At 50.8% G+C, this 105,801-nt stretch overlaps 1 protein-coding gene and 1 non-coding gene across 6 annotated transcripts; one reads left to right on the forward strand and one right to left on the reverse strand.

Moving 5' to 3' along the window:
- Positions 1–2,113: 2,113 nt before the first annotated feature.
- TRNAA-AGC (transfer RNA alanine (anticodon AGC)) lies at positions 2,114–2,186 on the reverse strand. Its single transcript has one exon. It is a non-coding gene; the product is annotated as a tRNA-Ala (tRNA).
- Positions 2,187–5,821: 3,635 nt separating this feature from the next.
- Positions 5,822–102,329, forward strand: LOC106494859 (USP6 N-terminal-like protein). 5 transcript variants are annotated; one of them, XM_067295946.1, is made up of 16 exons: positions 5,822–5,901; positions 45,437–45,554; positions 59,270–59,585; positions 67,861–67,934; positions 68,428–68,513; positions 69,582–69,621; positions 71,076–71,156; positions 80,344–80,451; positions 85,542–85,651; positions 86,707–86,755; positions 88,355–88,475; positions 89,726–89,820; positions 91,685–91,750; positions 93,284–93,383; positions 94,645–94,797; positions 96,852–102,329. In XM_067295946.1, exons 4-16 carry the CDS (start codon positions 67,869–67,871, stop codon positions 98,531–98,533), a joined length of 2,757 nt encoding a protein of 918 aa, XP_067152047.1. In that variant the 5' UTR covers positions 5,822–5,901; positions 45,437–45,554; positions 59,270–59,585; positions 67,861–67,868; the 3' UTR covers positions 98,534–102,329. The 5 variants fall into 5 exon arrangements, with proteins under 5 accessions (XP_067152047.1, XP_067152046.1, XP_067152050.1 ...); XM_067295945.1 differs by lacking the exon at positions 5,822–5,901 and adding an exon at positions 15,475–15,509; XM_067295947.1 differs by lacking the exon at positions 5,822–5,901 and adding an exon at positions 30,791–30,813.
- Positions 102,330–105,801: the final 3,472 nt, after the last annotated feature.

Genomic DNA, 105,801 nt, shown 5'->3' on the forward strand with positions numbered 1-105,801 from the left:
TCAGGGCAGGGACAGATCTCTCATTAGCTTGACTGTGTGATGCCTATCGGCAAACCCAGTAAATAAACACAGCCGTGGCAGTTGTAATAGCTAGTTCGTAAGAACGTGCCCAGCTCCATTTGTTGCACCCGGAGTCCTGTTTCGCCTCTTTTCGCCTCCCGTGGCACTTCCTCACTCCGCCGTGTTGTCCTTTCCCTGCCTGCAACCCATTTGTTCCTTGAGGGTGTGCGTGACGCTGGAAGCAGGGCTTTGTAGTGGGGAGAAAATGCAAAACTTCTGTCCTTCCCCCAGAGCCAGCGAACTGATAAAGCAGGCGGGAGAGGAAGCAGCCGCAGCATCTGTGGAGCCAGGGTGGAAAATCTGACACTGTGGATTAGCTGATGCCGTGGCAGCAAAAAAAAAGGGAGGTCGGTATACGGCTGGGAGCTGCGAGGGGGCCGACGGGGCCTTGTGCTCCTGAGCAAACACAGGCAAATGCTCGCGTGGGCTTGCGTGTGTGCGCGCGCATATGGCTGCGCTGTGCCGTGCCACGCCAGCTAATTGTAGGTTCCCACAAGAAAGCCAATAGAGAAGAATTTCTAACCGTTGTGATGTGGTCATCTTGTTCTTGTAAAAGAAAAGCTGGTCTCTTTGTTTCGTGCTGGGGTTTTTGGTTTTTTTTTTCTTTTTGGTTCAAGAATCCTTGTAATGAAATAATGCTGTGATTGTATCCGCAGGGTTTTGTCACTGGAAGCTGTATACGCGTTTCCTCCCTAAGTTGTCGCCGGCGCAGTTTGGACAAAGAATTGCGGTTTCTAGATGTGTTAGTCAACACGAGCAGGTAGGTTGCACCCAACTGAATACCGAGTACAGAAAAAAACAGGCTCAGAGGAATTTCTCAGATAAAATTGCCAAGACAGGCACCAAAAATGCTGCCACCAGCGCTGGTCGCTGTGCCCAGCACGCCGTGCTAGCAGCCGTGCCAAGGAAAGGGGTGTTTGCCCAGGGCCTTGGGCTGCCTCCCAGCACCCGGCGGAGGAAGGTTTCCCCTCTGGGGCCGCTGCCCAGCCCAAGCATTTCTTTTGCATCCAGTTGCTTCTGCCCGAAGCCTGGGAGTTGTTCCCTGCCAGTCTGCAGAGGGCGATGCAGCCTCAGGTTGAGCAGACTTATCATCTTGCTTTATTTTCTCTGATGCTGAGGTTTCTTATGGGCACCAAGATTTTGCAGGGATTTGGGGCTTGAAATGGATGACTGGCTCCGGCCCTGTTATTTAAAGATATCAGGGCAAATGAGAAAACCGAGCCCGTAAACACAAACCTACTTCTCGGTAGAGCCTCTTTGTGTAGGCTGTGCAGCAGCTGAGGAAATAGGAGACTGCAGAGGATCTCACCTTCCCATTAAAAGCCTGCTGCATGCGAATACTAGAATCATTTGTATAAACTTTGTAGACTGTTGTAGCGACAGCTGGTTATTTCATGTGTGTGTCTGGCAATCAAAAACCTGAGTATAAACCAGCTTTAAAAGATCAGCATGAAAACTTCAAGCTAATCCGCCCCCCCCCCCCCCCCGGACTCATCTGTTTTTCAGACTCCAGTTAGCCATTGCCATTTTCTGAAAAGGTCAGATCGATCTCTGCTACCTACTGGAGAATTAATGGCTACTCAGACTTTCACTTTGGAAAAGTCATTGCATCCTGTCTTAAACACAGTTCTCGTTTGTGCTGTTCCAATCAAATTCCAGTTCACTGGGACTTGTTCTATTCAAATGGCCGTGCTGCTTAAAAAGAAGAGTTCGGGGATTATTTGGATTTTTAAAGACCGTGGTTACAACCTGCAGGAGTTATAGTGTGAAGCAGACATTACTGTTGAGCCAGGGGTTGGGCACAGATGTAGATGCATGCAAAGACCACAGCTGTGTAGCGCTGCTGTGCAAAATCTCTGCACGTGAGCTTGTCGTGATGGTTGGCGAGAAAGCAAAAGGTGCTTTTGCTGCACTGCTGTGTGTAAAGCAAAAAGCCTTCTGCTTGCTTTGTGTGGGGGTTAGGCAAAGGCCTCTATAAGAATTGACCTGACCGCAACCGTGGGGGGACAAGAAGAAAGGGAGACCGTGAGGGGAAGAAAAAAAAAAAAATGCGTGGAGAATGCGGGCATCGATCCCGCTACCTCTCGCATGCTAAGCGAGCGCTCTACCATTTGAGCTAATTCCCCGCTGTAAGCGCTTTTTCCTCTCGCGCCGCCCCTATTCTCGTCTCGCGAGACGCCGCGCCGGGAACTACATGTCCCATGCGGCCCTGCGCGGATCCCCCCCGCGGGGCCCACTGCGCCTGCGCGGGGCGCCCCCGCCGGGGATTGGCGGTGGCGGCGCGCGGCGGGCCGGGGCCGGGTGCTGGGGCGCGCGCGCCGGAGGATGCGCGGCGGCGGCGGCGGCGCCGGGAGCTCGCGCCTGCCCGCCCGCCCGGCGCCGCGCGGTAAGGAGCCGGCGGGGCGGGGCGGGCGGGGGCCGCCCGGGGGTTGCACGGGGCTGCGCGCGCGGGGAAGGGGCAATTGCACGGGGCTGCAAAGGGCTGCGCGCGCCGGGGAGCGGGGCGTTGCGCGGGACCCCGCGTGCCGGGGGCAGCCCGCGTGGCGCGCGGGCGAGGCCGTTGGCCGTTGGCCGCGGCGCGGCGCTGCGCTGCGCTGAGGTAAAACCCCGCCGCCAGTGCCCCCTTCCTCCCGGTAAGGGCACCGCCGCGTCGCCGGCGGGCGAGGGGGGCCCTTCCCCGGCGGACAAGCGCTCCCGGCCCCCGCGGGAGCTGGACTTGTAGTCGGGCTGCGTTTAAGCCGTTGTTTTGTGGGATTCAAAGCACCCTCTGCTCGATTTTGCCCCCTTCTGAGGGTTTTTCTTAGTCCTTCCTCAGATGTTCAAGTTATTTTTTTTCCTGGATGCGTTTTCTCAGCTAGCGTTGTCCAGGCTGTGAATTTCTGCTAAAATACTGATATCTGTCAACAGCTTTCCAATTGAAAAGTGGATTTTTTTAATTACTTACTTCCTTTCCTTGGCAGGTTTTAGTGTGTGAATGGGCTCTGCCTCTTGCAGAGTTTTCTTTATAGCTTCTCTGAATGGTATTTTATCTAAAATACTTGAAAGTTTAAGTTCTCTTCCCTTTTGTCGTTTTTAATGTACTAATATGTTGCGTCTTACTTTAAAGGGTCTGAGAAGCATGATCTCAGCTTCTTTCAGAAACTGTCCTGGCTTTCTTGTCTCATTTTCATAACTGTGAGCTTCCTTCTTGTTTTTCAGCTGAAGGAAGATTGGCCAACAAACATGTTTGGAAAGCCATGTTTATCTCTTTTTTTTTTTTCTTCTTTTTTTTTTTTGAAGCCAAAAAAACATGTAGCCACACCCATACACACACGTCTCAGCAATATAATTTCTTATCTCGCTGTTTCTTGCTGTTGATACCCAGAAGCCGGGTGATGCTTGAGAGCATCTCCTGCTGCTTAGGCACACCTGCCTTGGACGCAAGTGGTAACGTTTCGCCAGCTCAGTTTTACACAGTTTTGATCCAGCTCTGTGGAGCTGGAAGAAATGCTTCCCGCTGTGTCAGCTGCCTTTTGCATTGGTCCTCCCAGATGAGATGTTTCATGTCCCTGGTGGTATTTGTGGCTTTTCCTGTCCCTGAGCAGTCTGCCTGCCTGAACTGTACAAGTGCAAATGGAGCAAATGCAGGGTGTTGGGGTAAGAGGGAGCCATTGGGATTAGCCTGGCTTCATCAGCCGCATCCATGGTCTCCCTCATTCACCCCTGGTGTGATTTAATAACTGGGTTGTTCTTGATCTTTTCTCACAGCAAAATTGTCATGCTGGAGTAGTTCCTGTGCTTTCCTTTCCTGCCTTTTAATTGCAGGAGAGAGTTGCCCAGCTCCCACAGCTCAAGCTGGTGCAAGGGCTCGTCTACCCTGTGTGATTAAGCATCCCCCTTACCCTTTTTTCCCTGCTTTTGGCAGTGCTGTATGCCTGGGTTTGTGTTCCTGGGGATAAGACAGGAGTTGAAACTCAGCTGTGTTTGCGCTCAGTCGAGAACCCACCCCTTCATAGCACTGATGCAGGCAAAAATCATTCAAGTGCTGCTGAGCACTTGTTTTCTCCCTACGCTCCCTGCCAAGGACAGGGAAGTCCTCTTGCAGGTGACCAAAAAAATCCCACCCCGCGAGCGGCTCTGTGCCAGGAGCAGCCCCTGCGATGCTGAAGTCACGGCAGTGTCAGCGCAGCTTTGCCGTGGGGACACTGGCTGGATCCCCTTTTGGTTTCGGTGGCCTGTGGCACTCCTGATCGTCCGTGTCATGGGCAGCGCAGCGATGGTTTAAGGGACTGGTTCGTGCCATGCTGCAAATCTCTCAAAGTGGTTGTGTGACAGCTTTTGTGTGATGGGAAGCGGTCTGCTAGCAGGGTTAGGTCCCGTGGTGGTTGTGTGGAGGTTAGCAATCCTGGCTGGTTTGCTGTGAAACACTTTGGAAGGGGTGCTCCCCGTTTTACACAGTGGTTGGTATTTTTAAACAAATGCTCGCAATGCTTACAATTGCTTTGCGATTCTGAGGTGGTCAGGTGCGCTCCTTGGCCGGGGGTTTGCTTTCACCCCCTCCGCATCCAGCAATAGAAAGCAGATGGGTGTGAATTCAGAAACACCCTGCCTTCCCAAGTCGCTATTTGAGTAGCAGCCTGACTTCTCTGGGTCTGCAGCCCGTCGGATTATTAATCCCGTCAATTAGCTTCTCCTCACTCTGCACTAACTCACTTTACCATCCACTCGGTTCCTGCACGTGTCTTCATCCTTTGTACTGCAGGAGAGCTAAATTGGATTGGGAGAGAATTGGCAAGAGGCCTGGATATTCCTCGAAAGATATTGATTGTCCTGGACAGTTGGTGTTTGTTTCTTTTGTTTCCCGGCTCTCGTCACGGGGTCAGGCTCGTTAGGGTAGCAGCTCGCTAGAGGACCGAAAAACAGCAAAGGCCTTGCAGAGCGAGGCTGGACCGGTGCCATCCCAACCTGTGTCTCTGGGAAGCGTTAAGTCTGAAGCAGCCGGCCTGGTAATTCTGTTAACAGGAACCCCGTGCAAGAGAGAGAAATGTGACTCTGGGATAAAACGAACGCTCGGCTCGAGCTGAGAGGCTTTGCTGGTTCTCGCGGGTGCACTGCTGTGAGTAATGTACCCCGTCTTACCCCCAAATTAAACATAAAGTAGGGACGTCAACACAAAGACCGGACGGCGACAAAAATTTGTTGCCAAGTCTGCCTGTGAAGAAATCCTTAAAGCTAAAACCACGTTCCTTCTGGAGCCCAGCGGTCTCTTGGTGATGGTTACCGCAAATGAGTTTCCCGCCTAACTCGTGACGTGCAGAACAGCCCAGAGCTGAGCCGCCACCTGATTCAGGAGACAGCTCGCATGGGCTCTTACGGCCGGGATCAGCTCTGCGTATAATCCGTGCAGAGCAAATAGCACAGAAATGATACCGTGTTTATATCAAACAGGAGTGAAAGCTTGCAAGCACATCAGAGCTCTCCACCAAAATTGCAGTAGCTGCTAGCACAAGCTCCTCCACATTTTTTGCGGCATGGCTCACGCTTGGATTCAGCGATTACTCTCTTGGCCAGCTGCTTTCTCAGTTCGATTTTTTGCAGACCACATCCTCCTGTTTGCTGTGGTCTAATACTCTTGTGGCAACATCAGCATGTCTTGCATTGACAAGGAATGGTTAATTGGGATATTTTTAGCTGTCCTTGTGGTTTGGATCCTGGAAATTAGGCACGGAAGCCAGTATCGTTTAACTGTTGAGCTTTACACTGAGAGGCGCAGTGTGAGAATCAGAGCTTGCCTCGCTGCAGCTGAGCCTGGGGACTGCTTAGGAGCAAGCACTTCAAGCAGGATGGGAATTTACTGTGCCGGTGAGTACCGGCTACTTCGGAATTAAACAAATGAAGTGCTTGCCCTGGCCTCTCGGAGCTCAGCGCAGAATTTTCCTTTCAGGAAACTAGTTGGCATCAGCCCAAGCAAAAAAAATGTCCTTGAGGCTTTTGGTATTCCTATGGAAAAGCCCTGAGAATAGCAAATTCTGGATCATGAGCTATTGCCTCTTCCGCTGTGCCATCGGATTGAGCAGGGAGCAAGCGCCAGGCGCTGTTGCTGGAGACGCACAGCTCCTGCGGGCCCTGATTACGCCAGCTTTGCCCAAGTGTCTGTTAGTACGAATGCGATCTCTTTACTACTTGAGGCCCCGCTGGCATCCTGACAGCAGAACCGAAGCCAGCTTGCTCAGAAATGCTCGTTTGTTAATGCATTCAGCAGCCAGCTCATTCCTCCTCTGCCGTGAGAGGCAGGCTGGTGGGATGTGCGCGTTCAGCCAGGTGGAGCGCGTGCTTTGCCGGCCGCGTTTGGAGCAGGCGCGCGCACTTGCTTCATTTCTTTCCGTGCTTGTTTCGGGCCGGCTTGCTCCACGGGGATTGGTGGGACCTTGCCAAGGCTGGCTGCTTGGCTCTAGGCTTTGCATCTCTTGCTCCCCTTCCCTGCGCCCAGCAGTTGTGTTCCCTAATCTGGCAGGGCTGGCGAGGGGGCATGCCTTGCGTGCCTTTTGCCAAGTGTTAAGCTGTGTGCGGGCTGCAGGCTGCCAAAAGCACGGGGTGGGGGTGCGCTGTGGGAAACAGTCGGACCATTGTCGTGGTAAAGCGTGCGAGAGCAGCGTCTGTTGTGCTCCGCTGGGGGGACGCAGGTACGGGCCTTCGGTATGAGCTGGTACCGTTTTTTTTTTCTCTCTTTAAATTTCCCCTCTTCACATGAAAAATTGTGTCTTCTTACTGCTCAAGTTTTAATTTTGGCCCTGTGGTTTTTTTTTTCCCGAGGCAAAATTTGGGAACGTATCCTTTCCTGCCTTCATTTGTACTGATCTGAAAAGGTCTGGCATCTGCGCTGAGCTTGAGTGGAAGAATGTCACAGCAAGAGTTAACTGCATGTCTGGCCAAAGATTTTAATGCAGAGTACACAAGAAGGCAACAAGTAATAGAATGATCCTGTGTTTAGGGTTTTCAAGCAGAAATTCGATTTCAAGCAGAAATTCAATTTCTTGAAAAATCAGTTTCATAAAGTTTCTGTGGTGTCTTGTTCTTACTGATTCTCTTCCTCCCTCCCCCCTCAGTTTAATGAGTCGAAACCAATTGCGAGAGCATCGCTCTCTGAATGCCAGGGCCGACTTATCGGGGAGGGTGTAATGTGTTTATTTCCTGCGAGTGATAGTGCTAGAAGTGAGTTAGAACTGTTGCAAGTGTTATTGGTGCTGCTTACAATGCTCACCTAGATAAAGTTACTGGAATTGGTTTAAGGCAACGACATTTTCTTTGCTTCCTTACTTGCACAGTGAGTTTCACAAAGAAACCTGCAGCTTAAAGCCGTATCTGATTCTGCAAGGTACGGATTTGCTTGATGGCTTTTCTGGTGCTTGGTTAAGCCACCTCCCTGCTACGTGCTGCCTTGATACAACAGTTTGGGTGGCCATGCAACGAATCTGCTCTTTACTGACGTATTTTTGAGCCACAGCTGTATCCCCATCGGGTTCACTACGTCGCTGTACCAGCACAGCCAGAGGGCTGGGAAAGAGCTGCCTAAGCTACCGCCGAATAACGCCCGGCATGCTACTCCCAAGGCTCGAGTAACATGGCTGTTGAAATGCTGAATCCAGTTTCTCGTGTCTTTAATTCACGTGGCAGTACGAGAGTTGGTTCTTCCGGGTCCTTTCTTGTTCTTGAGGCCGGAGACCTTACGACGCTGTGTCTGGTTGACTTTGGGAGTCCGAGGGGTGACTTGATGGCTGTTCGAGGGCCAGGAGCTCTGACTGGAGGCTGCTCGGCGACTCCCTCGTGCCGCACACAGAAGATGCAGGGAGATTTGGAAGTTGAATTGGAAGCGGAAAGTGGGGGGATATAACGCGAAGCTGTGACAAGCAGTAAATTTTGGAACATCTTAACCACTGAAGGGGTTGAACTTGCCTCCAGCTGGCATGTTTAACGTGCGATTAGCTGCCTTTCAAAGGGGGGTGCTTTAATCCTGTGTCCGTGGAAAAATTGCATGGAGTGCGGGTTGAGAGAAGGGGTGGACTTGCCTACGCAGTTGTGTTGCTTTGGGGCTTAGTCTGTGAATCCCCTTATTTATTCCAACTTTTTGCAGACCAGGGAGAGCACGGGAAGCTTTCGCACAGCCCTGCCCTCAACATGCTATAAACGCCCAAGGCTCTGGATTGAAATAGTTGTCAAAATGCAGTCCTGTGCTTCAGGGTGCAGTCGTGCAGCTTGCAGGGGTCAGTAAGAAATATCCCTTTCTGGTGCTTTTTTGGTGTTTTGAGTAGCCCCTCTCCTGAAGCAGGGATTGCCTGTGGTGGAAGCAGAGCAGTGTGCAAGGAGGCCAGTGGCAGCACAGAAAAACCTCTTAAAAGTTTGGATGTTTCTCTTGAGCGTTTGAAGCTAAGCTTTCTTCAGATTTACCGCCACAAGGCTTTTTTTCTCCAGCGTAGGTTGGAGGGAACCTTGCAGAGCTCTTCTGCTCCCCTCGGGATCAGGGAGCTTTAGGCTGCAGTTTTATGCACATCAAAATCAATAAAACCACCTGCAGCTGCCGAACAGGAGACATCTTGCTGCTCCTCAGCAGCCTCTCAGCCTGGCTCCTGCTCCTTGCCGTGGCCGGCTCTGCTGCTTGTTAAACCTGTCACTGAGCCCTTTGAATTCAGTGAAGTGGCAGAGAATTCGGAGAGAGAAAAATACTTATTTCACAGTCTTAATTCTCGGCCGCTTGGAGTTAAATTGGCTTGTGGAGGAATCCAAGTGCTGGAGGCTGCGGAGGGATCCTGTGGCTGGGATGGGGACATGGTGAAGGGGAGAGGGGATAAGAGGGAGACGATGGATCTTTGCCCCTTTTTGGCAGCCGTGAGCTGTTGTCAGCCCTCTCTGTCTCTAAAGAAATGGTTTTACGAGCCGCCTCCTCGGATTTTACAGGGATCTCCTACTACCTTGGAGTGTCATGGACAGAGATGTCCGAGAGGCTGGGCAGGGTGATCCGGTTGTCCGGATGTGAAACACGTCTCTAGTCTTTTAAATTGTAGATCGGACAGCGCTGCTAGTCCATATCCTCTGACTGCTGGAAACTTCAGGCTTTGAGTGGAAAAGGTTGGGTTGGGCATTATCCTACTTTAACCGACAGAGCGTGGATTTAGTGCCGCCTTGGGATGGCTCCCTTAATTCTGTTTATTTTGTTTCCATTCTCCTTTCGTGAAGAACCCAGCAAAAGGGTGTGCGTGTGGGAGGCTGCGTCCCTGCTGGAGACAGCGGGGCTGCCTGCCACAAAGCGCCGCTGTGCCCCGATTCCTTCCCATCCCACAAAGTCAGCGGGGAAAAGCTGCGGCTGACGCGTAGGGCTGGGCAACCCAGAGTCGCTGCTGCCAGGAGGCTACGCGCAGGTAACGGGAGGGTTCCCGGCACCAGTGTCACAAGTACAACTGCTGGCGCCTGTATCCTGCCTAGCGTGAGCTCTGCGGTTTCAGCTGGTCGCAGCTGACTTTGAAAAGTCTGCTGCCTAAAAATCAGCCTGTATTAATCATTTGCTTTTTCATACTGAATTAAGATGAATTTCTGTAGAGGTGAAAGCTTCGGCTTTGAAATAATTTTTTTTTTTTTGGATGCTTTGGGTTATTTCTGGAGTGTGAATATGCTGTTACATGGAAATAATTATCAGGAATCAGGAAGACTGTGAGAACAGGTTCGTTGGAGAGGCCTTGATGGTTTATTGATTTTGATGCCACAGAAATTCAGCTTGAGTAGCCTGGTGCTTTTTCAAGGAAAAGGGGAAAAAAAACCCTGTGTTAAGTGGAGGAACAGCTTTGGGTATTTCTGCGCAGGCTGTTTAAAGGAGGCTCGAACATACAAGTCTTAACTGTGCTCCTCTGCTCCTGTTGAGGGGGTCGGCAGAGCTGGCGGTTTTGGTGGAGAGCGCAGTAGAGATCACTCGCTGTTTCCGAGCTGAAGCTGGCCTGGGGACCTCAAAGCCGCTCAGTCAGGAGACTCTGTGACTAGTGGTATGCAGACACAAAAAGCGAGAGAGGATCCGCTCTGCCTCCTTTGCCTCTGAAAGCTAGAGTGTGGTGGGGGGAGCTGCATAAACGGCTGCTGCTAAGATCAGTGGTCATGTTTAGATGGTATCTCTGGGTGTGTTTTTCATTTCTAGGTCTGCAGATGTATTTGCTCTCTCCATTTAGCACGGCTTTGTGGCTTTTACTTCTTCAGGGTGATCATGCTCTTGCTGTTCTTTGAGGTGAGGTCACTTGCTTGGTTGTAAAAGCTCATTCTTGCAACCAGCCCAAGGCCCTAAAATTTGGAGCTGAGCACGCGTCTCCCTTGTTTCTCCTCTGGAGACGTGCTGAGCAGAGGACCACGTCGGCAGCCTCGCGTGGGGTCCTGGCGGTGAGTGCATGGGGGCACGGTGAGCCCCTCCGTCGCTGCGCTTGCGTGCGAGCAGAGGACGGGGGACGAGGCGGCTGGGGTGGCAGCTCGGGCCACCTCAGTGCCGGCGTCGGGCCGGCCCTCGCCGGATGCTTTGGCCGCGCTCTCGAGCTGTGCCTGTGCTTCCTGTGGGTGTTGAAAGAGGTCACAGCACAGCGTGAAAGGTTGGCTCAGGGTTTAGGCCTGCCCTTCTGCTTTCCCTTGCTTTTCCCACGGTTTCTCTGCAAAGAATTGGAAACTCCTTTCGATGGGCTTCTGTGACAGCCTTGGAAGTGTCCAGATGGGTTTGAACTTGGGTGCTGCAGAGGGCTTTGCTTGCTTATTTTCATCATGCTGCTGTCTGCTACGTCCTTTGCTTACGCTTGTGCTTGCTCTTCACCTCCTGAAAACTGTCTGAAAACACCCTTTAGCTTAGGCAAAACACACTTACCAGAAACCCACAAAACCTCACAGAGGGACTTTGTTTTCCTGCTGCTCTTTTATAAGCCAGAGGGAAACCAAGAAGAGACGACTTCTGCGCATAGCCGTTAGGGCACCTCAGCCCCATCTGGAGATCTCGGGTAACTGTTTTGGATGGGTCTTCAGAAAAGCGAGCGGCTGGGCACGGTCAGCAGTGACCAGAGCAGTTAAAATGGTTTGAAGAGACTTAAATGTGTGCGGAGACAAAGCTGTGATGGATTTACCTTTTCCCAGTGCTGCGTCGTAGCTTAAAAGCCTCATCTTGGTTCCCAGATGTGCCCCAGTGCCATCTTCCTGAGGTCATGCTTCTCATCAGCTTTAGCTGATTTCAAACCATGCTCCTGCCAAAAATCTCTCTCCTTCCCCTTTATTTTCCTGTTTCTGGGCTAGTTTCCAATCGGATCAAAAGAACCATGGTCACTACCACAAACGTGGAGGAGATGGCTGGGACGTAGCGGGGGAGGAGGGAGAAGGCAGGACCGTCCGTTTTGGCAGCAAGAGGGAGTTTTAGGTCAGTTAAGCTGATGGGTGGGTTGCACCCCAGAGGTGAGAGGAGAAACGCAGAATATTGGGCCCCTGTGCTTCCGTGGGGGCCACAGCTTGTCGCCGTGGACAAGGAAAGGTCGGCTTTTCCAAGCTGTACGGGAGCTGGGGGAAGGAAAGCATGTTTTGTAATACCTTGAAGCAATTCCCTGAGGCTTTGGTTACCGGATGATGGAAACTGCTGGTTTGGAAGAGTCCGAATTTCTGTGGGATAGAGAAATATCAGTGGCAGCATAAATAGGAGGCACTGCTTACTGAAAGGCAGTGATGTGGCACATGGGTAGTGCATGTGACTGGGAAGTAGGACAGCGATTTTATTGTTGACTTGCTTATGCTACTTCTACCTCAGTTTCCCTCCCTGTAAAAGAGGGGTAATGGCTGCAATGTGCGTTAACGTTTCGGAGAGGCTTTGATGTTGGTAGAGCCCTTTGAGGTGTGTTGTTGACAGACAGCTTTATATACACACAGAGAAACAGCTGAAAACAATCAGCTTCCTAATTAACCCAGGGGAGGTATCCCTCTGGGGGAACTTGGAGCGCTGCTTTTAAATAAAACATTCCTTCCGAATATATCAAGCAGAATGCTTCTCTGCTTAAATGAGCTGCAGACCAAGGCCTGATATGTCGGGGCCGCTCTGGAAGGAAGTGCAAGAAATCCTGCTGTCGTCCTCTCCTCTGGCAGTGAGGCTGGGGTAGGTTTATTTTCCTGCCTGTCTTGTTATAAATGCTTTTCTGACCCGTCTCGGGCTGTAAAGCCAGCGTGGTAGGTGCTTACTGCTTGTGCTTGATTTCCTTGACGATGACTTCTCAAGGTGCTGGTGGCTGGAGAGCGTGCATATTTTTGGTAGCTCTCAGCATGCTAATCATATCTGAAGAGTTGGTCATGTGCGCTTGTATCAAAGGGAATTGTATATCATTTCTGTTGATAACAGTTAGAAAAACCCCACAGAAACTAAGCCGTTCTGTTGGTTATGAGAGGCCAGAGCTGTTGCTCGTGCTTGAAGTAGTTGGTATTGCAAGAAGATCATTGGGAGGCCACAGAAGGGTGGGAAGGTTCCTAAAGAAAACTAGAGTAAACCTCTCAACACCTATATGACGTTTCAAAGCTGACAGCAAGCACCCCCACAGGCAAAAAAGTCAGGTCTCCTGTGGCGGCTGTATTTGCTCTGGCCAGGAGCATTAGCAAAGCTGCGCTCTCGGTCTTTGGGACGGGTGGGTAGCTGGCAGTGGCTGGGTCCCCTCGCGGTCGCTTGCCTGCTCTCCTGGCTGGTGTCTCCTTTCTCTTTTACTGCTTCTTGCTCGAGGGGCTGCTCCTCTGTGGCTCCTGTGGTGCCGAAGAGCCTCACTATTTCTCTGCCTTGTGGTTTGCTTGCCCCCTCCAGTACTTTCCTGATGCCGGTCCCTTCTCCCGTTGCGGGTCACTTGGTATCTCTCGATCCTCTGCCCCTATGCCTCGTAACATTCTTCAGCTCCGTGGTGAGTCTTTATTTGCAATATTAGATGAAATAAAATGGTATCATGTCTGCTAGGAGTTAGACCGGTTTGATCTTGTCAGCAAGTGATGCATCTGGACATCAAGGCTGAGGACAGATGAGAGTCCCTGGGGCAGTGATGGTAAGGAAAGTGTATTTTGTTGGAGTAGTGTAACTGCTGCAGAAAGGCAGCTGAGAAGCTTTGCTGACATGAGCATGTCCCCCAGCGCTCGTGCTTCATCGCTTGAAGCATTATCACGTTTCTGGAGGAGAGCAGCGCTGGGAGGAGTGGTGCTGATGGGAACTGCGTGGCCTTGGCACCGAAGGGAGTTCAGGAATAGTGAGGACGAGGGTCGATCCCTTGGCGCTGAGCTGTGCGTGTTTCCAGTGGATCTGGCTGTTGCAGGACAAATGCTTTGTCTGTGAGCTGTGTCTGCTTTGGGAAGGAAGGCCAGGCCAGCTACATATGGGTTTTATTAAACCCAGCAGTCAGCAGCGCTTACAGAGAAGCTACAAGCATCTCTGTTTGCCTTGCTCAGCAGTACCAGTAGGAGATGGGTTTGAACTTTGCCAATAATGTTTCGGGAATGTTGTTTAATAGTAGCAATCGCATCCTGAAAGTTAGTAGCGGAAAGGAGAAGGAGGTGGGGAGAAATGGCTCTTTCAACAGGAGCCCAGGCAAGTAGGTGCAGGCCTGTATGTGACATTGCTCAGAGGCTGAGCCCTGCTGCGGGAGAGGTTGAGACTGTTACAAAAGATGGGGTGGCCTTTGTTTAGAAGTTATCAATTCCTAGCGTATTGCCTCGTAACTTGACCTGAAATTCATGCTTTCAGAAAGATGAAGTCCTGCAGAGCTAACCCAGACCCTTTCAAATGTAAGCCACGTGAAACGAAGACATAAGTTTCCTTGCTGGGGGAAAATCGCCTTTTTGTGCTTTATAAATAACCTGCCACTGAAAGTTATTGGCCAGATTGGATTTCTGTCCTGTTGTTTCTGTCTTTGTAGAGATTTTATGTTCCACTGTAGAAGAATGGTGTTCAGTTAATGACTTCCAAAAAAAAAAAAAAAAGTGCTGGTGGTACATAGCATGAGTAAATAACTTTCATTTTCTGGTGTGAGTGTAAAGCCAAAGGGAAAGCAATTATAAATAGTGATAGCAAGTTTGTGCAGGAGGTTTGGGTCCAATGTCTGTGCTAGAGTCTTGTGGTCTTCAGCATTGTTTTCATCCTCAAATGCCTTCAGTCCTTCCGTAATGGGGAAAGGGAAGAGAGAAAGCGGGGGGTTGAATGCGCTATGATTTTTCTTGGTTCTTAAGTAGGGGTTGGTAATGGCTGATGTCCGTGAGTCATCCACAAAGACTAGGGAAACCAAGAGTCTCTTTTCTCAGTCCGGGGTAAAGTGATGCGCTGCATGAATAAACCTTCTTGCAGTTCATAGGTCCAATTGGCAGGAAGTACGTGACAAGTCCTCGGGCTGAGCTTGTTGTTAAATACCCAGTACATTCCCCTTCCCGTTTTGGCGCTTTGACTGAAGCGTTGCTCTGAGAAGTTGTCCCAGTCTCGCTGTCCCGGCACAGCTTTGCTGTGCCTCTTCCCCTGCTTTCCCCTAACTTTCAAGTCCTCTCTCAGTTAAAATGTACTTGAAGACAGTTATTCAGCCACTGTGTTCATTGTGGTCCCCGGGCTGTTATATGAACAAAACCGGAAAAGTAAAACCATATTAAACGTGTTTGATTTCTGTTACCATACATAGTAACATTAGCTTCGGTTGGGTGGTCAGAAAAATGTCTGCTTGTGGCTGTTTGTAAATGTTACCAGTAAAACATCTTTTTTCTAATACCTCCTTTGCATTTTGTGGCCACTTTGAGAAGTGTTTCTGCAGGCGGCAGAGTAGACTTCTGTCACAGCTTTTACTCAATGCTGCTAGATTTCTTTTGTATGACTAATGTGTATAAAGCAAGTAGTAAGAAATAGAAAACCCTTTTGATCAGTGCTGAATAAAAAAATAAATAAACTGGAAGCAGCGCAGCTCTGACAGCAGTTGGGATTCATCTGCTCTACAGACTAGAAAAAACTACAGAAGTGCTGTAGTGCAGAGGATCTTCAACAGCATCTCAGAGAGAAGAGTAGTGCAGTTTAGCAGATGACCCCTGGTATCCATATATCAGCCTCCACCCTACTTAGACGTTAACATCAGTGTACTGGCTATTGAGGAAGCATTGCTGAGCAAGCAGCACTGGTCTGGGACTTGTAATCCTGGCTTTTGCCTTGGCTTCCTTCTGCGATTTTGGATAAGTTTGTGTTTGGTACCTCAGCCATGACACAAGGACTGGGCAGGAGTCTGTTTAGTGCAAAGATCTAACAGCCTTTGGTCTCTCATGACGCTGACTTGGCTTCCTTTCCCTTCACCAACTGTTCTTTTTAATTAACGTCACTAATTAATATCCTTTCTGATACTTACAGGATTTGACAGTTGCTGTATGCCCATGGGGATCGTGTTCAGGGTCACTGTCAGTTCCTTAAGGGAAGCCTACGCTCTGAGAAGGTATGTTGGCAGTATTCACTGCTGTTCTTTTGCTGGAGAGCGGGAGAGTGTCTGTATTTGTCTGAGAGTGAAATATGTGTAAGAGTAATATTAGATGTCAGAAGAAGGATGAAGATACCACTAAAGATGTGTAGCCTTCCAGCAGTGGAGTCTGACCCTGTGCAGGATCATCTGTGTTTACTTCTCTGTTCAGGTTTTTCTTCTTCTTTGCTTGCTTTTCCGATCATGAATTGTCCCAAGCTTACTGCCTGTACTAAATATTAAAGGGAGGAGTAGGAGAAGATTATTCTCTATCTATCAGTAAGAGCTGTTTTTCATAGTTGCTGAAGTGGCCCACCTTCTTGCCAGGCTCTCTGCACGGCTCACAGCGTGTGGAGCTCCTCTGGCTTTGGGTGCTTCCTACCTTCCGCCTAGAGAAGTGCAACTCCTTGTCCAAGGTAGTGGGAAACTCTTAGGACCCATCTGTAATCTGGGATGGTGCAGGACTCTCCTGCTCCCCACTGTCCCATGGCAGGATGAAAAGTTGGGAGGCTCCAGAGGCTGCTTGTTAACTTGCCCTTTTGCTTGGCTTACGGGTGTTGGTTGGCAGATACCGTGGGAGCGGCCACTCTTGTAGCGTTCTGGCAGCGCGATGAATAGTTTTTTCCATGCAGATGTAGTGTGAAAATACCAATGTAGAAGGTAACGTTCGTACTTAACTTTGCTGACAGCGTTCTCAGAAGATTGAAAACACATTATAACTGCTCAGTTGGCTCACTGAAAGGTTTTGATGGCTGGGAAGGCTGTAGCCAGCTCCTAGTCCGGGGTACAGATTTCCTCACTGCTTCTCCTGAGCCTTCATCATCGGGTATGCCTGCATCCGTTTCAGTTTGGGTCAGGAGTGTGCTTCTCAGGCTGAGCTGGAGACTGGCACTGCGTGGTGTGCTTTGGTTCACATTGTAGGGCGGTCTCGGGGCATGTAAACTGCCTTCCTTTAGGTGGAGCCGAATAGGAGAGCGCTCTCTCCAACTGCCAGCGGACACGCGGTCTACAGGGCCGCACTAGTTGTGGTTCGGAGTGCGTGGCTGTTGGCTCTTCAGCACGAGAGTTTCGCTCTGCAGCTCTGCTCCTGCGAGGCCAGGCTGCTTGCTAATGTAGGCACAACCTTTCTCTTCCCTTACTAAGTACTGTCGTTGCCCTGGCTTTGTTGCCTGTCCTATTAGTTAGCGGCAGATGATTTGTTTAAAACCACCCAGTGTCACCTGACATGTACCGAGAGGGCTTAGCGGGGGTGGCCTGCCTTGATGTTCTCCATGCCTCCCCAGCGGTGGCGGCATTTCTGTGGTTTTGCATGCTCCTGCACAGGAAGCAGCCTCAGAGGCTTCAGGCGAGCTGCAGCAGCCGCCGAGAGCAGCTCCGAGCCTGCAGATGCAACAAGCGGGTTTGAAGGAGATTTTGGAAAGAGGAAAAGGCAAAGGAAACCCTGCCTTTGTTTGCCGAGCCGGTTTCAGGCCGTGAGGTAAGGTCGTTTAAGAAATGACCAAAAAGTTTTCTGGAAATCGAGTTCTTTCAGAAACTTCATTGCAGCAATTGCTGGAAAACAACCTTTGTCTCTCTGCGCTATTGTGTTCACGCAGTTCTGATGAATGGATAAAAGTGCAAGTACTCAGCGAGGCCACACCGTTGAGCATGTCTTCACTTCTTTTCAGTGCTAGTGGCTTTTTCCAGTGAATCACCAATGCCAACGTTAGAGCAGGAGAAACTGTAGCTTTGTCAGTGTCGGACTGTCCTCAGTCCCCTGCCCTGGCACGGATGCAGCCGTGCGTGTCGTGCGTGTGTCATGTCCTCGTCATCAAACATGACGAGGCTGCGAGTTGGAGCTTGACTCTAGGTAAGGTCCAAGGTACTTCAGTGTGTGAGACACCTTGGAGAAAATAAATACTGTTTGGTAGTGTTTGCAGAAGGGCAGAAGAGCTGTGTGACTCTGAGGGCCTGCGGAGGAGCTGTTCGTGGCGCGGCGGTGAGTAGCTGGCGTTTCCTGCGTTTCGCCCCGCCTGTAAAGGCTCTGCCGCGCACCCGGCACAGCCTGAGTCACGGCCACCCAGCAAGGAGGCTCTCGGCTGCCTTCAGCGGCCTGCGAATCGCGTCCTCGTCACTAGCTCGTGCGCAGGCTGCTGCGGCTTGCTGCTTCGTTACTGTGCTGCTGTGTGCCGCCTCTGATGGCCTTTAATGGGTTCCCCTCTAGCAGGCCTACACCTGCGATCCCAAGTCGCAGCAGGAGGAAGCCGCTTTTATGTGGCTACTGCAACGAGAACAAATCTGCTGTTGTTTTCTTAAGGTTTCTGTACTTAGAGCAGGCACAGCCTGTAGCAGCTTATTCCCCCTGGAGAATTACTGCTCTGCCCTGCCTCTGATTGCTATCAGAAGCAGTGGAGTAATGCCTCTGCTGTGCTGCCCGATGCGTCTTTCTGCTCGAGTTACTCAATGTATTTATTGCTTTAAGGCATCAGTGCTCAGCTGCAAAATCTCACCTGGGATCTCTGAAGCTGTTTGGCAGCCTAAGTGGATTCTTTGAGTTGATTACAGTTACCAAGATGCCGACCAGGCTCTCAGTAATTGCCCCTTGTTATACTACCGACAGGTCCACTTGTACCTTGATTTCAATTACGGCATTAATTTGAAGAGGAGAAAAGATAGGGCTGGGTCGCAGGCTGCTTTTTTAGTAACTGCCATTATATTCCCAGCCAACCAGGCAATGCTCCATATATGACCATTGGAATCAAAGTGGAATATTTTGCTTTTTGTGGTCACTCAGGGGAGGTCCGAGAGGTGTGTAAATGAATGCTGCTGGGGGAATTTCAGTGAACATGAAGACATCAGCCTGGCATGCTGAGCTTGAGCCTTCAACTTGCTCTAAGAATTTATGCTTTTTTGCAAGGGTCCATCCCTAATGGCTCTCTTTTCAGAACAGTACTTCATCGTGTTTGGCCTGTCTGAAATGGCCCTTTCGACTGTAGGAAAACACAGTCCTTAACTCGCTTTATAAAGTGTGTTAGAAAGAATTAGAAAGATTTAGAAACTGTGGCAGATAAGATTTTTGCGAGTCTTTGACAGCACCTGGTCCATCCTCCAGACCTTTGTATTTCAAGGCTGGGCCCGTAGTGACTAATAAGTAGAAGTTAAATGAGTTGGAGGTAATTTTTTTCCCTCCTGTTTGTCAGATGTAGATTTTGGCTTTTGAACGCTGCCGAGCAAAGAAGTTAGTGCAGCGGGATACCTCTTGTGAAGTCAAGGCTCCCTAAAGAATGAAATACATTAATTACGGGAAGCAATCTTTCTTGAAAACCTGGTTCCTCCAGGATCATCTGGGCGGCGTGGCAAGCACATTGCAGGAGTAGGAGTTGGGGTGGAGCTGTTTCCACTTAATTCCCGTGTATTTACTGGAGTTTAGAGCACTGTGCTTCTGAGCTTAAAGCAGAGCCAGTTAGTAGAGTATGTGCTGCCAGTGCTAGCCAGCTACTTGCACTTTCCTTTAATTAAGTGACGTTCTGGCTTGCAAGACCTCAATTTAAGGGCAGAGATGTAATGGAAAGGGGAACAGCAAAGGTAAGAGTTGCTTCCACGTGCTAGCAGAGCTGCTTCAGGTGTGCCTGCATCGGGGGAAATGGTGCTGAATCAATTCCCTGGACTCCCGGTGACTCGGGTGGCGAAAGCAAACGCTCTTTCCTTATGTCCCTGAAGGACTGCAGCGAATTTCCTGTAATGCAGTTTTGCCTTCTTTGCTGGCTGTGTGGGGAACAGTTTATCATCCACTTCCTCCGTACGGGTGGTGAGCAATTTGGTTCGTAGGAAATGGGGGCAATATGTGATAGTACGGAATAATCCTCAGATTGTGTAAGGTGATGCTTGAATTAGCATTTTAAGAAGAACGATAAACAAACCAAATTTTGGACCAAGGAAGAGGCTAGTGCCTAGCTGGCTGGAGGAACAGGGGCTGATAAAGGGCTGCGAGGCTCATTGCTCTTACGAAAACTGCATTTTTAGGGAGCAAGTGTGACTTGGTACAGGGGAGTGTTTGCTATTTGCTTGCCAGTCACAAATCTGCTAGCTGAAGGTGAGGGGGAAGCTGAAAAAGCAGATGGAAACTTGATTTTACCCCTGCCCCCTCAATCCTACCTCTCCTCCTCTTTATTTTATTTTCTCTTCAAGATGGGGCAAGTTATCGGAGTTGGAGATAGCTATCTGTTGAGCTTGATGATTCTTACGCGTTTCTGTAGGTTGACTTTGTTCTCTTTTTATGTCTATTTGCATTAATTATTCACAACATTTTATTAGAAAGGGGTTTCTTTTCTGAAGTTTTGTTTATTTTTAGTCAAGGCTTTCCATGTCTAACTGGCAAAAGTTCAGCATTAGCAGTGTAATTTGCAAAGGAGGCAAAAGAAGCAATGTCACTGAATACTTGGGGTAAGGGAAGGGAGGGGGAGGAGAGAAGAAATGTTGCATTAGCTAGCAAAAAATCTAACTGCTGATTTGAAGAAATAACTTGAGACACATGTAAGAGCATAAGGGTTGGCAATCTAAGTTAAGAACAACGTTGCATTTGCTGCAATGGGTAATTAAATAGTTGAGAGTTGTTCAAGTAGTGGATACAAGAGTGCATGCTAGATGGCAAAAGCTGGATGATGGATTTGGTTACCCAAATTGCTGCTGTTTTAGCTCGTGTCAGCTGCCACAGAAGTAAATAAACAGTGCAAGAATGGACTTGGTGTCTGTTTTGTTCTCTTGGAATATTTTTTGTGGGATGTGTCGGCTTATGGGACGGCGTTTTGTGTCTGCGCGGAAGTTAAGTTATCCAATGGATGGTGCGCATAGGTGAACATAGGAATTGTTGCTCAAGGTCCAGCCAAAAGATTGGTAGCTTCAGTGACCAGCTCCAGTGTGGGGTGTTGTCAGTTTGGTATCTGATATCTCTTTGCTCTTTAGGACTCTGCATAAGCAGTTTGTTGAAAAGGATTAGGGGATTCCTCCAGACGTGCCACCTATTTCTCCAGTACATTGGTTTCTTGTGCATTTAACTGTTGTGGGTCTTGTACTGGCTTTTTACATGGAAAAACTACCTTTCAGAGGCACGGGGAGCTTTTTCCCCCCACGGTTCTTGTCCTGGCCTGTTCCCTGACGCTATAACCACTCCTTTTATAGAAGCATCTTTGTTATAGTTAGTCGTAAGGCTGCAAACAAGACTTCTAAGACATTAGGGAGTGGATGAATATGTTCAAAGCCTTTGATACTTGCTCCTCTGACAAATGAGACTTGGCTCCACGTGCATATAAATGATTTGTTGTCTGCTGCTTCTACTTAAGTAGCTGCCCTGCAGGTTAACCCCTGCAGTTTGCTTTGCTCTGTTTTTCACAGCCTCTTGCAGAGAATTGCACAGCGGGTTTGTTACAGTTCCATTAACAAAATGGGGAGGAAGTTTTTGAGATTCAATTTTCTTTTGAATGTTTGGAAACAGAAGAAAGGGCAAATAGCACTAGGATTTTCTGTATTCATTCGGAGTGGGTGTACTTTGCTTCTCTTCTGCTCTGCTGAACAGTATGGCCTGCAGATAATGGAGATGCATCTTTGTGAAGGAACAGGGGATGAAACTTTTAAGTACCATTTCAGTCATCTGGTGAAAAGCACCATGAGGACTGAGAGAACAGCACCCATTAACTGTCTAGAGCAGTAATCTTTCCCAGGGGAACTAATCTAATTTAACTTGATAGAAGAATTTATGCAGTGAGGGAACTCTCTTATTTCCTACTTAGCTTCCTGGGAAGATGGGGAGAAATTAAGTGCCAGAAAGGACTTTTTCCCCAGGAGAGCTTATGTGTTCTTAGGACACTTTATCTTCTTACTTTGGAGAACCGTCTGCGTCTGTTGGCAAGGTGGGATTGTTTTAGCTACTCGGCTTTCCCTGGTTCTTAGCAAGGCCTGCAGACTTACTCGTTATCAATGGACTTTCCAATTCCCTGTTAATGTGTAGGTCAGAACATGTTGCCTGATGAGGGCTGGATGTCTGTTTGTCTTTCCAGGTGTCTCAGTGTTGTTGCAGCAGTCAGTCCTGTGCTGCTCCTGCCTCCCCGAAGTCTGGAAGCGGTATCTTCTAGGTGTGGCGGCTGTGCCAGCTCCATCAGTGGCAAATCAATTCCCGTAGTCCGTTTGATCCTGTGGTCAACCAAAAACACAACTGAACCAAATAAACCACCCTGAAAAGTGTTTTCTCCGTGTATTGCTTGAGTTCTAGAAAAGGTGCAGCACTTAAAAATTGAATACAGCATTAGAGTCAGGGGAGTGTAAGTGTCCTTTAATCTGACTTTTGGGATATGTAGGTTTTATAATTCTGAAAAACTTCTTTAGGGAAAGTTTGTGTTAATTTTTTTCCTGGTACTGGTAGTTGTTTAACGGGAATGCCTATCTTATCCCGGCCTTCTCCCTGGATAACATTTCCTTTGCTTTCTGTCTCGTGCCCTCAGAATGCTGGAAGGACACTTGCACATTAGGCAAGTAAGTCTCTACTTCAAATGGCCTTAAGCACGTGAACAGTTCAGCTTGGCTTCCTTCTACAGCAGCTTGTTACAAAATGAGCAAGTGTCTCAGGGCACCCACGGGTCAGTGTTTTCTTCTGAGCTTTGAGACAGCAAGGAGGATTTCACTCTGGATGTTGAGTGCTTGGAGGAGGTATCCACCTCTGGCTTTGAGGAAAATATTTCTCCTATGCGTTAATTTTTACTGGTATTAGTGCACTACGCTTGAAGTACATGGGCGTGTATTGTAATTTGCTGGCCGCCTTTCCCAGGATGATGGTTTGAACATCATCTCCTCAAGTGAGGATCTGATGATTAGTTTTAGCTGGAAGTGTTATGCTGCTGGTGACATTCCTCACTTTTGCATCAAGGTTGTCAAGTTGCCTGTGTCTCTTGGTCTGCTTTTTAGAAGGGCAAGGAGTGATAGGGATTATAGAGTTACGCTGATCTTCTGAATACGCTCCCAGTTTCCAGAAAAAACAAATTCGCTGACTCCCAGAGGCAATGTGTGTGCCTGTGCATTTAGTAGTCATGGGTAGATATTCTCCTCCAAGTCTGTCCTGTTACTTTTGAAACCCTGTAAAACTATAAGTGCTGCGAACACCTCGTGCCAAGTTCTGCAGCACATCATGATGATCGTGTCTTTGGTGCTGTCTGGCTGTTTTAATAAATAGTTTGGTGCTTGTTTTGGCTGGGGCTTCTCCTCAGACGAGTAGCCAAGTGCTAGAACGAGTGACCTAGGGAGGCTGTGAACTCCCTGCCTTTGGAAGTGGTGCCTAGGGAGAGAGGCCAGTGCAAGTTTTCACTACAGTTGATGCTGGTGTCCATCACTTGTTGCATTTTCTGGTCTAGCCTTGAACAACTTCTGGCTGCCCCCACCCCGGTCCGATGTGAGGATTCCTCCAGGCCCGTTTGGGGACAGGACACAATTTGTTCTGGCCTGTGTTTTTATTTTGCAGATTTCCTGGCTTTTGAGCCGGGCAAGAACTTCATTTGGCTGGTAACCTCTTGCTCCAGATAGTCTGGCAAGCAAGGAGTGGCCACGTTGGGGCTAGACTTCAACGTCCGGGTCTTCGTGTGTGGTTGCAGTGGTAGTAGGGCTGTGTCTGGGTTGCTGCGCAGTGAAGGACAGAGCTGACTTTTGCAGTGCCTGTGCTCAGATCACAGCTTTTAAAAATGAAGAGACTTTGTTCAACGTAGATGAGCGGTTTTGACACGCAAGCCTGGTTTTTGGCATTTGGCGGTTCCGGGTTACCCAGCCCTCTGACAGTGCAAACTGAAGTGCCTTGGAATGAGTTTGCTTTCAGATGTAAAACTCTGGTGTAGTCTTCGTTGACATGCAGTTGTTTGGTGCCTGCCTAAACCACTACTTATCCCTTGAGATGCGCTCAGTTTGTTTTCCTGCTTCGCTATATAATTATTCGCCAACGTGGTGCTTGACAGTTGTGGTGAAACCAGAGATGTGAGGAAAAAATCGCTCATTTGTATTTGCACTATGGCGGTAGTGGTGATCATTATACGGGTGGCGTTTCAGTGACCTGATGTAGAGGCATGAGAGATGTTCGGGCTCTGCAGGCCAGCTGAAGTCCTTCCTGTCCGTTTGCTTTCCAAACAAAGTATGCTTTAGAGCAGTTTCTAACTGCAGTTTTAAAAAGGGTAGGAAAGGAAAGACTGCTGGCCATCTGGAAGGGCTGCTGGTAGCGGGCAGCAGGGAATAATTTCTGAGGTATGGTATTCGCATGAAGCATACTCTCCGGTCGGATCTCGCTGAGGTGCTTTATGAAGTTACCCTTTCCTTGGCCGACTCTTTGGAAAACCCTTTTCACTCTGAGTTTGATTTGGAAAGAGAAACACCCACACAGATGGCTGCTCTTTAGTTGTCATTCACGTTGGGTTTTTTGTGTTCCTTTTTGCATTACTTACCCTCAGGTGAAAAACAAGCTTAGCGCTAAAAACCATATCCCAGAAAAAGAAAGAAACGAAAACACTGAGGATATTCTATGTTTTCGCTTTAAGCTAGAAACACAGCAGACTATCAAATATTTTATCGGTTCAGCAAAAGATTGTGTTGCTTTTTGCTTTTTGGCTGAGTTTCCATTCAGTTAACTTACTTGTTTTCCTCGGATAAAAAAAATACAGCTCTCATCCAGACTTGTTTGGGCTGTGCTTTGTTCCTTGCTTTAATATCGTCTGAACGGTGCCGCTTCTTCGAGACGAATGCTAGCGCTCTGCTTTAGAGTCCTGCTGCCGTCGTCTGGTAAGCTTGGTCTTCAGCCTCAGCTGGTCTCAAAGGAATTGCTGGCTCGTTAAACGATAAGAAGTATTTTTAGGTCTTTGAGACTTAGGGAAACGGTTATTGCAGTTGAAAACGAGGGAGGGAGAGTGACGGCACTGCTGGATGATTTGGGTTTAGTGTGCGGAGGGTTTATAAAACCCAAGTTGTGGCTGCTTGCTTGGATCCCCTGTTGGCTCCGGGATGCTACTGATGGCGCAGGCAATGCTGACTCCAGTTTTCTGGCTGTACAGAAGCTTTCGTCTTGCATTTCTCCTGGCTTTTTAAACATAGAAGAACCGGAGTTCAGTCATTGCTGGCTGACATACAGCTGCGATTGGACTTCATTCTCCGAGTGCTGTTGAATCTGCGTGGATGAGGAGCTCTGCGTCGGGCTGCCAGACGTTAGGAGGATGAGGTCGAGGAAGCAGGTGGAAATGGGAACTTTAAGGCAAGAGTTTCTTGTGGATTCCCAGCAGAATTGTGGCTCGCCAGCTACTTCTATTTTTATGCTATCTAACCCTGCAAAATTGCTGCAGCGGGGCCTGAGGTATGCTTTGATTATTCCAGTGGGAATGCCGGCATGAGGACTTGCCTGCTGTTTCCAGGTGTATTAACTGATCCCTGAAGTATCCGTTTTTAAGCTTGCCTTGGGCAGCTGCTCTTTGGGCCTCGCTGGCCGTGCTCACTGTGGAAACGTGACTGTCCGGGCAGAGCTGGTGATGTGCTTGAGGTCTTGCTGCTGCTGGTTGTGTTGCTCTGGGCCTCCCACGTGTTCGCTTGCCTCTGCGTTGCAGGGGTGACGGCTCCAGCCTTGTAAAAAGCGCTTTTCGAGCCGAGCTCAAGGAGTCCCGCGTACCGTGGGCCGTTTGCCCTGTTGCCTTGTGCATTGTGCTTTCTGGCTCATGCCCTTGCATTGATTAACGCGCGCTGGGACAGAGCGGAGCTGCGGAGGACGGAGCCCGACTTGCCCAGCCGACGCAGCGCCTCCTCCCTCCGGCCCCACAATCGCTCTTTCATTCCCTGTTTTCCCTCTGGCTCGGTGCTACGCAGAGGCAGTCTCAAGGTACGGTGCCGGCGGTCCCGACACCACGGCTTGGCCTGCGCGTGGGTGGGAGCCGCGGCAGCAGCCAAGGGAACAGGGTGGGGAGGCCGTGGGGCTGCAGCCGGCGCTTCCCCTGCGGAGCACGGGCTGCAGGAATCACCAAGCCGGCTAGCAGAAAGCTGCTCAAATATACTCGTGGATTAAAATGGACAAAAATGAGCTCATGGAAGCTGGAATGAGTGACCCAAGGAAGATGGTTTTTTTGTCTATAGTTTCTAGCACAGGACTGCTGTACTTTGCTTGTGTTACTTTTAAGTGCCAGTCATCCTGAATTTTTAAAAGTATGTCTCTATTTTTCTTTCTTTCCCGAGGGTTTCAGGCAGTGTTTCCCAAAGCTTTTGTGGGCATTTCCCCTTCTTTCACAGCAGCAGCAGCTTTCATTTTTGACCGAATAGCTCAGCGTTGTTCACATTGTCTTCTAATTTTATGGGCTTTTTTCCTTTTGACTCTGACTAAAGCAGTCTCAATGCTTCTGGAGTCCCCAGAGTCGCTTTGCAGAAACATGGGAGCAGTTTTTCCTTTTGCAGACCGTCTCATGTTCAAAGCTTCGGGCAGAAAGGCTCCTTTTGTAGTGCTTACGCTTGGCCAAAGTGTGAGTTTCTGACTGTGATGCTTGTGGGGTTTTTTGTTTGTTTGTTTGGCCAAGTTTCAGCTAAGATGGTGCCAAGTTCAGTTTTAAGCTGGACTTCATATGGAACTGGCTTTATGGAGAAATGTGAAGTTTTTAGCAGTGTAATGACCTCTGCTGCTGCGTGTTTCTGCATAGCATCCTATGTGTTCAATCTGCTTCTTCCCTTCCAGCCCAAGGCCTATTTTTTCCCCTTGCACTGCTCCAGAAATAACAGGCTGTTACCAGGTTCTGTAGGCATGCACATTGAGCAGACCTGAAAAAACTTGGCGCTGAAGATGTTTCTCTCTTTACCTGCTCTGCACTTGGAAGGCGAGCCGGGCCCCGCGTCTGCGCCGTGTCCATCTGCAAAGCTCCGCTGGTTTCTTAGGTGGAGCCTCGGGGCCACCCGCCCGCTACAGCAGGTCACCAAACGCTCCTCAAACGCTAAATAATTACCGTGACCTTGCGGCTTTTCCGCTCGTGATCCCACGTTCAGGAGATGTAAAAATGTCCCGGTAATTATTTAGCTGATCGAGTGAGCCCGTGTTGCGTGAGCTCTAACGAACGATGTGCTAATCGGCTACCGCGCGTGTGCTGGGCTTGGCACAGCGATGGCTGCTCTTGAAACTGGGGCTTCGTGCATAAAGAAATGTGTATTTGCACTTCGGGTAGTAATTGGAAGCAGAAGCCCCGGGCAAAACGCTTTCCTTTGCTGCAGCCAGAAGGGCGAGGGGCGCAGCAAACCCAAGTACTCGCCATAGGCACTGGCAACATTTCTGGGATATTTTGGGACTTCTTAATTCAACCTTGCTTGTAATGTGCCAGAGCACAGAGTTAGGCACGTGCTTATGTGTGTCTTTAGTGTTTTGCTGCAGAGAATGAAGGGCCAGTAACGTGTGGGTCTTTGTTTATTGATTTATTTATTTATTAGCTGATATATTACTGTGAGATGACCCTACAGTGCTGCTCCTCACCAGGACTTGTGAAATACTGATGTAGGTTTCCTTTCTCCTTCAACCGGGAAAAACAACGTGAAAAAAGGGGAGCGGGGGGAAACAGGAGGGAGGAGGGGACCCATGTAGAGATTGCTACCCTTTTCTCAAGTCACAGTTCTCATTTCTCCTTTGAATTAACTTTTCTCCAGTGCAACCCAAAATTTTGCAATAGAATCCACATGTGGGAAACCAGTGGCGCTGCTTCTAGTCAAAACAGATTCAATGTGATCCAACTATTAAATGGTCATAGAAAAATGTTTTGATTAAGCAGCTAGAGGCCGAATGCATGTTGAATGAATTCGTTCCCCCCCTTTATACAGTAATGAAGATGCCATTAAAGAAACCACATAAGAGAGGAGCATTTCTCAGAGTACCTCTTCTGAGGTCATGCCTTCAGAACTGCAAACTCAAGTGCTTTTAATCCCAATTAAAACCTCTCTGGTTTTTTTGGAGATGCTTTTCCTCGGTTACATTCTTGTGGAAGGGCAGCTGTAGTTTGCAGGCTTGCTGCTGGCAATGGCTCAGCCTCGCAACAGAGATAATCCTCCTCTTCCAGGCTTTGACCGCTTTTCAAGCCGTGCCTCCTCGTGTCAGCCCCTCTGAGAAGCTTGGGGTTAGGTGTGGAAGATACTAATTATTATTTTTTTTCTTCAAAATTATGCAGTGCTTGCTCATATGGACTTGGAGTAATACTCTAAGCATGGTAATGATTTTTGTTTGTGTAGGAAAGAATGTGTTTTCTTTCCTCGCTTAACCTTGTTTCACTTAAGGTTGCCATAAGCAACTGTTTCTACAGTTGTTTTCAAACATCAGCGAAAAATACTGATGTTCAGTCTTCAGAAGGCTTTCTGTGTAGATTAAACGTAGGAATGTTTTAGCAAGTGCCCTAACCGTGTCACTGAAGCATGCCCTAGGTAGGTTTAGTCATGATTACCTGAAAATGTCAAAGCTATAAGGTAGGAAGGTGGTTATGCTGCTCTGTGCAGCAGTTCGAATTAGAATTGTTCCAGGTGTAGTAGCGTGGCTAAAACAGATTGAAGGCAAGTGTAATCCATGCCGTAAGCAGCCCTGGAGTCGAACTCGGTCAATTAAAAAATGCAATATTAGGAAAGGTATGTAATTGACAGTTTTTTGAAGACTGAGATTATTTTTGAATGAAAATGTCATTCCTCCTTTTTCTGCCACTGGACGTGCTGTTCAGATCACCAGGAGTCTTGTCCCTGCACTGGTGCTTTCTGTCTCTGACTCGTGTCTGGTGTTGAAGGCTGAGTTAAACAACCCTCCAAGGAGGTTGGCTGGTATTTAAGTCAGCCTATCCTCTACCCCAATTAAGAAGCTCTCTTGGATAATTATTTAGAGAGAGAGAACATTTGTAAAAGTAGCTCAATGCCAAGGATATCGGCAACTTAACTGCGCCCAAATAAACCAAAAGGTGTCCTGGGGCCCTAGAGCTTGCTTGAGCTTTCTCCCCAAAGAGGTTTGGCGTGGCAGGGATGCAGGCATGTTGTGAAAGAGACTTTTGCTTTCCTGGTGGAAACCCTTTGCGTTAGACTACCTTTGACTCGAGGACTTTGGACAAGTGGAAGGGCCTACAAGTGCGCCCGGCTAATGTTGTCCAGAAAAAAACAGCTGCTGTTTCTGCTTGCGAGTGGTTAACCTGGAGAATCTGTCTGAAAACCTGTTTTCAGCGCTCAAGCAAAGGGTTTGGGTTTGCAGCTGGCATACTCTCTTAAGAGCCTATCATTATAACCTTGCCTTAACGTGCAAATTATGTTGTCAAGACCATGAAAGCGGTATGCTAGTACAGCTAAAAGGGCTCCTGTGCCTTCAGGTTGACACGCTGCTCAGGATTGTTTTGGTTTTGCCATTCCGAGTTGGCAAGCTACAGGCATACAAGGCACTCCTATGCTGCTATATTTGCAACCCCACAGAGTATTGGTATCCGCGAATAAAAAAAAAAAAGGTAAGAAATGCGCAAAATCATCCCCTCCTATCCTTAATAAGACTGTAAAAGCGGCAAGGATGAAGTCCAATAAAACAGACTTGGTGTCAATGCTTTAAAAGTTAGATCCGTAACACTTTCTTAATAGCTGCACTTCAGTAGTTATGCACATGAAAACATGATTTAGGTATTGATGCTGTGGTGCAAGCAGCCTGCAAAATGCATACAACGTGCATTTTTAGCTGGGTAAAACTATACTTGTAGACGTAACTATTCATGTTATTGATAGCTATTAATATATCTAATGAAGGATTGCCCTAAGCATTGGGCTAAACTTGAAAAGTGCTCATGCTTCCTGGATGATTTGAGCTGCATTGATCTGTAAATTGGGCAGTCTCCTCCTTGTTATTGGGAAACGTGACCTTGTTGAAGACAAGTCTTTTGATTAATTCCTATTGTGCATTTTTTTTCCTTCTAAATCTAGAATTACATTTTATGAAAGCAATGATTATCTTGGTTTATCTGAATGATTGTTCTGCCTTAGAAAACCACAAAGGCTCTTCAAAACAAGCAGCTGGCCAGACTGTCTAATTCTTCTGCGATTTTGTCTAATGGGCATTAATTCTTCAGTTGTGAGTATTGCAAAGGAGAGGTTCCTCTGAGGGTTGCAAAAAACTTGCTGCCGATGGTCAAGATAAATGAATGCAAAACACTGAGGAGCAATCTCTTGATCTGGCTTCAAAAAGAAAAGTTGACAATATTAAAAGAAAACAAAACCTAATCTGAAACACACTCCGCACATGTAGCGAGTGTTATTTTGCAAGTAGAAACTATTCTTTCTGGAGTGCCACAGCCTGTGTGGGTTCCTCAGGCTTGTCTTGAGGAGCAATGAAATTGGGCATGGTCCCTCGCGCGGCACGTTTGCAGTTAGATATTGCTCTCTTTGGCTGTTAATAGTGCCCATTTAAGGCTAGTTTTCTCTGCGGGTGTAAATCATACACTTTAATGAGGAACTTGGCTGCATCACATGTGAGGCATAATACACATGTTCCAGGTGTAGGGTGGCTAAAACAGATTGAAGGTGAGTGTAATCCATGCTGTAAGCAGCCCTGAAGTTTAACCCGGTCCAAAATTTGGTGGCTGATGCTTAGACCTATGCAGGTCTCTGGGCCGTGCTTTGTAGCTTCAAACTGATTTTTGCTGTAAACGTTAGTCAGAATAGCAGTGTAGTGGATGCTCACGTGATACTCCAAGTTTCTGAGAGATTTTTTTCCAACCAAAAACCCGTGGGATGTCCTCCCCGCGAGAGAGGCGAGGAGGTGCCAGCTTGCTTTTGGTTTAGTAAGCTCGTCCCTAAAGCACGCTCGGGCTCTGGCGAAAGAGCAGACGTTGCAGGGCACGGGCTCGCTCTGCGTGAATCACGGGTGCGTGTTTTGCACGATCTGCGCTTAAACGCTCCACTTGATTTGAGATATACAGCGTTACTGTATCTTTTCCCTAGAGGCTGAGCTATTCACTTGCTCTGGAATTGAAACGGAAAAAAAACCCTATTGTTATTAACAGATTAAAAAGGGCAGTCTGCCAGCCATTCTGATGTACCGTTTACGCTGCAGCCCAGAGCTGGGCTTTTTGTTAAGAGCAACTCAAATAATAATAATTAAAAAAGCGAGCAAACAGAAATAACCCTGAACAAAACAGAAACCAAAACTAACAGAGGAAGCATCTGCTGTACAGATGAACTGCTGTAGGTGAGGGAGGAAAAAACAAGCCATCGGAGACCTCTAAAGGTTTGCTACTTACACCAGAAACCTGCTGTTTTGAGATGGGAGAAGCGGGTGAGTTTTGCAGTCTGCACAGCAGCCTGAGAAATGCCGCAGCTGTTCCCACCACGGTTTTTACTGTGCAATCCCAAGCAGAAGGAAGCTGGCTAAGGAAGAGCAGCAGGAGATGCTGAACTGGGACGCAGGAAGGCGGCATCTTAGCTCTTGCTTCGTTTCGGTGAATTAAACCCCGCTTTTCCAGGGCAGCTTCAGTTCTGTTCTCCAGTGTAATCTCACTGAACTGAGGAGAAGGACAGCAAGGAGGAAGGGAGCTGGTTGCAGCACTTGTGTTCATTTTCTGCCAGCACCGTCAAGCAGCGCGGTGCTGTGTCGTGGTAAGGTAGGAGCCCAAATCTCTGGGCTGTTCACCGTTATACTTGGTTTGATAAGTGCTGGGGTGGGTGGGCTTGTTGGCCAGTGCGTTCTGCAAGAAAGTCTGGCCCAAGAGAGATGCACCGGCCCTGCGCGCCCCTTTGGTTCCTTAAGGAAGCTGAGAAGCACACAGTCGGAAAGGAGAAACGACCTGGCTGTGGCCATTGCAGCGGCCGCTGAGAGAGGCGCTTGTCGCTGCAGCAAAGCAGTGTGCTTTCAGTCTGCCCGGGCTCGCGTGTGGCAGCCAGCTTTTCGCTGTGAGCTCAGGGTTAATGCTTTCTTCAGCGCAGCTTTCGCTTGTCATCCTGGGCTAAGGATGCTGCTTTACCCCTGAACGCTGGAGGAGGAGGGCTGCTTTTGCTGCTTACTTTCCTTATTGCCAGAAGCCCTGCTGGTGCGAGGTGGGAGAAGGAATGAGAGGAAATATTGCTTTAGCTGCACGCCTAAAGGCTGGATGCCAAATGCAAAGAGCGGGTACGGCGTGCCCGTGGGGTGCGTGGCTGGCACACGAGTCCGGCGAGCAGCAGAGAGGACAGACTGCTTGTACGGCCGCTGCTGTCAGCTCTCATTTCTTCGCGGCTCGGAGACCGTGAATAAACAGACCCCATTGACAGGATGTCCTGGTTTTAATGTGCTCTGCTGAGGGATTTGTCTGCCCTGAAGCACAACGCGTTTCTGCGTGCGCCGTTCCGATAGCGCTGTGTGCAGGAGCCGCGTTGAGTCGGCGCAGCTCTTCCTCTCCTCTGCCTTCAAACAAAACTTCAGGGGGAATTGCGTTGTGGTTTCGCAATGCTCTGAAGTGTTTGGATGCGTTACGCGTGTGGGCACGGAAAAGGAGGGTATTTTCTGTATGTCAGCAGGGAGACGAGAGCGGTTTTGTTTGTGCGTGCGTGGGAAGGCAGCGCTGTGCGCTCCAAGCGAGTGAGTGTGTCGCGGGGGGAAGGTGCTAGTCTGGTAGCCAGGTGTGCCGAAAGCACCTCATTTACCTAGACAACAAATGTTGCAACTGCAAAAGGTTTCATGCCCTTTGCTGAGCTGTCTCCGCAAGCCCCGGAGGCGGCTAATGCCACGTTGTTTATTTTCACCTCTCACCTGGGGCTTGCTGGTGAAAGCTATTGCAATCATCACTTCAGTTTCTACTGGCTGTAATGCCCACACTTGTCAGGTCAGATCTTTTTTTTTAATCTCTTATTTTTTTTATTTTTTTCCACCTCATAGAGGTGAGTGACCTGATGTGAGAGTGCCTGGTTGCTCGTAGTGCGCGCAAGTACTCAAAGCAGCTGCCGCGAGCAGGAAGTGCATGACGAGTGCCGAGAAACAGGAAGGTTTGGTCACCAAACTGGAAGGCAGCTACAGCGATGCGCGAAGGCTTCCTCTTGTGCACCCGCAGCTTCTGACAGCGGGGCAGAAGGCTGACAAGGCGCCTTGGCAAAGCAGCCGAGGTTTGGAGGACAGAGCGAAGGAGGGACTGCCTCCTGGAATAAGGTTTTGTTGTTAGTTTGTTCTGGACGGTTGGTTGCTGTATGTAGAGGGATCTTTGATCTCTCTGCTCTGTGTTACTGGTGTCTCATCTGCTCCTGGTTCGAGGAAGCTGGAGATGTCCTGCATCTGAGCCTATTTCCAAGACCGTATTGCGTACACACATCTTCTGACGGAGCAACGCTGACGTGGTGCTCATCAGCTTCCTCCCTGCCATGAACATTGCTGCTGTCAACAAGAGAAGTTTTTGTGTTGAAGGAAAAACGCACCCAAAGCCTCCCTGGGGTGGCCTGGCAGTTTTGCTTGTGCCTGGTGTCATCTTGGACGCTTGCTTTGGAGTCAAGGTCTCGGCGTTTCAGCTGCCAGAGGACACAGGAAAAAAGGAGCAGCAATAAAATGGCTTTAAAAAGCTCTGTTCAGCAGCGTGACACAGGGCTGTTTTTCTTTTCTTTGTGTGTGTAGTTGTTTTTACAGCCTTCCAGCATCATCTACTGATTAATGGTTTTGGTAAGTGCTTATTGTGGGAAAGCTGTGGTGTAGCGAGGCCTATCTTAAGCTCGTCCTAATTGGTGGCATAAGAATTGCATAAGCACGATCTGCTTGCTGCAGTGTCTCAAGATCACAGTGGTCAGTGTGGCACCGATGTCTAGGCAGATGGAGATGCCTCTCACCCTCACAGATTTCCTCTGTGAAGCTGGTGGCTCATAGATCCTGAGGGCCGATGCCTTTTGTAATGGGCAGTTGGTGAGAAGGGTGCTTGTGGACGCTGGATAACTTCTGTGCAGCTCATTTGGGAACTCAGTCCTGGAGTTTGAGCTGCCTTTGGGTTGATGAAGGGGAATTGGGCTTGTCCTCATCCATGTGAACACTTGTGGCTTCAGTTTCAGGGTGACACACTACGGAGAATATGGGACAGGCTGTGTCTCACTGCTTGGGGCTATGGGCCGGGGCAAACAATATTCCCTGTGAATCCGCTGCCCAAGAAAGAGCGGGTTGCTGTTGTGCTCTGCCAGGACAACGCGAAGCATCTGTGATCCCTGTTTGGTGCGCTCATACTGCGGAGCCCGAGCCCTTCAGGGAATAATCTCTTAACGTGCCAGGACACGGGGCTCAAATGTTGGGGCCCAAACCACTCTCAGCTTTGCTTGTGATGCTGGTACATGATAACTAAAGAGGGTAAGACGTGGCACACGGGCTCCAGCGAGGGTCTGTCTCACCCAGCGTCCTGTCTGGTGACAACCAAAGTGAATCCTTGGGGAAGGAGAATGAGTTACTAGTTTTAGTAGCTGCAGATAGTCCTGTTCTCCTGCAGTTTGCCCTGTTACCTTTCAGATGCTTTCTATAGCTTGTTCTTAGTAGCAGAACATGCCACAGCCCGGTTGTGTGTGTGACATGGAAGAAGTATTTCCTCCTTTTGTTAGTTTTTTTTTTTTTTTCTTTAGTATGCTGCCTGATGGTCTTTCACTGTGAACAACCGTTCTCCATGCCAGACATACTTTGCAGGGCACCAGTGGCTCCTGCAGGCTGTTTAGTTTCTTCCAGAGTACATCGATGCCATTTTTGTGATGCCCACAGCTTAATATTTCATGATGATATACTGTGTGCCTTGACTGTGCTGCTCTGGAGTGTGCTTGTAGGCCAACACTTTGCGGACTTGAAGAATGTGGAGAGGGTCGGAATGGACCTAAGCAGAGAGAAAACGGGATGACAGCAGACTTAGCTGAAAAAGTGTCCTATGCTTCATTGCTTTGACTTTCTTGCTGGAGAAGATGTTGAACGTGTGCTATGGAGAAGGAGTTTGGAAACGTGCCCACGTGACCCCGTCTCTATTACATAGCAGCCGTTTTTGTTGCACATCTTGCATTTCTTCTCTTGCTGGTAGTTTGCCAGTCTCTGTGCATTCTGTAGCTGGGCACCCTTTGCCCTGCCTGTCTTTCCAGCTAAAAATGAAGTATGATGCTTGCTAACAGCATGATCTCACTGGTTCCTCAGGAGGAGGGCAGGAGTAGGCAGCTCTCTCCATTCAGTTAATAGTACTGGAAACTGCAAATGAACTTGCTTCAGTTTTCTGAATGCTGTAACAGTAAAATAGCAGCCCTGTTTCCTCAAATTGCCAAAATTGACATCCAAATACATCAAAATGAAACACATCCAAAGCCCGACTCACAGCTTCAGTGCAAGAACACCACTGGTTATGGTGACTCGACGGAAATAATACTGCACCTGGTGTGATGCAAACTTACCGTTGGCTCTCAAATGGGAGAAGTAAGCCTGGAGAGCGATCATGCTCTGTAATAAATAGTGCACATTCCTGGCAGCTTCATTTGCTCTGGTGTGCGGGCAGGAGGGTGCTGTGTCGAGTTTGGGCTTTTTTTTTTGGTCTTTCCTTAGCTAAGGTTTTCTTTGCACGCCCGCGAATCTCTGCTTTGCATGTTCGGAGTTGTTACTTAATACATTGACTTCAGAGGCAAAGGGAAAGCTGGGCCCGTTCTTGTGAATGATGAGATCTTGCTCGAGGTTACCGATTAAGAGAGTGGGCTAGAACTTAAGCCTACGGATTTCTATTTTTATGCCAAGCCTTGTATTTTCTCTGTGCTGATTGATGTTGAAAGGATTTGAGATGCATCAATAGCATCAGAGAAGAAGCTGTTTGAGTGACTGGTTTTGGCAAAACCTTTCCTATGCATTTTGTCTTCTCTTTCCAATGGGATTTCTTTAAAGTTGTCCCCCTTCCCCTCCTTCTGGGGGCTGGTGCTAAATCAGCTACCTTAGAGGTGCTTGGAGATGCTGATGGGTGCTACAGAAATGCTGAAAAATTGCTCTGGTGTTATATATAAAGTGCCTTCAGCTGAAGCTAAGATTATTTAAGTGATAGAGAAGCTCCATAGTTACATCAACGTACAAGATTCAGAGCCAGCAGTGCCATGAGGAGGGCCCTTATCCGTGACTAGGGCTCCTAACTGGTAGGATGATTAATTGAATCGCTAATGGGCCTAAGCGGAGGAAATAGCTGCCTGCCTGGTGGGGGCTGCTGGCTAGGTGGGACTTTTCCTTTCTTCTCGCTTTGCGGGTCGCAGAAGGCCTGCCTGCACACGTGCACCGCTTCGCTGTGTGAAACGGGGTGAACGTGGCCAACCGTTAGAAAAGGGCGACGAGGGGGTTTGAGTCATTGAGTTGTCACTGAGGGATGCAAGTGTCGGGGGGGGCGGTGACAGAGATGTCTGTGTGTGGTGAGCACTGGTGTTTCTGTCTAGCCAAGTTTACTGGCATTTTGGGCAATGGAGCATTTTAGCCTCTTCATATTCCCTGTGGCTTTATGCCAGTCTTGCAAAGTTCAAAGCCTATCCTGTTTTTGAAATAAATTTTGTAGCTTGTTTTTTTAGAGCATTCTGCTAGCTCCATACGGGGCTGTTTGTGACATCCGCTTCAACAGGAGAGAAGTGGTGATCTGTGTGTACAGCAGCCAGATCTCTGTTTACAACCCATGTCAGATAATCACGTTTTTTTTTTCCAGTTATGGAAAAAGGCAGATGGTAGTTAAAAAGCTAATCTGGTGTGTTATCACTGAGTTTTCTGTGAAGTTTGTACTCTGTGAGCATGCAGGATTTGTTCTTTACCTGGGACCAGAATGTGACTGAAGCGACTTGAGCAACAGCAGCAGCAAAACCAGGCTGCTGTTACCTGTTCTTTGGGCTCTCTGATTAGCAGCAGCGAAAGAGCTACACCCGCGGGGTTACGTTTGTGCCAGGTGAGAGGTATGTTCTCCAGTAATACAATACTTTCTTCTCTTATCCGTGCAAATGCTCTATTTTTTGTGGCAGGCTCAATGACCTTTCAGACACGGGACAGCAAGCTTTTGGCAAAAGATGCATAGCCGTTGTTGAGCAGCTTGTCGGGCGCTGTAGTGATGGTGGGGCATCCAGGAGCAGTTGAAAGGTCTTGCGTAGGACTATAGGTTAGTAATGTTTTCCATCTTGTCCGCTTGGCCAGCAAATCACTTTCCATCCTGGCTTGCTGTGATTCGTCCTCCATTTTCCATGTCCTTCTCCCCTGCCATCTGGATTCAGCGATGCAGCACGCTTGGGTGTGAAGTCCTTATTTCTGAGGAGGCCCCAGTGGAGGCAGGATGTTACAGTGTGACTCCTCGCAAACAGCAGTTTCCATGAGTAAGACCTCCCGAACCACAGATCGGTGGGGGCTGCGTGTGTGGTCCTGGGAAGGGCCGTGACGTGCTGGTTGCTGCTGGAGGGAGGAGGATGGGTTGAGTGGCCCTTGGTTCAATACCAGTTCCCTCTGTTAGAAGCAGTGCCAAAACTTGTGGGAATCCAAGTCTGAGCCTTAATTTCAAGCGGCTTTCTTTGGTCTTTCATGTTCTTGAAGAACCACGAGGCAACGCAGAACCAGAAATTTGCTGGTCAGGTTGTGTTCTGCCATGGGCATGCCCTCCTTCTGGAGGGAGGAGGAGAGAATGGACCAAAGATGACAGACATTACACGTTAAACCGGGTGACTAACCAGAGGGCAATCGGGCATTAGTGCTCCAAACAGCGTGGTTGTGAGCTCGCCTGTGCAGGGCTGTTGGCGTGGCCATGTGCCCTGTCCATCGCAAGGTGCCACCTGGCAGAATGTGGCTTTGCCAAGCAGAGTCAAATGCTGTTGGAGGCCTTTCTCCTCATCTTCGACCTTCCTGTAGGGGAAGAGCCTGCCAAGTGTCCACCTTTGCAGCCCTGAAATCAGGGCTGCTCTGGGAGGAGCTCGGCATCCCACGAGGCGCAAACGTGTCCTGCGATCTTGGAGCAGGCTGTGCTTCCAGGGATACTCCAGGGAGCCAGCCCTGAGGTCGTGGTTTAAAAAAAGAGATGAGTTTAACAAGGAAAAAGGAAACAAGAGCTGTAGGTACCCATAAAGCTCTTCAGCAGCGGCTTGTGTTTCGGCTGGAGGCAGAGCCTCTCATTAGCGCAGGCGAGCGGGAAGCCTTGGTGCAGGTTGGGAATGGTTAGCATCCGCGGTTGTGCCGAGCGTATTACATATCCGCTTGCCAGAGTGTCTGTCAACGCCTGTGTTTGCAAACAGACTATCTCATTAGTTAGGGCAGCCAGATAATGTGGCAGGGGGCCCAGGTTTGGGTAAGCTTTTGGGCAGCTTGCTTGAAGGAGGAGGCAGTTGCTGAAGCATTCACAAACTTGCCTGTGAGCAATGAGCAAACGCTTCCCGCTTCCCAGGCGGAGAAGGAGCTGGCTTGCTCGTTCCCAGGGAGGTGGCAAAGGAAAGCTTTGGGAGCGCGCTGCTTCCCGTCGCACTCCCGTGCATTAATTCTCAGCGCGTCTCTGCGGTTTTTCTGATGGTCAGCTTGGCCAGCTACTGGCAGGCAGCGAGTCGGATGTTCCCGTAATAAATCTCTGCCTTCAAAGCCGTAACGGAGGTTTGTCACACGGCTTTCAGGGGGGCAGCTTTTTCTGGTTTTTCTCCCGTAAGGTACATGGGAAGGAAAGCGTTTTGTTGCTACTTATTTGAGACTGTAAGAGTGGCGTAAAGTAACGGATATCAAAATCCAGTTTATTTGCTGCATGCATGTTGCAGTGGCAACGCAGATGTCCCATGCAAGCCCCTTGGTTACGTTGGCTCCTTTTTTTTTTTTTTTTATTGCTTGTGTAAAGAAGTATAAGACCCTTTGTAATGTTATTCCCATATATTTAGAAGTAAGGGCACAACAGTTCAGCCTCTAAACACCTTCGGTCTTTGCCTTCCTCACAAGGAAGTGTTGGCTGGTGCCTGGTTTAACTGGATTTGTCCAGCATGAGCTAAACTGATGCTTCTGCCAGACTGTACGAGCCTGTAAGATGGGGTATGTTATCTCCAAATGTGCGTCGTCTTTCGTTACTCAGCGTAACCAATGGCGAACGCCTGTTTTGAAGAGATGTTTTTCTCTGACGATAGCTTACCAACCCACCCTGGATGCGTTGCGATCAGGGATGTTATCTTTGGCGCTGTGATTAATACTGAGGAGGCACTGTGGCACTTTGCTTGGACTCGTGTCCGCTTTTGTGCTTCAAAGAGCGCAGCTCCGCTTTGTCTGAACACAACTTTTCCCAAAGCGATCGCAGTTATCCTGACAGGCCATTGCGGAGCTCACTGTGGACTGCGAGAATTTCCCCAAAGGGTTTTCTTGTTTTGCTTTTCAAGCTTCCTCCTGTTTTCTTCCCGCTTAAAAGTAGCGCTGTGGATGGTGGCAGGAGCAGAGAGAAGTCGGCAATTTCAGAGTTAACCTATCGGCTTGTCCTTGGTTTACCCCTCTTACTTATCTTTCCACAGCGATCTTGAGAGAGATGACATTGTTAGCCAGAAGAAATATATTTCCTTTTAAGTGGAAGAACACAGAATTGAAAGTTGCCCTGGTCGAGCACAAAGAATTCAAGCGCTTAGCTCTTATCTGCTCTATCTGAGCTGCGCCTTGCTTTAATGCTTCAACGGGAGTTGGCCGGAGCAGTGATATAATGGAAATTTTGGTGCGACTGTAACCTCGCATCCAGTATTCCCACAGGAAATCCGGCAATGCCCTTGGCTCACACCAGCAAACAGTTGTCCTTGCGGATATCGGACTGCAGCGGCACAGACACATAGGAGCGCTCGTAGCCACCGTGCGTTTGGGAGCGTGGATTTATGCAATGACCTTTTCGGCGTAGTTTGTCTGTTGCCTGACGCTCCGTGGTGGCTGGAAGCTGGTGGTGTTTAGGGGATGTCCGGGTTCAGCAGATGGGCTCTCGTTTCATCTGACTGCGTGAGAAACCGGCTAACCGTTTTGCGCCTCCGTTTCCCCCTTTGAGAATACGCTCTTCAAATTGAGGCGTTACACTACCTGTCGTCTTCCAAACTCGCACCTCTGCCAAACCAGCAGAAATGCTGTCGTAGTTGTGCTTTTGGCAATGGCGTGTTGAGAGCTGGCAAACGCAGACTCCTGGCTGCTTTGAAATGAATCAAAGCCTGCCTCATTTAAACGGCGGGACGCCCTCGTCCTCGGCGCCGGTGCCACGTTATACCCTGCTGCATCTGGGGCAGTTTCCTACAGGCAGGCACAAAGTCTGTTTTTGTGCCTCGTTTGTGGAATGGTCTCCTTAACGAGATAGGACCTGGTTTACATTTTCTATGCTGCTCTATTTTTTTTTGCAGGAACTTTTTGCAGTCATTGAGGTTAAAGGCTTCTGTTTGTAAAAGCTTAAATCTTGGAACGTGGCTCCCTAACAGCATGTGGTGGGTTTTGGAAAGAAGTTAGTCCCTTAAAATTACATATAAGGGATGTTACGACCATTAGGTCATGTTTAAGTTCTTTCACTTTTTGCTGATGGTGCATAAGATTGTTTTTGTTTGCAAGCTGAGCTACCAATGTTTGCTTTCTTCAGCAAACAAACCAACCATAGGCCTTCCATCTTAGCCAAACGTCCCTTTTCCAAGACGGCCTTTTCGCTTCATTTTTTCAGTTAGGGCTTTTTTTTAGTGGGAGCCGCTCTGTTCTTTCCATCTGATCTCCGTGCCCACACGGCTTAATGTTTCCATTTCGGAAAGGAGGAGAACATGGGGGCAGCAGACAAACTTCCAAACTCTGCAGCGCAGAAAAGTGTCAAGAGTGAGCAAGAAAAAAACCCTCCGAAACTCCTTAACATCTACTGCCTTGTAGAGGTCCTGGAATAACTTGCTGCTTCATTCCTTCGCTGCTTCTCACACTAAACTGTTGGAACTGAACAGTCTTGTGATAACCAAAAAGAAACGGAGAGTTTCTGTAAAGAGCACTGAATAATTTCCAAAGCAAATCAGATGTTTTACCTATCTGATGCTGCCGCTGTGTCGTCAAACTCCAGGACTTCAAATAGGGCATTTGAGTCTTCCTTAACTGCAGAACCCGGTAGGTAAGAGCGCTCTGTGTCCACAGCCCCTCGCGCTGTAGCTGCCAGGTGACTGCCGGCAGCCGGAGGGGCCGGGCTCGCCTGGCGTTTGCCAGCCTGTAGCCCCTCGTGAGGGCTGCCCAAATACAGCTGTCGTGGCCGAACCAGGGTTGAGTTGGGCAGTGTTTTCCTGTGGTTGCGCTGAGTTTCTGAAGAGTGATTTTTTTTATTTTTATTTTTTATTTTTTCCTCCCCCAAATCTTCTGAAAGCCTATTGAGGGAGAAGGGGAATGACTCTCTTTGGAGAGCGGCTGAATGCAGTGCCCTGGTTGCCATGGTTTTTCAATGGAGCACTTCAGAGGAGGTACAAAAGCATCTTTAGCACTTGCAGCACAAGGAGAATGAAAGGACGCGGATTATGTCAGCGCTGCGGCGCCGGCTCCAGTGAATGTCATTCATTTATCGTTGGGAGCCGACCCTGTTTGGATTGCGTTTATGGAGTGGGAGGAGAGACTGGACCTGTTTCAGCTGACTTTTGAGCCCCAAACGTACTTCCAGCCTTTGCCTAGTGATTGCGTTGGCTACGACTGGGTAAACAGGACTGTGGGGAGGGTGTTCCCCGGTGTGCCGGTGCCGTGACGTGTCCTGCCTTTCCCAGCTGGATGCGCACTGCCAAAAGGGTTGATTCATGCTTCGTTTCTCCGTGCTGTGTTGTACTGCACGGGGGGGGAGTTAATTATTGGAGGGAACCTGCCCTGCTGAGTTTGTAATTGGGAAGCTTGTTAAATCTCCGGAGAGGATATAATTTGCAGACCAGTTCCAGTTAAGCAGATCTGCGAGTCGAAGCGTTTGAATTCAGTGAGTCTGCGCTGGGCGCATTCGGCAACAGGCAGGCTAAATTCTTTCTCGGCAGGGCGAGCAGCGAACTATTGCTTCAAAAAAAAAAAAAAAAAAACCCCAAAAGGCAATCTGTCCTCCCTGTAATCCATCTGCTGGCAGGCTCCTGCGTGTGCACACGCAGTATTTAGTAATTAATTAGAGGCCATTGCTTCCGGCGCTAGAGCTGCTTCCCCCGGCGCTTGGGCGAGGAGGCTGTCGTCGCGCCAAAAGCAAGCCGCCTCGGTAGCCGAAGGCTGCGACCCCGTAAAGGAGCCACCAAGGTCATAGCTCGTTAAGCCTGCACGCAGTTGGATGTTTCTCCGGGCTTTTTTTCCCCCCTCCCTAAAAGATGACAGGCAGTTCGTTTCAAGCATCACCTGCATCATGTTGTCCTGCCCCCTTCTCTTCTCGGAGCCAAGATTACAATGAAGAACTTCCTTTTCATCCTAAAGGGTTTTGTGCTGCGTGTTAGGGACCTGCTGCCTCTGCGTGCTGTCCGTGTCTCCTGCCGGAAGGCTCTTATCTGTCTGCGTAAACCATTTCGGCTCTGCTGTGAGTAACACACTTTGTAGATCCTGGAAAGGAGGCAATTTCTTGGATTTCTTTTTTTTCTTGCATAGGTTTCCAGAGTCAGCAGAACAGTTTTCATTCTCCTGCGGGAGAGGAGCTTTAAAATACGCAGCAAGACTTGACTCTGTTAGAGAACTCAGCCCTTATTAGGCACCAGAGTATACGCCTGGGGAAGAGATGGCTCTAAACACAAGGAGGGACTGTCTGAATTTGCTGCTTTTGAGATGCGATCAGCTGCAAAGCGCAGGTGCGTTGAAAGCCTGACTGCGCTGGTTCCCCTGCCACAGCCCCGCTTCCGCATTACCAGGACTTTCTGCTCCGTAGGAGCCGGTGTCCGGTGCTTTAGGTCTGCAGAGAAATCTGCTGCCTGAAGCAGCCTTCTTGTTTGTGGGCCAAAGCATCAAAATGACTTTAAACGCGGGTGTGTTATTGCACAGCAGGAGGCAGAAGAACCACGGCACGTTCGTCTTGGAGGGCCAGGTCAGTGCGGTCCCTCAGCACGCTGGCGTAGGAGCTTTCGGCGTGCTACTTTGCCTGTCAGTGCTCTTCTGCGTGCCTTTTTCCTCCTGGTTTCTTTTTTCCTGGTCAAATTTGATATTGCTGGTCAAAGCGAAGGGGAGTGAGAACTGAGGAACTCGTGCTGCCTCTTACATAGCTGCTGCTCGAGGAGTCTGTAATTGGTGCGTGGCTCATAGTTTCATGGGAAATGGGGGAAGACAGAGTTCCCTTTGCTTTCCTATGACAGATTTAGCTCTGCAGAACTTAAAAGTAAGATAGGGTAGTAATTAGGCGTGATGTTTTTGTCCTTATGGCAAGATTCGCTTTTTTGCGTAGTCCCTGAAGACTGCAGGAGATGCACTGTATTCCTTTGCACAGGATGGAGCCTTTCACAGGACTATTTGCTGAGCTTTAATTCTGTAATCTTAGTCCGTTATCTAATAGCCAGAGGAGTCCCTGAGCTTGGAAATGTACTTTACTTGCTTGGAGAGAAAAAGATTTCATCTTAATCTGCCTGGGGCGTTCTCTCTGTTGCCTCGAACGGGTTAAGAGCAGCAGCTGTGAGATGGCTCGCTTGAGAGGACGCGCGGAGAAATCGCCTGTAGCGCGAAGCGTGAAGGAGGACAGCGTACGCCAGCCACGTGCGGGTTTCAAAGACGCTTTGCAGGCTTGAGCAGCAGGAGGAAGAAGTTCTCTCCCTTTTGGAGTCGCTCGGGGAACGGCGGAGAACCGCTCGCGCGGGGCAGGCACGCTGCATGCGCGGGAGCCTCGCGCAGGGCATCTTTGGGGCATCGCCGCGCGTGGCAGACGCGGCGGGTTGCCGGGCCGAGGGCAGCGTGTCGGGCCGCCATCAGGGCGCCCTTACCTTGCGGTAGGGTTGGAGGGTTTCAGCGCGCGGTCGGCTCTTGTTTAGCCGCTCTGTCTGGAGTCGTGGTTGGGTACGCGTGAAGAGGCAGAAACGTTCCCGTCCTCCTCTCCTAAAGCAGCTAACGCTTCCAGCAGACGGGGGAGCAGAGCTGTCCTGCGACGTGAGCTGCTCTGCCCTTATGGCCGCGAGCCTGTTTTAAACCGCCTGGGGCAATGTCTGGGGATGCTCTTTTAGTTACCTGTGCGAGCGTCCGCTTTGCAAGGGCGCAGCCGAGTAGGCGAACCACCGGCTTTGCTGCTGGGCCACGTCGGTGGTCCGTGGGCCTGGAAAGCGGCATTTCTGCCCCTGCTCCTCTCTGCTGGGAAAGGTCTTAGCCTGGTTTTTGGTGCAACGCCCCTGCCTGTTCTTCCTGAATAACTATTTAACCTTTGGACCTGTCGCATCTAAATTTGACGGAGTGAAAATCTGAGGAGTTGATCTCCTCCTTGCTGGCTAAGAAATGGGAGCTGCAGACCTAGGTAGGAGCTCCCGCGGAGCAGGAGGCGGACGGGACTCGGCTGCAGCAGCCTTGGGCAGCTGCTGGCTCTTGTGCGCTGGGCTTCCCATCCAGAACAGGAGCAATATGGGTTCCTTCTTGCCTGGGCACTCGTTACTGGAGACGGAGAAGGGAAAACTCAGGGGCCAGAGGGAATAAATCCTTAGAAAACTGGGCTTTATTGGTTAAGGTGTCCACAGAATAACTCACAGGCTGGTGACTTGGCGGGACTCGAGCTGTGCTGCTGCCGCGTGATGTCCCGGTGGCAGCAGCTCCACAGCAGCGAGCTCCCGCGGGCAAGGAAGTGCGGACAGCCGCTCGCTTTCTCCTAACCTGCCCGGCCTCTCGGCCGGTCCCACCGTAGCCTTGAGGAGCACCATCCGTTTTCTCTAAGGCTTGGGTGAGACGAAAAGCCAAGTGCTGCAAACCACAACGGCCTCCACTCTAAAAATGCCATAAAAGGCTGTGGCCTCAGGAGCCGGGCATGGAAGCTGCTCCCACCCACATTGCTGCCGCGTGAGTCACTTGGCTGTCGTGTGGCTCCCTCCACGTGGATGCCCGGTTGAGGATGAGGTAAGAAGCAGCCAAGGGAGGAAGAGGAACCGCTCTGTAGCGCTGTGGGAGTGCTGAGCAGAGTTACGGAGAAAAGGCTGACACACACGCACACGCACGTGCAGGAACTTGACCAAACTGCTGGACAGTTTTGTTCCCATTAATATTTGGTGAGAGCTTCCAGCAGATGCTGCTGGCTAATGGTTTGGGAGTATTTATAGAAAAGAGTCTTCCCTGTTCTCTGAGGGCGCAGACACCCCCAGCGTGCTTTTCGGACACGCAGCGACTGCCGCGCGAATACAGAGCTGGAAAACCCCCTCTGCTGCACAAGCACTCTCCTTAAACTTTAGCCCTTATCCGCGCTCCTCAAACTTGAAGCTCAGCCTTTCTCTCCCTTTCCTCCCTCCTCTTCTTCCTCCTCCTCCTCCCTGCCCTGGTGCAGAAATAGGCAGCGCTCCAGGTAGCGTTGCTCTTCCCTGCGCCTCTTGCCTCAAACGCAGGCCGCGGGGAGTGAACTCGGGGCCTGGATTTGTTTTGGTTCCTTTCCGGAGACGCCGCCCACCGGCCTCGGCCTCGCTGACGGTGCGTTGCTGTTTTCCCTTTTCCTTCCTTCCGCTCGACCAAGGCTCCCAGGGTTTGCTGGATGACATTTGTCAGTGGGAATTTCTATAAAAAGCTCGCTTTGCTTAGAAGCCAACCCAGCGGTGACGTCACACGGGCAAGGTTTCCGAGTTCATCCCTACTGATCCTACAGAAACGAGTTAGCGGCCGAGAGCCCCGTGCCTGTGCGAGGACCCGGGAAAGACCATTCCCGAGCACGTCGCCGCCTCCTTTGCGGTGAGCCGGGGCCTTCGCTCCCGCGGAGCCTGGGCCTCGTGCATCTCCTGAAGCACGCTTTTTTTTTATTATTATTATTTTTAAGGCCTGCGTAACATGGCTGCGGTTGTTCCTCTGCTCGTAGTTTTCAGGTTAGTTCTTTAAATTTTCTTTCTTTTTTTTTTTTTGATAGGCATTTATCCTGACTTCTTAGGGAAACGGGAGACTTGCATGCTCCACGTCTTTGATGCTGCCACTTTTGAACCAGGCCAGTTTCCAACAGCGTTGACAGAGGAGCGCATGGAGTAAAGGTAGGAATTTAGGTCTGCTGGGGTCAGGGATGATGCAGCCGGGGGACCTGCCGGGGCCCTGCCAAGGTGACAGCTGTGGTCTGCGCCGCAGGAAGCACCGGAGAGTTTGCACGAGACACGGCTAGCACGAACGCTGTCGGTTTGGGACAGGCTGTCGGCTTTCCCCCTGTTTGAAACCGGAGAAACCACTTGTCGGTCGAGTTCTGTTTTGTGCAGTCTCTTCTGCATCTCAGTGAGATCCCTGCTTTGACTTTAAGTGAATGATACGTAGATTTATCGCAAGATGTGCTGCCTTTATAAGCAAGACTCTGTTAGCTCCGCTGACCGGGGAGCAACCTGAGTTTTCCCTGCGGATACTGGCCGAGGAGTAGGACTCTTGCGGTACGAGCTGTTCACTGGGTGACCAGGGAAAGAGGTGCTGGCCGAAGGACCAACGCCTTAAGGCCGAGCCCGGGGAAGACCACGGGTGGAAGCGAGCAGGCAGGGCGCAGAAGGAATCGGCGCCAGCCTGTGTTGGTACGAGGGGGCGGCAGCCAGCACTTGGCGTCCCGGGGACTTTTGCTGACTTGTTTTGTTGGTGGCGTTGAGAAAAAGGGAAGGTCATGGATGTATGTCCTGAAGGGCAATGAGACGTGCAGGGAAACAAAGCGTGTATTTGTTTCAAATATGTATATTTGCTAAGATAAAAAGCTTGCTACTATTTCATCCTTTTTTTTTCTTTTTCTCTGTCATGTGCTCAATTATTTGTCATCCTTTTCCAAAACAAGCAGCCTGCTCTCCTCTTGGTGAGGCTAACTTTGGAGCAGCTTTCTGGCCTTTCTCTGCACAGCACCTCCGCAGCACGCTGTGAGCAGTGTTTGCAGGCCAGAGCGTGTGACCCGAACGTAATTTCAGGAGCAAAATTATCACTGGATTTCATTTGCATCTTTGGAGGCAACTGCACGCTCTGAAATGCTGAGGTTTCTTAAAATATTGCCGTATGTTAGTGGAGACTTTCACTAATCCGCCTGCGGTAATTCCCTGGTACTTCTCTAAGCGGTCGATAAACCAGAGCTTATTTAAGCATTGAAAAGGTACAAAACTCTGCGGGAGTACGTTGAATTGCGCCTCCCTTTCTTCTGTTTGACCTGTAGTTTTGCTACACCCTGGCTGGCGCTTTCAGCCTGCGCTGCTGTAATCTGCAGTTATGAAGCCCCTAAGGGTCATTCGCGGTCGGTGAACAGCACGGAGGAGGTTCTGGCGTGTCCAGATGCGCATACGGCCACTGCAGTGGCTCTGGACGGATCACCGAGGATTTCCTGGCTGGCGTTTTTCGAAGTCAAGCTTGCCCGCAATTAAACCTCGCGTTAAAACTTTGAATTTGCCAACACCAGCAAACTTCTGCAAGTACAAGCTGAGTAATGTTTTAGAGGTAGCTGGTCTTTAAAGCAGAACTTAATAATCAGAGAGGCTGATTAGCATAGCTTCTTGGTCTTTTTATAAGGATTAAGCTTTATCTGTATTTACCCTGCTCTGCTGTGCTCTGCTCTGGCAGATGATGCTTTTGTGTATGTACTGCCTTTCGCGCCTCTGGTGTTGACACTTAAATGTGTTTTAAGCAGCCTTTATGGTCAGGGCACGGTGTGTGCACAGCCCCTGCTTGGGTTTCCCTGTGCGCGACCCGATACAGCTGCCAGCCAGGACTGCTGTGGCTCTCCCGAGGGCAAGGCAGGCTCTTCTCTCTGAAAAAATACGTCTTAAACTGTCCAAAATGTGGTTTATTATTAATGCCGTGTGTTCAAGGCATAGTACTGCAGGGCATCCTAGGAAGCGAGCCGCGGATGAACTGTTACAAATTAACAGTAGGCCGTATCTGACTCTTTTTTAAAAGAAATGCCTGCTACAGAGTAAATCATCCAGACTCTGCAGTGTGCCCCTAAGGGGCGTTGCATGACCCATATCCTAAAGCAGCTCCCAAAGACCACCCTGGAGCGGCTCTAGGGCTGCTGTTGAAGGGAGCCGTTGCGGCAGCGCACCGGCGCTTCTCTGGTGTCCGCTAATCCTCAGTCACCACCTTGCAGAGGCAGCGGGGCTTTGGGCAGCAGGCTGAATGATCCACTGCATCCGTCTGTAACTCCTTTTTTTTCCAGCGCACTGTCTGGCCTAGACTTGGGATGAGACAAGCTGAGGTTTGGAGCCTCGCACGTGCAACTGCCAGGGTTTCAGGGGTGCCTGGTCTGTGCTGCAGCTGATCCGTTTGTCCATGTTACCTTTTCCCCACGTTCCCTGCCTTCGTGTCCTGGCCGATGGGGAGGGAAAAAAAAAATCTATATTGCACCGATTGTCTGCAACTTAATACAGGTGGCTGAAATACTTTGCTCTTTTTAGAAAGTTACTTTGCAGAGTTCAGTGACTTCAGAGGAAAATTAAGATTTGCGCTTGCCAGATTGAGGCAGTATCTTGCCATTACACTGCATAGACAAACTGGATCTTTGAGGCAGTGGACAAGGTCTTTTCCTGAGCTGCTCTTGTTCTGTTCCTTGAAAACAAAAAGCCAGTTTTCAAAGTTTCGTAAGAAAATACCACCTTAATTAAAAATAAATAAATAAAGATGATGGTAACATTGGGAAGTAAGCATCCGATAACATTTTCTCTAAAAATGGGTGTGGGGTGTAGATATTTTTAGCTGATGCTATTTTCAAGCTGCTGCTCTTCTATGACCTCCTTTTAATAGTAACTTTTTATAATGTTTTCTTTTAAATTTCTGTAGTTCCAGTAGCTTTCGCAGCCAAAGACATGCTGCTGGGGGGAGGAGAAGAGGGAGGAGTAGCCCATGGGCAGGAGAAGTAGCGGAATCTGCTTTCTCATGGATTTGTCTGGTTGTTTCACTGTCTGAGAGTGCAATTCCTGAGCTGGGGATGGTTTGTAAGGGCCCTTTCCCAAGCGGAAGGGGTGACTTGTGCCTCAGCTTTTCCCTCAGCTGCCGCAGTTGCGGGGTTGCTGCGTCTGCTCCCAGGGCGCCCATTTCTTTGAAGCGGCTGAGACCTTTGCTTCTCTTGAAAAATTGAACTTGGACAACAGGTTTGAAAGTTACGGGACGGAAGGAAAGGGCATGCTGAGAGAAATGCCGTAACGAACGATCCCATGTAGGAAACCAGGCGTAAGAAGTAACAACTTCAACTCGGACCTTTGCGTAGTGGCTTGGTCGGCGGCTGACTGCACGGACAGATTTGGGGCTTTCCTGCAAATACCTTTTTCTGAGATGATACAGATAGGAAACCAGTTCCAGTGTAAAACTTGAAGGTCACCTTCATCCCTCTGCGGGCTGCTATTTTTCCGATGTCTACAAATTGAAAAGTCATTACAGATCCCTGCGATGGGCCAAGCGGTTCCTGGTGTTTTGTGAACATCAAAGTGGCATCGAAAAAGCTTCTTGAAAAGAGGTGGTATGATGAGCCGGAGAAGAGGCCGGGGAGGCGTTCTCAGGTTAGGCTCGCTGATATTATCTATCGATAGCTACCAGCCGGAAACGGTTGGGCTTTCTAAAAAAAACTGCGTGGTGCGCTGCATGGTTAGGCGTTTCTCTTTGCTCGCAGCTGCTGACGTTGGGCGACGGGAGCCACCGAGTCGAATGTTAATAACAACCCCCCCTCCCATGTATGATCGCTCTCGACGGTGTGTTGGAAAGGATTAGCTAGAGGTGTCTGTGCCAGGTTCGGGTTGTCCTAGAAGCTTTGCCGCGTGCACGTTTCCCTGTTCTTTTCCCTGTCTGCGCTCGTAGAAATGGAGCTGATTTAGTGCATTGTCCGTGAAAACGGAAAAAGTCATTCCGGGTAATTATCGTTTTTAGGTGTTTCAATATAAGACCTGTAATACGTGGTTAATGTCACAATTGCTGCTTTGCATTTAAATAATGTTGCCTTTCCCTCTGGAGATATTCTTAAGTTTGACCTTGAGAGGAGAAAGGTGTGGTTTTCCTTAACTGTTATTCTGCAGAAACAGGGGGAACATAATGCACTCATCTCCTGTTAGATTAATTAAAATATAATGAGAAAAGGAGAATGGTTACGTGCCTCGCTGTAGGAGCTGTTGCTTCTCCTTCTGTCCGGTGCGAGAAGCAGCATGCGTTTGCAGTGCAGCCGAAGCGCTGGGGGATCGGGCCCTCTTCCCTCCCCAGGGACTTGGTTTTTGCAGGCCAGATCTTTCCTGGTTTCCATGTTTCTAACCAGTCACGGGCCCTGGCCAGCTGGCAGGTTCAAAGCTTGAGCCCTAGGGTAAAGGAAGCCGTCCGAGAATTTGTCTCGGTGTAGCCACATCCGCCATCCTTCCCTCTCTCCGGAGCCCCGTGTTTGAAATCAGTGCAGCGAACTTGGGTTTCACAATGCTGCTTTGCCCCTTGAAGGACCCGAAAGCGTTGTGCAACCAAACAGCGTCTCGGGCAGGGTCGAGTCGAGGAGCCCGTCTGCCTGCAGCCCTGCTCCGATGCGAGTGTCGCCGAGCGGCTGGGACGGCCCGGCTTCGGCTGAGCCTGGGCAAGGGAGAGGAAAGGTGCGTGCTGATGGGTTTTATTGGCTGTATTTGCTTTTTTTCTCAACATCCGAATCGGTGACTAGGAGTTCCTGTTGATTGACAATAAATGAAGTAAAAATTCCCTGAGCCAAGGTTGTTTTGCTCGCGGCAAGTACTTACATGACTTGCTGTGATGCCTCTTGCCTCTCTTGCGCTCGCTCTCTCTCTCTCTCTCTCTCTTATTTTTTTTTTTTTTTAATGACCACAAGCATTTGTGCTGTTGGACTGAGATCAGTCAGAAAAGATAACGCAGTGTACGGAAGGTGTCAATGCCACCTCCGGTCAGCGGTCCGGCGCTGAGCCTGAAAAAAGCTCCTTGCTCCCTGCAGCACCCAGCCCGCTTCCTGCAGCAGCTTTGCGTGCGGCCGCTGCCCGAGCGTGGCCCAGCCCGGCCGCGAGGCGACGGCGCGCTTGCAAGCCCCGCTTTCGGCGAGGCCACGTGGCAGTCGTTGCAGTAACGAGGATTTTGCTTGGGCCTATCTCCTCGTGTGACACCCGTGTTTAATTCTGGTGCCCTGTTGGGCGGCAGCGTTGCGGGGCTTGCGCACGTCGGGGCGGGAGAGCGCTTCCTACCGCCACCGAACAGGCGACAAGTGTCAGCAAGAGCACGGGTTTCATCCTGGTGGCTTTTAGGTAAAGCACGATGCTCTGACAGGAAGGAAGTACAACTCTCTGTACGGTGAGAAGAGAGAAAGAGCAGATACTCAAGAGCACATGGGATATCTGTCGTCTGAAGATGGCACGCGGTTAGAAAGCAGGGGAAACTCCTTGCAGTGGGTCCGTGGAGGTGTGCAGGGCAGCAGTGGCGCCGTCGCTGCGGACTGCACGGGTTGAGCATCATCTTCTCTGCAGGACCTAGGAGCACGGAGGAGACAGCAGGGTGCACGACCCCCAGCGGGGGAAAAGGGTCGGACTGATGTGCCCTTACACCTGGATCGCTTTTACCAGGTGGGCTACAAAAGGCCTCTATCCCAAATTGTATGCTGCTACTTTTAGTTGGGACCAAGAGTGCTCTATTACTCTTTTCTTTTTTTAAGCTGTTTTTCTACTGAGAACACCTCCAAAACAAGGAGGGCAGAAGAGGTTTGGAAAGGCAAATATTTTGTGAGGGTGAGCAACGCTGCAGGCTTTTGTTTTCTGTCAATGGAAGGAAGTGGGAGAAACGCGTAAGAGCCTTAGTGCATTATGGGCTTTAGCACTGCAAATGAGATTAGCACTCGCCCTCCCATCGTGGACTTGGTAAAGTCCTGACCTTTGTCAAATATGCCAGGAAAGTCTTGCTGAGCGCTGAGACCCCACCCAGGTGCTTATCTGCTCGAACCCAGAAACGGGATCCAGCGGAGAAACAGCCAAAGAGAGACGATCCGCTGCTTGGAGCAGCCGCGATCCAGCCCCCTTTGGGAAAGGGCCTGATTCTGGAAGGGGCTGGGTCTTGCTGCGGCGGGGCATTTGTCGGAAGCAGCGGCAAAGGAAGAAGGATAGAAATCCTGAGAACCGGAGCTGAAGTGGTATGTTTGATTTTGCTTGTTTGCAATGCAGGCGCCTCTCCTGGCTACTTTGCAGACTAACAGTGGGAAAACAGCCCTGGAGATTACCGAAGCGCTGTGGCTTGCTTTGCATCGCTAAACAGCACGTTTCTAGCGTGTGTTCTGCCTTGCTGTGCTGGCACAGGTGTGGCCACGAGTTGTGCTTCTCCTGGGTGACCGAATTACCTTTACGAAGTGGTTTCCGTGCCCGTGGAAAGCCCAGGCGCGCACAGGACTGCCGCAGCCCGAGCGACGGCTTGGAGACGCTCTGCTGGGTTATGACAGTCGATGCAGTTTGCTAAATGCAGCGACACTTGGAGATGCCCAGGCGGCTTTATGCAGCCACATGGCGCCAGGCTGAGGTCCCCAGAGTGGTATCTGAGCTACCATGAGCAGGTTGGTTGGCATGTCCTAGCACTGGCATTTCTGTGCCGTTATAGATGTAGTTTGGGATTCTTTAGCTCCTGAACTGAAAGACGGGGAGGTCTGTGCCCAGCGTCAGCTAAGATGGGAATCCAGGTCCTGGCTTACATGGGCCAGTGAAGAGGAGGGTGAACACGTGATGGACACAAATGCTAAAAATATGCAATAGTGGAAGATGATCTCCTAACTGCTGAACTTTGCTGATTATCTTGTAGAGCTAAGATTTTGGGAATTTTGTGCATGAAATACTGATAAGGAATCTGCGTGTTCAACACAATTTACTGGAGAACTTCTTTCCGTGATCCCAGCACAAGCCAAGGCTAGCACTGGTAGAGGAACAGTATGCTTGCTCTGGCTTATCAACAATTTTTCTGTAGAGATGCAGTTTCATCTTGCTTTCTGCAGCTGGGGAGCAGTAGCTGTGTTAACACGTTGAGTATTAGGAAAGATGAACTTTTTTTTTGTACTCTGCCAGGACAAGACTGAAGTGATTGTGCTTTAAAAAGAGGACCAGTGTTGACAGTCCTTCCTACCCTTGATGTTCTGTAAAAATAAAATGCAACCTCCTTCCCACCCTGCCCCCACGCAATTGGTATTCTATTTCAAAGTCTTATTTCAAGGCCTGCGGTCATGTTCTAACTCAGGCTTGGAGCTTATTCCTAGGTATTTACTTCAGAGGAGTAATAAATAAAAGTGATTTCTTCATGCCTTTCCTATCAGAATACCTTCCACTTTTCTCAGATCTCCATTGATTGACAACTTTCCTATTTCAAGCCATTTTTGCATAGTGCCAAATCCCACTGTGCTCTGGGACACATTCAGCTCTCCCAGGATTTGGTCTTGGAGTTTAAACTTTCTCACTTACCAAACTGCAGAAGAAATCATCACCCTGCTTGCAGATGTTTGTTGTAGCAATTAAATGAATTAACATGTGTGTTCAAGTGAACTGTCTAGTTCTTAAAAACGCTATAACATTCACCCACGCAAAGGATGATAAAAGCAACTTTATTTGATGTGTGGTGTCCCCATCATACTGGGTTTCGCCTTCAGCAATTGAGCATCTTTCAAATTCAAGTTATCATTTTTTTTCCCTTTAGTTGAGCATGTCTTCAGCTGAGTCAGACTGTCTTGTTCTCGCTGTCCTTTTGAAACACAGCTAATACTTGAATTATTTTCATTTGCTTCCAGGGGAGAACAACATCTGCAGAAAATGGCTGCTTGTTTTTATGGGCAGTCTTGCCAATGACTGGAGCTCCTTGCGCTTTCTTCACAACGTCGGGGCAGTGCCTTTTCAGCTTCTTTCAATTTATGGACTTCTGCGTGTTTTATAAGGTTGTGTGTTTTATAAGGATCAGACTTTTTTTTATAGAAATCTCATGTAGATAAATTGCCTGAAGGGGCTGCCAGAGGCAACCAAGAAAGGCAGTACAGTGTAATTCATGGATTTCCAGTGCTCTGCTGACCACAGCATGGAAGCCACTGGAGCAACAACAACTGATTTATATTCAAGATGTGTCTGCCCAGGTCTCTACCCACTGCCCAGAACATGGGTCTCTTCTTCTTACCAAATGCTTGTCTTTATATCAGTGTCAGTCTCTCATCTACTTAAATTTCTCCCTCTGCTTTTTGTCTCATCCAAGGTGGAGAAGATCCTTCCTTAGTTTTTGTAGTTCTTTCATGTGCAGTGTCACCTACCTCCTGTAAGCTCCAGTTTTCACTGGAAAAATGCTTCTCAAACGTTTTCATTGATAGACTTAAATCTGCTGTGGTCCCCTTTGACTTGCTTTTATCCCGCTTCTGTTGTTGTACATTATTCATGCTGGAAATGCTGAGGACGTGGAAAACGATAATTGTAAGTAATAGATCCACTGCGGTTTTGAGCGTTGGTTTTTGTGAAGTTCCTTGTGTTGCTTTCTCAAGCATGTTTGGCTGAAGATGCTGCTCGGAAAAACAGAAGGATGAGGCGTTGCCTCTTATCCTCGTGCTCCTTTCCAAGCTCTTGGCTTGATGTCTTCCCCAAGTCACCTGGCTTATCTACCTGCTGTTGCCTTGGGTCAGTCGTGCTTTCCTAAGGGTGCCTCAGCTCTGCAATGTGGTGGCACGGACGGGCTGGGGTCTGACCCTGTGCTGGCCCTGCTCTCCGGGACCTGCTCCCACCAGCTCTACGGGGACATCGTCCAGAGACGTCCTCCAAAAGCAGCACCTTCTCAGGTGTTGATCATGCCACCCTTTAAGTGTCTTTTGATATGAAATTGCCTTCACGCAGTTAACCCTTTTCTTCCCCTTGCCTTTAAAAATAGGCCAGGGTGAGGCTGGCGCACTTGGGGGGTGATGCCCTTGGGGAAAGCTCCCCGAAGCTCTCCTAGTTGGGTTTAGTTGGAGGCAGAGATGGTGCTTTAATAGTACTAAGGGTCGAAGAGCTCTGATGAAGTAACAGCATCCTCTGTTAGGACCCTCTGTCCTTGGCTAGGTGAGTAACTTGCCTTTTCCTCCTTTTATGTCCCATAAAGAACCTTTTTTGTATTTTTTCATAGACTAGCAGATGTACATTTTCCCGTCTTTTTCCATAAATGTCCAAGGCGTTTGAGATTGCCGTGAGCCCTTTGGGCAAAGGGGTCAGATGCTGGCCAGCCTGACAGGGATGCGGCTGAGCGTCTCGGGTGGCAGACGCTGGGGAGCGCGGCGACCCGCTGGGAAGGAGGTCATGCGTACACTGGCGTTGACGGCCGGGCGCTGTGAGATTGGGCAAGGTGGCAGCTACCTTCCTAGGAATAAATAATTCCCTGATATGTTTGTCTGCCCATGTGCGGCGACAGGCAGCGCTCGCCCTGCGCCGTGAGCTTGGGGCACTCGCGCCCTCTTCCCGTGTCTTGAAGCTCGAATTCAAGTCCCGGCTTCCTTGCGGGGATAAGCTGCTTTGGGTCTCTGCCTAGTCCTGATTTTGTGATCGTCATAACAGATTTCCAAATACCGGGTGGGGAAGCAGCAGAGGCAGCAAACCTGAATTTCAGGTTCATGCTTGTTTGGAGCAGCCTGCGAAGAGAGGCAGGGATGTCAGGGGGCCTTATGTTGTTGCATGTTATATTAATAGTATATAATAATACATGCTATTAATTGGTGTAAGGTACTTTTTTATGAACTGTATTATCCTTGTAAGTAATTGTCAGGATGCTTGGCTGGCTCCTCTGTGGGTGACTCAAGTTTATTTGAAATGATTAAGATTATACCAGTTGTCCTGCTTTCTTCTGGAGCTCCCCCGTGGCAGCCGCGTGCCCCCGCAGAGGCTGCCTGGCAAAGAGAGGTTGCCGCAGTCGGGCGCGAGTCCCTCGGTCTGCTCGCTGTCACCTGGTACGCTTGCTGCGAGGGCTGCCGGATCTTCTGCACCAGCAGAGCGCTGTCAGTCTTTAAAGTTTCTTGTTGACCCTGTCACCACCACCATCCCCCAAAAAAGAAAAGCCATTATCAGGCTTCTCAGGGAACCACTATCGCTGCTCTCCAGACTGGTTTGCGTGTTGGTGCTGTGCGCTCCCAGCTCCCAGCCGGTGGCCTCTCCGACGCGACCGATGGCCGGGGTGGCCTCTCCAACGCGACCGATGGCCGGACGAGCAGCTGCTGGTCGCTGATGCCCGGTGCAGGAGCCCAGGCTGCGCTTGCACTGCTTCCCCATGACCTGATTTTGTTACACTTGTGTTCAAAGTGCGGACGCCGTCGTTGCAATGATGTCGCTTACTTCAAATTGATGGATAGACGTGCAGCTTTCAACCGCAATGCTGCATCTTCGTCTCCTGCCCCCGGCAGGCTTGGCAGATGTGGTCTCCGCAGCAGACAAGCATTTCGGGTTCGCCATGGTAAAGCGGGCACAGCCAAATGCAGCACGCATTATAAGGAGTATTTTAGAGCTTGGACCAAGTTGCGTGGATGTTGATTTCCACGCTATAAAAAACTCGAGTTATTTTTATATCGATTTCAAAGTTGGCGAGTTGCGTTTAGCAGAATGTGCTCCATGACCTGGGTGCCGTTGCTGTTTTGCACGACGAGGAATGCCCCCAGGATTATGTCTGCCTCAAGCCTTCCTGCCAGCTGGTTTTTATAACCATGTTTTCCATTAAAGAAGAGGGGAGGACTTCTTGTGCAAAAGATTTCCTCAAAGGGAACATAACCGTTAAATTTTCTTGTCTATGTAAAATGTTGCGTTTGCACAAAATAGCAAAAATGCCTGTAGCTGTTCAGTTTGAGTAATTTTAGGAGAGATCAACAAACAAAAAGGAAGGGCAAGGTTATGCTGCATTTTGAAAAAAAGTTGCTTTAATACTCCTTAAAAATTTCCTGTATCCTAATACTGCACTGCATATACCTCAAGGCTGTAGAAGATTGCGGTGCTTTGGGAGACATTTGCTCAGTACCTTTCCAGCGCTGGATCAAATACTTCCTGTTTTCCTGAAGTTTTCTCCTACTCGACATGATTGCTCGGGGCTGCAGTGGAGGAACGGAAGTTAACAGCGTGCTTTAAGTATCCCGAGCTGTCGTTTGAAGGTAATGGAAATCCAGGATGCTGCCAGCTTTCCACGGACGAGTCGTCTCTTCTTGTGTTAGTGGATTTTTAACTTCCTCCGTAGTTATTGCATTGGTTGACCCAGTAGCTCCAAGTGAGAGGATGTTCGTTATTTGCTTATGTGTGTTTTAAAAAGACAAGGTTCCCCCCGTGCCGAGGAGAGCACGGGTCGCTGGCGGCATGACGCCTAATTTTTGTTTCCTTCTTGCCCGTTAGTTTTTCATTAGTGACCGTTTCTGTAGCTCCAGCTCTCCTAGTGCCAGGGATCTGCCTCGGACACTCGCTGCGTTTAACTAGCCTGTAGTTGGCAGTGGCCACTGAGCCTAAAAGCAGGTGAAGCTTTACGTAGGAAAAAGGATATGCAGTGAAAGCCCTCAGTTTACCAATTTTTCCCCGTGCCTCTGGAGGCAAAAACGACCGAGAGGATGGTGAAGGGCGGAGGAGCGGGTCCCACGTCGTTGCTGTGCCGACTGCAAAGAATGAAGCAACGCCTCTTGGGAGGAGGATGCGCTGGGATGAAGGCGCTGCCGTTTGGCTCACCTTTGCCTGAGGATTCGAGTACTGTTATCCCCCCTTCCAGCGGTGTTGGAGCGTTGTGCGTGTTCCAGCTCAAAATCCAAAATTCAGCCTGGATTAGTCTTTGATGCTTGCAAACCTACAGCTGCCATTAAGTCATTTTGTTTGTATACTAAATGCCTCTTTCAGATTTGCTTAGTCGGATGCTGCAGTCGGACCCCGCTTCCGCGTTGGTAAGGAGCGCTTGCATCCGTCGGGTCTGCTGCCTGGTCGGGGGAGAGTGAGCAGCGTCGCACCTTCCTTCAGTTTACAGCTAAAGAAACGTAAGCTTCTCTTCCAGCCTTAAGCAGCTCGTTCCTAATGTCCTTGTTTATATAGTTCCTTTTGAGGCCGGTTCGTCACCCAAAAGATGGGGATTTTTTCTGGCCTTTTTATAGACCCAGGACTGGAGGAAGGAGGGAAGGCAGAGTGGAGGGAAAGCTGGTCTTCAATTCCCAAAGCAGCATCTGGGCTTCTACGTTCTCCAGTTGGCTTCTCTTATTTTAATGAGGTCAAGTCGAAATCGTTTTAATACTGAGACTGTAAAAAAGGAAAAATTCATGCGTCTTTTTTTTTTCTTTTCTTTATTGTTGTCTGGTGGAGATGAGTTCCAGGCAGAAAGAGCCTAAAACAAATGTTTGGCCATGGTTTTTATTCCCTCTGAGGTCTAAAAATAGAAGCTGCTGAAGAAGTGTTTGCAGAATAGCAGTTTTGCTCTGAGGATTTAGCTTGTGTTCAAAGCCGCGTTTTCTGACGTTGCAACAGTTCAGCTCTGGCGCTCTGCTGCTCTTGCCTGGTGTAGGATAAGCAGGGAGGAGGCGCTGTCGGAGTATTTCTCTTTAAGTCCCTTTTTTCCTCCCCGCTTGGCTCCTTGCGTCTCAGTCCTCGGCCAGGGAGCCTTAACCCCAGCTCGAAGGCGCGCTGCGAAAATCGTGTCCAAAAGCGAGGGTAAAGCGCAAGCGCTGGCAGCAGTGGGAAGACGGTGGGCGGGGGGGGAGGTTTTAGTTCCCGGCGGTGCTGCCCCACGCGGTGTTGAGGGCTCCAGATAGCACGGAAATGCCGCCTTGCATTTAAGCGTTCCTATAAATAAAGGGCTATTTAGGCCAGCCTATTCCAGCGTATCGTCCTATTGCACTTGGCGGAAAAGCGTTGTTATCGCCGTGACCGCTGCTGTCTGCAGCGCTTCATAAACCTGAGGCGAATCGAGAGGGCGGAGGAAGACGTGTGTAATCCGCACCATAGGGTGCTTGGGGATAAAAGCAGCCCCCTCGAAAAGGGGCGTCCGCGCCGTTTGGGGTCGTGGCACCCCGGCACCGCCGAGGCGGCAGCAGGTGGATTTGGCTCCTTTGACAGTTGCAGCGCAGGCGGCAGCTTGGCGGCGAGAGTGGGGCTCCGCGGCCCGGCGCCGTCCGAGTGCTCGGCTTTGTGTTGCCGACCGTCCGGGCAGTGCTGGGGCGACGCGCGGCTGGGAGCTCCGTCAAACGCTCGGGGCCCTCGAAGCCGAGGGTACGGCGCGTGCCGCAGGCTGCGCTTTGACGGCCTTCGTGCCTTCGGTACGTTGTTTGGGGGGGGGTTGGTACTTTATTTATTTTTTGATGCTGTTTAAAGTGGGGAGAAATACCAATTTTTAAGGACGATGGGGAGAGACGGCGAGAGGCGTGTTGTCCGCTCCCTTTGGCAAGCCGGGGATTCGTCTTTTGGTGCGGTGTCTGCCGGTGCCGCGTCCCACCCTGTCTCCCGTGACTCAGTGGCGCTTCCTTCCTCAGCCCCGGTTCCCCCGGGAGCTCGGCCGGCCTCCGGTAACGCTGCTTAGAAACGTCTGTGGCGTCTCGGCCCAAGGGCTCGCTTGCTGTGATTCAGCACTGCTATTTTCCGTGGTCTGAAGCTGCCCCCCCGTCACCGCGTGCTTCCCTTCCTGGGCAGCGGTTCGTGCCCCTGACATGCTGCCTGCAGCGCGGGGAGATGCAGCGGTCCTGAGCGCCGGGCGCGCAGGCTGCAAAGGGGAAAGCGTATTTAACCCTTTGCTCGCGAATCCCCCCAGCGCCGGTGAAGGGCAATGCCGCCTGCGTGCGAGAAACGGGAAGCTTACCAACTTTCTGCTTCCTTTGCAGTGAGTTTGGTGGCAGAGAGAGCCCGCGGGCAGAGAGCTTCCCGCTTTGCCTCTTCTCCCGGCCGCTTGTCGTGAGCGCCCGTGCGCAGCAGCAGCGGAGAGGAGCGCCACGGCACTGAGCGGGGAACACGCAAGCCGGCCGGAAGGACAAGGCTCGGAAGCGGCGGGGTGTGACAGCTGAGGACAGGGGATTACCGTGATCTGTGGCGGAGACGAGCGGCTCGGCGCTGGGAAAGCTCCCTGCCAGTTAGATGCCCAAAGGGGAGAGAACGACTCCAGCTGAACTGATGCCTCTTGGCACCTGATAGCAAGCTCAGGTAAGGGCCCGCTGGCGTTTCCGTGCTCCTTCCCCGAACGTAAAAAGCAATTCAAGGACTGGTGAGAATCACTCTGAGCGCAGTTGCTCACCGTGGGTATTTGTGCTAATGAACAGTTCGGAGCTGTGCACGTCAGCATCTCCTGTAATGTAATAACCCTGGATATTCTGCGTTTGGGCTTTTGGGGACATTGCTTGTTGCGTCAAACCGCCTTGCACTGGAGGTTCTCACTCAACTCTTACTAACACCTCTACTAGGTAGACGACCGTGTTTTGATAGAGATCGCTGACTTTGCTGTTCAGCGTGCAGTGCAGTTTCAGACACGATGCAACCTTATTTGGGCGGGAGCTTGTCTGACCTTTTTATAACACATCAGTGAGTCATTTATATAAAGTAATCATCGGGCAATCATTTTCAAAGATGCCAAGACAGGAAAAACATAAGCCTCCTTGAAATTCAGCTGCCTTAGCACTCCTTGTGGTCTTTAAAAAAAAAAAAAAAAAAACAGCCTGTGTGCTCTTGGGTTTTTGTTGTAGTCAAGGAAATAAACACACAAACAGGATCTCCTGTATCTTGGTTCATCCTGCTTGCTAGTAATTTCATTCCTGAGGGCGTAATTCACCGTGTGAGTGCCAGTCTGATTTGCTCTGCTGTAGCACGTTTGACGGGGTCTGTAGCCCTGTGACATTGTTTTGAAGTTGGTGTTTGGCTTCTGCGAGGACATTTGCCGTTACAAACACCTCGCCTGGTTTTGTTCGTGGGAGAGGAGCTGCAGATGGGGGTCACCTCAGTGGATGTCCTTGATGCAACCACCGCAGGCTCGCAACTCCTAACGTTGCTTGGGCTGGCATTTAAAATGTGTCTGCTGTAAGCATCTTAAAAGTTGGGGATTGAGACTTCCCAAAAGCCGCCATTATGGCACTATGAAGGAATTTTGGAGTTCTCCATTTTGGAGTTGAAATTTCCCTCCTAGGATTTCTAATAAAAATGCTGAGGCAGCTGTGACACTTGAGGTAGCAATGGTGAACAGCCTAAGCAAAACCTCAGGCGTGTGGCTTGACTTCTGTAGCTGTCCTGAGGAAACAGGGTTGCTGCTTGGTGTAAAGACCTGGGTCTTAAGAAGTGGAAGCTTTTTGTGTAGCCAGCAGCATGTGGCACTTTCACAGACAGTGAAAGCTGCCCGTGGTGGCAGGGCATGCTGACCTGTAGTTGGGCATCTGTCTAATAACATGTGACTCAACTGCTGTCACAGCAGCTGGCATCGCGGTGCAGCTCCTCCACTTTTCTGTTCGGCCTCTCAGATATCTTAGGAGGCTTTGGGGTTTCATCACGTGACAGAAGTGCAGTTGAAGCAGATCCAAAGCTGTGCTTATGTCACCTGCAGGTGGGAGGCATGTTCAGTGGTTTAACCCTTCAGCTTTTCTTCTGAAAGACTTTCCTAGGCAGGTGACAGAAGAGCCTCTGCTTGTGGCTCCCCTTGGTGTATCAACTTGGCTGATGTTCACCGTGCCCCCCAAAAAGTCAGGCAACCCGGATCTTTGCAGCGTGTATCGTTTGTGGTGAGCTGAGGGCGTTAAAAGCTTGAAGCCTACAGAGGTGTCCGTTTCATGTACTTTAATAAATCACATCAGGGCGGTTTAACTTCTCGTGGCCTGTTGCTTCCTTGGCCGCTTTTTAGTTGCGCTGGTGTACTGTTTATTCCATGGCGTGCAAACGCACTAGTCGCTCTGTTGAAGCTAGTAACCGGGCCAGTGCGGCAGCTGAGATGCAGGTAGAGGCTACAGGTGTGTGTCGTTTGCGGAGGGTCTCAGCTCTTAGCACATGCTGTGTAAGCGTTTCATCACCTTAATAAGTGGTTAGAGGTCGGCTCCATTAAGCACCTTCCCTAAAGGAAAATTACAGGGATTAGCTTCTACCTTAGGCAGTTAAAAGTTTACAAGTGCTATATTAAAATGCCCTTTTAAATTAGATTGTGAAACAGGAACAGAAATTTGTTAAGCTTCTCAGGGTGTGTATGCGGTCTTCGGCACTACCCTTTTGACTTTATTCCGTAGAGTAGTTTCAGTCTGACGCAGGCCGGCATGCTGTTTCAGTATGGTGTGTCAAAACTCACATACGTCATCTGCTTATTTTGGGCTGCTGGCAGTTTCTAGTAGCAGATAATTGGGCACACGGAGAACTCTGGCAAATCTTAAGCCAAACTTGTCATTTCTTCTTTAGGACAGCAGTTTTCAATGCCTTGTTCTTCACAGTGGAACAGAGTGGTTCAAATCTTACGTATTTCTGTGGGCTTGGGGTGCAGTATCAGCTTGTAGTTTTGGAAGAAGTTAGCATCTGTCAGCCGAGCAACCAGGCAAGTTGTACAGGTTTTGCCCTGGAGCTGGGGCACGCAGAGGAGACGTGCAGGCAGGTGAGACAGCTCAGCTCATGGGACGTAACTGTTAAGGTTTCGTAACTGAGCTGCGTTTGGTTGTGCACCAGTGTTGTGCTTGCCTTGCATTTGCTGTAATGGTTGGATGCAGTGGGGATAGAGAAATAACCAAAAGACACCGTCTGTTATCTCAGGTGGCTTGAGTAGATATTTTCCCACAGTATAAAATATTGAAGAATCAGATTCCAGAATGTCCCAAAATCCAGCCCAAGGTTCAGAACACGATGCTATGCTGAACTGCTGCGAAGAGGAGATAATGCTGATATTTTTCACTCAAAAGCCCTTCTGCCAAGTTATATTGGACGTACGTTTGCTTTATAGCAGGTGGTGAAAACGAGCAATACAGTTTGACCCCAGTGCAGCCTGACAGCATGAAATCAGCACATGTAAAACTGTGTATTTCCCGTATAAGAAGACAGAAAGAGCTTGAAGAGACTGAAAATTAAATAACTTCGGCTTAGAGGAGGTTTGGTTGCTTGATGGCTTAAGAGCAACAGTTCAACACTTCGAAAGGGAGGCTTTGCCAACAAGTCTGAACTCCCCGAGGACACACGCAGAGTGCCTGGAGGAATGAGATCTGCTGGCTCCCTGCTACTGGTGGTAAAAATGCGTAGGTTCAGAATAAATTCCCTGTTCCTTCACACTCGGCTGATGCGAAGAATAATGTATCAGTGTAACATCCCCGCAGCTGCTCAGCTCAAAGGCTGGGAATTGCTCTCTGTCCCAGGCAGAGACGCTTTGCGAGAAGGTCTGCGAGGAGCTGAATCTTGTAATCGTTCACGGTTGACCTGAATTTCTTGTTGGGTATCTCAAGACACGCTGATGTGCAACTACCCGCAACCCTTCATTAAGCACTGCACAGCTCATCTGCTGGCTCTTCGTTGCCTCTGCTCCGGTCCCTATACTTAGGCCACAGCCAGTTGGATTTTTGGCGGATGAAACTCTGCCTGCAGGTCTCCCATCCGGTGGGAGTTAAGTGGAGCTTTCTCCTTGTTTGTATAAATTGAGCACCTATGTTCACCAAAGCGTGGAGGGAGACCTGCGGGTGAGCAGAGGGTTGCAGATGTGGCCTCAGTGGAGGAGCTCCTCTGGAAGGAGGTGGCTGCGCCTGATTCTTCCCCAAACCGTAGCCCAGAGGGAGCTAAATCTGTAATTTCTTTGGTGAGAAAGTGGATTGCCCTTGCTGGTAGATGGGGAAGATGACAGCAGAGAGGCTGCAGAGGGGACAACGCATCAGCAGGGAACAGGAAAGACTTTTTCCCGGGCTTTGGAAGGAACGGCAGTGGGATGCAAACTGCAGCAGAGAACAGCATGGACAGTTCCACTTGTCAAGGTATCAAGTGAAGATCTGCTTGGGCTGGCAGGCAAGGGAGAGGTGCAGCCCCAGGATGCAGCGCAACATTTGGATCGGAGTACTGGCGTGTCTAGCTCTTTGGTTCCTCACCCGTGAACTGGGGATCTGTCCTGTTGGAGGTGCACGTGTTTTTGTAGGAGATCAGAGAGGCCAGGACAGGAGCAGGAGAAATCCCGTCGTCGCTGGGAGCAGTAGGAACCACGTTCCTCCTCCCTGGGACGAGATGCAGGTAGGGCAGGTGACAGCGCTGCGCTCTCTGTGCCGCGGAAACGCTCCGTTCTGCTTTCCAACATCGGCAGCGTGTTTGCAGCACGCAGGTTCACCCTTGGGAGCAGCTCGACCCTGCTGCCAAAGCTGGCTTACGTTTTAGAAGGAATATGAACTGCAACCGGCTGCCAAACCTTGCGAGTGGCATTTTGGTTGCCTCCTACCCTGCCTTTTTCATTATCACCTCTGTGGGAAGAGATCCTGGTTTCATGTAGATTCCTAATTTTAGGTGAGGTAGAGGCTACTCTCATAAAGCTCAGCTTTTCTTAGCCCATCAAGTACTGCTGTGTCATGAAGCTTAAGTGACTACGTTACTTTTAAGGGAAGGAGCACAGAGCGTAGACTGAGATACTTCATTTTCTCTCAGTATTTACAACAAGATAACAAAAAATGCTTTTAAGGAAAAAATATGGAATGTTTTTGGAGGATTGCATCAATAAATCTGACCTGCAAACTGACAGTATTTCTTGCACTAAGTCTTGGATTTTTGTCAGCAGAAGGAAGGGGTCTGCCCCAGTACTTGAAATCCCAACTGGAGAATTAATTTCAAGGAAGTTGTTCTCATCAGCTAGGAAAAATTGGGTTATTTAGCAATGAGCCTGGATTTGCTGATCACTAGGTCGTGTTCGGTGCAGGTAAGCAGGATTTTGCCTGACATCTGTTGGCTTATTGCTACTGGAGTTAGTTATTCCTTCCTTAAATCATAAACTGGGAGCTGGAAATCTCACCGAGAGTTGACAGATTGTGGGTTTTTGTTTTTGTTTTTTTCCCAACTCATTCTTTTTAAAAGAAACCAGTGGTAACTTTGTTTCCTGGTTGAACATAACCCGCAGGGCTTGGGGCTTTTTTGTTGCTTGTATCTAATATCCTTCTGGAGTTGTTCATGTTTTCTCACCGCTCCTGTTTGTGGCTGCTTCGAGGTGTGTGATTGTCACGGAAGCAGACTGTTCTCTGGGGAAGATACGGTCCTGAAAGGCCACAATTCGGGAGGCAAATTTTGACAGTCAGAGCTATCGCTTCTCTTTGCTACTGCAATATATAGGTTGTCTTCTGTGCTTCAGTCTCCTGCACCCAGCGTTTGGCAGGTGGCTGGGGTTTTTTTTGTTTTTTTTTTTAATGTGAAATTTATATCAAGGCAGGATGCCTTTCTTCAAACTCTGCAGAAAATAAATGTCTTAAAAAATAGTTTTCATGTGCACAAAGTGTCATTCCGCTCAAACAAATGCTTGCTTTTCTAGTTTGTACAGAGCGGCGGTGGCATCCTTGTGGCCCAATACCTTTGTCACTGTAAAGAGAAAACAAATATACATGTTCCGGAAGTGAGATGCAAAACTGGCTACTCTGCACCCGTTTCTGGCTGCGGAGAGCCGTTCAGATAGGCTGAAGCCAAAATGTATGTGGTCTTGCTGCTTGCTTCTGCTCTGTAAACCTTCCCGCGTTACCAAACAGCTCTTCCTCTGGTTGCTCTATTACAGCGTGTGGTCAGCGACATGCAGAATAATTTCCACTTCATAAACGTCTTGAAAAATTGCACACCGAATTTGACATAGTTTATTTTTCCCTTCAGCTTGCAGAATATTTGTATTTTTAGCAGCACCTAAAGGACCTCATTTGAATCCTGTAGCCCCGTGACAGCCAAAAAAATGACGTAAGAAAGGGGGGAGCGAATCTGCCTTTGAGTCAAACTTCTGAGAAGAAGAAACAAACGGAGATGAGCATAAAACAGAAGAAAGAGGTAGGAAGGAGAAGATAAACAAGGACATAATAGAGGACATTGTGAGACTATTACTCAGATCTTGCTTCTCTAAGACAAAAAAAAAAAAAAAGAAACAGTAATTAACATGTATTGAGCAAAAGCCAAGGAAACATTTTAAATAAGAGCTGCAGCTTGAAAAAGTCAGAGAACAAAATACACTTCAGTGTTCAGAACAAAGCACACTTCAGTGCCTCTCTCTGAGGCATTTTTGGATTTATTCTCACCCTAAAGTGAGTTTGACTACTGCATAAATAGGACTGATGTCTTTTTAAAATGTGAACAGGACAGCCGATGGCTGGGCACCGTTTGCGTTTAATCCTGCTTGGAAACAGGACCGACTGCTGCTTTGTGAATGAAGAAGTATGGTGCTCTTGGTGACCTCAGTGTGGACCCACAAGACACGTGGGCCGCGAGCATTTTGCATGAAATCGTGAGACCACCAGCACTTCGTGATGTCTGACGGCCCAAAGGAGGGGGCTGAGCGCGGGACCTGAGCACCACGGCTCCCCCATGGTGCTGAGGGAGGTCGTCTTTCCTCTGGGGAAAGTCACCTTCTCCAGCTCATCCCAGGTGCAGCAGCTCTCGACTGCTCCGGCACCCCTGGTTCCTCGCCGTCCCTTGATCGAGGGGTCTCCTCAAATTGCTGAGCGCCCTGTGGGCTGAGGTAAAGGACCAGGGTGGTAACGACCTGCTGTATTAAGGGCAAATGAGGTGATTTTCTTCAAATGTTGCAGCCTGCCGGGGTTTAGGAGTTATGTTTTGCATTTGTCCCTCCCCACTACGGGACATGGGGTCGAGAGGAGGGGGCAGGACCACGCTCACCTGGAGAAGGGTAGGAACGGGCAGCTGGACAGCTGCTCCTTTTAATCAGCCCAGTAAAATCCACTGCTACGTGGCGCATAGATGCAGTCCAGGTACTGACTGTGTGGTTAATTTTGTGATTTGTCGTGGGAGGCTCTCAAGTCTGCTCTGCCGGGGTCTTTGCATGCTCCCAGGAGCTCCTTTCAAGCCCTCCAAGAAATCTCTGGACTGGTATTAAAATTGGTTAGCGTTCAGATGCTCTGGGTGAATCGCTGGGTGATTCATGATGTGGCAGTGGGGAAAATAGTTTAAGGCTGTGGTGGTTCTTGAAAGTGTGGTTTTGTTTTTGTTTTTTTTTCTTTCCCCAACCCTGCTGGACCTTTTTGCAGCAAGCAAAAAAGGCAAAATCTCCCTGGAGCAGGCAAAATGTAGTCTTCCTTTTTAACAAGCTGTTCTAAGAGGTTTTCTAATCTAAGTTTCCAAACTCTAAGCCACTTGTAAAATAATTTTAGTCCACAGCTCCCTTCCTGTTCTTGAAATACGTTCTTTCCATGCGGGACTCGTCGGCCTGCGGGAAGGCAGCTGGACTCCGGAGGGCTTTGCCTTGTAGGTGATCATGCAGCGTTACCGCTCAAGGCTTCATCCTGTCCATGTTGTACAGGAGCTCTAATTCGTGTCAGAAGCACAGAAAAACTTGAGAAAGGTGTCAAGCGCTGGGGACGGAGCGGCCCCCAGGAGCATTGAAGGAGAAGGACTTCGCAGGCCTCTTCTCCTCGCTCCTCCTTGCGGGGAGCAGTGGTCCTCTGTAACTTCTTCCTCCCGTATGTGCCCCGACACAATACCCGCGCCATGTTTGATACGGGAAGTGATCTTTCTTCTGTGCATGCGTAGGGGGTGAAGCAAAGCAGTGGGCACAGATCCCAGGGAGCTGAGCTAGATCCCTGGGAACTAGGTTGGCTCTTACCTGGGCCAGCAGGTTGGCCCATCTCAGACCCCATAGCTGTGCGGTTGCCTTGCTGCCACTTGATGTTTTATTCGTATGGATGTTTGTGGAAGCTCATCACTGAGCGGTCAGTTTGTTTTGTGCGTGCACTTCAGCAGGCAAACATTTCTCATTTTGGTTCCTCCTTTGATGTTAAATCTGCCTTCAGATGCCCCTACCGAGCTTCGAACGGCTTCACGTACATAGCTGAGGGCAGAGCTTGGCATTTTGCTCTGCTCGGAGTAAGCGCTAGGCTGTGCAGCCATCCAGCTGGCGCGGGGACCGCGTAACGCAAGAGCTCTGTGGGGAGCACGGCTGGTTTGAATGTCTCCGTTTAAGAGCTTGATGTCTTCTGTAGAGGCATGTGTGCGCCTGGGAACAAAGGCACGGCGGCTGATCCTGCAGCCCGTTTCGCGGAGAAAACTCCCGCTTGCTCTGGCTCGGTTGTTTCCCTGTGCAGAGGCCGAGGACCTGGCAGTCGTACATCGTACATGGGAGCGCCACGCGTGCTTGGCATGGAGGCTTTTCGATCTCGGGCCTAATTTTAGCTGTGGGATAAGGCTGGAAGTTAAAGTTGTCAGCAAAGCTTTTTTCTATTAGCACTTTCCTAAAATACTTCCCACGCTGCGTACACATTTACTTATCTCTTTTTCTCCTTTTTGTTTTTTTTCCTCTGCCTTACAGCTTCTGACATGAAGAAAGATATAGACACTTTAATAGCCCGGGAAAAAGCGGAGATCGTTGCCAAGTATGAGAAGGTACCAACCTCATGTGTTTTCCCTAACGTGCTTGCTAAGGCTGGAGCTACTTAGGTGATTAGTCAAGCAGGAATGCTTTGTGCAAGAACTTTTGCCTCCCGCGAGGCTTTGCCGCAGTAACTCTCGAGTCATCGGGCTTCTGAGTAACAGCCATAGGTGCTGTCAGGTATGGTTTTAGCTGTTTTGCAAGAGCCCAAGGCCTTTCCTGGGCGTCCTGCTACCAGTTCATAGTGCTTTGAAGACCCTTAGGATAATCACGTTCCTGCACCACGCGTTTCCCGCGCGTGGAGTCAGCGCGGGGCTCGGTGCTTCACCAGCCGTTTTGGCTCCTGCTGGGCCTCCCTGGCCCCCTGCCTGCTTGTGCTCATGCATCTTCTGGCACAAAGTATTTCCCAGAGGTTTTCGTGGATCCCGCGTCTAAGAGCGCAGTACAGATACTGAACGGACTGCTCATTCGCTCAGGGTGGCTCACGGTATCTCTTCTGCTTTGCAGGGCAGGCAAGAAGGAACTCAGATTGATCCATGGGAAGATGCCGACTTCACGCTGTATAAAGTTACTGACCGATTTGGATTCCTGCAGTAAGTCCGCTGGTCCTTTCCTGTCCTTGACGGCCTTCGCGCTGCGTGCTCGTTCAGGGCGCTTTTCTGCACAAAATGTAACAGATTTCAGCATCTTCGCTACAAGCCACTCTTGCCTTGGCTTGATCAATCCCAAATGTAGAAAGAAAGAAAGAAAGAAAGGATGTCTCTCCTCCCTTATCCGCACATGTGGAAACACTCTGGTTTGAGTCTGCTGCAAGACAAGGTTTGGAGCTCTCTGAAAATGCCCCGGAGTGCTCGCGTTGCCTTTTAAAAGGCTTTAGGGTAAATCAGCTGGGAGGAAAGGTTTAAAAATGATTTGAGGATATCCTTTCACTTGCTTTTTTTTTTTTCCTCTTCTTCTTTGGGAAGGGCTGTTTCCCACCACGAGCCTGGTGTCAGGACTTGCAGGTTTTGGTGGTCATACGCCTCTGTGGAGGCACCTAGTCTTTCTCTGAAGGAGCAGCTTTTGCAGTTGGGCTTGATGATACAGGGAGGTGTAGCAGAGGGAGAGACAAGATACCCGACTGCTTTCAGTTCCCTTAGGAACCCCCTGATCTAAGCGGGGTGCACTGTGCGCAGGGGGAGAACGCTTAAAAGAATTATTTATTCCAAATCTGAATGCAAAGCTGTAATATTGGGTGTTTTCTGTGCGGTAAGGGGACTCAAAGCAATTTCTGTTTGGGAATCCTAGCGTTTGGCTTAAATGCTTGTGTTTGATCAGTGTTGATGCTTTTGGCCTTCCCAGAGCGAACGTTCCCCTTTGCTGATATGAATCGCGGTGCTGGGTGTTTTCCACTCAGCAGTTCCTGCGAGGCGGGGGATTTTTGCTCGGCGCCTTGGGCAGGCGAGATCATGCCGCGCAGCGGTTCCTCTGCCTTTTCGTCAGAGCGGACAGCCGTAGGGAGAGGCACGAATGCCAGGAGTCGTGTCTCCCGCTGTGCGCGGCCAGGTGCTTGGGATCGCCCGTGCCTCCAGGCGGTTCCCGCAGAGGAGCGAGTGCAGCAGCCCGGGGCGCCGCACACCCTTCCGGCCTCTCGAATAAACTGTGAACCCTTGCTTTTGCAGCGAGCAGGAGCTGCCGACACGCACCGCGCTGGAAGAGAAGGTGAGAGCCTGCGGCGTTGTCCTCCCTGGCATCGGATGCTTGTAGGGAGGATGTGGGTCTCGCTTTTAGCAAAATGAACGCACAGGCGAGAGTGAAATGGGCAGCTGGCGGCTGTGGCGAGGGGCCGGGGGGAGCCACGGGGGCTGTGAGGCCTGTGCAGCCGCAGCTCAGCCAAGCTGGAGATGCCGGGGCCCACGAGGGAGTTCCCAAATGCAAGAGGTGGAAACAAATACATGCAAAGAGGCATGAGATCCTCTGCACAGTGGCTCCATTTATGGGTGCTTTCCAAGTCTTTGGTTTCATAAACTTTTGGAGCTTTAATTTCATAGCGTTAGGCACCCCTCCTCCTCCACGCTACAGTGAAGTCGCACATCCTAAAGCAAGAGGGAGCTGGGACACGGCTCCTTCTGGGAAAAGCCCCCTGCTTTGGCACATTGCTCAACAGCTCAAAAAGGGGAGAAACGCAGGAGGCTGTGGGTAACCCAGCTTCCCAGCCTCATCTCCTCCGAGCTGGGGGTGTGGGGAGCGTTAAACGGGGCGGCAGCTGCTTGCACCTCTCCAGCGATGGCTGGTCGCTGTGCGACGGTTGCCGCAATGCAGCGTTGGGATCCGTTTCTGCACGGGCCTGGAGGAGGAAGCAGGCAACGTATGAGCATTAATGAACCTGTCAAAAGCAGTGCTCCAATGCATCGGTTTGAAATGTTTCACGGTAATTACCGAGGGCTCCTGCAGCCCAGACACTTTTTCAGTAATAAAAAGGAAAGTGGCCTTATCTGACTGGAACAGAGTGATTAGTGCTGCTTCTGCACAGGTTGATTAAAGTGGGAGTGTTTAGGGAGGAAAGGCGTTTTATTTTGAGATCACAGCTGAGCCGTTCTAAGAATATCTCGTGCACCGTACCACAGCTGACAGCTCACCTCAAAAACGGCAGTTGCCTGTAATGTGCTTGGGTTGGGAGCGGGCTGTGGTGAATAAGGGCTCTCTCCCTCAGTCCGTCTAATAAAATGCATTGCCGACCTCAGAGGAACCCACCTGGGTCCGGTTTAGGGTGATGTGAACAGTCGGCTTCTCTGTTAGGATCTTGCTAACTGGAACTGAACCGTGTCTCGTGTCTGCCTGCGTCTGCCAGACGCAACGCGCGACGGTCTGCAGCTAGCTGGGCGTAGAAGGGTTTTGTTGTCGAAGAAATGCTCCGGCTGAAACGCTGCCTGCATGCAAAGCCTGTGTTCCTAGCTGGTTTTTACAACGCTTCTCTAATTAACCGTGTGCTAAAATTGCTGGTTCCTGCAAACACCTCTTGGTTATTCCTGCCACCACCGCAAGGTGTCTGCATGCAGCTAAGTGTAAAATTCAGCAGTCAAAACTCCTTGCTCTCATTAGATTTAAACTTCTGGGTAGTATGTCCTGGGATATTTTTCTTAAATTTGTTCTGTCTTTTTTCCCCCCTGCACCAGCAAAAACATCAAGAAATTGAACGAGTGGACAAGTGGCTGAAGATGCTGAAGAAATGGGGCAAATACAGAAACAGTGACAAGGTAAGGGGGGAAAGAAAGCACGCGTGTAAGGAGGGGGATGTGAACAGTACATCCTTCGAATGGGTCAGGCTTGAAAACAGTTGATAGAGAAAGCAGAGATAATGGGAAAATATTGCCCAATTCTACCCGTTCATCTTTAATATTAAAGAAGTTTTAAATATTTCCTTGAAATTGCTGGGTTAGAGGAAAAGGTTCTGTTCCGACTAGAATATTTTTAAAAGCAGTTTCCTAAATGCTGCCTGCATGTTTGCGCTTCAGCTTATCTGTGCAAGCGAAAGCAGAGCAGGGGATATTCCCATGCCCAGCCGGGGCCTTGGAGGTGGTGAAAGTATGCAAGAGGTGGCTGTGAAAGCAGCAGGTGCTGCGGGCGGCAGGTCGCTTCTCTGGGTTTCCACCATCAGGGAATCTCATGGAAGATGCGACTAATACTGCTCAGCTAATATTCCTCATAATTATCTCAAGGGAAAGCTCCCGCAGAGAGACTTATTTGCCTGGATGTTACCTAGGCTTTGTTTTTCGTTACTAGCTGTGGCTGTGAGAGCCCTGTTAGCTGCTTGCTGAGGCTCTTAGATTATATTCCTCCATGTGTGAAAATAAAGCGTGGAGGCGCTAACCTTGTGTGTCGGATTCGGTGTTCAAAATAACCTCTGCCCAGAACACCGGTGCAAAACGGAGTTATTTTTAATAAAAACTGAATGTTTTTAATGAGCTCGTAGTACAAGTCCTTTCAAAACAAACGAAAACAAAAAGCAAACCTAATGACAGCTTCTAGACCTTTGCTGCGGCAAGGGCGGAAAGATGATGGTCAGCTTGCACCGGTTGCAGCGCGCTCTGAGGGCAAAAGGCACCGCTCGCAGCAGAGGGCTGCAACCTGCCGCGCTGCCGCGTGAGCCTAGGAACCTCTCATAAGCCGTCTCCTCAATTCAGGCGCTGCGTCGATGGACAAAATAGCCGCCCCGCTCTTCTTCGCTGCCCTCTTGCCGAGTGGCCCGAACCGTTTCTTTCTGTGGTTGTGGTTAGTGCGCGGTGCCTTCCTTGCGACTGCGGTGCCCTCTGCACGTGAAGTATTTTGTCCTCCTGCAGCTATGTGGTTGCTCTAAGAAACGCCGGTTCTCCAGATGCGTTTGGGCTCAAAAGCCGGGTGTGTTGACACCGTCAGGGCAGCAACACTTGCTGCCACTCTGCCTTTCCCCCGAGCTGGAGACGGAGCCGAAAAGGCGGCCGGGGGGCACCCGGGCTCCCGTGCGGCAGCTGGCGGCGGGTGCCAGGAGTGCAGTAATTCCTCTGGTGTGAACCCGCCCGTTCCCAGCCGCGTTCTTGCTTCCCGCTTGTCTAGACTTGGCAGTGTCAAAGTGTGTGTGTTCAACACCCACGGCGCAGAAAGCACCGCGTAGCTGTTTCCTCTTCAGACCTCTCCTTCAGCAGAAACAGGAAGGGGGGGTGGGGGGTGCTTGCTTTTATCGGTTTTAGCTTTTATTGAGAGTCTGCAGGAGAAACCTGAGCCCTGTTAAAGAGCAAGCTCTGCTGAGGATAGCTGAATAGCTACGAGGGCGCGCGGCGAGCATCGTGGGAGCGGAGCAGCCACCTCGCCTGGGCGCCGGGAATCCACGGGGATATCGAGTCTGCCCAACATCCCATCAGTAATCTTTAAAAAAAAAAAAAAAAAAAAAAAAAAAAACAAAAAAAACTTTAGTTTCATTACAGTGGGAATGGGGCCGGAGATGGGCTCAGAACTCTATAATCCTTCCGTTCGCTTGAGAATTTTGCTAATTGTTTAGTTCATCAGTGCTATTCCGTGGGCAAAAACGGAGGCCCCCAGTGGCCTTCATTTCTCTAATTAGAAGTAGTACTAATTGATTAGTGGCCCTGTGGATAAAATACCAGATTCCAGAAGAGTTTAGGGATTTACTTCAGGTTTTAAAGCACATCTGCATTGTGTAATGAACAGTTGATGTCGCTCGGGTCTTGTGGTGCAGGCAGTAGCTTGGGGGTTTAGGAATTGGGCCCTTCCAGGTTTCTCTCCTTCCTTTGCTCCCTCTCACCCCTGATTTCCCTGGGCAACTCTGCAAAATAGGCAGCTGCTTTTCCACCCAGGAAGAGTTTTGATGGGGACCATCCTCAGAAAGAGACAACTTAGTGATGCCGAATCCTTTAGCTGTATTTTGGGTTGTGTAGGAAGGTGTTTGCCAGCAGCTAGCAGGTTCCTTCTGACTTGGATAAGGCCCTTCGTGGGCACCCATGAGCTTGCTGGTGGGTTGTGCCAGTCAGTGCTACGCTTGGTTTTGAGCAGTGACGATGGCAGTACTTCAGCCCTTGTGGTGCCCTTCTGGGTGTTTGGCTCAGGCCAAGAGGTTTTGGCCAAGGGAAGGTCAATACAGAGCAAGAATCTAGGAGTCTGCGGTGATGAAGGCACGGGAGGGAGCGATGTGGCCAACCGCTTTGACTCCCTGGTGTAAATGCCGGGATCCCGTTTCCAGCTGTGGCGTTCAGGGTTGGCTGCAGGCACCACGCAGCCTTTGGGAGCCAGAGCAGGATAAATTTGCCAACTGGTCACCCCCTCTCGGACGGGGGACTGAGAGGTGCTAGACGGGCCGTTCACCAGCAAGCAGCTCGGAGGGCTTTATGTCAGCAAATCACAGAGCCCTTGTAATGGAATAAATGACATTATTATTTATGACAGCCCGTCAAAGGTTCATGACTCGTCAGTACAGAAACGGCTTTGTCCCCGTGCTGGAGAGCCCGCGTCCTGCTCCAGTGGAAATCGGTGACAGCCCTCGCGGTTAGCTGGGCGGTAGCGCTGGGCCCGGCGGGTCGAGCGGCGAGTGCGTGGGGAAAGGACAAGTCTGGTGCCCCAGCGGAGCATAAAGGAGCTTTGAGTGCGGTCCCGTTCAGCCTGACGGCCCCGGTGGCTTAGCCGATGGAAAGGCACGCAGCGAGGCCTGTGTCGCTTGGGTTAGCAATCACGTTGCGCGCACCAGAGCAGCTGGGCTGTCGCAGGTCTTGTTGCGTGAAGCCCCGAGTTGAGTCCAGGCAGTTTCAAGGGGAAGCTCTGCTGACGTCGGCCCCTTTCGAACGGGATGAAACTGGGTCGGGATCTCGGCTGGGGAGGAACAGGGGCAGCGGTAGTTCAAACTCCTGCTTCCTCCCCCTTTTCTGTACGCGACCTCGCTGCTCCAGCGCTGCCCGGTAGCCATCGCAGGAGCTCGCCCTCCCCAGCTGCCTCGTGTCGCTCAGCCACGAGCACATCTTTTCTTTTCTTTTTTTTGCGTGGGAATTGCTTGCAGGATCTGGAAAACAGTGCGTGCCCGGTCTGGTTGTAGCTGCTTCGGAGGTGACAGACTTCGCCTGTGGCTGCTGGCTACTCCTATGCACTCTCTGTGCGACAATTTTTGCTTAACATTCCCTAACTGAGCGGTGCAGTGCTTAAAATATGCGCCCCTATGTCCTGCTGGTCACTGCCTGTGTTCTGCAGCTGTCACAGATTATCTGAAATAAGGCTGAAAAACCCGCGGAGGACTGCCTCTTATAGTCCCTGGCCCAGGGTGCCCTGGCTACACCTAAAACCGTTCCTGACACAACCTGTTCCAGGATGAGCAACAAAGAAGGTTGTTTTAATTAAAGCGATGCCCTGGGGCTCCTCGTGCTCATCACCACGTCAGATCTGTCTCCGTATCTGTTCCAGACACCTTTTGCAGCGATATGATTTAGTTTTGGTAGAAACAAACGTCAGGTAACACCAGTACAATTCCTAGCGTGGATGTGGTTAGACTGATGCAATGGTGCCTTTTCCCGGGTGTATGTACCGACCTGCTTACTTTCACAAGGGAAAGGATACCAAAGTAAACGAGTCCACGTTAGGATTACAGGGCTCTGCGGAGCTGGTGCACGCCAGACCTGCGGAGAAGGGCTGTGTTAGCAAGGCAGTCACCTAACTCGGGGTACGGCACCGCGAGGACCAGGTCATCAGTGTCCTCCGCTGCTGTTTGAAACCTGAGTGAGTGACTCTGCTTGGGGAGTCTAGGAAATGCCCTGCTGGGGCCTTGTAAGAATATACACAGTTGAGGCGGCGCAGCTTTTGGGGGAAGAAAAGAGTGTGCTGGGTGCGCTCCAATAGCAGTATAATTCATTCATCATGGCCCTGGAATAAACTGACTCAGAAGAAATATTAGTCCCGGGTGGTTAAGACCTAGGGAGAGGGTGTGACCTCTGCGCTGTTCGCAAGCTGCTTTTGCCGCTGGCGATGTGGGATCAGTCCTCTGGAGAGGGGTGTCTTTGGCCAAAGACGTCTGGGTTTGGGGCAAAGTCTGTCTTTATGTGTGGGGGCGGCCTGGTCTCAACTAAAGGTCACTGGTGTGCTGCGTGCTTCAGCCAGCACAGGCTGGCAAGGCGTTTTGGGATGAAACAGTGCTTTTTATTGACTGACACAGACCCTGAGGAGTTGAGTAATCTGCTAACACTGGAGAGAGCCGGCAGGCACTTGTCACTGCGGGGCTGGCGGACATCGGGTGTCCTCCCTGACGCTCTGCTGCCTGCAGCATCAGGAATAACGCAGGAAAGAGGAGTTTGAGCCCCCAAGCGCAGGCATGAGGGCATCTGCATGGGGTGACTTGTCCCTAGGTGGTTCTTGCTTCTCCCCTGCAGTGCACCGCTGCTTTGCTATGTTTTAGTCCCCAGCCCTGGCAAGGTGTGCATCATTTGAGTGCCCCCCCCCCCCCCCCCATGTCTTACGTGGCCACCACTTCTGCAGGATCGTGCCGCATCCAGTGTGTTTTTCCGTGGGATCTTTCCCCCAGGGTGATGGAAGTCATTCGGGGAGTCCAGAGAGGTGGGGAGTTGGAGCCGAGTCTCAGCACACAAGCACTGGGCTCCCTGCAGCTCATGCCTGTGGCAAATCCTCCAAACTGCAGTGTGTTCGCAAGCGTTTGCGGAGCAGAGGACTTGACTCCTTCCCCGTCTGTACAGGCGAGGCCTGAACCCATCCGCCTCCTCGTGATGACATGGTAGGGTGACTTCATGTCTCGCCTCGCTGGTGCTTGCGGGAAGGCTCTTCGCTGCGGCGGCTGTGGGGAAGCTCTCTGCTTGCGACTCATGGGACAGGAGACCGTCAATCTGATAGAAGAGCTGCTCGTCCAAGAACGTGCTGGGAACCGCAGACACGTGTTGGCAAAAAATGAAGAGTTCCCTGTCCCTTCAGCTGCTCTGGGCTCAGGCTGTCATGGAAGGTGTTGCCTTTTCCTTTCTTCTCTCCAGCTTTGCATTCCCTGGCAATATCCAGCTTCTCGGCTTGCCCTCATCACGCTGTAGGGTTTCCTTGCAAGGACCTTCCCTGGTTTCCTCTCTAATGACGCTGGAGTAAGGAAAAGCAGGTAGCGTTTTCCTCCCTCACGTATGTTGCCCTGTGGTAACTCTAAATGTCCACCCGTGACACGGCAGCCGTAGGGCTCTATGTTCACCCCTACTCTGCTGCACGAGCCCCTGCAAACCTGCTTGCGCTAGAACCAGTGCAGCTGAGGCTCCAGCTGCAGGAGTTGAGGCGCAGGCTCGTGTTGAGTCCTGGGCCTATTTAGCTTGCAGGGCTGTGGGGCTGAGTCGGGAGCAACCTGTATTCCTAAAGAAAGGCAAATGCACATAGCATTAGAAAGCCTGGACTTTGCTTTGGACTGTCACATCGTCAATCAGCCAGCTTTTTGGCGCGGAAAGGAAGCTGAGCAAGTTCTCCTGGGGGTGGTAATGGGAAGACCTGGAGCACTTGGTTGGGTGCTTTTCAGAGGAAATCTCAAATGCAAGCAGGAAGATGAAGCTTGAGTCTGTATTTTGATAGCCTTCCCCCTCCCAGCTCTTAATAATAATAATAATGAAGGTGAAGGGAGGAATGGGGATGAGATGATGATCTCTCTCTGCTGCAAGCTTTATATGTTAAAGCCTAGAAAGGAAAGATGATCCTGTGGCCAAGCCTGGACCAGTCTTTAAATGCTGTAGGTTTAGTTTTTGGCTCCGACGTGGCCTTTCTGTGCAGCACCTTGAGCCATGACTTCAATCCCTGGCCTCTCTGTTTCCGTCTGTGAAATGGGGTGATACTCGCTTTTCCTCGCCTGCTTTGACTTTGCCATCAGTCTGCTTGGGGCAGGGAGCTGCCATGATGTGGGAGCTCTCTCCTGATATTTAAGTGTTCAGCTGTTTATTAGAGACAAAAGATCATGACCTTGAGTTTTACTCATATTTCACACGAATCGGGAAACTGCTTGGAGTTGAAGCTCTCACCTGCTGCCTTCCTGCAGTCATTTCATCCCAGCATAATTGCTGCTTTTAATGATAACTTCCCTGTTTTCCTTCAAGTTTCACGCTGAAGGAAAGTTGCTCATTTTTACTCCTCATGACTCACACAGCTCTGAGGTTTTATCGCTTTCATTCCTGGAGGCGGTGGGAGGAGGAAAGCCCTGGGATAAATAAGAGAGGCTTTTTAGTTCGGTTCGGTCTCAGCATGTTTTGTAACTCCCTTGTTCCTGCTGCGCTCCCATACGGAGAAAATCATCAGAGACGCTTACTATATGCTGGTGAGGATTGTATTCATTAAAGTACAACAACAACAGCTCAAGAATTGAAAACAAAATGATCTTCTTCCCACAGACTTGAGCATCTTGTTCTACCTTGGCAGCTGTCAGTCAGTCTCTCATGCTGCTTTGGAAGTAAATAAATCATGAAGTAATTTTAACTGAATTGAGGCATCCTCCAGTTTCTTCATCTCTCCTCAGCCTTTGCTTTGCTATGTCCCAGACGCCTGCTGGAGGCGGTACGACTTGAGCAAAATACTTCATCTAGTCGTGTTGTATCCCTTCTCCTGACACATGACGCTTCTTTCGTGCTGATTCAAGTTGCTTTTTCTCAGGTAATTCAACCCGAAAGGGGAACAGGAATCTCTGCTCCTCTTCTGAAAGCGGCTGGTCCAGAAGCTGGGTGCCTGGATTTGCAGGGGCTGGGATGAATCTGTCTAACATGCAGCTTAGAAGTTTTTTCCAACTGTCCACAAGAAACACGTCCTCGAGTGAGCCTTGCCCGAGAGGGTGAGCGGGAGCGGCGCAGTTTGAAGTATGGGGCAGACTATGGATTAAGCGATGTCCTGTTTAAAACGAGGGCCGCTATCCCAGAGGCTGATGACCCTCCCCAGCCGCGCGCACATCTTGGTGTCGTGCTTGCGGTTCCTGTTCAGCATTCACAGGGGAAAAGCGTGGTCTCACAAAGGATGTTTTGAGGGGATAGTGCTCCACGCGTTGGCCCCTCAAAGCTAACGAGGCTGCACGCGGTGGTGAGCCATCCAATGGTCCTAAGTATGGGCAGCAGCAGCCTCGGGGGCAGAGCAAAGCGTTTTGCCAGTGCTTAGACTGGATTTGAACAGCCGTTGTACTTGTAGGGCATCTGTGCCAGAAGAAATACCGAAATATTTACTGTAGCTGGACGGGCAAGTGCTCGAACACCATGTCTAGCTTACACAGCCCTCATTTCTACTAGTACTACATGGTGGTCTTTGCATTTATTATATATTACATATATATTTATTTACTTTGACTAGGATAATGTTGTTGTTTCTTTGCAGTCTCCCAGCCTGTCTGCTTGAACCCTTCCTCCCGTCTTGTCTCGTGCTAGCTCTTTGGGGCAAGAGCCGTCTTTGCTGTGTTTTGTACAGCCCCTACTACCTCAGTAAGCCTGGTGCTGCAGACAGTAATAAAACCAGGAATGGGAAGAGCGCGAGTTCATGGTCTGGGAGACGCTCAGCTTGCTTACACTAACTGCATCCCGCAGAGTCACCCTGGAGAGCGTTGTGCGACGTGTGAGCTACGTCGCAGCATGAAACGCAGCGCCGTATTTACGTTCCTCCTAGCTTTGCATACAGATGAGAGTTTAAAATTCAAGCCAGGAATGAGAATACTGATTGTGTGAGATGGGCCGGAAAGGGAAGGTGAGAGTAGCAGACGCTCTGCTCCACGTAGGAGATGTGAACGCGACGCTGCGGGACCACATCAAACACGCCAGTGCGTAGAAAACCTTTTGCTAACGCTGTGCTCCTTAGCGCTTCCCCTTGAATTGCAGCCCTTATCTTGTGCCAGCCTTTAACGCGTGGAGCAGAACTCCCTACGGAAAGAGAGGAGGATTTTTAAGGAGGTTGGCTGCACTTCTTCTAGCAGACGCCATGAGTAGCTGCAGTTGATTCCCGGTGTGGCATGCACCTGAGCCGCTCTGCGCGGCTGGGGCGCAGCCCTCCCTACGCCGGCGTGGAGCAGAGGGCTGCTTCCCAGACCCCGGGGGCCAGCGCTGTTACACCCTGCTGCCGCTCCGCCTGTGTGCGGGTGCCTAGTCCCGAGGGCGTCTCTGCGTGGTGCTCCGCTCCGTAACGGAAATCCCCCGGCCGGCACGGCTGGAGTTTGGGCAGTACGTGGCAAATCCATGCCCTCGCCCTGGGGACCTCGGGAGCCTTGAGGAATGCTGCAGTTGGGTTTTACAGTGCAGCTGCAAGGCATCTCAAGGGCGGGATGAATGAACGGGTGGAAAATATTCAGAAATAAGACTTATTTTGAAGTTCTTTCTTTGAATGGGAGAAGTCAGGGGTGAAACAAAAGCCCCTTTTTTCTGTTTCCCATTGAAATTTAATGGTCTCTTTGGAGGGAGAGGGCCTTATGACAAGAAAAAAGGGAAGCATCTGTGAAATGCATGAAGTGAACACATGGAGGTGGGAGGGGAGACACATGCACATTTCTTCCCTCATCCCCCTCCTTGCTTAGGGAACGCTACACAGGCTGTTACTTCATCCGGGGGGAGAGCTCTTGGTGTAGCCCACATTGCCACTTCTCAAGCCACATGAGTCTCCCTTTGGGACTTGCTGTGGACGTATCCCTATGACCCTCGTGGGAAGGGCTCTCCTATCCAAGAAGAAATATATTTTTCTCCCAGTCCCTGAGCATCCTTGTAGGAATGGCTGTGCCGGATCAGACCAAAGGGTTGAAGCTGAGGAGCCTGTGTCTGACCCTGGGAGATGGAGAGGAGACCAGGGCAGGCTAGCGTACGGGGAGCATCACCACCTTAAAGCACTTCAGGTGCCTTCCCTGTGTAAAGGGGATGGTTCGTGTCCAGCTTAAAACGCCCCCCTCCAGGAGACGGGGTCATGCTGACGCTGTGTGTGTCTTTCTCCTTACAGATGTATCGGCGAGTGTACAAGGGGATCCCTCTCCAGGTGCGAGGCCAGGTCTGGTCGCTCCTGCTGGACGTCGAGAAGATGAAGAAAGAGAACGAAGGGAAGTACGAGGTATGAGGTCTTTTCAGCCAAGGCAACGAGAGGAGGGCTAGGGAGAGGAGCCCCTGACTGGCTGGGTGGGATTTCACCTCGCAGAGGTGGGTCAGACCTGAGACGGACGCCAGCATTTCTGGCTTTGCGTCTGAGCCCTCAGAAGGGGAAGTTGCTGGTGGGCAGGAGCGAAACGGGGTTTCCTACAGGAGAGCTTTTGGAGAAGGAGGAGGAGGAGGAGGAGGACAGCCTTGTCTCCATGTCCTGTCCCGCTAGGTAGCGGTGTGCCGAGCTTCGTACAGCGTGTGCTGCTGGCGGGGCTGAATGCCTGCAGTGAGCTGCTGTGACCTTGGAGAAGGAAAGGCTTCAAACTGGTAAAGACTGAAAATGAACAGGGGATAAAGTCTTTATCCATGCGTATATTAGGCTGGAGTCTGGTGGCCACCTGCTTTCCCTAACACTGATTCCACTTATTCTACTGGAAGTTGCTAGCAGAGATGTTTTAGGCGTTACTGCACCTTCAGAGAGAGAGAAAGAAAAAGTTTAGTTGTAAAGGTATTGGCTGCTATTTTCAGAGCTGCCTAGGACAATTCTGAGTATCCAAAAGCAAGGTACCTTAAAACAGGTGGGTACTAGGCGTCTCACTAAAAGCAAGTGCCTCAGAGCTCTGCTTATGGTTTAGAATTTCCCTTGTGATATTTTGAAACGTGCAGAAAAATTGGAGGATTTAAACCAGCGAAAAGAGGGTCTTTAGGCAAGAAATCCAGTTAAAGGCTGGATGGAGGTGGGTTCCTGAAAACTTGCAGAGGGATTTCTAATTGTTGAGCGTCCTGGTTTCCAACTTAGGTGTGTAATCGGAAGTTGACTGTGTTGGCAGTGTTGAAAGCTGGGCTTGAACTGGCTGGTATATTTTTTCTTTTATCTTCAAGTAAGCCCTTAAACTTTTTACAGAAATGTTGTCTTGAAAGTCTCTATTCAATTTATGTGATTTTCTCTGCAGACAGGAGCAAAGTCTGACTTCCATTGCTTCTTATTAGGGCATCTTACGCTGTGGGTGTTTTTGAGGATTCCTTGGTGTGAAATAAAAAATTCCTGCAGTATGCATTGAACAAGAATTCAAATGATAGGGGCTGTTGTGTTTTATTGTAACAGAGGCATCTTTACTTCAACCACCTCGCCTGTTTTACGCTGTCTTTTTTCATCTGCAGCTTGTGGAAGTGCCTGGTTGAGAGCTTAACTTCTTTTCCTAACTTCTTTTATGGTTTATCTTTTAATAGCTTGTATTCGTGTAGCCTTTGTCACGGACCGAGAAGGCATTTTGCAACAGGGTCTGTGCAAACGCAGAACAAACCGAAAGGTTGTTCGGCAGAGCTTGCGATCCGCGTGCAAGGCGGGCATGGGAACAGGGGGGTGCAGACTGTCCGCGGACCCGGCACGCGTCCGCTCGCCTGGCGCGGCTGCGCAGCGCCTGTGTCTTCACCGCCTCCGCTAGCCGCGTTTCGGACGGCTGCGCAGTAGCGTTTCCGGAGATGGTGTGGCGCTGCTGGCGCTGGGGGCCTGGGGGGGCTGCGCACTGCTTGCCCCGCCAGCCCCAGGGAAGCGGGGTGACTCGGATGGGCTGGGAAGCGTGTCCCCTCTGTGCCCTCTCGCTGCCTGCTCTCTGCCTCCAGCCAGCGGGTGCGTGATGCCAGCACATGTGGCAGGGGACGGTCTGCAGGAGAAAAGGCCTTTGCAGGGCGATCCTGAGCTTCTGGTGGCAAGTACCACGGGCCGGCCGGCCCGGCAGACCTGGTATTTCTAAAATTTCACCCTATTAAGCAAGATAACGCTAACACTTCTTGCGGTTAGTGAAGCAGAGATGTTAGTAGAAAAACGCTGCTGCTAGAGAGTCACGTGAGGGGATTTGGGGGTCCGTGGGGTGGGATCGTGCTAATGAGCAGGGCTTACGAAGCTTTCCCAGCAGGCGGGTTTTGGTCGCGCTCCCTCCTGCGAGGCTGTGCCGTGCAGCTGGGGAAGCAGTCCGAACAAACCAAACAAAGTCACAGGCGGTTTATCTGAGCTCTGGAGGGGTCTGCGATGAACGGGAGCTTCAGGGTTGATGGGCTTTGCTGGACTCAAATCCCTGAAAGCTCTTCGTAATCCTCCTCCTCTTTGGTGCCACCTTCCGCCAGCAGTTAGCTCTCCCTTTCATTTGCTCCGGAGATGGGTCAGAGCGCCGTCTTGGAAGAGGGATTTTGCTTTCAGGAGGGAAGGAGAGGGCTGTCTCAGCCCCTTGTTGTGCCGGGGCCAGCCCCGAGGCCAGCCCGTCTCCCCTCGGCGCAGAAACCAGGGCGCGAGCTAAAACACTTCCGCGTGGGCCCTCAGCGAGCCTCTGCCCAGGGACTGCGTCCCGCCTGCCGGTGCGAGGCAGCACCTGCTGGGTGCCGTGGGCCGCGGCGGGCGCTGCTGCCTGCGGAGGGTCCCTGGGGGCTGAGCGCGGCCCTCCAGGCGGCTGAACCGGCTGCTTTGCCTTCCTGGGGTTTCTGCTCTGCAGCCGCCGCTGAGGAGAGCCAACCGGAAGGGAGGAGAGCTGCGTTTGCCGTGGGGCAGGACGGAGGCTGCTGGGCTTCCCCCCGCTGCCGCGTGGAAGGTCTCTCGCGTGGCACCTCCAGCTTTCCTGCCCCCGTTCTGCCGCCGGAGCTGGCAGCGCTGCTGAGCCCGGCAGAGCAGCTGCAGGAGCCCCCGGGTTCCTTAAATAAGGAAAAAAGAAAAGCAGCTAATCCTGGGCTGCTTGTTTCCAGGCTGCAGAATTAGCAAAGCCTCCTGGGTGCAGAGGGGCCGCAAGCTGCGGCGCAAGGTACCCGCTCTGCAGGTGCGGCGACTTGTCCTTTATTGTTGTCTGCCTTCAGTTGCCTCCTCGCCGTGCGGCTCCTCGTGGCGGAGCTGGGTTTGGCATGCCTGGTCCCGTACCCGAAAAGCTCTATTCACGAAGCGCATGGTGTCCCCTAACCCAGCGGTGGCCCTGGGTGGCCGCGCGGTGGCCTGTGGGCCCCAGACAGGTGCAGCGCACGGGGTGCGTTTTCAAGCCAGGCTCATTGAGAAGGACAGAAGCAGTCAGAGCATACCAAAGTACTGGTTTTTACAGGCTTTGGGCAATATTTCTGTGTTGCTCTGGTAGGGAAAAAAGAGCTTCTCTAGCAGGGAAATTTGAACTGAAGTGACCCGGTGCGTACGAACAGTCGTGTTGTCTCAGGTAGACTGTCTCCTTTATAAAAGACAAGCCATGGGCTGCAGAAAGCACAGGATTTAAAGCAGGGAGGTGATACCGTTTATCAGATCTTCATTCCACCGCTGTCTTTTTTTAGCCTTCCTTGCCAAAATAAGCCCTGCACTGTTGCTCCTCCACACGGTTGCTGTCAAGGTCTTGACTCAATACTCCCAAGAAAAGCCACGACCACTCCCGAGCACTGGATGTGCAGGAGCAACCTGCCGTGCTGCTGAGCCTCGCCATTGCTGGAGTCGCACTGCGGGCCAGGTGGGGCTGGAAAACACATCCAGGCGGTAATGACGTCTGATGTTCCCCAGAGCGGACGTGGTCGCTTTGGGATGTAAAACAGCAACCTGGAGGTGCCTCGCATCAGACTGACAAGCAACTGTAGGACAGTGGCCGCTCTAGAGCATATTTCATTCATGCGGTTGAGCCTGGGGATATTAAAGAGGGCAGTTATGTGATCCCCGGTGGTACCTGAAAGCTGTGAGTGAGATGCTGAGCTATAGCGTAATGGCCCTTGCTTGCCTGCGCAGGGCTAAAGCGAAGGTTGCGGGGGGGGCTGCAGCGGGATTCATCCGGGGAGCTTGCTCGGGGCTTGGGACTCTGAGCAAGGGGAGTGTAACTGCGGGAGGTGGGCTTGGCTCTGGCAGTAGGTTTCCTTTTAATGTGGTGGACTTTAGTCCTTCTTCTGTGTGACACTGCCTTAAATGATTAGCCAGGGAATATGGGGATGTTTTGGAGTCTGGTTTCTATTCTGGACTCTGCCAGTTCCTTAAACTTTGCACCAGTCCTAGTGAATGCCCCAGAATCGTTTTTCCAGGAATCAGCGGAAACTTTCTAAACCGAAGATGATTCTCTCCTCCAGGGGAAGAAGCAGTTGGGAAACCTGAGTCATAACAGTTTGGGCTTCATTATGACTGAGCCTCTGAAAAGCCTGGGGACTCCGTGCTGTTGACCTGCGCGTGTGTGTGTTGGCTATAAACGTGCATCGTTCCTTAAGCACCAACAGAGGACTCGATGCTTTATTAGAAACCACACAGAGAGCGCCGGGCCTGGTCCAAGCGTAGATCTGCATGTTAAGACGAGCGAATGCTGGTTTGGTGGTAGCGTCAGTCCCAGCAGCGGTGGTGGTGTGCTTTTATTTCAGCACGCTCACTACTGACGCCGGTGATGAGAGTGCTACAGTCTTTGTTTTGGAGGTACCTCGGTGACAAGGCGGACTGTGAAAGAGCATGTCGTGCAGGCTGAGCGCTGCCTCTGCACGCGTGGCATTTATTCAGTGGAACTGAGGATACGTTTGTCCGGGTCCCCCTGTGTAGATGTACGTGCCACCAAGCTGCTTGGGGTCTGCCTTTGTGCAAATGTGAGCTGGGGGTTTGCTTTAATTGCCGTTCCTCATCGCCTGTGATGTGCTCGGCCTGTCTGGTAGGGTGGAGAGGGCGAAGCAGCGTCCGGGTCGGTGCTCTGAGCTCGTTGGCAGAGGCTGCGTCTCACCAGCGGCTGCTGGGCTGTCTGGCTCGTGTTTCCGTGCTCCCACTTGTTCCGCAGCAGCGGAAGGACCAGGCCTGGTTACAACCTCAGCCTCTCCTGTTTCACTTGGCCTCAGACAGACAGAGCAGAAGGGCCAAGGGGGAGGCAGGGCGTCTCCAGGCTGTGGTTTGCTCTCTGCAATGCAGCAGCGTCTGGGTTTCTGTGATAGCTCTGCAAAAGCCACACACGGCAGCCAGAGGCAGGCTGAAAGGGCTCCGACTTGCCCTGCTGTAGGAAGAGGCGTCTTCTCCCGAGTGGGCTGTATGGCCAGAGACGTAGGCTTGGAGGACGTCTGACCCCTTCCTTTTGTCTACCCCTCTCTCCCATCCAGAAAATGAAGGAACAAGCGAAGAGCTTTTCATCGGAAATCAAGCAGATAGATTTGGACGTTAACCGCACCTTTCGAAACCATATCATGTTTCGGGATCGCTATGGAGTGAAGTGAGTACGGCACGCGAGGCTTCGCACAGCTGCTGAGCGGGGGTATTCGGGCTGTGCATCCTGCGGCTGGCAACCATGTATGAACTGGTTCAGGACGAGCCGTCCTGCTGCCTAGCTCAGGCCGGGGCTGGTCACAGGGGAGCAGAGCCATCCCCGTGCCTGCTCTACAAATCATGGGCACAAGGACAGCTTGGGCTGGTGCCACGAGCCAGGAACCTCCCCAACCGGGACCGAGGTTACTGATATCACGGATTTTACAGATGTAGCTGTTGATTCCCTCTTTGGACAGGTCCAAGGTGGAGCAGCCGCAGTTCTTGAGCCAGGCACCACCCTACTGCAGCGCCTGCTCTCCGGAGCGCGCGGGAGGGTGTTAGGTCGGAGCTGCAGAAGGCTTGGTTTGGGAGGGCAGGGACATGGGCGAGTTGCAGCCTATGTGGCCTCTAAAATGGATGAGTTTGAAGAAGTTTGGGAAAAATGGGAGCATGGGGCATGGGGGCGTGGCTGCCCTAAACAGTTAGAGCTGACGCCCACACAGAAACATGCCACGCAGGGAAATTATGATCACGACTCCTTTAGCAAGGAGTGAAGGGAGAAAGGAGAAATCTAATAAATAATGGTGACAGAATTTTACCCCTGGGATTTATAACACTTGGTATCTGGGTTGCTGCAAGTCTATAAAAGACAATAAAACCCCCACCAAACCAAACGTGAGGAGCAGGTGTGTTGAAAACGGTACGTGTGGGCGCCTGCGCGTGTGGGTATGTGCACGTCTCTCTCCTGGGTGATCTGCTGATGCAGCAGCCTAGCTCAGCCCTGCTGTGTGGAGCTCCTGGCGCGTCTCCACTGAAGGAAGCAGCCCCGTCCCCCCTGCCTGTAGAGGTGCTTGCAGCAATGCTGTGTAATTCTTTGAGTGATGTTCCTTTCCTGGGGCACTCGTAAAAGATATAAGTCTGGTTATTTTTAAAGACTTTGCTCTTTGTGCGTATGTGTGTTTGTGTACATGCAAAGCCTAGGACTTCACACTTAGGTGTTTTCATGTCCTTCTCTGTCCCTAGGCAACAGGCGCTGTTCCACGTGCTGTCAGCGTACTCGGTTTATAACACCGTAAGTAGTAAGTTAGTCCCATTGCAGTGAATAGTACTGTGCTGCTGTATTTAACCTGCAGTCACCGTTTACCTTCCTCGTGGAGCCAGTGGTGATTCCAGTTTAACTCCAAATGCGGGTTTGTACAGACAGCTGCAATAGGACATATTTGCAGGCAGAAAAAGTGCTGGATTCTTCACACTTGTTTCATTCCCTTCTTCATTCTTCCCACTGGTAAAGGACATCTTGCAGATTTGATTTGGATGAGTGTCAGCGCAGGACAAGAATTTGCTCTTTGACTTCCCCACAAGACTAGCCTCCTAGTCAAAGCACTTGTCTATCCATCGCGTTTTTGACTTTTTGTCATACACTGAATAGCATCCTCGTTGTTGAACACACTGATTTGTTACAGTGAACCAGTCATTTTTAGCTCAAGGACACAGGCAGAATAGGCCTAAATTAGCTGCAGGCTCTGCCAGGAGGGGACGATTGCCCCAGAAGGCGCAGACTGCGCGGGGTGGTAGCCAACAGACAAAGACCCTTCCTTCCCTCTTGCCGCATACACAAAGGCTTACCAGAATTTTTTTTTTTTAATCACTTCACTGCTTGCATGGCGAAGGGAATCCAAAATAGCATCAGAGCCACATGCTGTTTATCATCCCATCCAGTTCTCCTTGAAATAGCTGCAGGCGCTACTTACAAATTGGCTTTTTGCGGCTCAGATTTGCATTTATTTCACTCCACCCTCCAGGTTCAAGCCGCCCTGGTGGGGTTGGATCAGAGGCGCGTCTTCACGGTAGGGAATTACCCCGCGCTCTGGTTCAGGCGGCTCGGCAGGCCTCCTGGTTTATTTTGTGGGCGTGCTCGAGAAGGAAAGCAGAGGTCTGCAGCCAGGTCGAAGCTCCCAGTTTAGCTGTCACAGCTAAAAGTCCAAAGAGAGGTGGGGTGGATCTGGGTGCTGCGGCCTGATGTCAAACCTCCCGATGTCTGATCTGCTGTGGAAACACAGGTGTGCAGTGACCTGTCCCCCAGGTCTGGCACCTTTAAAGTCTTTTATAAGCAGTTTGAAGGTGCTGTTCAACCAACGGTACAAAGCCAGGGAGGTTTTTCAGAGGCCCAAGTAAGAGCTTGGCTCCTGCTGAGGTAAGCAGTAGCCAGGTGCCCTCCTCAGACTGGGAAAAAGAGGGAGAAGTTCACGTGGTGGTTTTACCCATCATGTGAAGGTGCCCAGAGATTTTACAGCTTTGCAAGTGGGGCACTGTAGAACATAGCATATTCACCTCAGGGGAGCTATAAATTTGGGGATAGTAAAAAAAAAAAAAAAAAACAACAACAGAAGGACCTTGAAACAGGACAGGGAGGCACAGGCAGCTCAAACTGCTTCTGACAGTTCTGGCTTAGCAATTGAGCAGCAGCACAGGCTCTGCGAAGGGCCCGGGGATCCCTGCTGCTTCATCCCTTGGGTCTTTCGCACGTCCCACGCGTGCCTTTTTGCAAGCAACAACATCGTGAGGATCTTAAAACATGGCACGGAGGAACCCGCAGCTGCACACAAGCCTAGCTGGCCGCCACTGAGCGTACGCGGCATGTGAGCACATGTGCCCCTCTTGGTTCTTGCAGGAAGTGAGCTACTGCCAAGGGATGAGTCAGATTGCAGCCATCCTGCTGATGTATTTAAATGAAGAGGATGCGTTTTGGGCACTGGCACAGCTGCTAACCAACCAGAGGCACGCGATGCATGGTAAGGCTTGGGAGCCGGGCAGGACAAGGTTCTGCCCACGGAGGTTTGCTGAGAGAAGGTGGCAGGTTACTGTTTATGTGGTCAGTAGAGCCTTGTTTTCCCTGTTGGCTGCTACATGCCGGTTTAAAGCAGGTAAGGTTTAATTACACGCCAAAGCAAACTAAGCACAGAGCTGAATTTCCCTCTTGGAGGCTGACAAATGCATCAGAGAAAAATGTGTTTTATCTTCGCTGAACTTTAATGCTTAGTAATTAACACTTTTATAGAGGCGATATCTTCCCTCCAAAGTGCCTTGCCCTTGGCAGTCAATTAATTCAAGGTTATGAGTTGTTAAGAAGTCTAACAGAAGTACATCCAAGAGCACCATGTAGTGCTCTGTTTTAAATATGCCATGAGCTTCCTTCCCTAATATGTTTATTAAGGTGTATGTCTACAAAATGTGATGTATTATTTTCCTTTAACCATGTTAAAGGTCCTTTCATCTTATTTATGGTTAAAAGCAATCTATGCACACAGGTTATTCTGTAAATGGAGGGCGAGGCCTTATAATCTGCAAGCTTTAGCTGGCCTCTGTGAAGAAGCCCTAACGCAGCTTGCTCCAGTTCTAATCTTGCTTTATACTCGCTGCTAGAGCACTGCTTTGGGGGGGACAAAATGGGATATTGGGATGTAATAGTCCAAGGGAGCATGTGGGGCACAGAACTACCGCCTGATTTTGCTAAAGCTTTCCCAGAGAGCACATCCGGGAGGTGCAGTAGGCGCATCTCCTGCTAGCTGATGGGGTACTGCACAAGCTTGTGTTGTACCAGCGTTGGCGCAAACATCTTTAAGCTTGTAAACGCTGAGACATGAGGTAGTGGTGTATTGCCAGGCAAGGAAGGTGCCTGGCCTAGCTCCAGCGAGGTCTTTACCAGTGAGCCCCAGGTCCAGTCTAAAGTGGGCAGGTGACGGGAAGTGTGAGTTAGTCTCTTCTGCAGGGGCAGAAGTAGATGCTTCAGTTTGGGTACAATGGGGTCGTTTGTGCTGGAGTTTGATGTAGCCCAAAAAAAAAAAGGATTAAAACACAGGCTATGAAAGAGCTGCACTCAGAGCCTAAGTTACATGGGGGCTGCAAGGTACCTTTTCCCCACGAGGCCCCGCTGACTTCAGTAGGTGATGCAGAGCATGAGCTTGCTTGAAAATCAAGCTGCCCCTCCGACTGCTCCCAAAGGTTTTCTAATTTTTTTTCTTCTGTGTCTTTTCTTGTTAAGGTTTTTTCATTCCTGGGTTCCCAAAGCTGCAGAGATTTCAAGCTCATCACGAGCAGATTTTAAGCAAACTGTTTCCAAAGCTGAAGAAGCACATGGTAATTTTTTGCTGCCAGTCTTCCCATGCTAATGTCACATTTTAATGTTAAAGCAATTAATGTAATGTTCTGCCAAGCCTATGCACAGCTGAACGTATTTCTAATTGCGTACAACTGCTTCAGCCGCAAAGAGGCAAGTGTTTAGTAAGTGGTTTGTCTGTGAATCTTGCTGAGGTGAATGGTTAGCATTTGTTTGCTTGATACGCACATTAGTGTAGGAACTGCTAAAATCCAAAGGAATTAGGAAAAGGAAAGCCGGACAGGATGATTTATAAAGACTGCAGGCGAAAGGAGCTATTTCATTCAGCAGCAGGGCCTCGCTATATTATTACCCTGGCCACGAAACCCAAAGGGTGATGCTGGAATGTCTGGAGTCTTACCTGAATAACTACTAGCCCTGCGTTTGCATTTAACGTCCCCCTGCACCTGCTCTGCTGTTCGACAGGCAGGAGAATCCCTGCCAGCAGGGAGGCAGGAGCGTAAGACGTGCCGTGCCGTCATTTTGTTCAGTCGGCTCGGCACATCCAGTTGTTTTTCTCCTCGGCAGATGGTACAAGCCCATTTGTCGGCTGCAGGAGCGGCTGCGGGACGCGTCGGCTGCAGCCGAACGGCTAGACAACTATTTTGCAACACCTGCTCCCCCTTTTTTTTCCTCCCCCCCGCCTTGCATTTGCTTTAGACGTTTGGTATTCAGGGCCAGACTCTCCTGAAGGTTTCTTATGTGCCCGAGGGTCTCCGTGGCACGACTCCAGGAAAAGCTGTTTATACTGCCATCATCTGAAACAGCTCTGGCTTCGTGCTGCGAATGAGCCAGCCCTGGCTGTGTGAGTAAAACAGAGCCAGGACAGGTTTCCACTTAATTATAGCCACTGGAGGGGAAAAAAGGGGAGGAGGATGGGAATAACTCAGCTCCTAGCCAACAGGAAAAAGATACCTTCACTAAGAGACTCTAGGAGTCAGTAAGTACCAGCACCTGTGTTTCCCTGGCTGGAGAGCATCGTGTGCTCCCTGTAGAACAGGACGCCTGTTTTCTTTCACAGGCTGCTGGAAAGGGGTCCAGGCCTCTGCTTTGCCTGTTGACCGTGCTCTCCGTAGTGATCCTAGCAAGCATCTACCACTAAGGAACAGCTGCCTATAGCTAACTGTTATTAAGCACTTGGCAGGAAGGTGAGGGTCCCTCTTTGGCGTGTGTCTGCCCAGGTAAACGCCCAGTTTACGTGTCACCTCCGAGAGCCAGCAGCCTGCAGGAGTGATAGGTCTTGGGGCAGAAGTGATAGATCTTGGTGAGGTCAGGGAGGTTTCTGAGCATTTCCTTAACCCGTGGCGCAGGTTGTTATGCTTTGGGAGCAGGCGTACTGTGTGAATGAGGTAGCGCTAACAAAATTGGCTTTGCTCTACAGGTGCAGATTTACTTGTGGGGTACTTAGTGGTTAATTATTTTTGTGGTGCTCTGAGAGGCTTGAATGGGAATTACTATGGAAACAGAAACAGTAATCTCTAAGGAGGACATGGGTTTTGGCTCCTGGAAGGTTTTTGTAAGTTCCTGGAGTAGAAATTAGCCCAGAAATTCCTCTCTGAAGGTCTGGAACGGCTGAAACCTGGCTCCAGCCGTGACCACAGTGAAGATCAGGTTCAGTGAACATCTTGGGTAAAGGGCCAAACTGGGACTTCAGTATCGGCATTTAAATTAGGGGCCATGCTGGGATTAGAGAGTGATGCAGGGAGCCAACAAGAGCCTGACAAGCCACAGCCAGAACCAGAATCCAGCATTAATGAACCAACCAACCCCACCAAAGCCCTGCGAATTGCTTGAGCCTCCAGCAGCCCGTCTGATGAAACGCATGTCTCTGCTGTCTCGTCCTAGGACAAGGAACAGATGACTACAGGGATTTACACGACCAAATGGTTCCTGCAGTGTTTCATCGACCGGGTGAGCACTGTTTGTGGGTTATTTTCTGCTCTGCCGCCTGTACACACAGTGAATTCTGGTTATTTTACTACTGAATTTTGAGAAAGAATCTTAATTTTAAGAAGACATTAATATTTATAAGGTGGGATATTAGGCATATTTTCATAAGGCCAGAAAATTTAACAAGGGAGAAGCTAAAAACAACTGCATGTCACTCAAGGCTGATGACAAGCAAACTCTGACTGCCACACTATAAATAATAGCTGGGAGAGGGCTTTAGAGCAAAGGTATAAGCTTCCAAATTGGGAGAGACTTTTCTCTTGCCCACTGGCACTGCCGTGAACTTGCAACGGCAATTAACCTCACTTTGGCTCTGGAAACATGTAGGGAGAAGAAGAGCTTGAGGCATAAACCTGAACAAATTGCACTACAGCAGCTGCACACAAATGAGCAGCCTGTGCACTGGAGGCACATGAAAGCGCGAGAAAATTACCCTGATTTGTCCAGAGCTAATTTGCCAGTGCTGAGCCAAGACTACCTTATTTTTAAGGGCAGCCCTGTGCTCGCACACTTGAACATGGGTTTGGTAATGTTTAGTACATCTGTGTGTCCATAGTCTCTTCCCTATCTCTTATAAAACAGAGGATAACCTCTTCCTTTCGGGAGCGAACTCAGTTGTGTCCGTGCAGAGCTTTGTGTTCCTTGGACAAAAGCTGTTTAAAATGCAAAACCCTTTAACTGCTGTAATTTATGGTAAATGAGCTGTGATGATCGATTGTGCCAGACTCGGGAGAAGTGTAGCATCCTAAATTTGAACTTAAATGTCACGGGAGGATCAGGATTAACTTCTGTTTTTGGGAGGTGCCAAAATCTTCACTGACCTCCCTGGGAAGTGGGCTGCTCTGTCGTTTTGGATATCGATTCGTTCCCACTGGTCAGAACGGGTCCGGGCATAAGAAAGAACCTCTTCCAGAGGCGCTCGGAGGTTAATCTAGCAAGCAGGAATAAGCCCTTCTCAGCCTTGTCTCAGAAAGAAATCTCTGTGTGCCCCTAGGCCCCACACTAGGCCCTTTTTTTATGCTAGTGAAATCCCCCACCCCACTCTGGTCCTAGGGCACCATGCACCTTCAGGTCTGTCACCTAAACAGCCATTTCCTTGAGCAATTCTGACCTCCTCCTTGAAAACAGGAGTGGTTTTACGCCCTTGGAAAGCTGAAGGGTAGCGGGGCTTCCTCCACGGTACAGGAATCCATTTGCTGCTATGCCTGAGCTGACTAGTTCTTCTTTTTCTGCCCTCCTGTCTCTGTTTTAAGTACAAGTGCCGGGCCGCCCATGTGTTAGCTTTAAACCCGCAACCGTGGCAAATAAAATACATTTCGGGCTAGATGAATCCTGGACATGAAGTGCCTTGCTCTGCTGCGTGTTTCGGTGCAAGTGGTCATACTTATGCCCCTGACCTCTGTATTTGCCGTCCCAGAAGTCAGTGCAATTAGAGTAACGCTGGAAAGCGGTCTCTGTGTTGTCTCATGGGCTGGGTCTGTTTGTTTGATGCAGACGCCTTTCACTCTCACCTTGCGGCTATGGGATATCTACATCCTGGAAGGAGAACGGGTCCTGACAGCCATGGCTTACACCATCCTCAAACTGCACAAAAGTAAGTCCCCAGCAGAAACCCCTCCTTGTCCCATGCAGCACAGGTGGTACCATGTGAGGCCATGGTTACCCCATCGCTTAGCTCAGCGTGCCTCTGTGAGCGGTAACCGATTTGGCTGTGGAAATTCCCTGCTCCCCATTACCACACGGCCGCAGGTAGGCGCAGAGCGCCGGCACAGGAACGAGCTCCTGGGGAGGGCAGGAGAGCCCTTCTGGCAGCAGAACGGATTAGCTGCCACGTAGCCACGAACTGAGAGATGCGCTTTCGCGTTAGCCTAAGCCTGTGCTGCCATCCAAAGGCAGCAGTTTGTGTTTAGCTAGCTCAGCTGCGCAGTCCCCGCTGCCAGGGTGCTGGAGGTGCTGGGGAACGCCTTAGCGGCGGGCGAACGGCTGCGCCCATTGTGCGCGACAGCGCCGGTTTAGAGGTGGCGATCTAGAGCGTGACCCCTTTGCCAGGAAGGGCAAAAAGGATGGAAACCCAGCGCTGCTCCGAAAAGCTTCCTGTTACTTTAGCTGGACAATCAAACTGAGCCGAGGGCTCCTGAAAAGGTTGTAGAGGGAGAAATAAAATCATTAATATACCTTTAAAATACTTCTGAAATGCCCCAAACCTGTTTTTCTTACATAATGTTCAGGCGGTGCCATTTCTCTCTTGAGATCTTTGTGCCTTTGAGGTGAGCCAACCAGCCTCACGAGGAAGTCAGAAACTGCTTTCTCCCTGCCTGCCCCAAGCTACAAGGCGTTGCTCTGCAGCCCTGCTAGATCAGGAGATCTTAAATCCGTGACGGGGAAAGCAGCGGATACTGCGCGCTGTTCAGCCTGTCGCTTGGGGTCTATCACATGGAGCTTTTCCTCCTCCTAGAGGTGTCAGCGAGAACTTCTCAAAAAAACCCACATCCTAGTCGTGCCCTGACCCTGCAAACACCTCCAGCATCCGCGCTGGCCCCTCGCTCCTGCTAAGCAGCTGCTCAGAGGACTTGCCTGGTAGGGGTGCACAAGTGTCGGTGAGAGCAGGGCATGAGACAGACAACCCCGAACCCCGCAAGGAAAGCAGAAGAGATGCAAACGTGTTCAGACCTTCTCACGCCCAGAGCGCTGGCTTGCAAACAGCAGCAGAACCCCCTGGCTCGGCGGATTTCGCTCTGCCCATCTAGGCAAAACCAGAGCAATGCTACCTGCACTCCTGTTGCATGCTTAAACAAAACCCTGAGGTTTGGCCTTGCCGCCCTTCTTACTTTGCTGTGTTTTCTGCCGTTGCCTAGAACGCTTGCTGAAGATGTCTCTGGAAGATTTACGGGAATTTCTGCAGGAGAAGATTGCTGCTTCTTTACAGTATGAGGATGATGCTGTGATTGAGCAACTGCAGGTGTCCATGACCGAACTGCGCAAGATGAAATTCGACCTCCCCCCGCCAGGTACGCAGAGCAAAGGGAAGGTCGAGCAGCGGGAACTGCACCCTGGCGCCAGCAGTAACTGTGCACCCGGGGGGACCAGGCCACCGCCACTGCCCCGGGGCGCTGCTGTCTCCCTGCAGCAGCTGAAGGCTTATTGCCACAGCTCCACAAACGGCGGAAGCGGCTGTGTCTTCCCAGCTCTCCGCTCCCTTCGGGAGCTGTGTGGTGCAGGGGGAGGACCAAGGGGGCAAAGGCACCTTCCTCCAGTCTTCTGCAGCCAGCAGCTCCTGTGGGAGCGTGGCAGCGGTCAGGCAGAGCTCAGCATTGCTCAGTGCCGGAGCCAGAAATTCAGCTCTGTGTGGCACCGGTTTTAATCCTAATGCGTGTGTTTTGCTGCTCCTCCCAGGGACATTGTTCATCTCTCTCCCCAGCCTCTCTGACTGCTGGCAGGTGCCGTGGCTGTGGCCTGCGTGCGCACTGCGCGGGCTGGGCGGGTTTTCTGTCCGTGCACAGCTTCTGGCCGCAGGCGCCTTGTGAGGCGGCGGCTTTGCGGGTCGAGCGCAGGGGGCTGCCGGGGGAAGCGCCCTTTCTCGGCTGCAGTGCCGTGCACCAGCTGAGCAGCCCAGCACGCTCAGCGTCTTGCAGCTCACTGACTTGGTAGCGGCGTCCCTGCTCACAGACAGGGTAAACGGAGGGAGGAGACACGGAAACGGACTCATCCAGCACCCCAGCCACGCTCCTGCGTTGGGTTTCTCTGGTTTCCCTTGCTTTTTACACCTTGCTGTTTTTAGTGAATCAGGTCTCCCCTGCTTTGAGGGGCTTCCAGGAATGCCTGTTTGAGCCCTGCCTGTAAGTACCGGACAGACGGTATGTTGGACAAAAGATCTTCCTGATCCAAAGTGTTAGGTTCATGCTGTTAAATAGTTGTCAATAACTATGGAAACACAAACAAGGGAAAAGCTTGGAAAATCTCTGACTGAGATCTCCTGTCAACAGAAAATATGTCTGTAATGGCACTGGGTTAGCCTGCTAGGCCTCTGCTTACGATTGCTCCTGGAGACAGGGCTCTGGGCCGCAGAGACCACTGGTCTGGCCCAGCAGAGCTGTTCACATGCTAACTGCTCGGGCTTTTCACTTGTGGAGAGCCAGCGTCACCTAGACCAGCGGTTCCCAATTCATGGGGTCTGTCGGGCAACATAAGAGGTCTGCGGATCTCCTCAGACCCGCTCGCTTGTGGCCCTGACACACATGCCAGGCCCCGCATTGGTCTCTGCCACGTGGTGGTGGCCAGCGTGTGTTGCGATGTCCCTGATTTGCTAGCTGTCTGTCCTGCCTGGCAGCTCAGAGGACGTCTGTCTTTATAATGTTAGAAAACATACGTACCTCAAAACTGCGTTTGTTAAATCTCGCTAGGCTCATTCTTACCTTCTCGAGGTATTAGTAACTAGGCAAGTACAGTGTGAAGGAGCAAATAACTCAGTGGTAAAAAACGTTCTGCTGGCTGGGGGGGGGCGCTTTGTTTAGTGAGTAAGTCCCTGTTGACTCATTGTCCCCTGAGCTATTGTTGCGTTTTGTTTCCTGATCGTCTCATCAGCACAAAGAGGCATTAGGAAGGAACAGGCCCACGCTCTGCATGTGGGACTGCTCCAGTGTCGGCCAGGCTAGAGCGGGCGACCACCAGTTCAACAACTTCGGTTTCCTTAAATACAGGTTCAGGCTCAGCTCCCTCAGCAGCACTCGGCTGCCCTCGGGGCACGCAGCTCCTGTGGGCTCTGCTCCTGGCATTAGCGATTAGCAGAAAAGCAGCAGAGGGGAACATCTGGGACTTCACAAATGATGGGCAAGGGAAAGGGGCAGGACAGGACGCTGATACCGGGGTCCTCCTGGGCTCCCAGGCTTGCCAGAGCTGCCTCATGCTGCTGCGAAGGGCTGGCACTCGCTGGGGGCCGCGTGACTCTTTCCCTGCGGCCAGGACAGGGCCTACTGGGTGAAGCGCTTGATGCAAAACGAAATAACGCACGGTTTGGTTTTTTTGCTTGTTTTGTTTCCCCTGTTTCCCCCTCCCTCCAATGTAGCAAAGCCTGAGGAATTCCCGCGGAAACCCCTGGGCCTGGAGCTCTCCCTCAACCTTGTGGCAGTGAAGGCCAACATCGCAGCCAACGGCCAGAATGGCGTCGTGGGCGAGCACTACCCGGACAAGGACGCCACGCAGCCCTCTCCAAACAAAAGCCCTGGGGCTCCAGGAGAAATGGCCACTGATGCGAGCGCAGGGGTAACTGGAAGGACTCCTGATCTCCAACGCAGAGAACCAGCTGAAGCAGCAGACGCCCATCTGCATCCACCAAAGAGCCAGGACAAGGAGCAGCCTTTAGAGGATGATCAGCTGAGATCACCCAGGAAAGCTGCCAGTGAGATCCCACCACAGCAGCCCTCTCTTCTGAAAGCAAGTGAGATGCAGACCTTCCCGGAGAGCCAAGATGATGCTTCTGCAAGCAGAGACCTTGTCTCAGACGGCAGTCCATGGAGTAAGTGTGGGAGGTGTCAGGGGGAACAGCAAGAAGACAAACCGCTAGCCACTGCAGACAATACTAGCAAAGCTGCTGGCCCCGCAGTGGCTCGGTCACCGGCGCTGCGTCGGGTCCTGCCGGCCTTGCCAGCCAAGGGCTGCTCTGCGAGAGACACCGACGCGCGGGGTCAGGCCCTGCAGGCCGACCTGCCTGTTCTCAACCACAATCATGCACTAGCAGATCGTGAGTCCCCAAGCCAAACTCTCTCCCTTCCCACCTCTGCCGAGCACAGCTCCTTAGACTCTTCTCTCCAAAACGTGCCAAGTCCTCCAGACTCGAGCACCACCACCTCTTCTGTAGATCTACCAGCCGGGGAGGTTTTGCCGTTGCCTGAGCAGCTTTCCAATATGGACCACTCAGCAGGGCAGCCAAATCTTGTTGCTTGCAATTTGCCAGAGGAACAACAAGCATCTCCCTTGTGTAAAGAGAAAGCACTTGACGCCCTCCTTGTTCCTCTGCCAGATGACAGGCAACAGCTCTCTAACACATCTCAGTACGATAACTTCCCTGAGAGTGAATACAGGGAGAATACGGCTTATTTACAGGTGGCCAATACTGAGAGACGATGCAGAGCGATGCAGCTGAACAAAACAGACTTCAGACACTTGGTACCCAAGTCTGCGTCCGTGGGTGAGCTTGCCAACCTGCAGCAAAACGGCCCGGGGAGCATAGACACGGCCGATCAGCCAGGACTGGGCTCCGCAGCCTTGAACGTGTTTCCTCCGCAAAGGCTGTCTGGCGGCAGCATGCCCATCTTATCCGGCAGTGACTCGGGGATGGCGGGGCTGGCGGAGGGGGGCCACTTCCAGCTGATGCCCTCCCCGACCACAGAGAGGAAGAACAGCCCCTACACAGTTATAAAGACCACCACCCCCCTTCACGTGGCCCATGCGACAGAGCAAGACTTCTTGAACAGGAAACAGGTGGCACTGCCTTTGCCAGAGGCTGGCCGTCCCCTGGGTGCCACCTCTGCAGCTCCTGGTGGAGGGGCACCTCCTGCTGTAGAGGACCTTGAGGCAGTAGCTGCCCAAAAAGACATCCAGAAATCATTAAATGCACTGAGAGCGCCACGGCCCCCCCTGACCCCAAAACCAAAATTACCACCGAAAGTTACCAAATCCCACTCAGAGAATAATTTCATTTCAGGCTCTCCTCCCCCAGCACGGTTGCCCAAATCGGTGACATTTTAGCAGGGAAGAGGGAGGGCAGGGAGAGGAATCGGGTGCTGGAACAACATTGTCCGTTCTTGAGACGCCCGTACGTTAGGCTTGTGTTTGTGTTTGCGTGACAACACAGCCTGCGTAGGGCAAGGAGGCAACTGCGTGCTGAGCTGCGCTTCGGTACGAGTGCACGGGGAGGCCTTGGTTCGCTAGGAGCTGGAACTGCGGCCACAGACAAACATATCAGTGCCAGGAGGCACTCCAAATCAGTTTTATTTTTCATCCGTGGTTTCTTTTCTATGGACAAATTGGAAAGTGCTTTTATTTTCGTTTGTTCCTGGAAACTTTCAAAGCCCCACCGCTCTGGAGGGAGAGACGAGGCTGGTTAACTTGTTACGTATTTCGTTGTTTTCCTACCTGTGTTCTGACAGCTCGGTGGCTTGCACGCCAGAGTTGGGGAGCCCTGGGCATGGAAGTAGGCACAGTGCCTAGGAGTCTGCAATAGCAGAGAGCAAGGCTTTCTTTACCAATGACTGCTCAGCGTGGCCAGCGGCATTTCTTTCACAGGCCTTTGTAGCAATAGTTTTTTCTTTTTCAAAATCATAGCAGGCAGCAGCCTTTCAGAGGAGGTTGTGGAGCCTCCGCAGGGCGTGCGCCAGCCTGCTGAATAGTCTATGCAATTCCCAGCCGTTGCACGGAGCAGAGCTCGTGTGCCCGCCGTGGTGTCCATTTCTGTGCCGGAGCTCCTGCCTCCCCCCAGCTGCAGTGGACGATTTCCTGGAGGGGAAGCGTTAACAGCGGTGAGCTCTTCTGCTCCTAGTGGATCTCCTTGCCCTGACCTCAGAGGAGGACTACAAAGCAAGGTGGGAATGTGGGCTCCTCCTCCTGGACGGGCATTAAAGCCAGAGCACTGGTTGGTTGGTTGGAATTTTTTTTTCCTGAAGTTCTTGAGGTGACAAGGACAGTGATGAAGGTTGAATCTGGTCTTTTGGGGAGGCTTCTGAGTGGCCTGTCTGGTGCCCTCTCCCTTGCAGACCCAGGACAGCAAGCGGGCTTGCACCCTTACCATCGATTGAACAGGAGAAGAGGCTGCTACCTTGGTAAACCGCCAAGCAGCGTTTAGCTGGGCTAATGCAACGCAGTCAATGCCCTGGCAGGTGCCTTGCCTTCACTAACAGGGTGCTGGAGGTGTGATGGTGTCTAAGCACAGTGCCCAAGCTGAAGCCAGCTTCTACTTTGAGCAAATAGTTTCAGGGTAGAAATGCTACAGGAGGTGGCAAGAATGAGCATGTTGCCCAGAACCTGCTCTCAGCCCTTCTGGTTTAGCACTGCCAGAAATCAGCAGCCATAACCAAGAAAGGAGACCTGGGCACGGAGGTTTGGAAGATGAGGCTTTTCTCATAAATCTGATGAGTGCACGCAGAAATGTCTTGCCATAGAGCATCAGTGTTGCAACAGCTCACTGCTGTGGAGACACCTGAGGGGTGCCCTTGTACCTGCTTTCCCTTCACGCTGTGGAAGAGCATGGTGACCTGTCCATCAGGTGGTCCTCTTCCCAGTGACCGCTTGGGATCCAAGCAGAGCCTTGCCTCCGACGCCTCTGGGCACACCCCACTGAAAAAACTGGTCCAAATCCGTGTCCCCATTCCCTAGCAGCTGCTTCACCCCTACAGGTGAAGGGACTTCATTAAGAAGGCATCTTGATCAAAGCGGCAGGAAATAAACTCTTGCCCAGATGTGCTTGCTGCAGATGCCACCTTTGGGACTGCGTGCAAGCCTGCTGTCCATCCCGTCAATGGAGAACCTGGGCGGTAGCTCATTTAAGGTCTGAGGCAACTTTGAAAACTGGCTTTTATCTCCCAGGCTAATCCAAAGCCTACCTGGAAGCTCAGAAGGAAATTTCCACTAAATTTTTGTGAGGTTTGATCAGGTGTTTTTTGTGCGCGTGTGGTGGTTCACGTTAGTGGCAGGTACAGACATCGAAGGGAGCACGCCATCGCTGGCTGGATGCAGTCGGCCAGACCGCAGCACCCACAGCTCCTGTTGTAACCCCTGCTCTGACAAGGATCCTGCCTTGGGCCTTGGAGGAGTCTCTCAACCTGCCTGTCCTCTCCGTCCGGGGAGCAGGGATAATCATATTAACTACCTCACAGGGGGGTGTGAGGAGTCTCTAGTTGCTGCTTGGGACGTGCTTTGAGGAGAGGTGTTGTATGAATGCTCAGTATTTGTATTTTGAGACACCACGGGTCATTTTAAGGGCAAAGGTGCTTGAATTGGTTTTAATTTAGCGTACGTTTTTCAGTAACCGTGCAGTAGTTAAACACGTCTGTGTGTTACAATACCTGGGCAGTATTTCCGACAGGTATCAATTGCCTTTAGCTAGGGACCGTACCCCGCTGGCCTCTGGGCCTCGGTGGAAAGCGGTGAGAAGCATCCGAGCGGCTGTTGTGCTCCTCCTGGCTCGGTTTCTGTAGCTGGGGCCTGCTCTCTCCTTGAAGCGCACGTAGGACTCCTGTGAACTCCTGCCCTTGGTCAGCTCACGCGTGCAAGACATGAGCCCTCTTCCCCCCTCATTTCCAACAGCCTTTGCGCGTCTTGTTTGCCAATGTTGTGTGTGAGCCCTGGGTCCCCACCCAGAATGCGTCTACGATGTTTTGCAGTATTTACGTTTAAAAGGTGATTTGCTATAATTTTAAAGAGCTGTCAAATTATCCGCTTGTTGGGAAAGCGCAGAGGGGGTTTCTGCCCTCTTTTGCCCTGGCAGGTTTGGGAAGAGTTCCCACGGGCAAAGGCGCCCCCAGAAGTCCACTGAGAGCTAGCGGCACACGCTGCTCTCCTTGGAGTGACGCCTCACGTAGACCTGGTACTACTTCAGCACGTCTTTGCCCATCAGCTGCGTTATCATCTCCCCTTCTCTGCTTGTTGTCGCAGCTGAATCTACAGCCATCGCAGGTCCGGTCCCTGCCGTGACTGCACGGAGCCTTCCTAAGAGCAGCCCGCTGCCCCTAAAAGGACTTGGCCTTTAAAGGGCACGTCCTCTCCTGCCTGGATTCACGTGCCCCTTTTCTTCTCCTAGAGGCTCCAGGCTCTAGAAGGGCCTCTGTGGCAGCAGAGGTGGGAATGACAAGGCCCAGCCTCAGATGTTTCTCCGGGGATAGGAAGGGAAGCTGAGCAGGAATAAGAGGGGTGACAGGTCAGCAGGACAAACACCAGCCAAAGCCCCTTTCGCTCCTGCGCCAGACTCCTTAAAACGGCCTCAAGCCCATAGCAAAAGCCAGTGTTATTGCAAGCAAACTCAGGAAAACAGCTCCCCGCCCCTTCCTTGGCCTTGCAGTCCCAGGATAACTCTGACGTAGCTGATGCGTTTAGCTTGAAAGACAAACGTTGTGGGTTGGTTTTTTGTTTTGTAAATGAGCACTTTGAGCAGATGCGGCGCAGCCCCGCAGCAGGAATCGCAGGTCCCCGTGTTCGGGAACGTCCCCTTGTTGCAGCTGTAACCTGTGCAGGTCTGTGGCGTTAGAGGTCAGTGTCTCTCTTCTGTGCACTTTGATAGATCTGCTACCATGAGCTTTTATTTTTAATTGCTATTCTTGTTTACAGCGTGGAACGCTTCCTCCGTGACTCTTTCTAATGTATTATAATTGCTACTTAAAACCATTTTTGCATCTGTGCTTCCCCACCCCTCCTTTTTTTTTTTTTTGTAAGAAAGTTTGGAAGACAAAGTCAATAGTTTCTTTTTACTCTGACCCAAACAGACTGTACATAGTATTCAGTGCTGTGTTTTACATGGTTGTAATGATAATGGTTAAAGAAGTTTAGCATAAAACTGGCTCCAGGAGGTTTCTTACAACAGCAAAAGCTACCACAGTCCCAACTGCTCTCTCCGGCCTTCGCCTTGCTGGCTCTTAGCTCGGTTGACCAGGGGAGCTTCAGCTCTGGGTGCTAGCCCTTAAATTTCTAGCCTCCTCCCTGTTTTTATACTGCAGCTAAAGCCAGACACAGGACAGGAGAAAGGCTCACAGGATGAACTGCTCTCTGTTTGCACATGAGAACATGCAGATGGAAAAACGCTCAAGTTTTAGGGTAGGGCTTGGTGCTTCCCTTACGTGAACGAAAGGGTGCACTTCCGTGTGCGCAGATGGTGGAGACGTTTGTCCAAAGCAGATATCACAGCTGACAGCGGAGACTCATCAACACTGCCTGTATGGTAGAAGCACCCTGGCCTTGCTCCCCAGTCAAGGGCCACAGCGCTGAATGAGGCGTTACCACCAGCAGAGGAAAGGAAGCTCCTTTCCCCGTGTAAAGCCTTCCCATCCAGGCTCGCTGAGCTGACAGACAGAGTGCTCCGCTTTCAGGCTCTGGCGCATCCCGCGGGAAAAGGAGCACTGCTGTTGTCCAGCAGCCCTGCTCAGGCTCTGTTTCAGTGGAGAGCTCAGGTTTTGAGTTTGTTTTCTTGCCAGCATTCAGTTCTGTGCCGGGGAAGAAACTGGAAAAAGGTTTGAATGGCCGGAGAGCAGAAAAACAGAGCTCCCGCAGGATGTGCTGGGGGTGGGTGCGACGCACCACGACAGACCTGCCTCATGAGTCAGGACTGATTCATGCTTGCAGCACTTACTGGGACCACAGGTGATGAGTGGTGCCTCTCACAGCTATAATGCGTTTTAAAAAGCTGCGTGTGATCAGCGCCTATCACGCACCCCAGCCTTCATGTCCACTACTTCCTACTCTGCAATGTTCCCAGTACTTTGGGGTGTTAAATTTGCCCATCATTCTGGTTTCCCATAAGAGAAAGCTGCCATACAATAACAAGGAATATGGTTACAGTGAAGGTCTTCTGTCCCAAAGAGAAGAGCACGGAGAGCAAGAGAGAGGGGCCAGGATTAGCTAAAGGCCACATTAGGATTTAGAAGTGGTGCAGAAAATCTGACATCTCGGTGCAACATCCAGTCCGTGCTGGATGGCGTTTATTCCTGCTTCAAGCAAAGAGTATTTCCAGTGCTCTGACACCTCAAACAGCTACCACAGGACAGGTAAAGAGATCAGATCGCTACCTGTTTCTCCAGTGTCATGAAGCTAACGCATGTATGTTAACCGATTAAAACCTTGTCTGCAGCCCTGCAAAAAAGCAGCATCAGTAACCAAGGCAGCAGAGCACAAATGCGGCGAGAGGCGGCTGTTTGCGCATCTCCCGACACTGCTCCCAGGTAGCTTTCCGTGCCAAGCGCCAGCCCTGCCCAGCCCACGCTCGCCTGGGAAAGAGGCAAACCTCTTCTCGTGGTCTCAGCTGCCAGCCAACAGCCCTGCCGCGGTCGGACAGATGACTTCAGTTCACCTCACAGTTGGCCTCCCTGCCGAACCTGTTGGCCTTCAGTCAGCAAGGCAAGAGCCTGTTTGGACCAGCTCTGAACCGCTCCAGCGTTCACCTATGTGACACACTGCAGAGGCAGAGCCAAACAACAGCCAGGGCCAGATACTCTCTTTTAGAAAGGGAAGGAAATTTCCATCTGGGGAAAAGCACAGCTGCAGGAAGGAGGGGGAGGCCGAGTGGCTCTGATGATGGATGTTGAAGCAGTGTCTCTCCCTAATCAGTTATCCCCCCATGAGCCCAGGCCCACGGAGCCTGCTAACAGCTGCTCCGACCTCTCCTTCCCTGTTTCTCACAGCAGGTTGCTGCAGCTCTGCCCCTTCTCTGTGTTTGGGCCAGTACTTCCCAGTAAGGGGCTAAGCAATACCTGGGGAGCGGCAGGCAGCACAGATCCGTAACGCCAGCACCACAAAACGTTCCCGCCCGGGCACCGATATGGGCTGCTAAGGCAGGAGTAGGCCCTGCGCGAGCGCGGGAGGGCGCCTGCACGCCTTCCCTCAGCGGTAAAGGCGCTTTGCAGGCAGGCTCCGTACGCGTCGCGAGCGCGAGCCAAACTTCCAAGGAGAAGGGCTGTCTGCAGCTGGGGGAGGCAGGATATGGCTTTTAGCTGACTGCTGGAGCGGCTTCCGCCCCGCCGTGTCGGCTGGGGCTGGCTCAGGAAGGGCAGGGGGTTCCCCGGGGAAGGCACGGGCTGGGGGGGGGGGCGGGTGAGCGATGTGGCACCCAGAGCCCTGTTCCTCACTAAAACACAAAGGATTGGCTCACTCAGTCATAAAAAAGAAAAAAAGATAAGTTACTTACTGGTATTTTTGGCCATCGCACCCCCAGGTGCCTGCTGCCGGCGCCCGGCTGTGGCCTCCTTGCGGCCGCAGAGTGCTTTTTCACCCTGCCTCGGCTCCTGCAGGCACCCGCCGCAGCACAGGTCTCGCAGCGGCGCTGGCACTCGAGCCTGAGGCAGCAGCGCCAGCACCCTGCACTGCTCCCGCCAGCACCCTTGCAGCCGCAGCAAATAACGCAGGAGCGCAACGTTCCCCTGCCTGGAAGGGGTGCTCCCGGGGACGCGTTGAGGCAGCAGTGCCAAGCGGCCTGCTGCTGGCAACCACCATCTCTGCATGGGTGAAGGCAGTAGCTGGCTGGTGGTGTGTTACCGGCACCCAGGAGGGGGTGATGGGCCACACTGTCCCTTTGCAGAGCCGGTGGCAAACACAGGCATTACCCAGGGGTCACCTGGTAGGGTTCCTCGGTGCTCTCTTGGGGCCTGGGCTCACGGAGGATCTTCCTGCGCGCATCCAGTGCGGCAAGCCCTCCCTAGGGGGAGCGTGGCCGCGGCTGGGGTCAGAGCTGTTTCGCACCCCTCAGACTCGCTCGTGAGGTGAGCCTAGGCCCTCCAGCCCTCCCCTGAGGAGGGAAAGACCTCGGCATGGGGTTGCAAAAGCTGAAACAGTGGTCGGGTCACAGGAAAGGAAAGAGCCAGCCAGCAAAAGCAGCACCCGCTGCCGCCCCCCCGCCCCCAGGGCCTGGGTGCTGCTCCCATGGGACTGGCAGCAGGACAGCTGGGCGGCTCAAGCTCGCCAACACCCCGTCACTGCGCAGCATTGGGACCGGTGGGGACTGAGCTCTGTGGGCAAAGGTGTCGAGGCTGCTCCTTAAAGCCTAATCAATTTGTCAGCCGGGGACTGGTACTCACGCTGCCTCTCCCTCGGCACTTGGCATTTGCCGCTCATCCCATTAAATCAACCCTTTCCCTGGCAGAGCTGTGGCTCTCGTTGCAAGTTTCAGGCGGTTCTTTAACGCCACGCTTGCCCTTTTGCTTGGCTCAGCACAGCAAAGCAGGAGACCAGCGTCGGCCTCAACCCCTGCCCAGTTCTGCTCCTCTGAGCTGCTGTTTTCCTAATCCCTCTTTCCTGGGCCTTTGCCCAGGAATCACCCCTTC

This window comes from Apteryx mantelli, chromosome 4, assembly GCF_036417845.1.
Source record: "Apteryx mantelli isolate bAptMan1 chromosome 4, bAptMan1.hap1, whole genome shotgun sequence".
Classification (NCBI taxonomy): Eukaryota; Metazoa; Chordata; class Aves; order Apterygiformes; family Apterygidae; genus Apteryx; species Apteryx mantelli.

Coding starts and splice junctions, on each gene's coding strand:
- LOC106494859 (XM_067295946.1), top strand. CDS start 67,869: ATGAAGAAAGATATAGACACTTTAATAGCCCGGGAAAAAGCGGAGATC. Junction 89,821..91,684: donor CAAAGCTGAAGAAGCACATG/GTAATTTTTTGC, acceptor GTCTCGTCCTAG/GACAAGGAACAGATGACTAC. Junction 94,798..96,851: donor ATTCGACCTCCCCCCGCCAG/GTACGCAGAGCA, acceptor CCTCCAATGTAG/CAAAGCCTGAGGAATTCCCG.